Consider the following 144179-nt stretch of genomic DNA (forward strand, 5'->3'; position numbering starts at 1 on the left):
CCCCTGCTGTAATACAATAGAAATCCAACTGGCAAAATAATAGAGTCATATAATCTTAATTGGCAAACCCAGTTCTTCAAATAATAAAGTATTCAGAATGGCAATGTCCATTTCCAAAATAAATCACTGTCATCATCCTCATCCACAAATACCCCAAAGAGCCCCATTAAGGCTGGACTTGGTATCATCCGTAGGCATAGAATCCATTCCTGATTGATGGGGGTAGAATTAGACTGGCGTGTCCTGCAGAAGAAGAAGTCCAGCTGAGTGGGCTTTGCCTTGTCCTGGAACAGTTCATTATAGACTTCGCTTATCTGTTTCTAATCTTCAAAATGCCTCCAGAGATCACCAGACCGCTGGCCTGGGAAGACTCACCACTGCCTTTAAGTAGTAGTTGAGAAGAAGCCCCTTAGTCAGAGAGAATATGAGAAGGAAAAACAAGAAGAGGGAAAACTGCCTCCAGCTATTCTATACGTTAATTATCACATCTTCTGGTACCCTGAATGGCTGTTCAATGACAGTGTCAGCAAGTGGAAAGAACCAAATTACTTTAATTATGGAGTATTTGCACAAAGTGATGGTAATTAAATCTTGATCAGTTTAAGTGAGCAAATTAATCGCTCCAACTTGGAATGCAAATCACAGCAAGAGGAGTTGTTTTGTAGTTTAATTAACGCCAGCCACTAAATTCCTTACTATATTTAAAATTCAGGTCATTAATAATTTGGGATATGCGCTCACCTTAATAGGAACTCGGACAGAACACATGCTGTGAGAGAAAGCTGGGCTGAGGAAAAGGAAGGGAAAATTTAATATTCTCATCGGTTGTGGAAATATTAGTTGCACACACCACTTTGCCTTCTAGTGAAATCTGCAAATAGAAATATTTCCATATAATTACCTCCTGTCCCCTTTTAGTCAACATTGTCCGATTTGCTAAACAAGGTACCTTTTCAAATTTCAATTCCCATTTTCCTCCCCCCGCCACACCATTTTTACATTTGCAACATGATTTTTATTATTTATTTATGCCAGTTCTATTCTCAAACCCACTTTTAAAAGCCCTTTCTATTTCTGGACTTGTATTCTATACTAATGAGGATACTAAATGAAGAAAGTCCTTTGATAATATCTAGTGTATAGAGACAGGATGCTTGTGCAAAGACAGTGATGGACGGTATGCTGAATGGGCAGCTCCAAATTCCCAAAGCATTCCTAAAAGCTGGATTTAATGTACGTCTGATACACCTAATAGCACCTGAGAGCAAGTTAAGCAAAGAGCACCCTCTGTGATTTCTCCTGCTCCCATTAGTTAAGCTGTACGGTATATTGCTTCTATATATTTTACTGTTATTTTGCTTTGCATGCTGTATAATTTGTTCTTAGCCTTGTCATATGAATCCCTGAGAACTTGCCTGCAGGCGAGTAGATAACTCTATTAAAAGACAAAAATAAAATAAAAATAATCATTGTGAATTCTGCAATAAAATCCCTATTTAGTGCCGTCAAATGGCCTCAAGCTTTTTCTAAAAGACAAGAAAGACAAGTTGCTATGGGTTCCATGCATGAAGCGAATCCTCTATCCAAAATATGGTTTAGAATTTGAAAAGGTAGATAGCTCCTTTTTGTTCAAAGCAGCAGAATGAATCTGTTAACCTGTAATTGCAAGAGTTGCTGTAATATTTTTCATTTCCCCACAGGTTTTTGTTTAATGAGCTGGCTGGTGCTGTCAATGGGGAAAAAACAGTAGGGGAAGAAAAAATAGTTTTTGACATCTACATTAGTGCAGTGGGAAGGAAATATGGGTATGTGTAGAACAAGACTTCAAATGAACATTTTGTCCCCAAAGATTCTGGAGCTTCCTCACAGGGCAGAGTTCTTCAATTCTTTCGGAAGCAGTGTTTTCCTGCATAGCCTGCAACAGCTCAAGAGCATGCAGAATCTTATGCACTTTGCAGATCAGCCTTTTAATAGGAGAGTCAGATGTTCAATACGGATGGGAATTGGTCACTTTGGTCTAATGGTTAAGGCAAAAGGCTACAAATCAGGGGAATGTGACTTCTAGGTCTACTTAGCCATGAAAGTCAGCTGAGAGACTTGGGCCAGTCAGCTGAGACTTGGGTTCAGCTCATAGGGTTGTTGATGTGGGGGGTGGGGGGTGGAGCAGGCAGTATTAGGTATATGTACAGTAGAAGCCATTTTAAGGCATACACACCCATCCGTGGCTCATATGCATGTATGTATGTATGTATGTATGTATGTATGTATGTATGTATGTATGTATGTATGGTATTCAGCTTTGTTCAGGTATTTTCCCACATCATTGTAGTTGTGCTTTTAAAGTTGTAGCAACGAACACAATACAGAAGCCTGATGATGGCAGATGAGATTCTGCCGAAAGCGTTGCTACAGCTTTAAAAGCATAACTACAATGGCGTGGGAAAATACCCGAACAAAGCTGAATACCATACATGTAAGTACCAGCGAAAACTTAAGAATATATATATATATATATATATATGTGGATCTTTGGTTATTCGGGTTTCTCCTGCGTAAGATTGGAAGTATCTAGGCAACGTTTCGATGAAGTCTCATTCATCATCTTCAGGCTTGTGTCTTCCGCTCTGTGCTTCTCAGAGTGATGTGAGCTTGCAGCTGCTTCTTCCTTTTAACTGCTAGTGGGGGTGTGACTTGATTGGGTGGGGGCTTGGCTGTGTTCTGATTGAATAACCAAAGATCCACATACAAATACCACGAGAACCTCAGAAAACACACACACACACACACACACACACACATATATATATATATATATATATATATATATATATATATATATATATATATATAGACAGAAGATATTAGAGACACCAATCAAGCAGAACACAGCAAACTCCGAGACCAATAAACACAGACCAAGACTCCCAACCAATCAGGATGAAGAAAAACCATTCTGGCACAGCAATAGGCTGCCCCAAATTCAAATCTGAAACCACTGTAAAAGTCTGACTCACAGACGGACACAATACAGAAGCCTGATGATGGCAGATGAGATTCTGCCGAAACGTTGCTACAACTTTAAAAGCACAACTACAATGACGTGGGAAAATACCCGAACCAAGCCGAACACCATACATGTAAGTACCCTGAAAACTTAAGAAAACATATATATATATATATATATATATATATATATATATATATATATATATATATATATATATATATATATATATATATATATATATATATATATATGACTTCTACTGTACAGCACAATGGACTTAACATGGTAACAGCTTCACAGTACTCCACAAGGTGGCTCCCTCTCATCCCTCCAAGCAAACATCAGGCGATTGGCCAAGTGCAATTAAAAAAAATGAAATACTGGGGTAGACAAGAAACTCCCAAGGAGAGGAATAGGAGTCTTGTAATGCTGCGAGAGAGACAGTACAACAGTGTGAGTGCCGACTATAGGATTTTCCTGTCTAATACAGGATTGGGATAAATAAATACCCCAGCAATGCCAGGTTATTGGCTAGTTATTCATAAAAATAAATAAAAATATTTATATTTATAAAAATAATATATTTATAAATATTTATAAATATATTTATATATTTATAAAAATAAAGGTTGGATAAAAAAAGATGCTTTTTTAAAAAATTGCCTCTTAGCCACTTCTGGCTAATGTAGACATCTCTTCTACCCAGATCTTCAAAAACATCTTCCTTTTCTTTTTCATCTAGGTCAGGGTTTCTCAACCTCAGCAATTTAAGACTGTGAACTTTAACTTCCAGAATTTCCCAGCAGGCATGCTTGTTAGAAGAATTCTGGGAGTTGAAGTCCACATGTTGAAGTGGATTTCTGGGACTTGAAGTCCACCCAAAGTCTGCTGAATAGGTGATTGTCAGGCAAGGGTATCTGCAGTGGAGTCCCCCCCAAAAAATTCAAGATGGCTATCAAAACCATGTGACTGAAATCCTGCCCTACTGTATACATACATAAAAAAGAGGCAGAGTTTTGATTGCATGATTATGGCCACCAACTAGAATTTTTTACCTCCCTGTAAATACCCCTAGCATCAGACTTGCGGTGTTGATGGACAACAACCAAGCCAGCAAATTGGATTCTGCCCTAATGTTCTGCCAATTTAAGAAAGGCTGGAGAACATGCAGTACCTTAAATGCAGTACCTTAAATAAAGGCTTGTGCTTTACAGACCTCTTGCCTGATATTAAATGGTTACAAAGGCCATTTTAAAACCATCCCAAAGGCAGCCTGGCTGGCTAATCAGATTTTGATGTACGTGGAATAGGACCTAGTACTTCATGTCCCCTCAAGTTCTGTAAGGAAATTAAGCCTGGAGTCTGAAATTACCTAACTATAATACCTAACTATTCCTTTTTTTTCTTTTCTGCCTGGGGGTTGGTGGGGTGCAGTACCAAGGAAAGGACACTGAATTGCTTGCACAAAGTTTTCAAAATTAGCTCTGGAGGGAGGCACATAAATACAAATCAATAGCTCTAGGTCAGGGGTCTTCAAACTTGGCAAGTTTAAGATTTGTGGACGTCAACTCCCAGAATTCCTCCTCCAGTCATGTTAGCTCAGGAATTCTGGGAGTTGAAGTCCACAAGTTTTAAACTTTCCAAGTTTGAAGATCCATTGCTCTAGGATCACAAGTTGCCCACCACATTCTGGTTTATCTGTGCTTCAGGATTTCAGGAACCGATGTGATCACAGTTAAGCTACCAGATCAGATAACCACTGGACAGCAACAAACAGCTACAAGTCTCTTTGTTGTCTTACTATCATCTGGTAGTCAATTGGTTGCTGGCTAGTCCAGGAGAATGGGACAGTGTCAAAGCACAACAATTGCATCACAGTGGCACCAAAGCAAGAAAAGGCCTGGAACAGTGCATTGTGTGAGCGATCTTGGCCTCTCTGGCTCTAGGAAGAGGGGGAACCTCCAGGCCTGCTAGGAAATGCCTTGATTTTCAACCACAACTGTCTGTAGCCTATAGGATAGACTCTCAAGCACCAAATTGACTTTCTGATTTGAAATAGAAAGTTGGACTACATTGTCCTATTGTATTGGAAGCTGGCAACTTAATTGGATGATTCAGAAATCCATTTCCCAGAATCAATTTGAAAAAAAAGAAAAAGAAACAGATTTGAATCTCTGAAAAACCAAATCAAATCAATCTGTTTTGAAGATAGGAACTGACTTGTCAATTCTGATTTTCAGAATGGAACTCAACCTGCTCCGAGTCACCTTGAACTGCAAGATGGGCTGCAAATAAATGTAATAAAAATAAATAAATGAACTGAATATGATGAAATGATCCGGATCCAGATGACGGATTAAGGCCCATTGAAGCCAAACTGCCCAGAGCCTTGTTTTTACGCAATTTCTCCCTGAGATAATGCCTCGCCTACATTTGTTGATCCAGTGTTTGTTCCTAGGTTAGTCCAGGATCCTGGCATATTTTAATGCTAGCTCAGGCTGACTAGCATGGAAAGCCAGGGAGATATCCTTGAAAGGAATATTTAAAACCCACTTCATAAACAAAGAGGAAAAAAAGGATTTGCTGTGTCCTAGCAAAGGGAGATAGTATTATGCAGAAACTCAGGCTGACACCAGAGGTCTCCAAACTTGGCAACTTTAAGACTTGTGGACTTCAACTCCCAGAATTCTGGGAGTTGAAGTCCACAAGTCTTAAAGTTGCCAAGTTTGTGGGTCCCTGTCCTAGACTTTGTGGGATATAAGAGGGAAGAGTGGAAAAGCACCAACTGACTTGCAAAATTGTGTTGCTAGAGAGTAGCTCCATAAAATAGAGCTCTAACTTTCCTCTGGTCAGTTTTCCGGTCCAGTCTACCTCGCAGGCTTTGAAATCGTTTCTTTTACAAACTTTGGGGAACTATCACTCAATTTTGCCTGTTTGGACAGGCAAGGTTAATAATGTCTGAAGTGTGACCTTTATTGTAACCCACAGTGCACATTGTGTTTAAAAAAAAAAAAAAGCCACCCTTTGGCTTGATGCAAACTTGATTTCATCCTTACAACCAATGCCCAGATTTGGTGTGGTGAAAATATGAAGAGAAGCTGCTGGATTTTTCAAGAGCACCTTGTTTCTTAGTCTCTGAGAAATTTGGTACCAGTTTTTTTTTTAAATTTTAAAAGCATTTTATTTTAGTCTCCTCCAACACACTTCTGCAAAGCTGCTTTGGGCTGAGTGCCTTTTAGTCTCCCTTAGCGTTTCTATTTAAACATATGACAATGTTTTTAAAAGCATGGGGATGAGAAGTTGGGCGCGAGGCTTAATCAGAGCAAATTGGAGATATATTGCACTTGTTACTCACTTACCACCCGGCTCAACAGCACAATACATGCGACAGATTAAGATTTCCACTAAAATCTCTCTATTTCTCACTCTGGATATAAATTACAAAAAAAAAAAAAGTATTTGCAAAGTGCTGAATCTATTAGCTCAGAACCTTCTGCTTCAGTCTGAAGAAAGTGGCTTTGCACTCCATGAAGTGTGTTAATGCATAGCTAGAAGCCTTCTTATCCTTTTTGCTTTCGCCAGTTCCAATCAGCGGAATAGATTATATTTATAATAATCTGACATTAGTATTAAAAAGTGATATTTAAGGCATTAGTCTATGTAACTGGTACACAGTGTCAGGGGGCGGCAGCTCCCATTTTCCTCAGGGGACACAACATATGTTTATGAAACAATGCATTAGCGGCGTCCGTCCAGATTCACAGAGGGATCAACAGAGGAACTGGGTTACTTTACTTCCCCTCAACTCCCGGATAGTGGTGGCAAGGGCATGATTTGAACATTATGAAACTGGTTTTGGAAGTCTGGATTAAAGAGGTTGCAGTGTACGCCCAGTGATGGGATAGGAATACAGGGACAAAGCTGCTGTTAATGTTGATAAACTCAGATTGGCAGCACTTTCTAGCCAGAATTCCATGGAAAATATATTCATCAGAGGGCTATATCCCATTTTCAGAATAGTGCATTGCAGGTGCCAGATCGTGTGTGTGTGTGTGTGTGTGTGTGTGTGTGTGTGTGTGTGTGTAGTCTAGTATTAGAGGGCAAAACTCCACAAATTATTGAATATTATATTTCCTATTTACTGTTCACTAGGTGGTTCTCAACCTGCGGTCCTTATAGGGGGGTCTGTGAAGGCTTGAAGGAATGCTATGATTTAAATCTTAAGTCTTGGGGGTCCATGGCCATGGTTTGTGGCCACAAAAGGTATTTAAAGGGGTCCATGATGAAGAAAAGGTTGAAAATCACTGCTCTAAGCAGTGTGCAAATCTGTTAAAACCCACATTGCGAAGTAACCCTTGAGGAAAACCAGAAATGAAAAAGTCACTGGTACATTTTTACTACCACAGACAATCATTCTTCTGTGGAGTCCTTGGTGTTCTTTGATTTGGTTGTTTTCTTGCTGATGTTTCGTTACCCAACTAGGCAACATCATCAGGGCAAACGACTGAGTTCAGACAGCACCTAAGACTCTGCAGTTCAGGTATTCTCTTCTGTTGGAATCATTCTTCTCTTTTTTTTTTTTTAAACAAGTTTTATTAATTTCAAAAACAAACAAATCATCACCAACCATTACATATTTGAACCTTTTTCCATTGTAAATTTTACAAGTCAGATAAAACCTTATCTTATACAATACAATTCTATTTTAAACCATTTCTAAATAAGCATAAAAACATCTCTTGTCCTCTATTTCTTTCTGACTTGATTATCGTCATTCTCTTTCTGTGTTTCTAAAAGGTTTCACCAATACTTCTCAAAAACATAAACAGACACAAACAAACATATAAAAATCTTTTAGTAAAGTAACTTGGCCCCCAGTACCTCTCTTTATATGGGCTTTAATTATATTCATACTCATCTTAGAGATCATTACCTATTTTGTTTACCATTCTGTATCTTCTATATATACTTCTCCACACATTTCACTCTTCATAATTCTATCTTATTCAATCCATCTTAATTTAAATCATTATATTTGTATCTTTTGCCCATCCTTTATTATCCCTCTATCTCATTCCTTATAATGAAAAAAAAAAAAGAATTTCTCCTGAAATCTCTAATCAGAGTATGATGCCTTTCTATCCTCTCCTAAATATTAGATTAACATTTAAAATGACACCTAATATCCAATCTGATTCTGCTTGGTACATTCTATCTATTAATTTTTACTTTTAATAACAATAAAAACAGAGTAATAAATCGAAATGTTTAAATACATAGTATCCTCCTAAATACGTAGTTAAATAATAAATCTAAATAATAAATCTTATAGCATTCTCATTGCCTTTCCCTTCAATATTTTATTACATTTTAAAAATCAATCATTATTAAACATTTCAACATTTTAATTTCTTATTAACTCTTAAGCCATTCTAATTTTCTATTTCTAATACAAATATTACAATACCGTCTTATGTACCTTGCAAAATCTTTTTTAAGAAAATTTATGCTTTACCCTTTATCCCTGAAAAAGATTCCTCTTTTCCCATCCAATTTTAAAACTTTGTGGCTTTTCTCCGCCTTTCCCCTTTCTTTCTTCCCCCACCAGATCTTCCTACCCCCTTCTTCTAACCTCTGTCTTGCTGGCATCCCTTCTCTGTTGTATTCCCTTTTTCTCTTGTTTGCTATCATTGTATTTATTTTGCATCATATTTTCTCTTTCTTAAATGTTTTTAAATCTTAAGTCCTTCATTTTCCTCGCTTTCTTCCTTCCTTCTTCCTTAGATAAATTTTGGGATTCATTAAAGATGGTGTCTTCGTCTTCTTCTTGCTGTTGTTCCATCTGTCGCATTGTCTGTTCATAGTTAACCAGCGCCATTTCTAAAAATAGAAAAGCTTTTTCCATACCATCTTTACAGGCTGCTTTTGTTTGCTCATATTCATCCCTCAGTTCCTCAAGGAGAAAGCCATTATAAATCTTTTTCTTGTCTTTTTCCCTCTTTCTTCTTACTCCAACCAAAATATTCCAAAAGAAAAGTAAAACAATCCCAAAGTCCACAATCCTCAATCAATCCAAGCCAAGCCAAAATTTCCACTTTCTCTTCCAGGGTTAGTATCAGACAAAGGAAAAAGAAAATCCAAATCTGTGTTTTAAAGCCTTATTAAAATTTTATTTCTGTCTCCAAATCCTTAAGGCATCTCCTCCAACAAAATCCAACCAGATAAATATATTTTTGTCCTCTCCCTTCCGACTTATCCCATAAAGCTAGTTTTACCTGAAAAAAAAACAGGTTTCTCAATATCCGTTTGTTAATTCCGTCGGGAGGGAGAGTAAACTTTCCTTTCAGCACCTCAGAATTGCCGCTTACTTTCTCTTGTGGAAAGAATCATCCAAAAAGCCATCACTTCCAGGAATTAAATTAAATATATCTCAGAGTCCTGGATCGACCAAGAAGACTTTCACTTTTAAAAACTTTCTCCTCTTCCTCCTACGCATACTTGCCCAGCTGCCGGCTTCTTTGTGGCGGCCATTACGGACCGCCGCTACACCGTCTTGGTAAAAGGAGGTTCTGCCGGCCAGGGAGGGGTCTGCAACACCCCCAAACCCTTTTCCGGATCCCCCTACCTTCAGCTGCCCCTGCAGGCAGCCTTGCTCACACCCTTTCGGATCGGAGCCCCAAAAGTGGCTAGCGCAGCGGGATCGCGCAACTTCGCGAATCCCTACCGCTCGCAAAGCCGACAAACCGGAAATCTGGAATCATTCTTCTGTTGGTGCCAATGTCTGTATTTGCACTGCATCTTAGAAGACTTTTTGTTTTATTTAGACTGATGTTCTCTGTCCTTTCAGCCTTTGTGAATTTATGCATTTGATATACAGTAGTACCTCAATTCTCAATATTCTGGAAAACATGACGAATACTAAAACCAACGGGTACCGAGAAAATCAGGTGACTTACCACATGACCTGCTATTTTGGCTGAAGAAGCTATGTGGAAGTTGATGTCAGCAAGCTCTTCCTTGGAAGAAAGACAAGCGCTGGGACAAGATTTCTGCTTCAAAATGCATCAAATAAAGAATTCAAAGAGTTTTGAAGCAGCCAAGTGCGGAGGTTGGATAGAGATTGGAGAGCCATTAGCCCAGGATGGAATAAAATCTCCTGCTTGAGTTGGGGTTGGACTAGATGACCTCTAAGATCCCTTCCAACTCTGTTATTATTCTATAATCCCAGAGGTATGATTGTATAGTCTATTTTTTAAATAAAACTTTTACCAGGGCTACTTCAATGCAAACACATTAAATGATGATGAACTTGAATAAAGAACTCTGTGATACAAAGTTTAAAGGAATCGTGGTAAAAGTAGGATGAAAACTAATTAACTCGTGGTTAATTGTTCTTAAAGGGCCTCAGGAAAGCAAAGGAACTTTATATTCTACTCCAGACCCCAAAGGGATATTATCAGTGCAGAAGTATCTTTCTGGAAAGAATATAGAGAAACTGAGCTCACCAAGATTTTATTTTCTAAAGGTTGGAGATTCTGGAGAACAATTCCTAATGATGGCCTAAAGCAGTGACCCCCAACCTTTTTTGTACCACGGCCCAGTACAAAATGTACAAAATCACTTATCACAGACCTTATAACACAGACCTTTAAAAAGCACTTATCACAGACCTTATACTGCACATTTTTTCCCAGATATTATCAGGGTAGTATTAGAAAATTGGCCAAATTAGTTTTCTGAGCCTGTCAGTTCCAACGTTAGAGAGGTACAATTGGAGAACAACACATGTTATATATGCTCACCAAGTCTCTCGAACAATTGTCTTGAATAGTGTTTTTTTTAACCTTGGCCATTTTAAGATGTGTGAACTTCAGCTTCCAGAATTCTCCAGCCAGCATGCTGTATGGGGAATTCTAGGAACTGAAATCCACACATCTTAAAGTTACTAAGTCTGCAAAACACTGGACTTGTCACGTATTTTCAGGGAGCAAAAACTGTCAGTTGCATAGAAAGGCATGCTAAGTGGTCAGATGCACCAGAAAGTTTTTAAATGTTGATCTAAAAAAGATGTAGTAACACAAAGTGGCCTGCCACATTTGCACTGATGGAGGAATTGTGCTAAAATATATCAGGGCAAAGGAGGTAAAAATGGAATAACTTTATTTTGCATTTAAAAAGCAGGCCTTAACTTCAGAACAGGGTTTCTCAATCTTGGCTCCTTTAAGAAGTGTGGATTTCTGCATGCTGCCTGGGGAATTTTGGGAGTTGTAGTCCATGCTTCTTAAAGTTAAGGCTGAGAAACACTGCTTTAGAATGAAATGTATTAAATGCCAACCAGCCTTCTTTCTAGTTACACTGCAAGTATAGAAATAAAAAGCAATATTGAGTGCTATCACTAGCATATGGCGGAGGAATGCCATGGGTTTGGTCACCTCGCTTCAGCCTCTCATCTGAATGGAAACATTATATTTGGGATTGCATTTGATTTCCCCCCCCCCCTTTTGATTGCTGTTTGCTAATAAAGAGCAATGTATCTTTTGCTGGGGGGGGGGGAGGAATGGCAAATATCAATTTTATCCATTCTCAAACTATCACTTGCCTAGTCAGATGCATGGAAAGGCTCACCTTCACACCTGTTTAGACAACTTGCATTGTCTTGGTGTTCCCCAAGAATTCTGAGGAGTATAGTCAGTGAAATATACAAAACCCTTGGAAGCTATCCCACATCCACCCTTTCCAGAATTCCTAGTAAATACAGAAGGGCTATTAAACCTATTTAAGTTGGAATATCTTTTGTCTTTTGACTGGCCTGCAAGTTTTTCCGAACTGCTGCTGCTGCTGCTGCTGCCTGCCTCTGACATTCCACCCTGAAGTGTGGCCTCGAGTGTTTTCCTATTATCCTTATCACCTGAGAGACAAAAGAAAGGGCTTGACAGAAGCTTAGGCCTAATTGGATGGTATTTCTGTATTTTCTTATGTAAAACTGGTTCTGGTCCATTGTTTTTATTTATTTGCAATAACTGTGCTCATTGGAGTTTGTAATGACAATGCCATGGGTGAAGAGAATTTGCTCTAGGCATTATTCTCTCTCTCTGTGTGTTATCTCCAACCTCTCCTCTAAACTGGGTCTCAGGAGGAAAGCTGCAACAGACTCCAGCTGGAAAGACACCTTGCTAAGTACACACAGCTGCAGTTGTTTGGGGAGATGCGTTCTCCAGCTGGGTTTGAAATTGCTTTACAAATATCTTGTTTACTTCACACACACCTTCACCTCCATTCCGCTGGCTGGGCGTACTTGCAAATGCGGGCAAGAAAGAAGGGGGCGACAGACCCTCTTAGCATAACCTCAGGGCTTAGGATGTCTGTTTTATCAACTGGGAAGTTCACCTTTTGAAATTTTCTTCTGGCACAAGGCGAAGTGAGAACAAAATGGCGCTCCATCCCATCGGCATTTGAAATCCAGCTGACCCGGTTTTAGACTTTTTCCTCAGCTCTACTATTGGGCTAGCCTTGAAAACATGATGGTAGATTAAGCGACACAAGGAACGCTTTATGGCACTCAGACCTTTCTTCTTATATGTGTTCATAACTTCCAAAATCTTCTCCGAGTTGTTAGCACTATTACTATTATTCCTGTCTGAAGTATATCACAGGTAGTTCTTGGCTTAGGACCATAACTGAGCCCAAAATTTATGTTGCTAAGTGAGACAGTTGTAAGTGAATTTTGTTCCATTTTACAACCTTTCTTGCCACAGTTGTTAAGTGAATCACTGCAGTTGCTAAGTTAGTAACTCTGTTGTTAAGCGAATCTGGCTTCCCCATTGACTTTGCTTGTCAGAAGGTTGCAAAAAGAAATCATATGACCCTGGGACAGACCAACCGTCATAAATATGAGTTAGTTGCCAAATATCTGCATTTTGATCATGTGACCATGGTGATGCTGCAATGGTTGTAAGTGTGAAACGTGGTCATGTCAGTTTTTTCAGAGCTGTTGTAACTTTGAACAGTCACTAAATGAACTATTGTAAATTGAGGATTACCTGTACTCTGAGTAGATTACAAAACAGTTAAAATACAAACAAAATGGTAATCAAAATACAATATAAAAACACATAATGCCCTTATTTTGCTGAATGGCTGGGACCTGAAGTCCAGACGTTCTAAAGTTGTCAAGTTTGAAAAACACTGCTGGTAGGGTATAGTAAAAAAATATTGGGTGTCACCAGAATGTCTCTCTGACCTCTCCTACAACAGAGAGGTTCAAAGGAGTATTTGTGTGTTTTGATTCCTTCTCTCATTTTCCATTTTACAGCACCAGGACTCAACTGTCAGTGTTCATTTAGTGCAGTGTTTCTCAAACTTTTGAACTTTAAAATACATGAACTTTACAAAGTTGAGAAACAACTTTTAGGGGCTGATAAAGTCCTTCATCAAGGTTTCCTCCACTTTCCCTCACATAACCTCTACATGGCTTCACTGGGTTGCCATACCTTATCTGCAACAGGTAAGATTTAGAATGATACATTTCACATGGCTGGTATTCTTTATATATATGAAATGCTTAAAATATTCCAAATGACTCCCTAATTGCTTGCATTTATTTGTGTTAATATTAGTCATATTAATAGGATGAATTAAAAAAATCAAAGCTGTTGAAAAGTGATTATGGTGGCCACAATCCCGACTTGCTAGAGGATGATCCTCTGTTTTAAGAGCAATCTAGCCCTAATCCCATTTAAAGATAAAGAAGCATCAGAAAAGAAAATTGATCTGGAAGTTTGCTTATTTATTTATACAGCAATCTTTGTAATGCTCACTTCAAAGACTCTAGGCATACAATAACCGTAATACATCAGCATACAGGAAGACAATCTACAAACAAAGAACTAAAATCCCAATCAAAATCCTATAATAATTCATTAAAAACAAAATTTGGATAGAATAAGTCAACCTAACACCACCATTAGCAAGCAAATGCTTTCAGAAAGCTTGGTGTGTGTGGCTTGGCAGGGCAGGGGAGGCCCAGAAAATGCGGAAGGCCTATCATTCCACAATGTGGGGCAATCCCTTTAGGAGGACCACTGCTATCTAGGCCTCCGCCCCCTTCAGATTACATGGATTGGGGACACTCAGGAAAAACATACCAGAGGGCCAACATCGGACTGAACAGACGGTTCTGTAGGAAGGCCAGCCCTGCAAGGTAGTCCAGACCAGGAAACCAAAACTCTACTAATACTATAAGGTGCACCTGTAGAATTTTACAAGTCTGAAAGCGTTTCTCCCCTCCCCTGCCTTTAGGTTCTAGAGAACTAGGGAAGGTCAATTTGAGGTGTTTTCTCTACCCCCCCCCCCCCAAATTCCTGTTTTAGACTCAGATTTCTCTTATCAGATGGTTATCTAGGTTATGGTGCTTCTTCCCGTTTCCCAAAGTTATTCTCACAGCCCATTAAAACAACCTAGCGACTAAGCCTGCAGAACTAAAGCAATAAGGCCTGGAAACCTATGGATAATCCAATTATTTGGTGTAATAACCAGCATTATACCAAAGCACTACACTAATGTAATACTGTAATACCAAATCTACTTACATATGTTACGGTAGTAAGTAGGCTGCTACAATGGGTTTCTTGGGAAGTTTATGAGTTATGTTTAAAAATAGCACACATGTCTAGCATTAGTTTTGTTCTCTCAAACTTGGCAACTTTTGGTAACTGAAGTCTAAAGTAGAGTTTGAGAAACATCAGTCTGATTGCATAGAATGAAGGCTTCTCAACTGAGAAAACCCTGTAATTGGTGCAAGATGTCCCTGGATTCTAGATACAATGCTGAGTCCAGGCAAGCCACCAAGTTGTAATGCTATTGTTTTGTGGAAGAGGGAGTTATCAATTGTCTCTGGACAGCTGGGGAGCAGATCTTTCCTGTTTTAATAAGACAGACCATTTCCCCACTTATACAATGCTAATGATTTTCAAATGTTCATCTCTACATATAAATGAGTATTTGCAATATTTATGCAAATATGCCACATTTCCTTTGGAAATTATAATGCATCTTTCTCCCCCTTTTTGTAGTTAATTGATTACCTTACCAGGCATATATTTTTACTCTACTTTCCAGGTCTACTCTGCTGATTTGCCACTAGAGGGTGCTCAAATGCTGCAAGTTGTAAATTGTTGCAGGAGGGGGAAAAAAAAGAAGCTAAAGATTAAAGGCACCTCTTAGGAGCACCCATCTGCACAGAGGAGATGAAGATGGGAAATCTTAGTTTAGACCCAACCTTTGCTTTGTTTTGTTTGTTTTTTGCAAAGTTTGCTGTAACCAGAGAAAAGTATGAAAAACTATCACATTGACAATAAATTATACCACTCATACTAATTAGTCAAAGAACACAATGCAAAAATGGGACTAAAATTAAATATAAAGTACATACATTAATGACCATGGTTACAACAGCCAGCCTTAGAATTGACAATGGAGACATCAAAGTGGCAGACAGCATCTTCCTTTTAGGATCAACCCTCAATAGTAAAGGAACAAGCAATCAAGAAATATGCCACAGCAGAGCGGCTATGAAGGCCTTGGAAAAGATTCAAATATTTCCAAAGATCAGAATTTGTGCAAGCTATGGAATTCCCCTTGACACTCTATGGAAGCCAAAGTTGGATTTTGAAGAAGCAGGATAGGAAGAGTATTGAGATATTTTGGACTTTTGATGTCAGAGAAGATTCCCGAGAAGACCACGGACAACCAAGAACACAAACAATAGGATCATTGAATAAATCAACCCACTTGAGTGTCCGTGGAAGACCACAGAAATAATTTGTGCTTCAGTTTGAGATGCAGACCACACAGACTCATCCCCAACGGCCTGCGCCTGTCTTCAACAGTGAAGGGACACACGGCAGAAAACATCTAGAAGCCAAGGCTCCATACACATTTGCACTATTCAGGTGACCCTGAGGACACAGTTAAATCCCCAAGTGGCCTCAATGACTCTCTAAAAAGAATGCAAATGACTAACTGTCTGCAAGGAATATAGATCCTTCCATTCCCCACCATCCAGTCAGAGCTGAAGAAGCTTCCTGGATGAGAAGCAAAAGTCTTCAAAAGAAAAACAAGAAGGTCCAGTTGCCTCCTGAAAAAGCACCTCTGAGACAACCCATTCGAGGCACAAATGACCAAGCTCAAATTATCCTATTCTGGATATTATTATTATGCATATTATGCATATTATGAAAAGATTTAACTCTCTGGAAAAAGATCTCATGCTGGGAAAGATGGAAGAAAAGAGAATATGAGGACAATCGGCAGCAAGGTAGATGGATACATAGTGGTGATGATGCACCATTGAAAGTCTTGAAGGAACAATTAGATCATCATGGAGTTCTATCTTTGTGGTCACTAGGAGCTGAAAATGACTTGATGGCACATAATCATACTAATCATATCACATGGTAGTAAAGCACCACTAAAAGCCGAATCATTAGATCTCATTTCAAGAAGTGACAGGCTCTGTAACTGTCTGGTTTGGTTCTGCAACCCAACAGGACAGACACAGACTTCAGAGGATAATTAGGACTGCAGAAAAAACAATTACTACCAACCTGCCTTCAATCGAGGACCTGTATACTGCACGAGTCAAAAAGAGGGCTCTGAAAATATTTACAGACCCCTCAACATCCCGGACATAAACTTTTTCAACTCCTTCCCTCAAAACGACGCTATAGAGCACTGCACACCAGAACAACTAGAGTCTAGACCCAAGGACAGTTTTTTCCCCCGAAAGCCATCACTCTGCTAAACAAAAAATTCTCTCAACACTGTTCAACTATTACAAAGTCTACACTACTATTACTGTTAATCTTCTCATCACTCCTTATCACCCATCCCCTCCCGCTTATGACTGTATGACTGTAACTTTGCCGCTTGTATCCTTACGATTTATATTGACTGTTTCCTAGTATGATTTGATTGCTTATTGTACCCTATGACTATCATTAAGTGTTGTACCTTATGATTCTTGATGAATGTATCTTTTCTTTTTTGTATACTGAGAGTATTTGCACCAAGACAAATTCTTTGTGTGTCCAACTACACTTGGCCAATAAAGAATCCTATTCTATTCTATTCTATTCTATTCTATTCTATTCTATTCTATTTCAAAGACATAAGGTCTTCAATTGAACCACATGGTAGTATAAAATAAATCTCTAGCTGTAAATTCAAATCTGGAAGAAAATGATATTATAAGAGGCATGCCTTGACTAGTCCAGTAAAATCTTTTAATTTATACCTTATGCAGGGATATAAGAGCTGCCAAGTTTTTAATCAATTTTTTTTGTTCTGTGCCTCCACTGAAAGTTGATCTCAAATATTAGCGGGGGCACATTTATAACCAGGGGTGGGATACGACAAGCTTAACTACCGGTTCGGGATTTACTAGCTTCCCTGCCTGCTGTGAGCCACACGCCTGTTAATTTTCATTAGCAGGTGCGTGCCGAGAAGCAGCCTTTGAAACAGCCCTCTTTTCTTGTTTTTTTTAACTGCAGCTGTGCCTCGTTTGGCAGGTGAAGTTGAAAAATCAGGAAATAAACAATCAGGTAAGAGCCCGGGTGGGCGGGTGAGCAAAAACATCAACAGACATAGAACCGGTTCTATGTCTGCTGCTCTTCAGAGCTTCCAGTTCTACAGAGGTGGACAGAACCAGTAGAAACCCACCCGTTCATAACATTTACCTCTGTAACTTGAAAACCTGCTTGATTTTTTTTAATGTTATTTCTGAGCAATTCTTACTAAAACTTTGTAAGGTTCAGAGAACATAAATTGTTTGTTGGATGGCTCCAGTGACATTAGAGAGTATTAGAAATTGATATTTTTCAACTTGAATGTGACCCTTTAGCAATACTTGAGGTTGTCCAGAAATGAACTACGTAAAATGTTTTAGTTGACATAATAAGAACATTTGAAATAACTAGAAGGCAAAATTAAATGAATGCAAGGTTAATTCCCCAAATATTTCTGATTAAATGTAGCCTATGAATGTAGCTGCTTTATTTACCCTATTTTCAACTATGCAATCTTCTGTTGCAATTATATTCAGTTTCTTCCTTTAATAATTTCCAATTTTCCATATATTTTTGTTACAGTCCCATGATTTTGCTGTCTACTACTGTCACATATCAAGACACTTTACAATGCATCTGAAAATCTTCTATAAGTTTATGCTATGGTACTTAGAACTGAAGTGGCAACATAAGATGATCACTAGAGGGCAGCAAATATATTTGGAAAACTTCCTTAGTTACTCCCCCTAGCGGTTATTAGGTATCATTAATATGTATATATGTATTTACTTGGTTTTCTATTCCATTAAGTCCTTTTCATTTTTTTTAAAACAAGTATGGATTTGTGCTAATATGGACTTCATAAATGTGGTTGAATGCCATATATATGCACACACACACACCTCATTTTTTATGTTCTTACTCTACTTATGACCCAGCCTCCCCCCAAATAAATCAGATGTTAGGTAACCCTGACAACTCCCTGTAAAGCAGGTCAAGCTGAAAAATATTAACTTAGTTAATACTATCTACATATTGCTTGTAGATTTTCCATGTCTAAAATCACTGACCAGTTATTTAACTACCTTACCACTTTAACAGATCTTAACAGATTAACAGAGTTGGAAGGGACCTTGTAGGTCATCTAGTCCAACCTCCTGCCCAAGCAGGAGACGTACACCATATCTGACAAATGGCAATCCAATCTCTTCTTGAAAGCCTCCGGTGATGAAGCTCCTACAACTTCTGAAGGCAACTTCTGTTCCATTGGTTGATTGTTCTCACTGCCGGAAAATTTCTCCTTATTTCTAGATTGAATCTCTCCTTGATCCATTTCCATCCATTATTCCTTGTCTGGCCTTCAGGTACCTTGGAAAATAGCTTGACCCCTTCCTCTCTGTGGCAGCCCCTCCAATATTGGAAGACTGCTATCATGTCTCCCCTGGTCCTTCTCTTCATTAAACTAGCCACACCCAGTTCCTGCAACCGTTCACCGTATGGTTTAGTCACCAGTCCCCTAATCGTCCTGGTTGCTCTTCTCTGTACTTTTTCTCTGCACCTAAATTGTCTGCAGCAGTTTCTTTGTTTGCAGTTTAGACTTTTGGCTGAATACAGGCAGTCCTTGATTTGTGACCACAATTAAGCCCGAAATTTATGTTGCTAAGTGAGGACATTTGTTAAGTGAGTTTTACCTCATTTTACAACTTTTCTTGCCATAGTTGTTAAACGAATCATTCTAGTTGTTAAGTTAGTAATACAATACTCTGCTTGTCAGGTCATCAAAGGCGATCACATGACCCCGGGACGCTGCAATCATCATAAATATGAAGCAATTCCTTAGCATCTGAATTCTGATTACACAACCATGGGAATGTTGCAATGACCGTAAATGTGAAAAATGGTCTTAAGTCAGTTTTTTCAGTGCCATTGTAACTTTGGTCACTAAACTAATTGTTTTAAGTCGAAGACTACCTGTACAGTCTACATGGCAAGCAAACAATGTACAATTCATCTTAGAAGCCTAATGCAGCTAGACACAATCCACCAGAATGTGGTGAAAACAGTCAAGATGGCCACTGGTACAATTTATTTTTCATTTATTTATTTTTCACATTTTAAAATTCTGATCTTCCTCAGAGGGAAACTCAATCAAAGCTCAGCCTATTGTTATGTAACATTGCTCTGCAGATTTCCGTGATGAGATGGAGAGATAAGAGTTTAAACCAGAGGTCTCCAAACTTGGCAACTTTAAGACTTGTGGACTTCAATTCCCAGAATTCCGCAAGTCTTAACGTTGCCAAATTTGGGGACTCCTGTTTTTAACATATGAAGAACTTCTTTAAGGCTCCAGTCTCTTTTGGTGTCATTAAAGGAATCTCCTGATTTTCTCTTGTGCCTGGGCAACCAAAAGTGCATGATCGAGTCAATGACTGTCTGTCTGAGGGTAGTGATGGTGAATAAACACCCAACAGCATCTCTTTCCTGTCTTTCCTACTTCCTACTTGTTCTGGCATGGTCCAAGCCATCTCTTCAGGGCAAAGCAGTGATCATCCTCTAAACCAGGGGTCCCCAACCACCGGGCCGCGGACCGGTACCGGTCCGTGGAACATTTCCTACCGGGCCGCCGGTTTGCTGGGCGCCACCATCTTGTTTGACGAGAAAGTGCTTCCAGGTGAGCTTTTCTGGTTGGAAAGCGGTGTTTGGGTCCTGAAGGAATCCTCGCGCCTTAGTTTCATCGAAGGGGGGGGGCTTCAAACGAAACTAAGGCACGGGGATTCTTTCAGCATTCAAGGAAAGGCAAGCCGAGCGACCATCCCGAAGCCGTCCCGAAGCGAAGCCCATCGACAAAGATACAAAGGAGGAGTTGAAGGTGGCGGGGAGAAGCGGGGGACGGCTGGCTGGCCGGTCGCTCGGCTCACCTTGCCTTGTCATGCGTGCTGATGCCGGTACCGGGCCGCGGATCATTTTGTGATGCCGGTACCGGGCCGTGGCACAAAAAAGGTTGGGGGCCACTGCTCTAAACAGCCTTTTCTTCCAGATTCTAGGAGGTGAAAATTGGTTTAGTATAATTGTTGACTTATCTACAATATTATGCCTGTTTTATAGGTAAGGTTGACTGAGAGCTATGACTTGGTTGGAAGCCAAAAGTTGATGTTAATGTTTATTTAATGTATATATCACCCAGGAACTCAAGCTGGGATGCATAGTGTATGCTTCATTTGTTCTGATAATAAACAGAACAGAATAATAGCACCAAGCTCATAATTCTAAATCCTGCAAACCAGAGACCCTGGAAAATCTCAAAAAAAGTCTGCAGGAAAATTCCCCACCCCAGTTTCCTACCAATCGATCATTCTTTATTTGGGATCGCAGGATACCGTCTCCAGCTCCGTACTCAGGGCGAGAGAGAGAGAGACTTTTGGCTTCATACAAGGAAAGCAGCAGAAGTCTTTCTTTCTCTCCCTAAACTCCGCCAGAAATGAGTCTTTGTGAGATTTGTTGCGCTGGCACAGCCTCTTGGAGCAGGAGGCCTTGCAGGGTCCCAAAGACTCATTTCTGGTGGAATTTGGAGTAGAAAGACTTTTGCTGCTTTCCTTGCGTGCAGCCAAAAGCAGAAGCAGAAAGAAGCAGCCCGGTGGCCAGGCAACGTGCGTCGGGCGCGTGGGGCAAGTTCCCCCCTTCTGCCCTTTCCCCCCTCCCCTCACTACCTCGTGTTTGCAATGCAAGCAATGAAAGCCTTGTGTTCCCGCGGGTCATGTGGGCGGCGCAGTCTTGTGTTTCCGCGCATCCTGGATTAATTGCTTTTGGGGGTCCTTTTGGGGTGACATTTCTCTGCGGACCACCAAAATTTTCTCATGGACCACCAGTGGTCCCTGGCCCACTGGTTGGCGACTACTGTTCTAGTCCAAACCCCTGTTCAGGCAGGAAGCCCTATATCATTTCAGACAAATGGTTGTCCAATATCTTCTTAAAAACTTCCAGTATTGGAGCATTCACAACTTCTGGAGGCAAGTTGTTCCACTGATTTAATTTTTCTCACTGTCAAGAAATGTCTCCTTAGTTCTAAGTTGCTTCTCTCCTTGATTAGTTTCCATCCTTTGCTTCTTGTCCTGCCTTCAGGTGATTTGGAGAGTAGCTTACTCTTCTAGTAATCACTTCTATTTTTTCTCCAACAAGAACTTAGTGTGAGATTGTTTGGATTGAGAAGGATTGTCTCTAAATCATCCAGTGACCTTTCATGTGAGGGTAGACTAGAACTTGGGTTCCCATTCCTTGTGTGGTACTTTAACCACCACACCATGCTGGTCCAGATTTGAACTCAAGACTCATGGAATCTTGTAACCTCCCCCACACCTCACATTCATGCCCTAAAGTGCACCCCAGCCCCAAAGGCACATGAAGGGTTACAACTGATAGGCATAGTCTTAAAATAAAATATTATCCAGCTTTTAAAATATCTTCAGAGGGTTTTTTGGACAGTTTTCACAGCAGTAATCATTCAAACTTTTATGTATTGTGATATTGTAAATTGTCTGTTTCTTTCTCTCATCTCAACAGTCTAGATTTCCATTATTTATCTCCTGATTCCAACAATCAGATTCCATCCAGCCCCTTTAAATCTGTGATCACTTAAGGACTCATCATGTTCCTATTGTGAAATTCTGAAAAGCTTCTTTTTGTCAATTCTATTTTATTGCCAGCACAGGTTCTTGAAAATAAAGATTTGTTGGAAAAATACTTCAATTAAAAAAAACCTAGTCTTCTTGATACTGGAACATGTAATTTCTTGTAGACTCGAGTAAATTATTTTGCAATTTTTTGCTGTAATGTTTGTTACCGAGATATTGAGAAAGTTAAACCGTTATTGTGTCCTCCTTAACCCCTCCCACTTCTTCACTTTTTCAATTATGTCCTTACCTGTTCAACATCTGGCAATGTTAGCCACAAGTAACCTTCCAGATGGTCCCTTAATCTTTGATCCTGTTACATAGGGAATATTGTGAAGTGCTACTCTCAAAGACCACTCAGAAGCTTCCAGAATAGAACAGGGTAGGCCCTGATAGGCATGCTACATTATGTTCATGTCCTCCCACTCCTCTGCAAACTGCATTGATTGGCAGTTGGCTTTTGTGTGCAGTTCAAGGTGCTGGTTAACAAAGAAAAAGTTGCTTGTGTCATAGGGCCTAGTCATCCAAGAGAAAACCTATCTCCAAAAGTTTCTGCTTTGTCCTATACAATTTGTGCTCTGAGTCCTATTAATTTGTCAGGAGCCAGGAAGTGGGCCTTTTCTGTTGAAGCGGCAGCCCTCTGAAACAGCATCTCCTTGAAGACTCTCTAGGACTCCCGCCATAACCAAGTCCATGTGAACACTGATGATCGATCCTTCAGGCTGTCTTAGAATGGGTCTGTCAACCTGCAAAACTACTTCAGCTAAAGCCATGCTTACTTTTGCTTCGTTTCTTGGTTGCCATTCAAGGAGAAAGGGGAAACTCAAACCCCCAAAACTTTAACCTTAAACTGTCTACTGTGGACCTCTACTCCATTCTTAAAGAGGTCTGAAAGGGGGCGTTGCATATGCGCATCAGTGTGCCTACCGTCCGTCCTACTGTTTCCATTTATCCATTTATTCGTACTCATTATGCATATACTTATACCAATTTATACTTATATGTTTATATGTTGTGTTCATACTTATACTTGTTTTCTCATGCACGCTTGACAAACTAAACTAAATAAATGGAATAAATAAATTAAATAAATAAACTCAGGAATGTGGTGCCTCAGCGGGCTAATCACATCATCTCCCAGCCGTCGTGTGAAGCAAGGTAATTTCAACTGACATTTGTCAAAGTTGAGGGGGAACCTACACCTGGACTGATTGGCCCATGTGACCTGAGGGACAAAGGGGGGGCAGGGAGATCTTATTTAACTATCCCTGAGCGTGGGAATAATTTAGAGCTAGCTTCACCTTTCTAAGTGCCAATATGACGTACTCAATAAAGGATCTCTTGAATCTGCAAAAAGTGTCAGTCACGACTCCCTGAGTTCGTTACTCAGAATGATGACAGGGTTCTTACCTGTTTGAGGACTTGCTCTTTTTAAAATGTTTCTGATTTCTTTTTTGTTTTGTTTTGTATTTTTACTGTGCGCTACTACAGCGTGATGAAATTGGATTGCTTTCTAAATTCAACAAGCACATTAGGAAAGGGCAGGCATTGGTGACTTGGGCAACACATTAAACCTCAAAGTAGAATTAACCCAACCATCTTCCCATCACATCCCTCTGTTGCATGATCTGAATAGGCCATTCAATATGAAGAGCTGCCATGTTTTTGTGAGTGCCCAGGCAAGCTATCCACCTCTGCAAAATGGACGTGATATTAATTTATCCAAGAATATAAGAAGAACCCTGTTGAGTTCAATTCTTCCACAATAGCTACTGAGCCTCAGACACAAGCCTCCATTCAGTTCCTGAGTCCATGAGGCACCAAGGTTAGTAGCATCTGGCATCCCATTTTTCTCTTTAAATTAAAAGCCACCATTCCAAAATATGATCCCATGTGCACTTCCATGGCAGAATCCTGTTGGATTTAAAAATCTTTTTACTGGATTTATTATTTCTATCTATGTAGCAGATGAGGGACTCATTTGCATAATCACCTTTCAGGCCACATCTACTGCAACCCAACAAATAATTAAGATTTTTGCAAGAAACAAGGAAAGCATGAAGCAAAAACTTTGCAGTTAGCTAATTGCAGCAAAACCGAACGGGTCAAGAAGAGCACCACGTTCACCATTCACACACAGATGCGTGTATAAAATTATACGAATTTCAAGGTTTTTCTGCAGCGTTTTTTTCCCCCCGTGGTAAAAATTGTGCGCCGTAACAAACGGAACTGGATGGGTCACGGAACTTCCTACCAACCCATTTCGGCTTTGAAACAAGACCTTCGAAACAATTAGTCCAACTTTGCGCCTCCGTAACGTGTGAAGTGCTTTCCCAGGTTTCACGGTTATAGTGTTGCGTTCCCACGTGTCGACTTCCAGCGGGGTTTCGACAAACTGCACGGAAAGCAAGATCCAAAGTCTTACATCGGTATTACCTTTTTTTATAAGATCGGTGGGAGGGGAGGGGAACTACCGTCCCAGCTCTCCGATACCCTGCAGCGCTGACCTTCCCCAGGCGGGGGAGCGCAACACGAGTAAGCTGGAACGTTTGGACGCAACCACCGCGGGAAGAGAAGGCGCTTCTCTCCGTCCCGAAATTGGGAAAATGGAACAATCCAGCAGGGCCCCGCCCACTCCCCACCGAACCCGGAAGTGGCGCCCGCAGGCGGGAGCTGCGTGCAGGAGCGCGTTCTTGCTGCTAAATGGGGCCATTGAGTTGGGCTGGCGCGATGGGAGCGGCTGTGGCGGCCTTTTACGTGACCGCTGCTCCCCACTCCGCCCTCGGGGGAGATTCTGGTAAAGTATCAAGATCCGGCCTCATGCCCTGCTTGGGTTTTTTTTTTTTCGCGGATATCCCCCGCCCCTAAGTTTTTCCTGCATGCTTTTTGCATATTCTAATTTATGGTAATAATTCAACCCATTGGTCAGAAACCCAAATCGGCTTTTGTTGTGCATCTGTTCTAGCCACGAGGTGCCTTGGGATTTTATTTTTTATTTTTTAAAAAACCACAACACTCGACTTGCTAAAAAAAATAAAAATAAACACGGATGACTTTTGCGGCAGAATTTTAATCGTTTGGGATACAGTGGATCCCATGTTGTGGATTAGGAACAATATGAGAATTCAGTTCTTCCTTCTGTCGGATAATCAGCATGTCAAGTTTTTTTTTTTACTAGGGTCAAATGAAAATGTGGTCCTGCATGCATTTGGTAACTGTCCAAATTTAATTGCTTGGGGCAGATAACTTGGAGTTATATGAGTAAAATGGAAGGGGGTGGGAAAGTATATTGAACATGTTAAATTTCAGCAGTCAGATTTGTGGTGATCTGTTCCTATAGTCCTAGGTGGCATCCATCATTAGATTTGCATTTGTGCCACCTAATGTTTCTGGGACACTATAATAAAATACAGAAAAGACTCTGTTCTATTTATTTACTGGATGCAGACTTCATGGATGTGATACAAAAGGAAATTATTTTATTTTTCCTCTTAAACATCTATGCACAGGGTGCTGTTGTTCCTTATGATGGAGATACAGATATTTAAACTCATTGAGCAAAAATATGATTCGACTATTTACACCCTACACATAAAATGTTGTGCACAGAGCACCATCTGAAATGCACCCAAAACAATTTTTCTTATTGGGGAGTATGCAAAAATGTTGATTGATATTTGGAGTTCAACCATTCTGTGACATCTATGGACTATCTTTAATGAAGAATAATAATACTCGCATGGCAAGATTATAGTGGAAAAATCTTCCAGTGTGAGCCAATCTAATGCAAATAAGATGAAGCAGTGGTGGTATTATTAAATAGTTATGTGTGATTATTAGAATGATGCTTGACTGGCATACTTCTGAAAATGCTCTGGGTGAGAGAGTGCAATTTGCTTATAATATGATAGTGATTTCCCCACAATAGTTGAGGAGAGATTAAGGTGTTTCTCTAGGATTGGAGAGACATGGGTTCAAGTCTGTTCTTAGTTGCAGAAGTTGTCTCATTGATTTTAGGCTGGCTGCTTTGTCTTACCCTAACCGACCCTAACCCTAGCCACAAAACCTTGGGGGGAGGAGGAAGGAATGTTACAAATTTTATTTATTTATTTATTTTATTTTAATTTATTTGATTTGTAAACCACTTACAAGGTAATAGGTATAAGAATAATCATGAGTATGAATATAGGAAATAGGTACGAATAAATGGTGACAATAGGATAGGGACAGTAGGAACGATTGTGCACTTATGCACGCCCCTTACAAATAACAGATAACAGATAATCAGAGTTGGAAGGGACTTTGTAGGTCATCTAGTCCAACCTCTTGCCCAAGCAGGAGACCCTACATCATTTCTGACAGATGGGAGTCCAATCTCTTCTTGAAAGTCTCTTACAGACGTTTTAAGAATGGAGTGAGGTCAATTGTAGATAGTTTAAGGTTAAAAGAGTTGCTGTTTGAGGATGTCAGGTAGTGCATTCCGGGCATTGACCACTCTGTTGCTGAAGTCGTACTTTCTGCAATCAAATTTGGAGCGGTTTACATTGAGTTTGTATCTGTTTTGTGCTCTTGTATTGTTGAGGTTGAAGCTGAAGTAGTCATTGACTGGTAGGACATTGTAGCAGATAATTTTGTGTACTATGCTTAAGTTCAGCTGTAGGCGGCGTAGTTCTAGGTTGTCCAAGCCCAAAATCTCAAATCTGGTGGTGTAGGGCAGGGTCCCAACCACGGTCCGTGGACCGTCGGTCCGTGGAACCAGTCCTACCGGGCCGCTGGCTTGTTGGGCGCCGCCATCTTGTTTTGATGAAAAAGTGCTTCCGGTGAGCTTTTCCGGGTAGAAAGCTCACTGGAAGCACTTTTCATCAAAACAAGATGGCGGCCTAGCGCTCGGTGAGCTTTTTCCGGTAGAAAGCCATTTCTACCCGGAAAAGCTCACTGGAAACTTCTGCGCCGCCATCTTGTTTTGATGAAAAGTGCTTCCGGTGAGCTCACCGGGCACTTTTTCATCAAAACAAGATGGCGATGCCCAGCTGATGTCGGTACTGGGCCGCGCCATAAAAAGGTTGGGGATCACTGGTGTAGGGTATTCTGTTGTGAGTAGAGGAGTGGAGGACTCTTCTCATGAAATAGTTCTGGACTTGCTCAATTGTATTAATGTCTGATATACAGTGCGGATTCCAGACTGATGAGATGTATTCGAGTATTGGTCTAGCATGTTATAATATGTTATAATATTATAATGTAGTATGGCATGTTGAGAGCCATATTGAGAAAGGTTAGGCTATATTTCAAGGGAGGGAGGGAGGAAGGAAGGAAGGGAATCTCTTCTCATAGAGTTTGATTTCTGTCTACACCATTCACCTTTATCCTTTCCTTGTCTTTTAAATGAGCTGGAATCCAGTTTAAGCCACCATGAAGGATGAGAACATCCGGAGAACTTTGTTATAGCAGGTTAGACTTCCAATCAAGGAAGCTAACTCAGACAAAATAATTCAAAAGCAGCAGAATAACATCAGCAAAATTAAAAATCGATGCATCCATTGTTCAGAACTATAAAAATAGATTTTAAAATATTCTTTTAAATACTTTAAAAGAAAAGCAATGCAAAATTTGGAAACTCTAGCAAAGTTCTCTCCCCCCCCCCCATTCTAAGTTACAGCACTGATTTAAAAGGAGATTTTTAAAAATGCATATTCAAGATTAATGTTATTTTTCAAAACCATGGAAGTAAATATTAAGTGGTGCAGCAGTTGGAATTAATTCTTTCTTTCATAAAGCATCCTCCAGATATGCTCCGGAATTTTCCCCTAATTTTCCGGTATGCTTTTGGAGGGTGTACAAGCTGCTATAGAGGGAGAGAAAGCCCTTTTCCATTAGCAGCATCTGTTTTGTTCATGGCTACACACATGCGGGACTGTTAAATATAATCTTATGAGTAAATCTGTATTGAACATGAAAAGGAATATGACTCAGGAAATGCTCTGTGGAGCTTTGACAGTTTTAAGCTAGGGACAGGCAAGCTGCTACGCTCCAGATATTTTGGACATAAATCCCATAATCTCTAACCAGCATGACCAATGGTCGGGGGGAATTGATATGTGTCCTCCAGATCTTTTTGTTTATATGCCCTATGTTCCCCCATGTATTTGAAGGTATCCTCTCTTTTAAAAACTGTCCGATCAACACCCATAAAAAAGAGCTGGAATCTTGTCTCTTAATTTGCAAGCAGGATGTGCAGCAAAACATACAGGTTCCTTATAAGTAGGCTATCTTTCTTGTTACAGAAATAATAATAATAATAATAATAACAATAACAATAATAATAATAATGATAATGTTGATGTTGATAATGATAATAATGTACCTTTACCGAGGCACAATACAAAATAACCAACCCCTCCCCAAGTAATGACAAATTGCTCCAATAAAATTTGCTTAGAACTCAGTATGCAAATATTATTGTTGCAGCTTAAAACAGTTGTCTGAGATAAGACTAAGACTTCTACATCCATAATTATTAAAATGGGTGTTAATCTGGACCATGCAGTGAAATAAGAGTAAGTTAGAACAACCAGGACCTATATGAACCTGCTAATCAAATAAAAAAGGTCATTAACTCTATTAAAGGCTGTCAGATTTCCCCAAAGAGAAAGGGAGTTGATCCCAGTTTTATGGGCGAGATCCCTCAAGAAATTTAAGATGTGCATTTGTACATATGAATCAATGTGCAAATTTTATGCAAATTGAAATCCTCCTTTCTTCCCTTTTACTTAACAGTGTAGAAATAACACTGTCTTTTGATTCTTCCCCTGAGCCAATGAAGTAGATTATGATGTTTTGGCTGTACGTGAGGAGTAAATGATTGATTGTACCAATCCTGCATAGCAGTAAAGACCAAAATAATCCTAATAGAAACAAATCCTGAAGACCCATGTTGACAGGTTCCTTCAACAACAGTACAGATCTGTCTGGAAAAGGGAAGAAGGGCTTGCAGAGGGTGTAGTTGCTGTCTAGTTATGCTTCCCCCCCACCCATAACTGAAATTTTAGCAGCCAGGACAAGTTTTTGATATGTTGTGGGACATTAGACACTAGATGAATTATCAGGAAGGCTGTGCAAGGACATTGGCATTTAAGCCTGTCAACCCGATTTCAAGAAATAATATAAAGGGGTCAGGACAATGGTGGAAAAACTGACTTCAGCCAATGACTGGAGAGATCCAACAAAATTGGTTTATTAAGCTAGCATAGGAATACAGTGATCAGTCAAGGCAGGAGTCCTGATGTCAGAGAGCATTGGCCCTCTGTAGGTTCCATCACATTAGATCATATTCTAAAGGTATTGTAAAGTAATTGAATTGTTGTTTTGCAATTATCAAGGTAAGGAAGTAGATGGCGTTATCTTTGAAAGGTGAGGCTCCTTGTTTAGAGAAGAAAAATCACAACATATAGGCAATAACTTATCAAAGACAGTGATCAAGTTGAATTGGCCTTTTATGCGGTGAGTCGCCATGTTCTATAAACATGGGAAACCCTGAACGAGATTATCACCTTTATCGTTGAGTAAATCGGCACAAGTGGAAGACATTTGACATACATTTCAAAGCCTTCTTTAGGCACAGAGAGGATAATACGTACCAAAGAATTGGGGTTTTGCTAGTATCATAAAGATGGCAGTTTAACCTTGCTTATATATGAAGTAAGAAGGCTGCATAGCACAGCAAGCAATGTTATGCAAGATGGCGTAAACTGCTACAGCCTTCTAAATTCTTACAAAATTATTGTAGGGAGCTGGACTAGAAGACTTCCAAAGACCTCCCGTCTGACACTAGTCTTCTATGTTCTACTTTCTATTGCTTCTAATGCTACCACAGGACCTGCCTGCATTAGCACTTTCTTCCTGCTCATATTTTATCTGTGACTGAATATTTTATCTGTTATCTGTCTGACATTCTTCACTAGATAATTCTTATCGGAAGTTCTTGGATTTTATGTTAGTTTGCCTGAGCAGTTTATAAATAGTTAATGTAGTTGCCCTAAACGGTTGCCTGTAGGTGGAAACCTGATCACTAATCTCTAAAATATTTTTCTATACAGGAAAACCTCTGGGCTCTGTGTAGGTTACACACGATTTTACAGAATTAAAATGGAATATGTATATAGAGTTGCATCTAGTAGTTTTTCTCTTTTCTTTGGAAAAATACTTAGCTCCCCAGAAATCTTTGATTGGGAGTGGGGCAGAAAAAAAATCTTCATTAATTTGCCTTCTGGGTATTTTGCAGCAGGCTCCACCCTCAGTGATGGTCATTTTATGAGAATGACCATAGCATGATATTGATATGATACAATTTCATATTCCCTTTAAAAAATTCTGTGCTCTTGAACCAATTTGATACTGAATTTAGTCTGGCTTCATTGTCTCTTTATATCTGTTTGTGACATATCCCAGTTCAAAGTAGTTTTGTTCTATTTTATTTTATTATTTATGAATCAAATTTATATAGACACCCATCTCATGGAAAGTGACTCTGGGTGGCATACAACAGTCACACATGGTTTGTATGTGAACTTTGCATTTACCTATGACGTTTTTTTCTTCCAGCATTTTAAATATATATGTTTTATAGCTAATGCTTCGCATTGCAATTTACTTATTTCCCCTGTGTTTTCATTATGCTTCTTATAGGTTGCTTCAAGTTCTTTTAATGAAGAGGTAGAAGTAAAGAAATAGGTCAAACAGAAATAATATATCTTTGAAAGTTGGGCATCTGCCATAGCATGAACTTGTCAAGTAGCATTAGGCATAACACCACCTCCTACCTTCAGCTTCTGAGCTGTAAAATGGGGCCAAGAACGTGGATTATGCAAGGGGGGCACGCTGCATCCCAGGATTCATTTAGTTGGGTTGATGCATCATCTGCTCTGCAAAGGGTTGAGGAGGGTCTTCACCTGAAGCTTGGTCTCTAAAGCTGGCTTCTAGAGGTTCCTGGAAACCACTTGGATTGGAAAGGTGGTTGCTGCACCTTCCCTGCTTTGCAATTTTGCTCGGTTCAAAGGCTCCCTTGAAGCGAAGGGCCCTATTGGATCTCCCAGCAGTATGGGACTTCTGAGAAAGAAATGGTGAACTGAAGATGGCTCCACAAAAAGTGTGTCTGACGACTGCAATGGAATTAAAAATGGCTCTTTAATAATTCCTCCCTGGACAAGGAGAGGACTTGAGATAGCCCACAAATTGCGCCATACAGTTGCTTCTTGTAAGGAGATCTCAAGGCAGCAATCTCCAACAGGTTCAGAGCTCAGGAAGATAAAGGAATAACCATCTTGATCAAACTTGATCAAACTATTGTCATTACCTTGGAAAGGACACTAAGTTCTCAACTTTCTTTTCTGATTGGTTTTGGAAATGGATTGACAAGTTTTACAGCATCAGTTGAGTTTCCTTCAATCCTTAGCAAAAGGAATATTAACTATAAGTTTAAGTTTTTTTTTAAATGAAATTTTGGAATTCATTATAAAGAATCATCCCTTTAGGAAAAAAGTTTCTGTTTAAAAAAAAAACACAAAATAGAGATGACTTTAAAAACGGGACAGTAGGTAGAAGGAGCTAAAGATTACAATTAAAGAAGAACATTCAAACTTAATTTATATTTACAAAATGAAGTAAAATATTTTAACATTGGACATATTGAAGGATAGTTTTGAACAATGGTTCCAAAAGTTAGTGTATGCCTTTGTAGCTAGATTGTGCCTAGAAGGTTATGGAAGAGGAACAAGTTCTATCTGACACAAATGAGTCAGAGTTGAAAGGTGATTTAAAAATAACAGGCTACAAGAGTGCTGTGGAAAAAGATGTTATTTGGACATGCAAAAGAAACTGGCTGATGTCTTAGTAATAAAAAAAGAATATACAAACAACAAACCAAAAGTGTAACTTAGATAAATTTTCTACATTGGATTCACAAAATAAACTTGTCAAAGTTTCAAAGAATTTTGTGAGAAGGAACAAAGAAGAAATGAAAAGAAATCTATAATATTACTTGATGACACTAAAGATCAAGACTGTTAGAAGTAAAAGGGAGGCATATAAAGCTGGTTTATTTGATCATATAAACCATCTTGGCTAAAATACATATTTTGTTATCTCTGGTAATCCTTAATGGATTTTTGCTGACATCAGGGCTGAAACGATGAGGTTTTATGGATTTGTTTATGGATAAAGGATGAAAAATAGATCATACGTTGTATTTTATGAGATGGTGATAAATTACTAAAATTATTTGCACTTGAGGATGGGAAGTTATTTATGTCTCTTTTCCTTTACTTTTTTCTTCTTTTTCTTTTCTATTTCTTTTTCTCTTTTTCCTTTCCCCCAACCTTTCCCCCCTTTTTTTAGTATTGTTTTTTATTGTTGCAATGATAAAATTACAATAAAAAATATCTCCCAGCAGTATGACTAATATGTCTTTATATATAAGTAGGTCATGTTCAGATGTAAGTAGTCCTTGCTTAGCGACCTCAGTTGGGACCGTCAATTCCATTGCTAAGCGATGTAGTCACTAAGGAAAATATCACGTGTCTGACATATTTACACCATCACTTTGGATTTGGTTGTTCAACAAGTCATTGTTAATCAAAACATTAGGTAAGGGTCCCCCCCCCCCCCGCCCCACCGGGGGGGGGGGCCCCGGGGCCCCCCCGCCCCCGTGCTCCCCCCATAACGCCCCCCCCCCCCCCCCCCACCCCCCCCCCCCCCCCCCCCCCCCCCCCTCTAGTTGTAATCCCGGTGAGCTCCCAGGAAAGCTTCACCTCAGGTGCCTCGAGAGCTTTCCCAGAAGCCATTTTCCGCAAAAGCCCCCCCCCCCAATCTCTGGAAACTGGCTCCACGATCAAAAAGAGGCGGGCCCAGTGGGCCGGCCGGCGCCCAGCGATGCCGGACCGGGCCACGGCGCAAAGGTTGGGGACCCCAAGGTGACCATAACTCATAGTTGTAATCCTGGCTTCTTCATTCACTCTGGTTGTTTGAAGCTTGTTGGAAGTCTAAATGGCATCCACAGGATCTTGGGATGCTGCAAAGATAATAAATGCCTGCTGGCTGCATAACCGTGACTCCTACCCTTTTGAATATTCTTCATCCTCATAGCCTTCTGAAAGGTCCTGAAATCTTGGCTTTGTCAACTGGGTTGTGGCCCCAATGGAGGCATCTCATTTTGGAGGTGGCTAGGATACTAGTACAAGATCTCACTTTCACTCGGTCTATATAGTGGCTTTTTATCCATTTTAATATTAATTTTTAATGTTTTAACTTTTATTGCCTAATGTTTAAACCTATAATTGTTTTATTCTGCTATTTATAGTTATTGTAAACTAACCTGAGTTGCTTGGCAGAGAGATGGGCGGTATAAACTTTCCATAAATAAGTCTTGATCACATGACCATGGGGAGGTTGCAACAGTTATAGGTGTTAAGAACTGGACATGTGTTACTTTTTCAGCGCTGTCATAAATTTAGATAGTCATAAAAAACAAGGAAATTGTTAAACAAGGTCTACTTGTAATGCAATATTCAATTAAGTGCGATTGTAAATTGATACCAAGTTGCATTTAATCCAAGCCAAAATTCAGTGCTAGTGCATGCACAAAATAATACAAGTTTAAAAATTATTATTACGTTTGACCAAAAAAATGATGTAATTGAACTATACAATCATGGTCATAACAATGCTAAAATAGGGCAAGATATTGGAATGCTGAAATCTATAGTAGATTTTTTTTTCTTTGCTTTCTGTATCTACTCTATGACTTTGTTAATCATACATTTAAATTGTATGTATGTTCTTTGTATCAAATAGAATAGAATAGATTAGATTTGATTTGATTTATTGGGCAAGTGTGATTGGATACAGAAGGAATTTGTCTTCAGTGCATAAGCTCTCAGTGTACATGCAAAACAAAAAAGGAATAATAATCATAATAACAAGGGATAATCATAATAATACCAATAGAGAAGGTAGTGAAACAGATGAGAAGAATAAAAGTGATACAGCCATACTACCTGGGTAATATACTCAGACATGACAGAACTGTGGAAAAAGAACTATTTACTGCAACATTTCATTAGCATACATATAAAATTTTAGATTAAAAAAAATTTCAGTGCCCATTTCCATTGAACTGAAACTAGTTATCATATTTTCCATAGAAATGTCACTTCAAATAGTGCAAATTCAAATAATGTGGCCAGTTTGTAGAATTCATGAACTGTATTAATTGAGAACTACCTGTACAATCATAAACTTTGCAAAAAATTATCCCTGAATCTTTTTCTTTTAAATATAACACCAAGGAGGGTTAAATGGCCCTCAAAGGAGGGAAAATTCTCTCTCTCTCCCCCACCCCCTGGAAGTTCTTTGCAAAAACATAACCAAATTTACCTTGGGCCATCCGACATACATAATGTTTTGAAGATGCAGCATGCTGAGGAGGATATTAATGAAGCTGAACTGTAACACGGTTGCATTATGGTTTTTTTTTTTAAATAAAATGATCAGTGGAAAATTCAGTAGGGGCGGCTGATGGGTAAAAAAAAACCTGAAAGCTGGGGAAATTGTAACTCAGTATAAAATTTGCAAGGCGCTTGGGAATAAACCTATATCCTTATTAGGATAATTGCCCTGCTCCAAAATAGAAGTCCGCACTGATTGAAAAAGAACAGTATCAAGAATCCATAATACAAAGTCGGAGGCTGAGCTGTGAAATCAAATTCTCTCGGTTATTTTGTCTTTTTCATGTGGCCTCTGCCCTTATGTTAAATTACTCCAAACTTTAAAAAATGAGGTTGATGTTTTTGTTGTTGTTATTCATCATTCCTAGCTACAAATCACCTTCGCTTTTCTGCTGGTAGGAGAGTCAAGAAAATATGACAAAAGAATACTTTGTGCATTGACATCAGAGGGGAAAGAAAATACTCTCGGAAAATTTCATGCTGCTAAATCTCCACAGATTTACACTTTTATGCAGTCAAATTAATGCAAAACCCCCAACGTAAGGGTTTGCATTTTGAAAATTTGGGAGGAGTGTCATTCCATAATAGTAATTATTGGTTTTATATTATTTTTTCACAGGGGAACTGATCACAGCTGCCTATGAGCTTGGAGTGAGTATTAGTTGTATTGTTTAATCAATGCTCTCATTAACAGTTTTAGGAATTAAGGAAGTTTAATTAAGCATGGAGTTAAAGTAGATTAATATATTTTCAAACCACAGTTTTCTAACTTATAAGTACGGCACACGACAATTTACTCCAAGTTTTAAATCCAATTAAACTAAATTATAAAGTAAAGGCTTTACTGTATATACAGTAGCTGGCTTATTATCAATCCAAATTTTGTATAAGCTGGAGAGAATAAAAATAAATCGGGTTAACAATTTTAATAAGTTTTATTATTCAATAAACTTTATTAAGGCGCATGATCCCCTTTAGGCAAAACCTTAAGGACTGTCATCACGGTGGTAATCCGATAGCAGTGTGGTCTTTCAACTTGCTAACCAATAAAATAGTTCAGCATCTGTTTTTCCCCTCTTTTCTCTCTTCTATAATTGTATAATAAAAAGAAACCCAGCCTTTTGAATGGCCGGAATACATGCTGAATCCAGACTTCAAGCCATTTAAGGGATAATAGTAATACGTGTCACCACTTTTTAAAGTGACGTGCTCTCGTCTGTATTTTGTGCATCCACATATGTTAAGGCAAACATTTTGCTGTATTTAAAATTAGCACTGAACAGAAATGTGTGTGTGTGTGTGTGTGAGAGAGAGGGAGAGAGAGAGAGAGAAGCTTTTTAAGGCATAGTACTCTAACAGTTTATGATTAAGCTAATAAGAAAGCCGTTTCTCCATTAGATTGCCATTGTGACATCTCAAAACAGAAGCCTTTTGTTTGTTTCCAGGTTGCTCATCCTCCGGGCTACCCGCTCTTCACTCTTTTGGCTAAGCTGGCCATTGAGCTTTTCCCCTTTGGTTCTGCTGCATATCGTGTCAATCTCCTCTGTGCCTTGTTGGGGGCAGCTGCAGCATCGCTTCTGTTTTATACAGTTGTCAGGTACAGTAGATCGTATGGGTGCTTTCCAACTTTATGTACACACACACACAAACACACACACTACTGGATTTCAGACTGCATCATATGCAATATATTCTGTGAATCATCCTTACGTTAAATAAAACCTGTCAAGTGAAATATCAGTATACCAGAAAGGATATTTTTCTGTGATATAATATTGCAGTTAGGTGTTAAAAGTTCATGATAAATTTGATGGCTTTTGCATCTAGTGGGCCATTAAACTAGCAGTTCCTATGGCGTTGGCTCCAGACTGTTAATTGATTCAACTGCCTACTGTTTACATAATTTCAGTTGGCCATTTGACATTGAACTTATCGGGCGGGGGGGGAAAAACAATATGAAACACGCAGAGCACAAAACTGCCAAACTAATTTATTTCAGGAGAGTGATAACATTGTTCTCTCTTATTATCATACATCAGTGACCAGGTTTATCTAACCAGAAGTAACAAAGTTTGTCATTAAAGAAAGATGCAGATGGCTTTAAAATATTAAACAATACAAGTGTCAACTGTACTGACAAACTTTTTAATTGTTAGTATTACAAAATGGAGGCAGATGCCTCTTGATGGTGTTTGTTCCGTCTGTTTTACCTGTGTTGCGTACAGTAAGCAAGAAGGGGTACTGACTGAACTGCATGGGATTAAATTAAAGTATGAGAATTGTGGTGCAAAAAGAAAACCACAGATGACTGTGTAGCTGTATGAGCAGGATTGTTGGACGTCGTCTGCAAAATCTGCCCTTTTCTGCATTGGGTGCTGTGTTCTAAGCATACAAAAACAAGAACATATAAAGAACAACTGGTACTTCGTTACTTTTGCCCATCCTTCTGTCTTCTCATCCTCACACAAGGTTTCTCTGCATACTATTATAAGTCCTGATAAGGAAGGCTTTCTCCAGAGTTTGGCAGCTTCCCTTATGCTCCTTTCACTTGTATTTTGCACACACAAGAGATTATTCTCTATGCTTTAATTCAGCAGAGCAGACGCAGGGGTGAATTTCTCCCTTATAATTGGGGATGACCTGTGGCGTATATACCAGACATAGCTAAAGTTGTTCAAATCAAGCTCAGGTGCCTGGTGACTTTGTGGTTATAGTGACATGTTTTCCAGGCAGACTTGACTCCCAGGGATAACGTGGAAAAGTCCATGCAATTTTCTAGGCATCATTTTTGAAAGCGATTTGCCACTGTTTCCTTCTTGGGTCTGAAATCGTGTGAGTGCCCCTTCGTCATCTAGTTGGCTTTGTGGCTAAGGTAGGATTAGAACTCAAATTTCCTTAGTCCTAGTCCAGGGCCTCACTCACTGGTGCAAACTGGCTCTCTGACTACATGGACACATCTGTGTAGGATTATTATTTTTTTGCGGGAGGGGTGGGGTAACAATAGAGAAATGGATTGCTTATATAAATATAAATAAATACTATAAATACTGAGCCCAATCTTATTTAACTTTAGATTTGGATCAAATTTGGAGGGGTCTACCTAGATCAGGAGTGTCAAACTTGCGGCGTTATGACAGCATCACATGACATATTAGGACTTTTCCCCCTTTGCTAAACTGGGCGTGGGCATGGCCAGCGCATAATGCATCTGGTCTGCCGGCCGGGAGTTTGACAGTCCTGACACAGATGGAATGGGCAACAGTTCATTTTTTCTTTAATAATTTTAATAAATTTAGCAGCTGCTCGACTCCTGAAAAACGCTGAGTGGCTTACGTTATCAGTCTGATAGTAGTAATACTGTATAATGTTCATAGGCTTTAATTGCATTGCCTGACTGTGAACTGTATAGCAGCCCTGCAAACTACAGTTGTGCTATTATGCCCCTTCTTTCAAATGGGGAAACTGGGAGAGGCAGCCTTGCCTAAGTTACCCTATTGAATTCTTTGGGAGATAATATTCGAATGGAGGGCTATATGACTTGCCAATGTAATTATCTGTGTGCATTCTGGGACCATATGGATAAACCCAATCATAGTAATCCTGTCTATCCAAATGTGATCATTGTTCTTAGTTGATCATGGATTGGTTAGGAAAGACAGAAAACTGAACCCATGTACAAAGGTTGGGGGTTCATGTGCAAAGCCCAAGTGAGAGAGATTACCACGTAAGAGCAGCAGCTCCTATTTCTTTGTAATTAACCGTGAAAAGTATGTTTTATTTGATATAGTGAACATTTTAGAACATTTAGATAGGGGTATACTAATGACTTGAGGGCAGTGCCCTTCAATGTTTAGGATACCCCGAAATTCCACTCCAATGACTTCACTTGTCCCATATTTAATGGAGAACTGGATTGGTTTGCAGACATTAAAGATTATTACCACATAAAAATTATTCTGAAAGCATTCAAAATACAGGAAGCTTGGTCGCTTCCCCATCTTCCCCCTACTCTATAATGTTGGAGAATATTTACTTTTATATAAATACATTGGTCTTAATTAAGGGATTGCAGAAACCTCTTGGGCAGACTTTCTAATCTTATTTAGAAAATATAGTTAATCATTGCAATAATCCCATTTTATGGATTGGGAACTGAGGCTGACAGATACTGTGTTGCCCAAGGCCAGTCTGTTAAAAAAAAATGTTCTTGGCCAATTAATGTCCAAGCATTGAGTTGCCACTGTCTACACGCCAACACACATTGGGTCACCCTGGCCGTTATGATAGGTTTCTGTACTTTTATGAAAAGATGAAAATAATGCCCCAACAATGCCTGGGAATATTTAGAAAGGAGTTGTATTTCTCAATTATGAGGAGGAAAAATATGTATAATAATAAAAATCCCATGGTGCATAAGAGATAGGCTGGGATTTCTCAGGAAGGTGAATGCCACCTCTAAATAGAGGGATGGGAAGCGTTAGGAGTCTTTGAATGTTCCTTATTACACACACATCCTTTTCGGTTGAATAAGGATTAACATCTCGTGTAATGTTAATTTGAAATCCAAACCTGTACTGTACTTTGCCAAGCACTCTTGCGATCTTTGTTAAAATTAATGCAGGGCAAGCGGGGAAGAAGGCTCGGTGGATGGTTTTCTGATTTTCTTTCCTTGGCTGGGTTAAATGCTTTCCATACTGCCTGCCTGCAGGGAGAACTCTCTTTTAGTCCCTTATTTGCTTAAATACACTTCCTTAAGATTTTATGAATAGGACTTCCCCTATCAGATAATTCATCCTTAACTAATTTTCAGTGTACTGTAGTGCAAAGAAAGAGGGTTAAAAATAATAAGAGGCCCCAAAGCTTTTGAAGGAAAATACTTAAAGCAGAAACTCTCTCAAGGCAACGATGCTTTTTGTCAGTTAGTAACAGCACTGAGCATATATGTTAGGGAAGAATAAATATTCCATTAGCGGACATGATGATGGGGAAATCGTATTGAACTCATTTAAATTAATCTTTAATGCATTCCAACTACTACTGCTCCTTGAAGCGATCCACCTTCGTCCTTCACCCTTTTTAAGCTCCCAGGCTGAAACCTGCAAAGGAATGGCATTGGAAGTGGGGTAATTTTTGTTGCATTTCGGTTGGTTCATAGGAGGTGAAGAAATAGGCAAATTAATTGGTGGTGGTGGGGAGTTTAAAAGTAAATGCCATTAATATTTAGTTGGACCTGTATCATGAATGCAAAGCTGTACAAAATTGGAGGCATACTTGAAAGTTGTAGAAGAAAATTCTAGTTCCCTTCCTTCCTCCCTCCCGCCAATGACAAAGATAGGTTAATATGCATCTACTGATTTTCTGAGAGAGTTTAGAGTTCCTGATTTGGGGGTGCCACCATTTGCTGGCCTGGCTTTGTGTTATGCTACGTGTGTGTGTGTGTGTGTGTGTGCGTGTGTGTGTGTGTGTGTGTGTGTGTGTGTGTGTGAGGGAGGGAGGCTTCTAAACCTTCAGAAATAAATATTTGTGCAAGCATTTCTGATTTTGAGGGCTGGAAATATCCCCTCCCAGCAATGTTTGCTGGCTGTACTGTGAGTTTCAATGGTTTATAGATCGTGCCAACTCTATGTGATGCTGCAAAGGAATTTGCATTAACACTATAGATGCTTAAATATTGCTAATATATTTTCAGATTTGGTTGTCAAATCTGCCTTGAGATGGCAGCTGCTGTTTGCACGCCCATTGCGAAAATCTCTTCTTAAACAAATAAAAATTCAAAGGGTGTTCAGGTTCCTTTGGAATGGCTCACCAGTTTGTTTTCAACGTCTGAAGAGTTGCTTCCTTCCCTTTCTACTTTAATGGTTTAGACAGATCATTTTAACTGGAAAAAATTCACCGGGGTCTAAATATCCTGGGGCAAATTTATAGACCTCAGACATTCCTAACCTTTACATGATGAGGTAAATCCCCCCAAAAGACTTGAAAGGGTTCTTCCCCCCGCCCTTGGGGAGGTAGGTGGGACGACAAAAAAAAACAACCCTGTCCATTCTGTATCCCGATAGATGCTGTGAATATGGATGTCTCTAATTTTTTTTAAAGATGCCAAAATCATAAAGGATGCCTTCTTCAAGAACAATGCAGTTCAAGTGGGAAATCTGTTGTCTCATCAAACAATACAGCCCCCTTCAGAAAGGAACAAGCCATCTCTATGACAATTTGTGGAGAGAGTGGCCTATTGATTCAGTGGAAGAAGACATTATACAGTGTCACTCGGGGTTGTTACAATTTCATTTGTCGGGTGACCTGAACTTAACCTTCTAAAAACCTTTTTCTTCTTTGTACATAACACCGTCCTCGTGGGTTTTCTGCACCAACAGTGGAGTACAGTTGAAGAATTACAGCTGGGATTGTTGTGGGTTTTGTTTCTTAAACAAACCGCCTCTCCCGACTACATGTTTCCTTCATTTATACGCTATGTAAATCAGTTCTTGTAATAGATTTGTTCCTTTTATTGGCATCTGTTTTGAGACATCACTTAAGTTTCATGTTGTTTGCAGATCACGATAGTTTCATTTTAATGTTTAATTGGGCGACACTCTTGTAGTTTAATTCATTCCTGCTTAGGAGGACATTGTTCTACATGTGGATTAGTGTTAAGTGAATTCTGACACTTTGTTCTTCTAATCAGAATTTCAATCCTGCCAGGTAGCAAAGCTTTTTTTTTCTCCTCCCCTCCTATTTGATGTGTGTTTTTTAAAGCCTCCCAATTTCCTTCTATATTTGTCTGAAATCGATAATTTTCAAAAGATACTTTTAATTCTCCCCCTTAAGGTTGAAGATTTTAATTTTGGCTGTGGGGGAATGTTCTGTATTGCTCAATTCTAAAATGAGATATTTCTCCTCTACTGCCCTTTGCTTCTCTAAAATTTGGTTGCTTGTAAAATCACAGTTTATATGGCATTGATTTACGTGGATGCACTGATTATTTGTTTCTTTGTGACAAAGCAGGAAATAAAATTTAAACATCGTTTTTTGTGTTGTGGCTTTAGAAGTTTTGACAAAGCGATGGAGTGTTACTGAAATCTGAAAGTCTTATTTTGCTGACAAAAAATGTCATGTTTTTATGTAAGAGACGTTTTGATTGCTTCTTCTTAGCTGGGGAGGATGCGGTGGGTAATTTGCGTTATCACTTTTAGCAGATGAGAAATAGACATTATATCCCAAATAGCAAAAAAGAAAAAAAAATGTCTTGCCAGCATTTTTCAGAATTAAGTTGTCATTGTTTAATAAATCTCTTGTTAAGGATTTGCAGTTATAGCGGTATATTTAGCATTTTCCAAGGATGCTGAGAAATGGCATTTTCATTCATTCCATGTACATTTGGAATTGCGTAACAGATATTAGACCATCAGAACATTTTCATGTTTGCTTAACAGATGAAAAGAAGGATATAAGCATAAATTGAAAGTATGCGTAACTTTTTGCTGTAACTCAAGCCCTATTATGAAATTCTCTCTACTTTATTTTCAAAAAGATGCAGTTGTGAGCCAATGTAGAGAGATGAAAAAACAAATTTAAAAAGGCTTGTCTGGCTTTTGTTTTAATTTTTAGTTTCTATTTCTTGCAAAAGAAGTGGAAGTTTGAAGACTGGAAATGAAGCTTGCTTTGTATAACAGCAAGGATTTACAGGGCCAGCTAAGCAGAATAGATTCTTTGGCTGTTCACACATTCACACACATAGCTGAAGTCTGAAGCAAAAGGAATAATAAACATTCTGTTGGGTGCATGTATGTGAATGAAGAACAATGGGGGAAAGACTAATCTTTAAAGTCAAGGCAGAACAAAATACATTATAATTTAGTGTGGTTTTTAAGCCACAATTGCCTTTGAATTGTGTTCACTTACTAAATGAAAGTTTGCTTCTCATTGGGTGCATTCACACATCACTCTGAGCCAAAGTAGATTTCATACATTTGTAATTCACTGAGTTGTATAAACCCAACCATTGGCATGCAATCAATAAAATATTGTTAAGAAATCATATCTGAGCATGTCATTTGAACCCTATTGTTACATCTTTGGTTAATTCTTTGGCATGAAGATTTCAAATTTAATAGGATGACGTTACAATTTATTCTGTTCTGTAACAGTAACAGAGTTGGAAAGGACCTTAGAGATCATCTGCTCCAACTCCCTACTCTCACAGGAGACCTATACTATTTCTGATAAATGGCTGTCCAGTCTCTTCTTAAAAGCCTCTAGTGATAGGACACCCACAAGCTCCGAAGGCAATTCGTTCCACTGGTTAATTGTTCTTAATGTTAGGAATTTTCTCCTTAGTTCTTGGTTGTTTTTTAACCTTAGGAAATTTCAGGTGAGGCGTTACAGTACATTTGGCTTTCTTCTGGTGCTTCTTCTACCATTAGGACTTCTGTCCACAGGACTGTGGTCTTCCTTTCTTCCTTCTTGGCAGAGGGTTTGTTAGTGAGCTAAATGATGTCTCTGTGCCATGCTTCTCTCAATTTCCTTCTGTTCTTACCTGCTTACTGTGAGGGAAGTGATTGGTCAGGTTTTCAACTGTCCCAAGTGTGTGAGTTTGTACTTCTAATTATCAATACAATTGTCTTCCTTTAGCAAACACGTTAGGGGCCAAAACGTGTTTGATAAGTTAATAAGTGAAGCAACAAATTTGCTTCTGATTTTACTTCAACTTTCCTTTGCTTTATAGCCCTGTGAAGATTGTAAATCTGAGGCTTGTTCACAAAGTTATTTTTTTCATCACTGTTGTAACTGCAAACGGTCATTGAATGAGGTAGTTGCTAAACAAGGACTACCTGTAAGGAGAAGATGAAATATTTATCCATAGCAGAGAATTTGTTCCTTTCAAAGGTTGCATTTGTGGCTATTATCCCATACCATCGGAAGCAGAAAATTAAAAATGATGTACCTAAAAAGATTATAGCATATTCCAAAGGTATATTTGGAAACATTTCTTCAGAGATTATTCTAGATAAAGGCCTTTTTCTGGTGTATTGCAAGCGCTGTTAAAAATTCCTGAGGAAGCTCATATTTAAATGAAAGTAACATTCTTAAGTTTAACAAAGCAAGGATGTGGAATAAAAGACTTGTAGAAAGCTCTTGTATTAATTTCTCTTTTAGGTGACTATCTACCCTAACCTTTTGGCTAATTGATCTCTCTCTCTCTCTCTCTCTCACACACACACACACACACACACACACACACACGAGAGAGAGAGAGAGAGAGAGAGATTTTTCTTGAAGCAAATTTGCATTGAATTAGACTTAAGAGTTACATTAAATAAATCTTACCCCCATCCATCCTAATTTGCAGTTACTTAAAAAAACAGACACAGTTTAGGTTTGAGGATATGAGCCTCATTTTGAAAGTGGGCGAGTGGAGGGGAAGGAGAGGGGGGGAAAAAAACCAGGCCAACTTACTCCCTTTCTCTCCTTAAAATAAAATTAAAAGAGAAAGACTGAAGAGCCCTTTCATGACAGCTAGTCAGAGCTAGAATTAGTTCAAGGAAATGTTAATAAAACACTGCCTAGTCTAATCCTCTTGATATCACCAGGTATCCTCCTGTTCATGGGTTAATTGCTTTAAAAGCAGAGGCGATATTCTGAAGGGTGGGCCGCTTCACCTTTTCACAGCTGTTCCCATTGAGTGACAACTAAATCCCATGTGTAAGATGAGGAAGAGCTCAGTCTCCAATTGGGAGAAAATTTATGTAAACCACAATCCCTTCAGAATGTGTGGAAGTCATAGACTTTCTTGATTTACTCTGCTTTTCCCAGAAAGCTCCATTGTTCCCTTCCCTAAGTCCCATCAACCCTTTGTAGCAGAATATCACAGCCGCGGCAGATAGCTTGAAATATATAAATGCTATCATAGCTCTGATTAATAGCACCGCTTATGAGTCAGGTCTGATAACGGAGCTGCTCTCCACTCAATTTCAGATACCGCTAATGGAATCTGTCTTCTGCAATTGTAATGTGAGAAGGTCTAATTTGCTATGGAGCTTGGATCTGTCAGCAGTAGGGGATTGTGGGGTCAGGAGGGAGCTGCCAGGTTTTTGCCCTGAAGCTTGTATCTCTAGCTTTCAATGGAGCAGTCCCCTGCCTGCCAGGGAGCTGATAGGCCCTCTGTGGGGTTTATGCCACTTCTCACAATAGGCCAGGGCTTCCGAGCGCCACTTCATAATTGTGAAGCGAGCTCATATTTCCACAGCTACTCTGCTGCATAATTTCTAATAAGTTGCTGGGTTTTTTAACAAATGTCAGATTATGAAAAGTTTCCTCAATTATCGGGCGGGGGGGGACCCCTCCCCCACTTATAAAACATTTAAATTGCTAAATCTGTTCCCTGCCAAGTTCATCCCCTTCTCCTCTCTTCCTCCCTCTCTGCCTTCACCTTTTCTGTTCTGTGACTGGCATCCAAGCTCTGCTTAAAGTGTGCCAGAAAAAAAGACGGCGTTTCAAATGTATATGAGAAGCTGCGACTTAGAATGATGGACGGGGCATCATAACCCCTCCGGGGCTGCCTGGAGAGATCACTGCCACCTGTAGAGGTATAGGAACCCCATCTGATGACATCGATTTCATCACTTCTGCCCAGGAAAAAGTGGGTTTCACTGCAGCAGTGTCTATTTGGATGGTGCCCTTACTTTACATAGTACTTCTCAGGAATGTCCCATAAAGGAGCATTCAGGTAAAAGTAATTATCTCCAAACTATATTTTCCCCAAAGCATTTCTGGGCTTTGAATTTGCAGCATTTAGTTGGATTGTACCAAGAGAGGTGTAACACGACAAAAAAATGCAGAAGGCTAAAACCAAACTTTGTAAACCCGGTTGGAGTTTCCGTTTAGCTTTACCGGGACATTTTCCCAGACTTGAAAGAAAGTGGCTAGAATGTTATACAGAGTTTTGGGAAGGTGAGGAGCAGGAACAGCAACAAATGGCTATATAAAGTCAGACAAATATAAATATACAGCTAGTCCTTGACTAATGAACACAATCGATCCCATTGTGTGCTAAGCAAGATCATTGTGAGTTTTGCCTCATTTTATGACCTCTCTTGCCACAGTTGTTAAGTGAGTCACTGCGGTTGTTAAGTTAGTAACATGGTTGTTAAGTGAATCTGATTTTCCCATTGACTTTGCTTGTCAGAAGGTTGCAAAAGGTGATGACGTGACCCCGGGACACTGCAGTCGTCATAAATATGAAACAATTTCCTAGCATCCGAATTCTGATCACGTGACCATGGGGATGCTGCAACAGTCATAAGTGAAAAATGGCAATAAGTCACCCTTTTCAGTGCTGTTGGAACTTCAAATTGTCACTGTTGAGGACTACCTGTATATAATATTTCAGAGATTTGCAGTCTGTCTGCCTTTCAACTAATCACCCATGAATTAGTCCAGATAGTTTTTTTCTTTTCATGAAGTAAAAATAAGCTAAACACTCAACAGATAACAGTTATTGCCAAAATAATTTTGGTGTGCTAAACCTGTTTGTCGTTCACATACAATTATATATCTTTCTCTTGACTATTACCCCCGTAGGACTTATGTGGTAGGGCTGTGCTGATAACTTAAGGAACAGGGCTAGTAAATCAAACCAAGGAAGATTTCTGAGAGATGACTTCTGCAAGTTCTTTCAAGGCTCTTAAATGTAACTGGTCTGCTCCTGAAGATTTAACTTTAACTTTATCAAGAATTCCTCAGGTATCTTGCTACATGGCTTGGGTTCCTGCTTTCTCCTGTTGTCAGTTTTTCTGCTCAGTGAAGGGGTGTCAAACTTGATTTCATTGAGGGCCACATCAGGGTTGTGTTTGACCCTGGGCGAGGGGGGAGGGGGGCGTGGCCAGAGTGGGCATTAACTCCTAGCACTGATGAAAATTCCATATGGATTCAGAATGATTTTCTAAGCTGCCCTTCCCCCACTTTCCTCCCCCCCCCACTGGATTCAATCGTACTTCATTTAAATTGCGAATATCTGTTCAGAAGATTCCAGTTAGTACTTCTCTGGTTTTCAGCTAGCTCTTCTCCATTGGTTGGGATCAGATCTAGGAGAGATGATCCTCTTAATTCTTTTTCAGCTTTTTGTAAAATGAGAACAATAAGACCATTTTTGGAGCTTTGCAGTCTTGGTCATGACAGTTGTCCATTCCATACCAGTGTAGTTAAAAGTTTCATTATTAAGTTTCCTCTCTGAAAACTAATGCCCAGAAGAATATTATCCAGATGCTCTACCTCAGGCCTGTCAAAGTCCAGGCCTGCGGGCCAGATGCGTCACGCAGTGGACACGCCCATGCCCCGATTTAGCGAAAGGGGGAAAAAGTCCCGATATGTCACGTGATACCGCTATGACGACATGAATTTAACACCCCTGCTCTACCTGTTCCAGTCACCTATAATACAACTTCAAAGTAACGTATTTGTTGTTTCCATTGTGTTTTTCCCAAATACTGGTTATCTGTGCTCAGATTTCTGGATATCAAAGCATGGGTACACCTTCACATGTGGCCTGCATTGTACTGATGTATTCAATCCTTGCATTCCACTTATGAATTTCCTCCCCCTATGTTTCACCATTGCCCACTAAATCATATTCATCTCCCTGCATTAAGACTTCTAGTTCTCCCCCATTTGTTCTCTACTTGTGAAATAGAAGATTATTGTTTCCCTAAGGAAAGTTTGCCCTGAGCTATTTGGATTCAGAATAAATACATTTTAAATACGTTTAATAGCTTGGGACTGAGGAGGCTTCTGCTCTATTAAGCTTCCTTTCAAGATTTCTTATATGGGGCCATCCAGCAACCCTTACCAGAATATATGTTTTCGTGCTTGTTGCATCCTGAGATTGTTAATTGCAGTAAATTTGGCTTATAACAAACTTTCAACACGAAAAGGCTTTTTATTTTTTAGATCTGTTGGTTGGAATCAGATCTAGGAGAGGTGATCCTCTTGTCTTTTCTTCAGCTTTTTGGAAAACGAAACAATGTGATCATTGAAGATTTTTTTTTGAGCTTTGCAGTCTTAGCTATGTGGGTTGGCCAACAGAACGTCTAGTCAGATTCTACCACGAATAACAGCCAACCAGATGCATTTAGGAAGCTTACAAATACAAACAGTCTTTAGTGAGTGGTATTCACAATATGCTGCTCATGTTTCCAGAGATGTAAATGCCATCAAGTAGCCACTGATATTCTGGATTTCCATAAATACTCATCCGCTCTTGATAACTGTGTAAATTAGTGGCTATCACCAAATTTGATGGCAGTGAATAATATATTGCGGTTAATGTTGTACAAAGGAATACTATTTTTATCACTCTTGAATTTTCACATATTTTCTTTCTGACCTTTAAAAACAAAATATGCATAGTACATTGAACTTTGTAAGCTTTTCAGAAAATTTTGAATTGGAAAATTTTTCTATGTAAATAAGCATGAATAAATTATTATATTTGTCTCAGTGTCCATAGCCTGTGTAAAAGTATTTAGACTACAATATTTCATGTGAAAAAAAAGTATATTTTGAGGTTTGAATTTAAATAAAGTTAAAACTTTGATATAGAGATGTTTGGGATTAATTCCCGTAAACAAATAAGACCAGTGTGGAACAGATTTGAAGTATTGGACTAACATCGAGGAGACCCAGATTCTGCACACAGAAAGTGACTGGGTGGTTTTGGGAAGATCTCTCCTTCAGCCCAACTACCTCACATGTTTGTCGCTGTTGTGGGAAAAATAAAACTTTATACTGTGACTTAGAGCAGCGATCCCCAACCTTTCCGGTTTTGGAGAAGGGCTGGGAATGGTTATGTGCGGCTGGTGGGTAAGTGTGTGTGTATGTGTGTGTGTGCAGCTCCATTTGCACAAGCAGCAGCCACATACCCCTGCCTCTTGCACAGATGGAGCTGCACATTCGCACTCACCCACCACTTCTATGGCCCGGTAGTGGGCTGCGACCCGGGGGTTGGGAATCCCTGGCTTAGAGGTAAACTCATCCTAAATAAAAATATTGTTTATAATACTTGTGCAAGTTGTAGTTCCAGTATCTAGGCACACTGTTTCTGGCATAAAGGCATTTCATGGGCTCATCAAATTGGTAGTGACAGTTGAATCCAACCTCTGCTCAAAGCAAAAATCCATTGAGTTAGGACAATTCAAGACAACGGCAGTATGCTTGGATATATCCAATGAGTGAGAGCCCCCATCACTCTAGACCAGTGTTTCTCAACCTTAGCCCCTTTAAAACGTGTAAATTTCAACTCCCACAATTCTCCAGCCAGTTGAAGTCCACACATCGTAAAGTTGCTGAGGTTGATGAGGTTGAGAAACACTGACTGAGGTAATTGCTCCCACTCCTGGTATAACTTAAATCCGTTATTCCATATCCAGCTCTCTGAAATAAGAAAGAAGAGGCCCTTATCTTCTCCTGCTCCTTTCAGGCATATTGAGGAGCATTATTATATTCCATTCCAAACAGCTTTTCTCTGGGCTAAGCCTCCCTTGCCACTCCAGCCTCTCCTCATAGGGCTTGGTTTTTAGTCCTACATTATCACGTCCATGTTTTCTTGGCAACATGGATCTGGTTTGCCTTGGCCTATATCCAGAGCAATATTGTTTTCAACTTTCCAGGGCAATTAGCAGCTCTGGTGGTCCCTGGCAATTCCCCCCTTCAAGGACAAAAAGCAGGACCAACCTTGTTCAGCTTCCAGAAAGTGCAGAGCTGACTAGGGGTGCGCTTATTTATTTTTTATTTATTTTATTTTGTCAAGCGATTATAAGATAACCAGTGTAAGTATAAACATAGTTATGAATACATGAAATGGATACATGTAAGAAAAATAAAAAAGAAACAATAGGACAGGGATGTTAGGCACGTTGGTGCGCTTATGGAGACTTCCACATTAGTGTTTCTGAATTTTAGCCGCTGTAAGATATGTGGGCTTCCAACTCCCAGATTACCTCACCCAGCATGCTTGAAATCCACACAACAGTTGCTGAGGCTGAAAAACTCTTAATCTAGATAGAAGCTAATAAAGGCAGGTGCACCGAATTGCCTTACGGTGCACCTTGTCTCATAGTAGTTTGTAGTTCTAGCATGTGTGAAGCTTCTGTAGTTTTATCAGTATCTTGGGATGCTGTTCTTCTGTAATAACAACCTAATTAGTTATTAATTTAAAATTCAAGTGTTAAAAAAATATTCCAGCAGCCTAGGCTTTGGTGGGATCCTGCCAAAAGAAAGATTTTTTTTTTTTTTCATGATGCTACCATACGGGTTTTGGGGTGATAGCAGGAGAAGCACCATGAAGGTGGCATCTGTTTGTTTGTATTTAATTCTGATGAGCGAGGACTAGTAATAATGGAGGAAAAGATGCATTTTCTTGTTATCTATGTTTGCAGGCTTTCTGGCTCGCAGGCGGCAGGAATCTTTGCTGTGGGGATGTTTTCGTTTTCCCGTCTAACATGGCAATGGTCTATCACAGCAGAGGTTTTCAGCTTAAACAATCTGTTTGTGGGGCTGCTGATGGCACTTTCTGTGCAATTCGAGGAAGCAACAACTGCAAAAGAGAGATCAAAGGTACCTTACTCTGGATCAAAAGGTTTCAGGAGTGGTTTCCCTTCCCCTTAAGCCTCTGGAGAGTAGGACTAAACTGCATAGGGTGGCTTAAGCCAATTGTTCCTCATGCTTGGACTCTCGGAATATATTGGGGTTGTAACTTGCCAGATGCTGGTTGGGAAGTGGACAAGTTGTAGCTTTCATTGGCAGTAGCAAGATCTTGGCCTAAAGACCTTCCCCTTCACTGGTCTTTTTAAATGGAGGTATGTGGGCCTCTTCATAAGAAAGGTGAGTGTATCGTCCTGCCACTGGTGTGAGTCAAAGTAATTTTTCAAGTTGAGCTTGGGTGTAATCAGGAACTTTCTCTTTGCTAGAGCTGTAGCTTCCTGAAGTCTTTCTTAATATAATCTTCCCCCTTCCCCCCTCCCCGATATGCAGATGGGAGCCCAGTTTGTGGGATGGGGGAAGAATGTTCACCTAGGACAGGATAGGCAACACATGACAGTACATGGCTCCAGAACAAGCTGTTTTTTTTCAACCTTGGAGCCATTCAGCCATGATTGTCCCAAATTTGTGGTGTAGTTTTGCACTCTTCCCTTCCAATCTAAGAAAGCAATAAGATCACACCTACTACAAAGCCCTCAGTTCTCCTTCCCAAATACGGTGTGCAATCTCTGGCCACCTAAGATAACTTCTAGTTGTCTACTATTGTACAACCCTTGGATTTTCTCATAATCCCAGTGAAGTACTAATCTGTGTACCTTTTTATGAGACCAGCCAAGGTCACTTTTTGGCTTCCAGAATTGTAAATAGGGAGCCATGTGAATAGATGTGGTCATCCTCCACAGCTCTGGCTGCCTTTTGTCCAAGGGACAAACACAGTATTGGGCCATCATGCTGCAAGCTCCACCCTTTGGGATGTGTATCTCAGCCTTGAACACCCCTGCAGATGCTGCAGCGAGAACAAACTGCTCCATGCCCCAGAATTACTGCAAGAAGAAAAACAATTTGAAAAACCAATTTAAATCCATGGTTAGAATTTATGTTTTCCTTTCTTTTTTTGCAGATCTGTAAAGTGGGTGCCTTCTCTTGTGGACTTAGCATGTGCAACCAACATACCATTGTGATCTACGTGCTTTGCATTGTTTTGTGGGTTTCTTCTCGCTTGTTTAGGGAGCGTGTGAGTATCTGGAAGTCTAGAAACATGCTTGGACAGTTCCTTCCCGCAATCTGGCCAACTCTAAGAACAATGGGCAGTTCCAAATGACAACAAACAGCAATAATAATAAATAGGGAAAGATACAGAATTAATAAAAAGTCTGCATCTGTCTGTTTTACATGTGGAGATGAGAAAAATAACTGCAACATAACTCTTTTTGAGTTAAAAGGCAGCGTTGGAATTTTAAGAATACAAGTAAGTCATCTTCGCCAATAACCAAAACTGAGACTGGTAACCCCATCACTACGTGATGCGGTTGTTAGGCAAAACATCCTTTATGCAAATTTATAAATTTGCATAAAACTGCATAAATTTGCATAAAACTTCTTCATTGATTCTGCTTGTTGGAAGTTGGTTGTGAAGCACTCTTATGGTGATCATGTGATGGTCATAAGCGCCTGTGAAGTGCCCAAATCTCATTTATGAGACTGCGACAGTCATAAATGCAGGACCAGTCATAAGGACACATTTTCAGCACCATTGTAACGTCAAAGGGTTGCTAAACCGGGCAGTCTTTAACTGAGAACTATCTGTATGTGAGAAAGATTGGAGAGAAAGTTTGGAGGTTGCTCATTCACAGAATAGCTGTCAATTACTTGCTACTCTCTCTGTTTTTGCTGCCTGCCTGGATGTGCCTTGTTTCTCCTTTTTCTTATTTGATAGCAGATTTCCAAACAAAGTGTAGTTCTACAGCTGCCCATTATTTTTATTTCCTAAAGATGTTTCCATGGCCCCCTAGAACTCAAAGACATTACTGAAATAAAGATGCCTTTATAGCATGTCCGTTTCTGGTTCTTTTAATGTTTATATGTTGATATAAAAAAAATGAGATGAAACAAGAAAATCTGTTGGTCGCTAAAGATGATGTTTGGAGCACATTGACACTTCCAAATACTTTGGGGTATTATATTATTAATGGTAGAATTGTTATATTTTTGAACAATGTGCAATATGTGCAATATATTTCACTACACTACTTGGTGTTATAGTTCTTAGCTGCCACTGTAGCAATTTGGAAGCATCTTTATGCTCAGCCTTAGTTTGAGAATCAGCTTCTGTTTTGCCTATGGAGATTCTCAATCATCCAGGTCATGGTTGTCCCTAGCACTGAAGAAACTTCTTGGATGAAAAGGGTAATATTTCAAGGGAAAAAACCAAGCAAGTTGGTCCAGTTGCCTTTTGAAAAGCACCTTTGGGACAAATTCTGTTTTACAAATCAGGAACGGAAAATGAAGAAGGCTCTCAACAAGTCTGCAAAAGCAGAACTGAAAGCCAAGATCACCTGTCTTTTTCCTAAAAAGTTTATTGAGATAGCAATAGCACTTAGATACCACTTAGCAATTACATACCGCTTCATAGTGTTTTACAGACCCCTCTAAGCGGCTTACAGAGTCAGCATATTGCCCCCAACAATTTTGGGTCCTCATTTTATCCACCTCGGAAGGATGGAAGACTGAGTCAACCTTGAGCCTGCTGGGATTTGAACTGCCAAATTGCAGGCAGCCGACAGTCAGCAGAAGTAGCCTGCAGTACTACACTCTAACCACTGCGTCACCAAGGCTCATAATGTCTCCGTCCTCTTGTTGTATATTTAGAGATTCCAAAGCTGGTCTTTTTGTTTGAGTTGAAACAAGGGCCACTGGGTTCCCTTTTTAAAAGCACTCCTAAATGGAGATGTACTCTGCAGGTAATGCTTTTTGTAGATCACATTTAATGGTTACTCCCCTTCAGTATCCTTGGTTGGTTCATGTGCTCTTCCATGAGAGAAGTCATGTGGTCATGATGACTTGCCACTCATTTTAACAGAAAAAAAAAGATGGCTTTACTCTTTTCTACCTCTCAAGAATTTTTTTAAAAGTATGAATCTCTCAGAAAAGGTTATGTGAGACCGTTACGGTAATATCACTATAAATTCTACCCTGAGCTTATAATATTTAATATTTTAAGTTGGCTAACTCAGATTATGTCCCTGTGTAATCCATGGTTCTCACAAGGTTAGTTGTCTCTTTTTGGTACCCCTAAGCGTAGGCCCATGGGCTTCCATAAAGGCAAGGATGTCAAAAATCAGCAAGATGGAGAGTATTGTGATTGTAATCCTTACCCTTTTGTATGTGCATGTGACATCACTGCACATACAAAAGGAGTGAAACTTCCATCACAATGTCCCAAAGATGCTTTTTCAAAAGGCAACCGGACTTTTTTTCCCCTCTTGAGATGTTTCGCTTCTCATCCAAGAAGCTTCTTCGGTTCTAACTGAATGGTGGAAGGTGGAAGGATTTATATTCCTTGCAGTCATCTGGTTGTTAGCACTCTCAGAGAGTCATTGAGGCTGCTTGGGGGGTTTATCTCAGGGCCACCTGAACAGTGCAGATGGGTGTGGAACCTTTTTGGAACTAGTGAAATTGCTGGCAACCGTGATCTGAATCACTGAGAATCTCCATAGACGTCCATCACAATGCCATTCCTAACCCCCTTGCAGATTTCGTTCCCCATCTACAGATGCTGCTGAGAAAGCTTCAGCCCCTCTACATATGGATGTACCAATTGGTAATGGCCTTTAGAAGATCAGCACTAAACTTTTAAGACATTAGGTTTTAATTTAATTATTGGGGGGGGGAGAGCATTGATCAAAAATCACCCACTTTTTAATCATTGCAAAGTGGTTTAATCTCCCTTTGCAGCATTTCTGCTATCTGGTCCTGTCATGGCTTAATTTCAGTGGCCAAAGGTGCCAGTGATGTGATCCTTGGGAGCCTCAGATACTATTTATTTCAGCCTGGAATTGCCTCCTGCCATGCAGAAAGGATCAGGGTGATGTCATCTTCCACGAGTAATCTACGGAGAATGCCATTATTAACATCATGTTTTGAGACTCCCTGTGCAAATGAAGATATCAGCTCTATATTACTTGTTTGCTGCCTAATTTAGAAGATTTATGCGCTCTAGGCATCCAACTCAACATATTTGCAATTCCGGGTGATATATTTCAAAACAATATGGCAAATTAAGGAATGATACTAAAAAGGCAAAAGTCAATCTTAAGTCCTTCTCCCAGAAGGTGGGATCATCTATTATCTTGGCCCAATATCTGGGGGTGGGGAGGGGGGAGCCATCTTTTAAAAACTTGCCTGAAGATCGGGGCCAACTGAAGCTTAGCTTAAGACAAGATTTCTCTCTTCTCTGTCCGCTTGCCGGCCCCTTTGAAGTTGCAGCAATTTAATGCAACAGAGGACTCATGTAATGTTGTAAAATGGTTTCTTGTGTGCGTAGGAGCTGACCCTGAGCAATGCGCTGAAGTTAAGTTTCTGCTTCTTGGCTGGTTGTCTGCCTTATCTCTACTTGCCTATCTCTGCCTACCTTAATAAAGCCCGCTGGACCTGGGGAGACCAGACAAGTTTTAAAGGATTTATGACCCATCTTCTCCGGGAAGAGTATGGCACATTCAGCCTGGTAAATTTGAGTTCTCCTTTTTTAAGAACAAAGTTCCTCTTAAATACTAAACCTGCGTGATATTGCGTCTTTTCAACTCACAGGTCAGGCTCTGAAAAGGCAGAAGGGATTTCAAATTATTGCCATTTTTGTTATTTGCCACTTGCGGTTTAATAGTCCTCACACCTGTTCCTTGGGATAGCTGTAATCACTTGGTGACTGGAGAAATCATTTAAATCCCCCTCCAGCTGTTTCAAGTCATGGCATTTTCATTTAACATGAAGGTTAATGCAACCCAGTGGCAGCCTGGAGCTCTCCTTTGGCAGAGGAACGTGAAGGCTGTATAGATCTGTATCATATCTTTCCTCCTACCCTAGAATTCCAGTTCGTATCCCATTGCCAACCTTCTTAGGTGGGCTGAGCCTAGACAAGGCAGCAAGCAACTGTAAACAGGCATAGCAATGCTTTACATGTTGCTCCTAATAAATCTTTTGGTTTCTTTTGAAGCTTGGCTCGAGGCTCATGATTTAATTAGGGCAATCACCGGAATCCTGACAGCAACTGATCACCCACTACACTTCCTGTTGGTGGACCTGAACTTCCCATAAACTCCAGTGGTTTATTGAACTCAGGGGTGAGCTTCAAAAATTTTAGCAAAGGGTTCTCTGCCCGGTTGCTGGGTGGGCGTGGCCATGGTGGACATGGCCTAGTCAGCCTCCTGCACCACAGGGTGGGGGGGTGGGCATTTTTGCCCTCCCCGGGCTCCAGAGGCTTTCCTTGAGCCTCCGGGAGGGGGCGAAAACAGCCTCACTGGGCTCTGGAGGCTCTCTGGAAGCCAGAACCGGGCCCATTTATGGCCTTCCTGAACTTCTGGGAGGCCCGTTTTTCACCCTCCCCGAGCCTCCATGCACGCCCTGCATTTGGGCCACATGGGGACTCCAGGGAGGGCCGGGGCCAGTCAGGAGTGGGATTTGGGGGTTCTCCAAAGTGCACACAATCTTAGCTAAGGGCTCTTCCGAACCCCTGCAAACCCACAGTAGCCCACCCCTGATTAAACTGCGCTTATACTAACTGTATAATTCATATTAGGTAGGTGCATCTTAACTGCTTTTATGTTTTGAAGTTGGTGGCGATATTTTAAACTTACTACAGTACATAATTGATGTGTAGCTTGTCTTGAAGTGATCAGAGGAACTCAGGCGTCGGACAGGATTATGTTTGGTATTAGCATTTCCCAAAAGGGGTGTTTTGTGTGTGAAGGCCAGTCTGATTGCAGCAGTCAAGCCAGCTTCGGGTCTATCTGGGCATGAATATTCAGTGGATTCTCAGTTTTTCTGACTTAGGACTTTTCGGTGAGTAAAAATGACAGCCTTTGGCCATCTGCAGCTGGCAGGGTTTATTCGCATGACAGCCAGAACATATTTCAGATAATTTCTGTTTGAACTGGGATGGTGCTTATAAACAGGAAATTATTCCATCAATTTTTCTGTCCCCTTGGTTTTACTGGTAGAAGTTGCAATCTTGTACAACGTTATCGTGGTTGCACATGGTTCATCAGTTGTCTGCAACCCTTTATGAATAATACTTTATTGGCATTAATGAAACCGAAGTAATGAAGCAACTATTAACTGGGAATCTAGAACCCATTTTCAACCATTTGTCATCATGTAGCTGTCCCATAATGATTGGCACATGTGATGTCAGGTCTTCAGGACTATAAATAGGTATGTGTTGGGTGGGTAGGAAGTAAAAGGAAATGAAAAAATCCTGAAACTGTCAAGTCAGAACTGAGCATGTTCAATCTTGATTGTCTGAAGATATAGGGGTTATATACTGTATATAAAGGGAAAAGGCTGCAATTGAATGGCTGGAGCTCTGAGCAGGAATCCTTAACTGCAATATTTTCCTGCAGAGCCATTGTTGTTGGTTTGAATAATGCATTGTTTAAGTTAACACTGCATAGTGTGGTTGCAGGCCAGATAGTGACTGAACCCCCTTTGTCATAGCTCAGAATTGCTTGTTCCTGATGAACTGCATGGATATTCCAGATCCTGGGTGCCGGTTGGATTAACCAAAATGGACGGTGTAGCTAGACTTATACACTTATAAATAATGCTGATTTTCTTCTTTTCTGTGCAGGCAAAATTGGAAAATGGATCCAGTACGACTGATGTATTGCTGTAAGTGAATGCAAATTGTATGGATTATAGTGTAATTATAAGCGTATCTGACACAAACATTTCCTGTTGCGTTCAGTGGAGCTTATTTGCAGTAAGTGGCTGCAAGACTGTAGTTTTAATTTGTCCTTTAGGCCAGGGATCCCCAACCTTTTTGGCGCCGCGACCCGGTGCCGGCATCAGCTGGGCGCGCGGCCGGTACCGGCATCAACTGGGCCGCCATCTTTTTGACGAAAAAGTGCTTCGGTGACCTCACGGAAGCACTTTTCGTCAAAAGATGGCGGCGCATAGCGCTCCGTGAGCTTTTCGGGTAGAAATGGCTTTCACCCGGAAAAGCTCACGGAGCGCTACGCCGCCATCTTTTTGATGAAAAGTGCTTCCGGTGAGCTTTCTACCGGAAAAGCTCACCGGAAGCACTTTACCAAAAAGATGGCGGCGCCAGCAACCAGCGGACCCGGTAAGAGTTGTTCCACGGACGGTGTCGGTCCGCGGACCGGCGGTTGGGGACCCCTGCTTTAGGCAATGGAAGATTTAAAAGATTTGGGGAAAGTACTGTCTTGTGATCTTCAACCTATATTCCTTTACGACATCCCAAATGTTTCAAGATCGTAGCAGAAAGAACAAGACACATTTTTAAATGTATATATTTACAAATAACTATTGTATCTTACTTTCCATTAAAAACAATCTCTAAATGCAAGTGCAAGTGTGGATTTAAAAAGGATGGCTTGCAATAACAAGATGGAATGAATTTAGGGGTGAACTTGTGAAAGTGACATGGATGGAAATAACTATTCTCCTGTGACATTGTGAGTTATTTGATTGTGATAGCTAGTGGACCCCAGCCATTTCAGATTCAAGCAAATATTGAAAAAAGGGAGAACAGATATGACCCCAGGCCGTGTTTGGGTGTGCTGTTAGACTGGATCTTAGGACAAGAGCTTAGCACTTCCCTTCCAAGCTCCTAATCCCTGTCTGATCCAGTGTTTTTACTCTGCATCGTGAAAGCATCCAAAGAGCCGTGGCACAATGGTTAGAATGCCGTATTGCAGGCTAATTCTGCCAACTGCCAGCAGTTTGATCCTGACTGGCTCAAGGTTGACTCAGCCTTCCATCCTTCTGAGGTCAGTTAAATGAGGACCCAGATTGTTGGGGCCAATATGCTGAATCTGTAAATGGCTTGAGAGGGCTGTAAAGCACTATGAAGTGGCATATAAGTGCTATTGTTATTTGCCAGATGCTCTGACATCTGCCTTTTAGCTCTTATGCAACAGATGATTTTATAGTGTGTGCCCCCTTCATCTTCCCATGAACTTTTACTGTCATTACAGTTGCCGAATAATCTTGTTCTCTGGCTTCCTTGCAGTTTTCAGGTGACCCACATGAAGATGGAGCTTTCCCTCGTTGTTCAGGTCTTTGCGATTGTGGCATGTGTATGCTGCGCAGTGAGGTACTGGGATTTATTTCAGGCTTAAGTATTTCCAACTTGGTGATTTATTTGGACATCCAGAAAGTTAGACTGAACTAAGTTTCTCCCTGACAAGTATGTGTCCAGCTTTGCCTTTTTTAAGATTATAACTGTTGGTGGCAGTGTTTATATATGTTTGTGCATACACACACATTTTTGTATGCACGCAAGTGTGTCACATAAATTTATTGTAGAAGGCAAAGTCTTCAGGATTGGTTTCATATAGAGTTGGTAACCCTAGATTAAGAAAATGGGGAAGAGTTTGCCCAGGCATGCAGATGGACAGATGTAGATTTATCTGCTCTTAAATTGGGGTATGGGATCATCTTCAATTCAGACTCAATTTTTGTTTTGGTAAATTCAGTATATTTGCTATTATTCAATTATCTTTTTTTTAAAATTAACTTTGAAAAAACTTGTTCATTTATTTCTTTAAAACAACCATGCCCAAATCGTGTCCTCTGCCATAGTTGGGAGTAGCAGAACTGTAGTATAAACATACCTGGAGGGCAGTAAGTTGGAGAACAGCTGTGTGTGAATTTATTTTTCATGACTTGTTCCAGTTACCGTCACTGCTGTTCCCCTCTGCTTTTAATTTGTGTTATATGTAGAATAATGTAAGTAATAGGCTTTATTCATTTTGCAATTTCTTGTTCCTTGTGTAAACTGTCTTTATAAAGTTTTCAAATTATATTTTTCCTTCATTTTAGGCCGAAGACAGAGAAGTCACAGTTGATTTGGCTGTTTACATCAATGTTATTGACATACTCTTTTTTCTTTGCTTGGAGGGCAAATTTGGATATTTCAAAGCCCCTGTTTAAGGGGGTGGTGAGTTTGCTTAATTAAAAGGGATCATTTAAATTTAAAAACAAAAGTGGGATTCTGGAAGGAGGTACCATGCATTTTAGAAACTTGCTTTCATTTTGCAGATTCATATTCAATGCTATTGTAAACAGCCTCTAAACATTGTTGCTTAAAAGCGGGAAGCACACAAAGAAAAGGTACTTTTATTCCAGGCTCAGATATTTGCCTGTTTGGCTTCAAATGGTCTCTCTTGGATCACAACACTTCACTGAGGTCTCTGGCAGAGAATGCTCCTGCTATTTGATCCTCTTAACACTGGGGAAGCTGGAAACCAATTTGAAAGTGATGTTGTAAACCACCCAGAATCACTTAGGTTAGATGGCCAGTGTAGAAATTTAATAAAATAAAAGCACCTTTTAGATGAGCTACATCATCTTCAAAATCCATAATCCCCTAGAACAGTATTTACCATCTTGTCCATTGCTGGGTTTGTGGACTTCAACTCCCAAAATTCTACTGCCAGGGAAGCCATTAATAAGAATTTTGGCAGTTGAAGTCCACATCCCTGGCTATGGCCAAGGTTGGGAAAAATTGCCCCAGAGGCACCGTATTCTTAAAAGCTGCATTCACAGGCATGAGAAATGTTGGGGAAAGTGCAATAAACCATCACTCTTCCAGAACAGGACAAAACCACAATATTTTCTTCAACAGGTCGAGCGATTCTGGATGCAAAGCAATGCAGTGATTGTCGTTCTAGCTGGCTTTGGCTTCTCTTTACTCTTTTTTCTTGGCGAGATATTTATTGGAAACAGCAGAATGATTTACAGTTTGGAATGGCTTCTGGCAGCTGTTCTTGTTACTGCTCAAATCTATTCCAATTACAGGTAATTAACAGGGAGGCAGCAGTTAATAATGTTTAGTGGACTGAGCACTAGTGTCCATATATTTTTCTTCTCCATTCCCCCAAGTTACTCAGGGCATATGTACATAGAACAAGTTCTGTCTTCTGTTATCTCCTGAGGTAGGCAAAGATTTATCCAAAAGTGTCTAGCTGGGGATTTGATTCTTGCACTTCTCTATCATATTCCCTCACATCCTGGACATAAATTGTTTCAACTTCTACCCTGAAAACGACATTATAGAGCATTGCACACCAGAACAACTAGACACGAGGACAGTTTTTCCCCGCATCACTCAGCTAAACAACTAATTCCCACAACACTGTCAAACTATTTAGTAAACTTATTATTCTTCTCATTCTTCCTATTATCTATCTCCTTTTCTACTTATGGCTGTTTTATTTAGTTTCCTATTATGATTTTGATTGCTTAGTTAGTATCCTATGACTATCACTAAGTGTTGTATCTTATGATTCATGATGAATGTATTTATGATGACTATGATCATGATTCATCTTTTATATCTTTTATGAACACTGAGAGCTTATGCACCAAAGACAAATTCCTTGTGTGTCCACACTTGGCCAATAAAGCTGTTCTGTTCTGTTCTATTCTATTCTATTCTATTCTATTCTATTCTATTCTATTCTATTCTATTCTATTCTATTCTATTCTATTCTATTCTATTCTATTCATTATTTTTTGACCATGGTAAGGACAACCAGTGTAAGGTAAGTTACTGAGGTTAGGAAAGGAATAGAATGTTTCAGCACCAGGAATAAATAGATGCAGCTTCTTGAGAAAAAGCAGCTAGTCTTTCTGTTCTGCACTTAGGGAAAGAAAGGTTCAAATTTCACACACAGCTTTCCTTTAATGAACTGACTCATCAATGGGAGCAAGAGGTTTGCTTATTTAATTTCTGATAGTTTGCATCTTAAGCGTTCACATCCTAACATTAGCTCTGATTAATGAAACCTCATGTCAGTCTTACTTTCTTAGTAGTGTTTTCTCATGCTAGGGGCTTAGTATGTTTGGAAGAGCAAGCTGTTTGACATGAATAAAAAGGGCTACCTTCCCTAGGGAAGATTTCTAATCATAAAATGGCTACTATAGGCAGAAAAATGTGCAATTTATCAGCAAACCAGTAGGAGAAACTTCTGTATCTTGGTCATTTTTTGTTCCTAAGTTAGTTGGGTCTAATTCCAAATGGGATCTTGGGCTATCACCATCGTTTTTAAAAAATCTTTAAAGAATGAATTGTTGGTTTTTGAATTTAGTTTTGAAATAAAGAGATGATACAAGAATGGGGTGCTTTGTTTTCTGCTTGAGAGCAGGATTGAAATTTGGGTACACAGTGCTTCAGGTTTAAGCACTTTATCCATTGCAGCACACTTGAGGTGTGTGATGGCCCATTGTTATCATCAAAGTTCTCCTGTGCATAGTATCCTTTCTTTCAAATGCTGTAGTTCAGGGGTCCCCAACCGCCGGTCCGCGGACCGTTACCGGTCCGCGGAACAAGTCTTACCGGGCCGCTGGTTGCTGGGCGCCGCCATCTTTTTTTGGTAAAAAGTGCTTCCAGTGAGCTTTTCCGGGTAGAAAGCTCACGGAAGCACTTTTTCGTCAAAAGATGGCGGTCTAGCGCTTCGTGAGCTTTTCGGGTAGAAAGCCATTTCTACCCGAAAAAGCTCACCAGAAGCGTGGCGCGCCATCTTTTGACGAAAAAGTGCTTCCGGTGAGGTCACCAAAGCACTTTTTTGTCAAAAAAAGATGGCGGCGCCCAGTTGATGCCGGTACCGGGCCGCGGCGTCAAAAAGGTTGGGGATCCCTGCTGTAGTTGATGTGACTATCTGGGGTTGGACTGAAAACAAAATGTTTGCTTGATAGGTTGACAAATCTTTCTTTGTTTTTGTTTTCTCTTTTGAACCAGTGTCTGTGACCAAAGTAACAACAAAATAGTTGACCGATTTGCCATGAATCTTTTGTCCTCCATGCCTCCAGATGCCATCATCTTGCTAAGAGGGGACCTGCCTGGGAATTCTCTTCGCTACATGCATCATTGTGAGGGTATAAGGCCTGATATCACCTTAGTTGACCAAGAGGTCAGTAGAATATCATAGAATGGCTGCAAATCAGAAGTCCCCATTTTGAATTTTGGTTCTGACATGGAGATACTAAATACAAGATAATTCACTGTGTGTTAGTACCTTTAATCACAACTGAATAGAAATTAGCACAGGATAATACTGTCTCTATTGCCAATTTCTATTCTACCATATTGCATCTGTTCTGGGTCATTGGTGAATTGCGTTTTCCTGATTTAGGAATGTGCTTCTTGTTACAAGATCATTATTGTGCAACTAACTGGGTCCTATATTACGGAATAACTGAAATTAACCTCTGGGCTAGTTTCTTGCTTCTGAAGGAGGAGGGAGCTGGCAAAAACAGAAAGCAAGTTCAACAGCTGTCAATCTTCTTTGAATGTTGCGGTGGTACAAATCAGGAATCACCTTGCCTTTAAATATGGTTCACTTCTTCTCCAAAGCAGGCAGGAAATATCAAAAGAGAAACATTGGGTCATGATATTCTATGAGATGTTGTTCATAGATGTCCCACTTTAAAGAACGGTGTGTGTAAAGAGAGCAAGAGAAGGAATGTGTATGTGTGCTGGCTGAGGAATGGTAGCCAGAGTGGTATGTAAATATTTTAAATAAATACAATTTCTTCCATGTGCTAGATGATGACTTACCATTGGTATTTGCCAAAGCTGGCTAAACATTTACCTGGTGTCACCTTTCCTGGCGACCGTTGGAATCCTGTAGAAGGGCCATTACCTGATGGAACAATCACATTCAACCTTCGTCATTTCCTCAAAGTAAATAGACAGTAAGCATTCCTTTTCACCTACTAGCAAACAGACACACATGCATGTGTGCCTAAATACATTCCTGTCTTCTCTGCCATGTTAAACAGTGTTATACAGAGTGCATGAAAAGGTGTAAGTGAAGTAAAGTCAAGGATATTAAAGACTTGAGATAAAATAAAAGGAACCATGGCTAGCCTTAATTCATGTTTACTCTCACTTCCACGGAATAGTGAGGGCCATTTTTATATGTAGCCGTATGTTGTCCCAAAGGTGCTTTTTCAAGAGGCAACGGGACTTTCTGGTTTTTCTTTGAAGACATTTCATTTCGCATCCAAGAAGCTTCTTCAGCTCTGACTGGATGGTGGGGAATGGAAGGATTTATACTCCTTGCAGACAGCTGGTCATTTGCATTCTTTTAGCAAGGCATTAAGGCATTAAGTCAGTTTGGGCTCATTAAGGGATATTTTAATTGCCTGGGAAATGGGCAAATAATTTTGTAAAACTGGATCTTGTTTAAAATGCCCCAAAAATGTTCCCCTTGACAGAACACATGACATAATAGCCTTGCTCCATTATTCATGGACTTTAGTTTGTGTCTTTTAAAAATGCTAATATTTTATTGCTATATATGTATTACTGTATTTTTAAAAATTATATAACATGGACCAGCTGGAATTGCTCAGCATGATATGATGTATACTAATTTAAATCAAATCAATTTGTTGAAAAGTAACAAAATTGGGGGCAACATTTATAGTCATTTGGAAGATTTTGCATAATAATGTTAATTGTTTAATATTAGTGTAATCGATTGTTTACCAGTTTCTGCAAGGTCAGCTGGTGTCCTGACAGGTCATACTTGAATTACATTTCTTGGTAACCCCATCCAGTATGTCCAAGAGTGAACAACGCTGGAGGTTGTAGTTTAGCCATATCTGGAGGGCCACAGATTTTCACCCTTCCATAAAAGTTAAAGTTTAATAGGAAGAAACCCATATTTGTACAGAAACTTATTTCAATTCCATGGATCTTCAATAAGTCTGAGGAGAAATTGTGTCAGTGTGAACAGAACGGGAATATTCAATTTCTATAGCCACCCATCTCAGTCAATGACTCTGGGTGACTTACAATTAAAAAATAATATATTGGAAATAAAACATAAAACATTTTAAAACAATAAAAACAACAGAACGATCCAAATCAAATATAGGTAGTAGCCAAAATACTTGGCCAATTAACAATATAGCCAGGAAACAGGGCCCTTAACACATTTAGCACCCCAGATGTAGGTTTATAGCCAGGTTTGTTGTTGTTATTAGTTGTGAAGTCATGTCCGACCCATGTCCAACCCATCGCGACCTCATGGACAACATTCCTCCAGGCCTTCCTGTCCTCTACCATCCCCCGGAGTCCATTTAAGCTCATTTCTATTGCTTCAGTGACTCCATCCAGCCACCTCATTCTCCGTCGTCCCATTGCCATTTCCTTCTCCAGTGGATCATGTTTTGTCAGAGCTCTCTGCTATGACCTGTCCGTCTTGAGTGGCCCTGCACAGCATAGCTCATGGCTTCATTGAGCTACGCAAGCCCCTTCGCCATAGCAAGGCAGTAATCCATGAAAGAGAGCCAGGTTTAGAGGGCCTTACAAAAGACTAACCAGGGTAGTTGGAATACAAGGTGGCCCACAGTAAGGTAACATTTTCTGTTGCTAACCTGTTGATCTCTTGGAATATATTCAGACACAGGCAGTAAGGAGGGCAGGAAACGAAAATTAAAGTCCTGTGGAGGGGCTGGAAAAGATTAGTCTTGTGAAAGAGACGTGATATTATTCAAACTGGTTGGTGGTGTTTGAGAGTATGAAAGGATATCACACGAAAAATTGCTAGCTTCTGCTTTCTATCATTTCAGACATAGAATAATTGATTTAAGTCAGAGTTCCTCAACTTTCCCAGGTTGGTGGCCCATGGCCCACAGGTTGGGGACTCCTGATTTAAGTTATAGAAGAAAAATTCTAGTTGAATATTAGCAGGGGAAACCCTTCTCAATAGCAAGATCGGTTTGAACAATTACTGTGAGAGATGGGATATTCCCATCACTGGTGATGTTCAAATAGAGGATTATTGGGTTGTTGCCTGGAACAAAGTTCAGAAGCCTAAATGGCCTTGTCCTGTTCTGAATTTCTGTGAAGTCTTGAAGTAAACTCTCATTCTCATCCTTTATTTAGCACAGGGGTCTTCAAACTTGACAGCTTTAAGACTTGTGGGCTTCAACTCCCAGAATTCTTCCTCCAACCCTGTTAGCTCAGGAATTCTAGGAGTTGAAGTCCACAAGTCTTAAACTTGCCAAGTTTGAAGACCCTTGATCTGCACATGGGTGTCAAACTCACGGTGTCACATTGTTGTCACGTGATGTTTCGTGATGTTTTTTCCCTTCGCAGAGCTGGGGTGGGCATGGCCTGTATGTGATGGATCCGGTACGTGGGCCGCCAGTTTGACACTCCTGATTTAGCACAAGATTAGGCAAGTACTTCTAATCAGTTACACAATTGATCCTATTCAATATAAATTAAACCAACCATCGCTCCTAGCTTTCTTCATATGGTTGCTGTTAGTGCTATCATAGGCAAGCACCATTGTACAAGTCCACTTACCTTTTTTATTATTAATTTGTTTGTTTCTTTGTAATAGCAAAGACACCTTTGTTTGTATTGGACTCCATGAAGGTGACCCTACCTGGAAAAAAGACTATTCCCTTTGGCCCTGGGGCTCTTGTGATAAACTTGTATCTTCAAAAGTTCCCTTTGATCCTGAAATGTGGGTTGAGCATACCCAAAATCTCTACAACTGGACTGAGGAATATGGAAGGTTTGTATACATAGTTGATAGTAGCTTCTAAAAAGTTGCAAGAAGGAAGAGTGCAAATGTGAAACCTCCTACTATTCATTTTTTTTGTCATTAGTGAAGATATAGTGGTATCATCAAAAGTATGTTTAGTATGGATCCAGAGAGGGTTTGCATAGAATCATCAAGAGCTAGACATGATTGAAGGGAATAACATCATCATACTCATTCCCATTTCCTCAACTGTATCTGGAAAGTTTTAGTTATCCTGTTCATGCTCTGTCTTTGTGAGTCCTCTACCTGGTCTTGCATAACAACTTACCTGTTTCTTTCTTAAGGTTTGACTCATCATCCTGGGAGTTGATAGCAAATGAAGAGATGTGGCAAGCCAGGTGAGATCCTGTTTCCTTTCCATGTTTCAGAAAAGGTCTGAAAGAGAGGATAATCGTTTCAATCTATCTACAAATTAATTATATTGCATATTGTAGCACCGAGCAGGTAAAACTCAGGGGAACCATGGTGACAATCTAGGAAGCTGATGTCTAGCAGAGGAATGGAATATTACCTTGAATTAATAAATTAAGACAGTTGGTGCCCTTCAGATATTCTGGAGTGCAGCTTCTAATGCCATACCCAGTAAACACCAGCTCAATATAGTGAACTGGGGTACAATCATTCCATGGGGAAGTGAATCCTACCTCCTCCTTCATGGATGTCAGATGGTGTTTAAAGAATATACAGTTCACTTCTGGCTTTTTTCCCTCCTAGGATGAAAACAGCCTTCTTTCTCTTTGACCTTGCAGAAACTGGTTCCACATCTGCCCAAGAGAAAGCAAAGCTTTACACACTTGCTTATAAGGTGAGCACTTTCCACTTTGGGGTAGAAAAGCTCAAGCCGTCTATACGCTGGCCCAGGGATAAGTCACAAATTTTGGGGCAGTGAATCATTTGTAATTTTGCACTATGTAATGGGTGCAGTCAAAAAGTGGCTGCAGGAGGAAACCTGGCTATTCACAAAATGGGTGTTGGGTAGGTCAGTGTTAATGCACCTGTTTAAACTGGTGTTTAGATTTGTGAATGTCAACTTCCAGAATTCCCAAGCCAGGTGACGGCTGAGAGTTTCTGAGAGTTGAGATCTACGCATCTTAAAATTGTCAAGCTTGAGAAAACATTGTACTATGTTATTGTAATGCTCCCTCTCGTCTGAATGGGCCAATTACCATGCCCTCAAACAGCCCTGAAAGTCATTATGTTGCTTGGGGATGAGGCTTTATAACAGACCAGTTTCATATTTAATATTTTTTACTAAATAAACTTGATTTAAAATGTCATTTGGGCACCAAGGGATGCGCCTGGGGTCCGGGTGGTATCTATCCCTGTGTTTGTATGGTTGATTAGTCTTGATCTTTCCACTGGTTCCAGTCGTCAGATCAATTTATATAAAATATAGTACAGCCACAACCAGGAGATCTACTCCCATCTGTCTGGCCAATAGGCAGAAGGCTGTGTTGGTATCTTCTCCTCCCTGCCGTCACCTGCTTTTTAGGGCTCTGAATAGGGCATGATATCTGCAGGATCCAATCTGGGTCAGTCATAGGGACCAGAGTTTTAGTCTTCCGAGCTTTCAGACTCATGCTGAAGCACACCCTCAGTGAACTTCTCTCTAGCAGAGTGTTCCCACAGAGAGAAATTCCCTGAGGATGGGCTCCAACACAAGTCCAAAAGCTTGGAAGACTAAATCTTTGGTCCCGGTGACCAACCCAGGTTGGATCCTGCAACATTACTTTTGGATACGTATATTCGCCTTCGTTCATGAGGACATGATAGCTGTTTCTACCTCCCTGCTTTTGAGTGCTGCCTCTAGGTAGCTGAAGAGATTCTCCTCCACTTTGCCCCAGAACTGTGGGACCTTTTCACTGTCTTGTGGTAGCAAGCCAGGTGCCGCAGCTAAGCTGACTTGGGAAGGTTAGCAGGCTGCTGGGAATGCAACTATGAAAGTCCACTTAAGGTAGCGCCTTGAGGTTCCTCTACTAGAGTAAGACCAAATTCTCATCTACAACTCGTAGAACCAAGCAGAAGCAGGAAGGTATTTCCAGTGAGCAAAGACATAGCCAGAGCCTCTTTCATGGGTGATTAGCTAAAGAATGATATCACAGCAAGTTTTCTATGTCTCCCCGTCCTCTCCCTGACTCCCCACGAGAGCTTTGCTCATGGTTTGCTACCTGCAGGTATTGTAACTGTGTGAATATGAAGAAGGATGGGTGTTGCTTCTATAAGTAGCAACTCAAGCGCATGCACATTTTTCTTTCCACTCTGCCACGTTTGAATACTGGTGGCCTAGGAATAAAATAGATACAATTTAGAGAAACAGGCCAAGTTCAGCCCTTTTCTTTTGCTGTTTTCATAGGCAGAATGGCTCCACTGGAGTTAAAACACATATCTTCAGTTCATTTTTGCTTATTCCTCACCCTTTTTGCTCTCTAGCTTCTCCCTCTTCTCTCTTCCAGTTTACCTTTCAGATTTATCCTTGGAATTATTATTCTTTAGTTTCCCCTTGAGAATTCTACATCTTTATTCCTCTTTTCAGGGGGATGACATCAGAGCAGTCTGCCCAATCATCAGCCATACACATGAAACCTCTTAGCTGAAATCCTATACACACTGACTGGGGAGTGCTTAGTGGAGCTTATTTCTGAATAGAAATGCAGAGAGTTGCATTTCATGGTTTAAAACATATGCTCATAAACGGTGTCCTATTTTTCTTCAGTTGCAGAGACTTTATTTTATATACAGATGCTGTTTATGCCAGGCTTCGCTGCTTTAAAAAAAAAATTGTGATATGGGGAAATGGTATCGCTGAGATTTCTCTTCAATCCTGAACTGTCTTGTGTGATTTACAGCTGTACAAGGAAATTGTAAGCACGTATAAAACTCATCCAGTGAATTGGCACAAAAATTACGCCATCGCCTGTGAGAGGGTGCTGCATCTTCACCCGGCGAGGGAAGACCCCGAAGTGCTACTCTTAGAAATCATCAAACACTTCCGCCTTTACTTGGAGAAAGCTGCAGAGGATCCCCAGCAGAGCAGCATTTTGCAAGCCATAAAGCATATGAAGAAAGAACTTCGGGAAGTGAGAAAGCTGAAGAAGGCAGCGAGGCGAAGGCCTGCGTAGGACATGCTGAGCTCAAGGGAAAATCCGTTGAGGACGAAACGAAGAGTAAGAGAAGGATTATGTAGACAGAAACAAAACAAGCTTAAATGCCCTGTTTTAGATAGGAGGAAAAGACTAATCAAAAGAAGGGTTTGGTGGTATAAAGAAGCATAAACACAGCCTGGGGGAATTGAATTGGGATTCCCCCCCCCCCCTTTTGACGTTACAGTGTGAGGGTCATTAAACAAAGCTGAATATTGGAGAGTCTAACTGAAACTTCTTAACACAGTATGTTGATAATTAGAGCCCTGGTGGTGCAGTGGTTAGAATGAAATATTGCAGGCTAACTGCCCATCGTCTTGAGTTTGATTCTGACCGGCTGAAAGCTTGACTTAGCCTTTTATCCTTCCGAGGTTGGTAACATGAGGATCCAGATTGTAGCGGGTAACATGCTGACATTGTAAACTGCTCAGAGAGTGCTGTGAAACACTGTGTAGCAGTGTATAAGTTAAGTACTCTTGCTAATTTGCTTCCCTGCCAGCTACAGTCAAGTCTCCCTTGAGGTCAGCTCTGATTATAGCAGGGGTCGCCAACCTTTTGGACCTCAGGGACCACCAAACTCATAATTTTAAATCCCGCAGACCAGAGACCCTGGGAAAATCCCCCAAAAAGTCTGCAAGAAAATTCGCCACCCTGTTTTTCTACCGATCGATCATTCTTTATTTGGGATTGCAGGATACCGTCTCCAGCTCCATTCTCAGGGAGGGAGGGAGGGAGGGAGGGAGGGAGGGAGGGAGAGAGGGAGAGAGAGAGAGAGAGAGAGAGAGACTTGGCTTCATACAAGGAAAGCAGCAGAAGTCTTTCTTTCTCTCTCCCAAACTCCATCAGAAATGAGTCTTTGTCACACTGGCAAAGCCTCTTGGAGCAGGAGGCCTTGCAGGGTCCCAAAGACTCATTTCTGGCAGAGTTTGTGGGAGAGAAAGAAAGACTTTTGCTGCTTTCCTTGCGTGCAGCCAAAAGCAGAAGAAAGAAGCATAAAGAAGCAGCCCAGTGGCCAGGCCAGGCACGTGGGGCGAGTGGGGCAAGTTCCTCCGCTCCGTTCTTTCCCCCCTCTCCTCGCTACCTCGTGTTGTTCGCAATGCAAGCGACACAAGCCTTGTGTTCCCACGCAGCTTGGATTAATTGCTTTGGGAGGTGTTTTGGGGGTGACATTTCTCTGGAGACCACCAAAATTTTCTCGCGGACCATCAGTGGTCCCCGGCCCACTGGTTGGTGACCACTGGATTATAGGATACATCTACATTATCTTGTTTTCTTGTTGACAATATGGAAGCTGTCTTCTTCTGATGTGGTCTATTCAGCTTCCAAATCAAGGTGATGCCTTGGCATTTACTTGGTGGTCTCCCATTCACATACTAAACAAGACTGATCCTGCTTGGTTTTTTTAAGAATCAGGTATGATTGGCCAGGCACTGTTACTTGCTGTGAACATGGCTACCAGATAGAATAAAAGGCAGATTTATATTGACAGAGAGTTTGATCAAAGGCTAACAGTCGTGATCACTTTTGCCCTCATTCCAAGGATGGAGTATCACAAAAGCATTCAGTTGAATACCGTTGGGAGTACAATGTTGGACTTGAGTTGCTTCTGATCAGGATATTCATATGTTCTGTTTGATTTATCCATTTGTGTATATTTATGTGCTACTATTTAGTGTTAATATCAGAGTCAAAATCTTAATAGCAGATACCCGACAATCAGCTGGCAGGCGGGAGGTGTGCATGTATTTGCAGTGGAATCAAGCTGGGGCGACGACTCGTGTGGCGGCAGAGATGGCTCCGCATGCCACTTCCGGCACGCGTGCCATAAGTTCGCCATCACGGCCCTATCCCATTTCAGACAAATGGTTGTCCAATCTCTTCTTAAAAACCTGCAGTGTTGGAACACCCACAGCTTCTGGAGGCAAGTTGTTCTGTCAGGAAATTTCTCCTTCGTTCCAAGTTGTTTCTCTCCTTGATTAGTGTTCTGACCAAGGCTTCCTGAGACTGTAATTAAGCACACATTTAGTCTAAACAACTCTTGTTTTATTTCAACGCTCAGAATTATGTTCATTCCCAGCCCGTAATGAGTCCCAAATAGTCCCTCGAGATAAGCACCCACCTTTATCTCCTTTGAATTGCTGCCAACAGCTAAAGTGCCAACTTTATTTCAACATTCAGAATTACGTTCATTCCCAGCCCATAATAAGTCCCAAATAGTCCCTTGAGATAAGCACCCACCTTTATCTCCTTTGAATTGGTGCCAACAACTAAAGTGGCAGATGAACTGTAAAACAACTGAAGTACAAAGTCCACACAGAGCTTCAAGGTTTAATCCGAACAGAGCAAACGAGTCGCCCCTTTTGTCTCAGCTGCTTTTGCCTTCTAGCAGCTCTGTCCACACTCACACTGGGAACAGGCTCCCCTTGCTCCTCTGCCTCACTGCTGCCAGACTCCGGAGGCTCTGGAATCAGCACACAACTCCCAGATGGTCCTGGGCCCATCTCTGCATCAGACGCAGGACCCTCGTCGAAGTCCTCTCCAGACTCCCTGACTGGTCCCCGTTCTTCCCCACTGTCCGATTCTGCTGCCGTCTGCACAGGCTGCCGGCGAACCACAACAATTAGTTTCCATCCATTGCTCCTTGTCCAGCCTTCAAGTGCTTTGGAAAATAGGTTGTCCCCCTCTTCTTTGTGGCAGCCCCTTAGATATTTCAGCACTGCTATCAGTGTCACCTCTAGTCCTTTTCATTAAACTACGTGTTTGAAAGGTAGCAAACCATCCTACCACAGACTGAGACCTGTTAATTCCACATGGCATGTCTTCAGATGAGCCGAAGCCTTCAGAAGCACCGCCCTAAATAAGCCAGGAGAGATAGGAGCTATTTGACAGAAATTTAATTCTGATTGCTCTCATGTAGCATCGCTCTGCTAAAGACGATCAAATGCAAGGTGAAGAGAGAGGAAAGAGAGAGAGAGAGAGAGAGAAAGAAACTCTTCCACTAAGCTCAGTTGCAGAAACCGGTTGCCAAGTAAAAGCATTTTTGCATTCTTCCTCATTACTTTCCTGTTTGTGTTTTCGCCTCCCTGTTTGTTCACTTGTAGATCTGGTCCTGTAATTAGCTGCAGAACCTACAGCTTACATTTTGAAAGGGGGGCTTTTCACAGCAAGCTTCCCCCCCCCCTCTTTTCCCCTTCTGCCCCCTTCTTTCTTGTGTGTGTGTGTGTGTGCGCGCGTGTGCATGCGTGTGTTATTCCAGCCTTAAATTCATTTTTTTATTTTTATTTTTTGGTTACAAGAATCTTTCCCTCCTCACCCCACCTCCGCACAAGAAGTAAAAGGGAACAACGTTAAGAAATGCAAATAATGGCTCTTTCTTTGATTATGACAGTTAATTAATAGCAACCTGTTTTAATGAATTAAGTCACTCACGGCCCTTCAGCACTTCCTAAGGAGTAGCCAGAATCCATAGGGATTCCGTTCCCCCCTTCCAATTGTATAGCGCCTAGACTCCCGAGCTCTATGTAGGCCCCTGTATAGAAATGTCCGCTTAATGATGAGGGAGGGTTTTCCAGCTTGCCTGCATTCAAAGATCACTGGTGAGCTATTCAGGGGCAGAAAAGGCCCCCTTCTCCCCTGGCGAGGAGTAGTCACAGTTCCGCACCATTGTGTTAGCCGAGGTCCTTGATCAAAGGCCTCCTAGTGAACTCAACCGGGCTCTCTTTCAGACGACGGCCATAATTAAAGCCACTAATTCTCTTTTAAAAGTGCTGCAGGATGCCATGTAGGCATCTGTTTGGAGTGCCCCTTTGTGATGTCATAAGCTGTTCAGGGCCGGGGAGGGGGGGCTTTCTGAGCCAGATGCCAGTCACCGAGGTGCTTCATGACAAAGGTCCCTGGGAAGACCTTGACAAGGTCTTGACTGCACAATTCCCAGCCCTGAATTTCCTCCTTCATAGCTGCTGGGAACCGGCCCTCAGAAAAGAGGTCTTGAGTTTCGGGAGGAGGAGGAGGAGGAGGAGGTGGGAAGTGGAGAAGTGCCAGTCGAGGTGAAGGTGGCATCGGAGGGCAGCAAAGAGCTCGGTTCTCGATTGGTTTGGGCGGGTCACCCAGGAAAGTCCTCTTGCCCTCCCCATCCTCCATGGGCTGAAGGTGCCCAGCGGAGCTTACCGAGTGCAGAGGAAGACCCTTTGAAGAGCATCAATGGATGTAACAGTTCAGCTGTTAAGGAGACAAATGCATGGAGGAGGCTCATTAATTCCTTTTAGCTGTCTCTGTGCCTTTTGCCCTTTTATCACAGCCTTATTAGTCTCCTACTCATCTGGAATGGGGAGGGGCGGGGGGGGGAGGAATGAATGGGAGCTGTGGAGTGCTAATTGGAAAAGGCTTTTAATCACAGGCTAAAGACTTTACATTGACTTGAAAGTTACTTCTGCCTGGGAAGGGGGCCCTCTGTACACACACACACACAGACAGCCATTTTAATCTATCTACCAAAGCATTATGAAACAAAACTCAATGGGCTTTAAAGGAATCTGTTGGTATCTTAAGGTAACACAAGACTGCTGTTTTGCTTTTAATTGGGTATCTTATGTTAGCAAGTATATTTACAGAAAATGAAGTGAGAATCCAGGTAAGGTGGCTGATATGTATAGTAACATATATTTAATTCCCCCCCCCTCCTATTTACATGTCCCTTTTTTCCCAGGATATTGAAAAATCTGTGTACGGTTTAGGGTAAAACAATAACAGGGAAAAATTGTAAGTAAGGTGAAGCAAGGGAGTAAGGTTAAAGAGATGTATCTCCAACTTGGCTTCTTTATCCTACCTTCCCTGCATTTATGGGAAAAGTAAGAGGTACAAGGTCTGTATGGCCTCAGCTGACTCAATATGTTCAAACTCAATATGTTCAAATATGAGAAACTAACCATGACTAGCTTAAAATCTTCAGTAATTATATATAGATTTAGATGTATTTTGCCTATGTAAAAGAAAAACTTGTCTTTTTCTTGTAATCCACCAGGAGATTAATAGGGATCTAGTCAGAAATCAGATTGTAGGTCTTGTGAAATTTAAAGTGTGATTATTTCTCCCGTAGGGTATCAGAGTCAGGATCATCAAAGTTCAATTATCTTGACATTCAAGTATTCTTCTCTCTCCTGTATTGCTTCTTTTCTGTCACTGTTATTCTTTACCTGGAATAGGCAGAGAAGCTACCTCAATCCTGAGAGCTTTCAAGCAAACGAGAATCTTGATTAGTGTTACCCGTTACTGGATCATGATTAGTGTTATCCATTACTGGTGCAGGGTAGTGAGTAATAGACTTCTTCCTTTGGGGTTAAATCACCGGAAAGTTTCAATGGGAGCATTGTCTGTAATAACAGGATTGTCCAAATATCATGATTTTGTCAGACACAAGACATCAGGAACCAGAATTATTCAAATGAGTACAAGTTTATTCCATGCTATCCCTAAACAAGAATCTGAACTAGTGAAGATCAAGGTGAATTAGGGGCAGATAAGAATCAATGGAATTCAAGGGGGGGCTGGACAGATCTCTTGTGAGCAAGAAGGGACTCCAAACTAATGGTGTACTTGACCCCACCCTCAGGCTGAACCTCGTCATCTCTTACAGAAACTATGAAACCATGAGAATGTCTCAACCTTTAGAAATGACTTCTTGTTATTGGTTTTCATTCTTCATTTTCACAGTTCCTTGTAAATCTAGACGTGTACGTGCATAATCCATGATAAAGGATTAGGGGATAATTTTCCTTTTGTCTTTGAGGCCTATATATTTGCCATACACAGAAAACAAAAGCAAATTATGATCCACGAAGCTGTCTCATTTGCTTTAGGGGAAAAATCTTCAGCTACGAAGATCTAGATGCCTTCAACGGTTTGAGTAGTAAAGGATACCCTGAAATATTCACGTCATCTCCAGTCTGTCCCATATTCCAACATTTCTCATTGACGCTTCACAAATTGTTCAGATGACTGGTCTGCCTCTTATCACTCAGCCAACTTGAAAGGTGACTAAATCCTCTGTGCCAGACAGCTACGGGCACTTGCTTAGCTCTTCCCAGGTGCAGAATAATTGATAGCTACTTTTTCCATCAGCAGGTAGTGGGAGGGGAAATCAACCTGAGGGAATCCACCATTTGTTTTCCTTCACTTGACACACATTAAAAGTGTAAGGATAATGTTATTTACTAGCCTCGTTAGGGAGACATAGTAAGACTTGACCACAGGAATAGCACAATTTATGCTGGCAGACTTTTCAGGGACTGAAAAATACAGTGTTAAGATAGCCGTAAGGAAGATTTAGAAAGCTTCAATTCTTCACGAATCCAGAAGGCTGGAGGGGAAAAGATTGTGTTAGGAAGATTGCAGAGAGACGGCTTGTGGCTTTCTTATATTGCAGAGAATGTCACCAAGATATGGGGAGAACCAAGGACCAGGGGAGACATGATAGCAGTCTTCCAATATTTGAGGGGTTGCCACAGAGAGGAGGGGGTCAAGCTATTTTCTAAAGCACCTGAAGGCCCACAAGGAATAATGGATGGAAACTGAACAAGGAGATTTAACCTGGAAATAAGGAGAAAATTTCTGACTGAGAACAATCACCCAAGGAACAGCTTGCCCTCGAGAAGTTGTAATCACTGAGAAAGAAGAGATTGGACTGCCATTTGTCAGAAATGGTTAGGGCAGGGTCCAACCAGTGAGAACAATCAACCAATGGAACAAGAAGTTTGCCCATCTTTTGATGAAGTTGTCGGGGAGCGCCATCAGTTGAGACTTTTCCGGGAAGCCAAGAAAAGAGATCTTTTGGAAAACACCGTGAGGTCACGGGCACTTTCATCATGGTTCGGCGGCGCCCAGCTGATGCCGCGCGGTGTAAAGGTTGGGATCATGGTGTAGGGTCTCCCGCTTGGGTGGGGGGGGGTTGGACTAGATGTCCTACAAGGTCCCTTCCAACTCTGACTATCTGCTATCTGTTAAACAGTGATGGATTTCCAACAAGCCAATTTTCATTCAGAAATGAGCAGGGGGACAACGAGAGAACAGAAATGTGGGATCCGTTGCAATGAAAATGGAATTTCTAACTGGGCACAGTATTTATAATTTGGAAAGTTCGTTAGCATCAGTCAAATTATTGTAATGCACAGTCATTGTAAATTATTATTTATTTATATATCACTAGGTGGATTACACCACAGGTATCCAGGATCCTTTTTGAATTTGAGGCATGGAAATGACTCCTGTTTTAATTGGGGTTAACTCAGGCGCTTGATAAGCATGGGCTGGTTTCCCATTTCTCATTAAATAAACCCCAGTGATTCATGCATCATGCTAAGCCATAACGCATGATTTCCCAGCACCGTGGCTAGGTCCACCCAACATACTGAAACATCACCAAACAATGTAATATGGTTTACTGTAATGTGCAAAACCAGCTGCTTTTTGGGGAGCTAAAACTTCCGTATACAGTGGATGTTTGTGTGTACAAGGTTTCCAGTCCAGTTTTTGGCATAGCCAGTTGGGAAAGCCTCTGTTTAGAAACAGATCTTCTGTTTATCTCAGAAGATAAGACTTGGCTAGGAGAGCCAAAAGGACTCAGTTAAAGTCATTTTCAATGTCTCTCTGTGTTCTTTTTAAAATTTTCTTTGTTTGCCTTGTCCTTTTCCATATGCCTCAATAAGCAAATAATATAAATCTGGCTACATATCAGCAAACATAGAGGGCTGTCATATATGGATTGCAAAAATGTGAAAGTTTTATTAAATTGCTGGACCATCACATTAGCCATATATTATCCATGCCAAAAAAAATATATTGTAGGTTACCATAAATCTTTCTCAAGTTCATGGGTGTGTATGTAAAATGTGTCATCAGCAGTATTCAAATAAGAGCATACTTTTAAAGTGATAATATGCTAAGCAATAAGTTGTACTATGTGGGAAATTATTCCATGAAATTATTCCTGACATGTATTTATTTTGGTGACAGATAGTTGGGTGCAAAGGGAACAAAGTACAGAGACTAATAGCTTTCCTCCAAGACTCTACTCTAAGTAAGTCCTTTTTGCATTTTTTTAGGAGGGGGTGCAGTTCAAACATTGAACCAAATTTTACTTGAAAGCAGATGTAGCCAGATGTTGGCAGGAGATGCCAATAATTAATTGGAAGTGCAGTAATCTGCTTTGGGTCCATGCATCCAGCAGAGGGCGCACCAGAGAGGAATCAGGCAAAGGGCCCAGCCTTGTCATTGTTTCCATCAAAATATGTAGCTCCATGCTTTGTGTGCATATTTACATTCTGGAATGTGGTTCAGAATGCAGGCATCAGATTTAAAACTTTGTTTCTACTTATCGACACACTGGAGACCCTGGTTGATTTGCCAGCTGCTCTATTTACAGATGCAAGCTGTTAAATGGTTGGATTTAATTGTCATACTAGAGTGAGCCTGGGGCATGTTACTTATTTATTTATTGCTCCCTTGCTTTCTTTTCAAATGTAAAACACTGAGTTGTGAAAAACAAATGGAGAAGAGAAACTGGCATTTTTTTGGGAGTGGTGGGGAGAGACATAGTTGTTGAATACTATGAAACATTTGCATGTTTAGAAATATATATTTAAAATTTATATTATTGTTTCTGCTAGAAATATTAAATTTGGCATTTCACCCACATGAGAATCTTTAAAATGACTTCATATTACTTGAACTCCACAGCGAGACACCAAGGCAACAATCTTGCAAAGTTGACTAGCATTACTTGGAGAAAGTAGGTATTTTTCCCCCTGAAAGATTTGGATTATGCCATTATAAAAAGGGGATTTCTGCTTTCATTCTTTTCTCTCTTTAATATATTATTTTTAGCAAGCTTCATATCATCAAGAAACCGCAGCAGTTTACTCAAAGGCCACAGTGGGTCAAAAGAAAGATATATTTATAACCAGAGTTCTTCTCAAACCTTTTCCAGGTCTCTTGCTAGACCAGGGGTGTCAAACTCACGACGTATCACAACTCCCCCCCTTCGCTAAAACAGGAGTGGCATCCAGCCCGCGGGATGTGAGTTTGACACCCCTGAGTTAGACCCATTTTACAGATAAGGATAAAAAAAGGAGGCTGAAAGATAAGATCTATAAATTCCAGATTGAGATTAACTTGGAACTGAAACTATCTGGTTCAATCCCCCATACTCACTGAGATGAAAATCTGCATTTTTACCAATTCAGGTGTTAAATGGAGACCCAATAAAATAAAACATCATTTACACATGGAAAGCTACAATGTAATGGGAAAAACCACTACCATGATGGTGATTGTTGCTTTCTTCTGCATAAAGAAAAATTGGCTAGGGAACTCTGGGAGTTGAAGTCCACCCATCTTCAACTTGGCAAGGTTGAGAAACACTGATCTAAATGGTCCTGATGGCAAATTTTAGCTCTGATACAATGCTGGCTGAAAATTATGGAAATTGAAGTCCAGCACACCTGAAAAAAGCCCTGTTAGGCAAAGACTATTTTAGACACCCCAAAAGCAGGATTAGTTGGCTTCTTCTAACTGCAAAGAGAATGACATCTATTGGAGGTAAGGTCATAGTACGGCTACATTTTGCTCAGGTGGTGAGAAAATATCTGACAAAATGCATTTCTCCAGGGCTGAAAATAATAGAACCCCACTGCAGAACCAGGGTTAACTCACAAAATTAGGAATAATTATTTTCCCTATTAAAGGCAAGTGGCACTCTTTCCTCCTTAGAAATTCCCTTAAGAGTCAGGGTGGTGCTGGGGTTAAGATTAAGATGCTGAGCTAGAATCGAGAAGAGCCAGGATCAGGTCCGTCTAGATCCATGGTAGCTTTCTGCATACAATTGGGCTGATCATTAGCTCTTGACCTACTTCAATGAGCTTTTGCTGTGATAAAGAAATGAAGGCAGAAGGATATACTATAGTGATTTCCCAAGCAATAGTCCGAGAATAATCTAACAACCGGCATCAAATCCTGCCAAGGATGTTGCTTTTACAGAAACATTTAATCCAGTGTTTTTCAATCTCAGCAACTTTAAGAAGTGTGGGCATCACACTTCTTAAAGTTCACACCCACCAGGCTGGGGAAATTCTGGGAGTTGCAGTTCACACATCTTAAGGTTGCTGAGCTTGAGAAACACTAATCTAATCAACTGGAAGGACAACTTTTGGTTTCAAGAATCGGGTTCACTGTCAGTCCAAGGACGGAATTCAAATAAACAAGTTGTCTTCTGTAGAGTCCCAGAGAACTTGATGAGTAAAGGAATGGGGGAGAGTCTGAGGCAATTTTTTATCACTGGCTTTGAATTTGGATCAGGAGTTCCAGAATATATATTGTTTTAAATATCTCTATGTTTATCTCTATCATTTCTATCTCTTATCATCTTCATCTCTATCTTGATCAATAGATACAAAGATATATGTGTATATTTAAACCAATTTTATAGCCTGCAAAGAGTGTAATCCTTTGAATTAAGGGAGAGCTGAGTTGAAATTGTTTTAATCAGCAACAACATTATTGGTAGAATTTGTATTAAAATAAAGATAAGCTAGGGAAGGGGATTCATTTTGTATCTACAGTTAGGAATTGAATGCGCTCTTCAGGACATTAGAGTGACAATTATATGACCAGATTCATGCTAAGCAATAGGATTCCCTATGCCTCCAGGCTCAAAATTTTGGGCCTGGATAATCTAGAAGTGCGCTGCCTACAATCCGATCTATGCATAGTACACAAAATTGTCTGTTACAACGTCTTACCTGTCAACGACTTCTTCAGCCTCAGTCACAATAATACATGAGCAAACAACCGATACAAACTCAAGATAAACCGCTTCAAACTCGATTGCAGAAAATACGACTTCAGCAACAGAGTGGTCAACGCCTGGAATGCTCTACCCGACTTCATTGTTACAGCCTCAAACCCTCACAGCTTCAATCTCAAACTGTCTACCGTGGACCTCACCCCATTCCTAAGAGGTCCTCAAAGGGGGTGTGCATAAGCGCCCCAGCATGCCTACCATCCCTGTCTTAACTGTCCCCATTTATCTGTACTTACTCCCTTTGTTCTTGTTTATGTTCATGCCTGTACTTGTTATCTTGTACATGTTTGACAAACAAACAAACAAATTCTTACAGAGCAGAGGATGGGGGTTGGGTTGCTATGCTTTGCAGAAGTTCTAGCTTCAGAAATACGATATGGATATGAAAAACCTGGCTGTCCTTTACAGATGAGCTACGTTGATTAAAAAAAAAAACAGCCGTCATAAAGTGCAACTTCGAGACACTTTGGTGTAGCGATGAAGGCGCCCGGCTAGAAACCAGAAGACCCATGAGTTGAAATCATCTTAGGCACGAAGCTAGCTGCTTTCCTTGGGCTAGTCACACTCTCTTAGGAGTCCCAGGAAAGTGGAATAGCCAACCACTTCCAAAATCTTGCCAAGAAAACTGCAGGGACTTGTCCGGGCAGTCTCCAGGTGTCAAGAATGATTTGAAGGCACACACACACACAACCTATTTCTATTTTGTGACTTGATGAACCCATGCCAGGGTATGGAAGCATCTGTGCTCACTAGATAGGCCTGCTGTGCCTTTTTCATTTCTTTTAAGGAGCTTTCTGGGAAAAGAATGTGTGATTGTAGCCAGACTTTCCTGCCAAGTTGGCAGGAACAGTTTCTACCTGGAGTATTTTACTTTCATCCCTTGTTGCAGAGGGCAACACAACTACTGACTAGGATTCTTCCTACTTCCCGTTGGCTGGGGACCCTGAATCTGCTGGTAATCACAGTTGTTTTCTTGGCTCAGCACAAATTTTGCAGATTGTCCAATCTTCCTTTCAAAGTCTTCTTTTTATGCTGGGGCAGCTTTCAAATGTATCTGTCTCTCTCCGATGAGCCAACATGTTTATCTTTTGCATTTGTGTATAAACACCATATGCTTGGTGATGATTCTTTATATGGCTGGAAATTTAATAAAGCTGCTCAAATATTGTTGCGGTTTCAGCTTTTCCTCTCCTCTTGCCAAAAAGGAGGACTCTTCTGGTTTCATAGGCATCTTTCAACAACTTTAATTTCATTTGTAGGTTAAGAATGGAAGTAGTATTTCCACTTGGTTGGCTGCTGGGGTTGAAGGAAACAAAAACATTCATTGTTTGCAACATTTTGAAATGGCTTTCTTTCTTTCTTTCTCTTTCTCTCTTTCTCTTTTCTTTTTCTTTTTCTCTCTCTCCCTCTTTTTCCTTTTTCTTTCTCTTTCCCTCTTTCTCTTTTTCTTTCTTTCTCTTTCTTGCTCACTTTCTCTCTTTCTCTCTTTCTTTCCTTTTTTATTTCACTTTTCTGACTTGGGGTATTAAGCTCTAGGTGGCATTATATCTGATGTTCAGAGTACTTTTGTCAGGTGTTGAGTTGACAGGATTACTTTAAGCTTATTTTAGATTTGGGAAGCCTTGGAAGAGGGAAAGTGCTGCTCTTTCAGAAGGATCGATGCAAAAAGCATAGGAACAATTGAGGAAAACTACTTGGGTAACTACTTTTCCCACAGCGAAATGTCAGATATTTGGGGGAAATCCATTGACCAATCATAGCACTAGAACACAGTGGGTGATCAAAATAGTAGAATCAATCTTCTCATACATCACTTAGGGCTTTCCTGGCTTGATAATGAGAGAGAGAGATTATCAAGTAATATTGTGACTGACAGTTTGGTGGATTCTATGCTCCAGGGCCTTAAAAAAATGTCACACCGAGGAACAAGTAGTTGAGATTCTTCTTAAAGATAGAAGCAAAGGGAAGAAAGAACACCAAATAGTAGCTTTCATTGTTTCTTCCCTCTTTGTTCCCAGAATAAAGACAAGTCTGGAAGAAGGAAGATCCATTCTCCAAGATCCAACAAAGTAATAAAAGCGAAACAACAAAAGCTCATTTTAACGTATGCTGATTAGTGTACGTTTAAAGTGACAATAACATAATTATTCAATAGGAGATTATGCAACTAATTTCAAAGGAATCTTGGAATGTTCTGATACTCATTCGCTCAAAATTCTGGGAAGTGAAGTCCACACTTCTTAAAGTTGCCAAGTTTTTTAAAATTGCTTTAGATGGACTAATGCCAAACTCAATCTCTTTCCCTCTCCAAGACAGCAACAAATGAGGAGCAAAATCAACCCCCTCATAAAAACAAAATTGAGAAATATGCCAGAGGTCCTAATAGACAGGTGATACATTTGTATGCTAATTGTCAGCCATAATGATTCTCTAAGCAGCTTAATATCAGCTTTAGAGGAAGTTGATACTTTTCTCCAAAGAGTGGACCTGAATACCAGGTGCAGTTAGTAGAATCCAACAATATTCTCATATTCAGAGTCCTTTCTCCAGCCAGGAGTCCTGAACAATGAAAAGCATTTAAATGGAAGCAATTATAATGATTGTAGCAGGGGCAATTCATTTCAGATCCCATGCAAGACAAAAATTATCCTGTGTTAAAATATGACAGATGCATACATACCAAGGCATTTAGCTCTGGTGCCTACATTCACAGGTGATGAGAAGATTTATTTCCTGTATCATCTCCGGAGTAGTCTGTTGACACTTATTGCAAGCTGGTTCAAAAGACTTTTGGTGCACGGTTTTAACAGATCTGTAGGAATGAGAGTATTGCAAAGTGCATCCAAGACCAGTTTCAAGATCCTTTGAGTGAGGAAATTAAAACGAATCTTTGTGATTTTCCTAGCAAAGCCTATGTTGACTTCTTGCAGACTCTCATTCGGGCTGCTTCCAGTGTGTTTGGTTTGGTTAATGCTAACAATTTCCTTGGGCTGTTAGGTATGTCAAGCCAATGGCTGTCCACTACAGTTTCTGTTTTGTCTTGTTTGCATTAATTGACAGATAACATTTTGGCTCAAGAGCACCAGGAATATTTATTGTGCCATATAAAGTGTGACAATATGATACATATCTGCACATCTTGACATTCCATCTACTTGATAGGAGTGCCAATTTAAAAACTAGAGTAGAAGACCAGGGTGAATCTGAATGGTGAATCAACAAAGGAAAGAGACTAGCAGCTTTTGATAGTTTACATGCCATAGTCTATAGTTAAATTTTCTGTGATGTCAAATATGATTTGTATAATGTATGTACTCTATGTATCTGATTGGCCTTTTTCTTTTTTCTTCTGAGCCAAATAAAGTTTGTAAAGTGGGATTTAATCTGTTTTTTCAGTTTCTCAGCTAATTGCGACCATGCAACTTTGTCTATGAATTGTAATGGGGCTACATTTGTTTAAAAACCCACAAATTGAGAATTCAGCCTGGATACCTTACATTCTATCCCTCCTTGCGTTTTGATATTATCATTCAAAGCAATATTTTAACTCTAAAGTTCACCTACTAATCCTTAAACTGCGGATATTCCAGAATCAATAGGATGGGGTTTTGTGGTTATCATTATTCTTTATTTTTTTGTTCTTATTGGGGTTTCTATATTAATATTTATAAGCATTGGGAGAGTCATATATCTAAGAAAACTATATGAATAAGAAATGAGAAGGAAGCCACTGCAATTGCCACATTGAAATACCATATCTAATATAATTGATAGCATTTTTGGTCCATAGCAACACATGGAGATAAACTGCTTTGCTGAACAATCCATGTGATGCTCATTGGAGCCTTTTTGTTTTGCTCACGTGTCTCACATGTGTGTGGCCAGATCAGCTATTTCAGGTGTGTTTTTAGCAGTTGTCTCTCTTCAGATGATTGCTGCAGTTCAAATCCCAAAGCTCCATTGTACAGGTAGCCCTCGAGTTACGACCACAATGGCACCCAAAAATTCCTGTTGTTAAGTGAGACATATGTTAAGTGAGTTTTGCCCTATTTTATAATCTTTCTTGCCACAATTGTTACGTGAATTGGCGCAGTTAATAAGTTAGTCACCTGGTTGTTAAATGAATCTGGCCTTCCGATTGACTTTGCTTGTCAGAAGGTCACAAAAGGGGAATCACATGGCCTTGGGACACAGCAGCAATCATAAGTATGAACCGGTTGCCAAGCATCTGAAATTTGGTCACATAATCATGGGGATGCTGCAAAAGTCATAACTGTGAAAAACAAGCTTCATTTAGATCAGGAGTGTCAAACTGACATCAACATGGCGGCGTCACGTGACGTATCTGGACTTTCCCTCCCTTCGCTAAACTGGGCGTGGGCGTGGGCAGCATGTGACGCATCGGGCCTGTGGGCTGGGAGTTTGACAGCCCTGATCTAGATCATCTATCTCCAGTCTACAACACAGTCCTTTCAACAGTTCCAAGAAGGTTCCACACCAGGGGTGGGATGCTACTGGTTCGGCCTGATTCTATAGAACCGGTAGCTCTGAAGAGCAGCAGACACCGAACCAGCTCGCTGCAACAACCTTTTGTTTGTCTGTTTGTCCTACCCGCCCGCCCGGGCTCTTGGCTTTTCTTTATTTCCTGCTTTTTCAACCTCAGCTGCTTTGTGCGGCGCAGCTGAGCTTGAAAAAGCAGGAAAGAAAAGGCTTTTCAAACGCTGCGCACCTGCGCGCAGCACTTGTCAGCTGTCCGCGCAGCACAGCTGAGGGTTTTTTGGAAATGATGTGCGCGCGCGCAAAACACACTCTCACCGAACTGGTAGTAGCAGCGGTTGAATCCCACCCCTGTTCCACATCCATTTGCACCACTCAGGTGACCCTGAGGACACGGATAAACATCCAGGTGGCCTTAAGCACTCGCTAAAAGAATGCAAATAACCAGCTGTCTGAAAGAAATATAAATCCTTCCATTCCCCACCATCCAGTCAGAGCTGAAGAAGCTTCATGGATGAGAAGTGAAACATCTTCCAAGAAAAACCAGAAAGCCCATTTGCCTCTTGAAAAAAAGCACATTTGGGACAATCATGACCTGGGTGACTGACCATAGACATTTGGTCATAAGTCACCTTTTTCATTGCTGTTGTAACTTTGAATAGTCACTAAAGGAGCAGTTGTAAGTCCAGCACTACCTGTATAAAGTCAATTAGAAAGGTTAATTATGAGGAAATATAGTTCAACAAGTATTTGGAAGACCAGAGGTTTCCCATCCTTAAATTATGATATTACTACTTTTTAACGGATCACTTTGGATATAAAAATATAAGCCTGCCTTCCCTCTGCAAGTCTTGAATGTCTCTATAGGGTAAAGTTAAACGAGCAGACTTGGCCAACTGGTGTTCTTCAGTCATTCTGGATTTTAGTTCCCCTCAGTCCCTGCCAGCATGGGACATGTCAAGGGGCTTTTGTCCAAAACTTGGACAAAAGACACCAGATGGCTTTCTGTTGATGGAGAGCCACCACCTGAATGGGTCTGAGGAAAAGGCAAGAATGACACAATAGACAAGGCAACGGACTATTGCAATATTCTCCCTTTTAGTTGATATCAGTTGTTATTCCCTCATCTCTCAGGATAATGGAGGCCGACATTTTCAGGAAGATCTTTGAGGAATGGCTGTTTACCATCAGGATTGGATGTTTATTTACTTACTTATTGTTGCAAATCGTTTTTTTAAATTGATGCATTGTTGTTGTTTTTTTAATTTACTATGGATGTTTTATAAGATTTTGGTACGGTATTGATGTGGACATTTAAGTCATCATCACCATCATCCCTCAGTCTAGGTCTTCTGCCAGAATAGTCTACTTCTCACCACATGGCTCAAGATCCAATAAAAGCTTTTAGTCCATGTATTCAAGTAGTCCACAACTTTAGCATATATTTAATCGGTAAGCCTTTCATCCCACTATTCTGCCTGGCCAAACCTCTACTCTTTTTGACTTTCTGAGTCAAAGCCAAAAGGGATATAGGGATGGGGAGAATGCCTGGAGGCAGCAGGTTGAAAAAGCTGCTCTACATCCAGCTTTTGTATGAAGATCTTGACTGGGCCCCTGCTATCTTTCCAACCTTTATTGTAGGAATAACCCTTTTTTCATAGAACCACAGGCTGGAAAAGACTTCAGAGGTCTTTTAGTCTGACCCCCTTCTCAACATTTGAAGAATAAGCCAACCCCCTCTTCTCTGTGACAGCCCCTCAAGTACTGGAAAATGGTTGTCACGTCTCTCCAATACTTCTCTTCAGTAGGGATTCATTTCAAATTCTGATGATGTTATAAGTATTCTCTGAAAAAAAGAGAGAAAGCCTAGGGCGGGTGTGTGTGTGTTAAACTCAATTTAATCGAGGGCCACATCAGGGTTGAGTTTGATCTCAGGGGCTGGGGTGGGCGTGGCCAAGATAGGCATGGCCAGTTTGACTTCACTCGTGTTGGGGCATCTGTGGTGGCCCAAGTGCTGTGCCAGTGAAAATGGGCTCCAAAGCTCCACTTCCACTGGCAGAGGGCGGCAGGAGGCTGTTGCAGCTGAAGAAGGAGGCTGGGAGGGATGCAGGCGGCTCTCCTGAGCTCCATTTTTGCTGGCGGAGGCACTGCGGGCTGGTCCGTTGCTGTTTCTAGGGTCACCCCGCGTGCCAGATCTAAGCACCCTGTGGGCTGGATCTGCTTCCCCCCGGGCCTTCGGTTTGACACCCCTGACCTAGGGAGACACAACCAGTTACAAAAAGCATGTCAGGGTTCCGATGGAAGCTCTAATTAATTCAGGAGCCTTGAGCCAAGTTTCAAAAGAAATCCAATTATTTATGAGGAGCAACAGGTTGGCCCTTTTCCCAAGTGCAGTTGGCTCTGCCCTACGTAATTTACTGCCCACCTGTGACCCTATTTCCCCCTCCTCCCAGGGTGTGTCATAAATCAACTCTCCAATGGAGCACTTTTTCGGGCTGTAGAAAACACCCTCTACAGCTGGCTCTGGTAACTTGAGCCACAATCTTGAGAAAGGTATACATGGAATGTGGTTCTAATCATAGCAGCCGAACTGCTCCCATTAGATCTCCCCCACCCCTTATGGGCAACTCGAGAGCAAGCCAGGAATGCTTTATGAGTTGACATAGCAGACTGTCAGGTGATGCTCCATTCAAAATTCAAGAAAGAAAACTTAGACTCTTTAGATTAGAGCAAAGATGTCTTTTACTGAAAATGAAGTGGTAACATCAGTAGAATTCTGAATCTGAGAAATAAGGCACGCAAATCAGATATACAAAGTGATGGAATTGTTCCCACCCCCCATAGTTCAAAAGATTCTTCCAATTAAAAGTTCTGAATATGATCATGTGGACATCTTCAGGTGGTGATTAGGCCTCTGTCCGTTGACCTTGGCATATTTTGATAAAGGTTTGCAGCTGCGCAGAGAAAAGAAAGCCAAGCGAGAAATAGAAACCTAAGAGCAGGAATTTATACTCCCCCCCCCACTCCTCATTTACACAACACAAGAATGTAACACCTCCAGCTCTCTTCCCAGACATATCCCCCCTCCTCCCCCCGTTACTTATGGCAGCCAAAAGATGCAAAGCAGTAGTAGAAGATCTTGAAGGCTGACACAGACTTACTGTTGATTTACCTTTTTCAGATCAGGGGTCGCCAACCTTTTCAACCTCAGGGACCACCAAACTCATATGTTTAAATCCCAAGGACCACCAATACGAATTTTTTTAAAAAAAGATAATATATTTAATATAAAAATGTTATTTTTATATTAAATATAAATTTAATATTAAAAAAATAATTTTTATATTACACACACACATACACACACATGCTTATTTAATTATAACAAAACTGTAAATGCTTAATCATCACTGTGGGGCAGAATGAATGGAAAGGAGGGGCCTCTCTCATCCTTTGTGGGGGGGAAAGAGGGAGGATTTAAGAAGCCACATGGTGCCTGGAGGCTGGGAAGATCTGGACAGGGAGGAACCGGCTTCCCCTCAAACAGAAGAAAAGCAGAGCCCCCCACCCAATCTGGTCTCCTGTCATCTCAAATCTCCCCCAGTCAGAGGAAACTTCTCCCTCCTTTGCCAGGTGTGGCTGCCTGGAGTTGTGGGGGAGGGAAGGAGGGCCGGACTGGAAGTGCCGAGGGAGACGGGCTTCTAATAACCAGGCAAGACCCCCCCCTCCAGCCTCCACATAAGAAGAGGACTCCCCGAGGCTAAGCTCCAGATTTCTCCCACTGCTTCCAAGCAGTGAAGCGTCCCTCCCTGTGTGGAGGCCGAAGGGAGTGGGGGGGTTGAGCCCAGAAAAGCTGGAGCTCTCGCCTGCACAAACCGTCTGGCTATTAGGAGCCTGTCTTCCTCAGTGCTCTTTTGGTCTGGGCTCTCCCCCACCCACCATGCCAAAGGAAATCCAGCTAGGCTTCTCCTTCCCTCCTACCTTTCCCCCCCCCCCCACTCAATCTTACTTCGGGACAGAGGAGAGTGCGCTGGGAACGTGTGTTGGCTTTTCCAACACGCCTTTCTCCGGCGCTCACTTGGCAATTCTTCACGTTCCTCCAGGCCTGGCTTTCTGAGGGGGGGGGAGGGGAGAGCAGCCCTGAGGTCTCTGCTGCCCCCCCCCAGGAAAAGAAAGTAAGCAGAAACATCTCTCGCTGGGGCGAAAGAGCGGAGATCCGAAGGCACAGGCAACAGGAAGTGGCACTTTTCAAAGGCAGCACCTTCTGTCTTCTCTTGCCTGTGCCTTCCTCGACCTCAGCTCTTTCGCCCCAGCGAGAGCTATGTTTCTGCTTGCTTTTCCTGTGCTTTTCCCAGGCAGCGATGGCTGGGGCTGTGGGGCAGGGGGGGCAGCAGAGCAGAGCACCAAGAAGGACAAGGAAACTGATGCCTCCCCCGCAGCCCCATTCCGGACCTCTGAACTGGATGGTGAGTGCAGACTTGCCCCCTCTGCTCACTCCCACCATCATCAGCCAGTACTTTTCCTGCCCCGGGCCGTCCCTACAGTCTGCGGCCATCAAGGAAGAGCCCAGGCTAGGAGAGGCAAACTGGAAGTTGTGGGAGTACCATGCGAATGCAAATAGTGCGGTGCTCCTGCACATTCCGGCCATTTCCATTGCTGCTTCAGCCCGCTTGTGCCGCCAGCCCCCTCTTGCTGCAACGGCACCATTACCTCGTCCTGCCTGACGAGGGCTGCGCTGCTTTTTGCAGGTTTACGCTCAGCCAAAGGGTGGGAGCCAGTGGGTGGGCGGGCTTTGGGGGGACATTTCTCTGCGGCCCACCAAAATTTTCTCACAGCCCACTGGTTGGCGACCATTGATTTAGATCATGTGACAGTTCCTTCTCCTTCTCTCATCTTTTCCCCTTTTCCTGGGCAGGTAGACATATTCCCAAATGGGAATGACGCCATCCATTATTTTATTTTCAAAAAAAGTTTTTGGGTCTCAAAGGAATTAGTGGATGGAACGGTAACATTGGAGGCTGATTATTTTTCTATAGCATATTAGCTTCCTATTTAAGTTTGTTTTTTTAAATGGAGCAGGAAAATTATAGGCAGTAAGGGAGATATTTGCACTGGCATACCCAAGTGTTATGTTGGAAACCCAACTTTTATTCTAATTATATGTAACCCAATTGTACATTTTTCTCATCTCTAGTCTGTTCCATTTTTCCTGATGTCCTTTTGCTTTTCCTATTTCAAATTTTAGATTGTCAGTTGCTCTTGAATTGTGTTAAATAAAATACACAAGAAATGAAAAAAAGCTTTGCACATATCCCATGGACATACTTCCATTATGTTCCTATTGTCAGGATTTACTTGCTAGAGAAAGTATACAAACTGTAAACCTGTGTAACCACAATGACAACAACCACTACTACAAAGGAATATGTGAATTTTGCATAATGCTTTCAGCCAACCAGATAAATGTGAGCTGCAGGCTGCAAAGTTGTTGTTGTTCAGGGCACAAGGGGGATAAAAAATCATAAAAAATATAATACTGTTAAAAGCAGAGATTACAATCAAATAGCATATTTTTTTTATTCTTTTCAAATCAACAGCATACAGGAAAGTGGCTTAGAAGAACTGTATCTGGAAATAATACTTCAATGCTTGAACATAATGGGGCCAAATTGGTACAAGGGGAAAAAAAGAAAAAAATTGGTGTCAAAAAATCTTTTCGGTGTCCCTCCTCCCCTGATATCAAGCTGAATCTGAAAGATTTTTCACTCCATCCAGAATGTCCATATGGAGAAACAGTTGGGCATGATTCAGAATACTGCCAGCTGCGTTATTTTAAATACAACTCCCTTCTGATCATATGGCCTAGAGTAGAGAATGTGCAACTACCTCTGTGCTTCTGAGCACACATATGCACGCAAACACAAATGCAACAAGAAGGGAAAGTTAAAAACACCCTCCACCATTACTTCATTACATAGAATAAAATATGGTTTTCTCTATGGCATACTTTTGCATTTAGATATGTTTATATTTACTTAACTTGTATAACACCAAATTCAATGAATTGATTCACAATTCATAGCAAAAATATAAAACCTAGAAAGTTAAAGCATTACAACATCCACAGTAGGTTTTAAAATATATTATTTAAACATCTAAGATGTGCATCAAAGCATTATAACAAACCTGATGACATCTGTATGCTAAATATATTTAATTTATTATTACATTAATTATTCTGAAACTACTCTTACAACTCAACAGATGTTGGGGAAAAAAATTAGCAAAAGACTTTAGAACCCTGTTGGCAGGATATTTCCGGAAAAGAATGGCACAAACTTTGGTGAGGTGATAGAAACTAACAAAAGAAAAGCTCTCTCTGAAAATAGCTCAAATCCAGGTGGCAGCTTTAGGGGAAAAAATTAGAAGAAAATTCCCACAATATTTCTTAATGGGAGAAGCAGTTGGGCAGCAGCTCTATATGTTGCTGACTGTTCCATTCTAGGCCATCTCTTGCCATCCTGGACATGTAACTCAGAGTGGGGGGGGGCTTAAAAGAGTGAAAAGAATTTGAGAAGCAATACTCTTCATGCTTTCACTACCTTGTAAAGATAACATTAACCAAACCCTGGCATTTAATTCCATGACAGTGAATTAATAATGTCTTAAGAGCTATTTTGAAAATCACTGACATATAGAGTAGTTGAAGAAGACTCCTAAGAATACAGCAGACAGTCAAGAAAGCAAATAATTAGATCATTGGACAAATCAAACCAGAGTTTTCACTCAAGGCGCAAATGGCCAAACTGAAATGATCCTTCTTCAAATGTATCACTCAAAGACTCAATTCTCTGGAAAGGGATCTAATGCTGGGAAAGGTGGAAGCAAAGAGAGGAAGAAATTGACCAGCAGTAAGGTGGATATACATAATTGCAATAGCAATGGAAGCACCATTGGAAGAGTTGAAGGATCAGAATAACAGAATTGGAAGGGACCTTGGAGGTCTTCTAGTCCAACCCTCTGCTTAAGCAGGAGACCCTATACCATTCCAGTCTCTCTTTAAAAGCTTCCAGTGTTGGAGCATTCACAATGTCTGAAGGCAAGCTATCCCATTGGCTAATTGTTCTCACTGTTAGGAAATATCTCCTTAGTTCTAGGTTGCTTCTCTTCTTGATCAGTTTCCATCCATTATATATTCCTAATATTCGTGTTAGGAAAAGACCATTGTGAGGAGAAAAAACCTATCTACCTGGTTGCTCAGAATTGATAGCAACTTGATGGTACATAAACAACCATATTGTTGAAGTGAAGGGAAGTGCATAGCTGTCTTTTCAAAGACAACAAACATTCGCTAGCATTTTACCAATGGGCTAAGAAGACATCTCATTTCATTTTATTCTGGATTTCTTAACTCACTCTGAAGTTTTGGGATGGGAGTGTTACAAATCTAAATAAATAGACTTCTTTAGTCCTATGATAATGATGGTCTCTTTGTTAACATCTGGAAAGCTACCTAGTTTTTTTCTATTGTGGCTACTTCTGCAAATAATTAGAAAAGAGATTGAATTTCTACCATAAGCAGCAGACTTCAGGTAAGGAAGGGAATAGCTGAACAGTTTAAGCAATAATACACAAGACGGGATTTGTTTTACAGTTTTGTCACCACCACAGGAGCTGTTAATCTGAAATGATTTTATCCCAAAGATAATGGTGTTTACTGACAGCTTTGGCCAAAAGCCCATGATAGCAAAATCCACTTCTCTGAAGGGGGAAACAACTGGGGGAGGGGAGGAGTAATTAACTGCCTGGGTGAGTTTTGTCTTCGGTGAATATTGTTTTTTTGGCGTTGTCTTTTTTAGCGGTAAAATTAATTACACAGAAAAACAATAATATACTAAAAAAACATTTATGTTCAAACGTCATGTTTGTTTGGTTTCCCCATATGGTGGCATGTACATGGTGAGCTCTTCTTTCAAATCTTTGTGTTTTCCCCCCCTGGCTCTGCATAGCAGGAGCTGCTCACTGAATCAGAAAACTGGGTAATCGGAGCTGAAGTCCTGCCCTCCAGCATTAACCAATACCTGATACTTTAGAAGAGAAACATGTCCACTTATCAATAAAGTGCCCAATGATGAGGTCTCTCAGTGGGAGAATCAGTTTACTCCCTGAAGCAAAGGAGCTGATTGCCTTCATTAACCTGCTTTTTCTAACTGCAAAGATTGCTGGCTACCAATTAATCTTGCCATTACTTCCAAACAAATCTCCATTTTTGTATTGAAAGCAAACTTGTGATGGTATGCTAAATTAGTCCCCATCCTACGAACTGTTAAAAAAATTAATGTGTGAAGAATTGCATCTTGGAGGAAAAACAGAAATGCAAGCCTGTTGAACAGCTATTTAGTTTATAAATTGTATCTTGGTTCAAATCTCTCTTCTATTATGATACTAAAGCTAGAACAACCTGTAGTTCAGTTTCCAAAGTGAAAAGGCAATGTGTTATGTGTAGAGATATGTAAGGACAAGTAATGTATCCAACTTTGGTGAAACTCTGTGATGAATCTTGGGGTTAAATTTAATAAAGGGATAAACTCAATATTTGGTTCTTTCTTCATAACAAATAACTGAGACTTCTTAATTTTGTTGGCATTTTAAAAATGCAAAATTTCATCTGATACTTCTTAATTTTGTTGGTATTTTAAAAATACAAAAATTTTAAACTCTGCTCTACAATATTTTTAAAGATGAGTGGGGAAGATAATAAGTAAGTTAGATGAAAACCTTACACAAACCCTTTCCTTTTCTGTGATTCCTGTAGCCATCTTCAAAATACAGCATCGCAGTTTCTGACTTAAGTCTTCTCCCTATTTTGAGCAACATGCAAAACTGTAGTTTAACACTCTCATTGGCCTTTTCTATGATCTAAAATAATAAATAACCACCTTGATTGATTATATACCTTCTTAGTGACCTATAAAACTATATAGATAGTTTTTTTTCTCCATGAAAATAATCCTGTACATATCTATTCCCCTCTAAAGGGGAATATCAAAGATTCATCCATATGAGGGATCCTTGATGCTCTGTGAACTTGGTTGTTGTTGTTTTTTTGCAGACATTTCATTATCCAAACTAGATAAAATCATCAGTGAACACCAAGGACCCCACATTTCAACCCTGAGCTACAAATATTCTCCTTCGTTGATATTCATATAAGATATATCCATTTTGAATCAGTTAAATATGGACCAGTGCATTCCAACAATGTAAACAGAAGCCTTCCCAGTCTACCATTTCATGAAATTGATTTTATTTCAGGTTCTTCAATATGCTTATGAAGGGTTTTAGTTCTGTCATTATAATTTAAATTGTGGTGAGCTTATAATGCTTGCAGTTCATATTTTTCATAATTTACTAATATGATGAGGGGAATGATATTGCCCATCTTGTTCTATTTTATGAGCTGCTACTTGGAAACAGTGACATGGGGCGTGCATAAGTGCACCATCGTACCTACCGTCCCTTTCCTATTGTCCCCATTTATTCGTACCTATTTCCTGTATTCTTACTCATGTTTATACTTATACCTATTATCTTGTAAGTGATTGACAAATCAAATCAAATCAAATAAATAAATAAATAAACACTTATGATCAGTTTACACTGTGTTATCTTAAATCTGAAGTGTTTTTTTAGAGTTTGTATCCATTTTAAGGAAGAACAGATCATGTAAAATCATGAATCAGATCATGAGTCAATATCGTTTCTTTTCAGAGAGTATTCAGAGAGTGACTGTCCAGGAGCGTATACAGTGAGTGCTAAAACAAAAAACCAAAAAAATCAAGATGGCTGCCCCAACAGGGTGATCAAAGTTTGGCCCATATGTAATACACATATAAAAGTTGCCTTTTTGATGACAAATCTTCAAAACAGCATTTTAAAAAGTCAAAATAAAGGTAATACTATTATATGCAATGCATATTACATTAGAAAAATATTGTAATAATTATTGTAATTATAATTTAAACCTATCCATTAAATAAATAAAAATTAATATAATAATAATAATATTGAAATAACCAGGGACCGATGAAACAGTTTTTATCGCAAATGTAAAATTAAGGACCAACTTGGGGATGAAGAAAAGGTTTATCTTAATAACTGCAAGACTTTTGTAGTAATAACTGTTTCTAGTAGAATATACTCTGTAATCTATTTTATGAGTCCCTATAGTCGGTTACTTTTTTATTGGTCTCCCAGTTTCCTCATATTTCAGGTGGACATCTTTACCTGTTTTGCCACATGTGATCTCCTCAACTGGAGATCTTGGGTAGTAAAGAAGGCATCCTGGACACACCAAACATTACTTTAGGAGTCAGCTATATCTCTGATAATGATGTCTTTTCTAAAATGCTGTTTTAAAGGAATTTGAAATAAACCCATTTCAAGCACACACACAGAGAGAGAAACAAGTTTTATCTTGGTTACACACATACCTGTACAGCCATCACAATCTCCCTTGAAATAATAAACAAGAAACAAATAAATAAGCTCTGAATTAAAACCGAAATGAAATGGTGCTACGGGCAACCTCCCCCCCTCTCCTTTGGTTGAGTCCCTCATGGCTGAGGACACATCAAAGGTCAACGAGGTTAGACAGTAATAATAGCTAGAATGGCAGTGCTAAGGAATGGGGAGGGGACGGTACAAGGGTCGCTCTGAATAGCAGGCTGCAGCTCTTTTCATCTCTTCATTGAGAAAATGATGCTTTGGGTGGGACAATTTTTCTTCCCGCTTCCCGTACTGCCTATCTAATGTTCCTCCCACCCCTGCAAGCTATTCATAAAAGAGGGTGAAGGAAACAGAAGACTTGTATTCCCCACCGGCCCCAGTAATGAGAGGGGTGTGTCCACGACAGAGAGTGTGTCTCAGAGGTTGCAGCGATGAATTTGCAATGTGAATGTCTGGCTTGGTTGGAAGAGAGGTCTGGTGGCTGGGAACGTGAAATGAGAAGCAGAAGAGAGAGTTTCTTTTGGGAACAGGAAGCTAGAAGATGATGAACTGAGACCATGAAAAGAAGAACAAAAGAAATATTTATCAATGGGTTCCTTTTATCAATATACATAAACTACAATAGAGTCTTCTAGGTTTTTTTAGGATAGTTTGCACTGCAACTAAATGAGAACTGCCCAAATCATCCAGATCAGAAACAGCTTCTCCATAAGAGAGAGGCAGGGGCAATGAACAGGATCAAGTCGGAGCTGTGCTCTGGTTTTCCTCGCAATATGGAAGACTTCACAACCTGAATTAATTAGCCTCAGCTAATCAGAGGAAATGACAGAAATATAGTTTTGGACCATTGTTATGGGAAAGCTCTGGGCAGATGGTTTACATTGCATGGATCACCTGATTAGCCTTGCCTTGCCTTGCATCCCTCTCCCAGTTCCCCTGAAGTAAAGAAACAGTTGCATCACACATCTCTCCCAGTTGTGCCAAGAATCAAATCAAATCAACCTTTATTGTCAGCGTACAACATGTGTACAATGAGATTGGCTGAGTCTCCCCTCATGAACCCCACCCCCAGCACAACTCACAGTGCAGACAAAAAAGAAAAATCCCTAACCCAGTTGAATCCTACTAACAAACACTATCTTATTGCACCGTGTGAATTTATTGCACAATGCGCCGGCCCCACAAGTCTATCATACTGTGTTGACATGAAGTTATTTTCCGTTCAGTAGTCTGACAGCCCACGGGTAGAAACTGTTCTTCAGCCTGTTGGTGTGACTGGCTATGCTTCTATACCTGCTACCTGATGGTAGGAGAGTGAAGAAGCACTGACTGGGATGTGAATCGTCCCTGAGAATTTTCCTCACTCTTCTAAGGCAGTGAGCCCTAGCGAGGTCATCTAGTGGTATTAGGGGACAGCCCACGATGTTTTATGCTGTGCTCACCACCCTCTGTAGTGTCTTTCTATCCACAGGTGGCTGTTAAGCCAGCATACCACACTGTAATGCAATGTGAGAGGACACATTCTATAGTGTTATAGAGGAGGTCATCAGTCATTGTTCCACTTTGTTCTTTCACAAGACCCTAAGGAAGTGGAGTCTCTGTTGGGCTTTCTGGCCACCTGGGTTGTGTTGATTTTCCAGGTGAGAAAGAAAAGCTTTTAGTGGATGTTGCTTCTCCTTGCCATGACAAGAAAGCCTGAGACAGAAGAAGGGCATGGGATTGCCCCCATAAGTACTTTTTTTTGGCAATTCCCTATTAACTTAGCTAAGAACTATTAACCTACCTTAATAAACTACAAAGAAAAGATAATTTTGTAAATGCAGTAGTAAAAGTTAAAATAGCAGGTATATGGAAGAGCGTGTGATCAGGAATCTTTAGGAGACTGTTTGTCAACCTTACAGCCTAGACAGATTAATATTATGTTGACTCTTGGCGACCACATAGACATATTTTCTCCAGAATGATCTGTCCCCCAGCTTGGTCCTTCAGTCTTCTAACAGTGCATCTACCATTGGTGTAATTAAGGCCATCCACCTAATGGCTGCTAATTCTCTTTTTTTCCTTCCACCTTTCCCAGTATTACAGAATTCTCAAGAAAGCTAGTTTTTGCACAATGTGTCCAAAGTATGATAATAATTTGACTCTGGTCATTTGTATCTCAAGTAATAACTCTGTGTTTGATGTTTCATTTGCTTGTCATCTTGGCTATCTATGGTATTTTTAGAAGACCTCTTTCACCAAAGTTCAAAGCATCAATATTCTATCTTCAAAATCCAATTTTTGCTTCCATAGAGTTACACAGGAAAACCATTTACTGCACAATTCTGATTTTTGTAGATATAGACATATCAGATATTTGAATATCTCTTCCTTTATGGAAGGCCTTTGAGGGTATTTAGTCAAGTATTGGCCTGCAGCATATTTCCTGCCTGACCACTGGTTCCTTTGCCATTGAAAATCCAGGAACTGCCTATCACTGCAGTATCTTCATTGTCAATTCTATAGGTGGTTGCTATATCTGTCCTTAGTATGGTCTTCTTTATGTATCATCTCAGACTGCTTTTTTCACTCTGCTCCTTGACTTTCAGCACAAGAGCCTCCAGATCATTAGCCTTATCAAAATGATGTCAGTTTAGGGCAGAGTTTATTATTGATTCTCTAATTTAAAATCATATTGAACTTCCCGTCCAGCTCTTCTCAATCCATATTCAGCATGTAGTGTGACTAAATAAGGGTTAGGATATGCATTCTGTCTGGACTGTAGCTTCCTGTCCTGTGTGCAGAGTTTGCATGAAGACATTGAGATGTTCTAGGATTTCACTCTTCATCTCTTCTTGTCATTATGGTTGCTCTAGTGCAATATTCACTGGACTTTTTCTCTTTCTGAATTTCAATTTAACTAGGATTATATATATAAATATAAACTTGTAGCATAACTTCAGTTTCTTCACACACACACCTCTAGCATATTAATGAAACCAATCTCAAATGAATCTTATAGCCAGATAGACAATCATACTGATTTGCTCTTTTGCACTCTGATATGAGCACTGGCAATGTATTGAAAAAGGAAAAAGGGAAGGAAGGAAGGAAGGAAGGAAGGAAGGAAGGAAGGAAGGAAGGAAGGAAGGAAGGAAGGAAGGAAGGGAGGGAGGGAGGAAAAAAAGAAAGAAAAAGATAGATAGATAGATCTATGGAAATACTGTTTGCACAATACTCTTAGCTATACTAAGAAACCAAAAACAAAATAGTAGAAACTACCCAGCAGGTCACTTCCATTTTAGAAATGGCAATATTACTTTAGTGTTACAATGAAATGTTTTCGAAAAAGAACTTTTGAAAACTCCCTTCTAGCATGTTTGTCAAAAAAAACAACACATTCTTCCCACAGTTTTTGGAGGGCTGCTCTGCTTCATTAATTACTTGTCACTCAGAAGTAGAAGGTGGTAAAAAGTAGAGTTCATTGCATGTGGGGAGTTTCTGTAGTTATCAATATCCTTTCCAGCCTCCCAAGAACAGAGAGTGCCATGTACATGAATCAATATACCATCATGACAGATGGTGAGGTCCCTAACAGGTTGTCACTAGGTTTGCTGACCTCTTTGTTTCTCTGTAGCACCAAAGTGTGGCAATAGCAACTACTATGTTAGTCTTTGGAAGAGGCAAACCATGGCATTCAAGAGTCAGCCAGAAAATTTATCCTCAAACAAATAGATCAACTTCTTATTAGCAAGGTATAGGAAGAAAAGGAAACCAATGAGCTATATAATATAGGGAGCGGATTAGCAATTATTCTAAAACAATCTGGTTTGGTGTATCTTGAACTCTCTTCAAGATAAAAATCTGAAACTCATTCTGCCCTCTTTATGAAACCCAAATGCCTGCAAATCTTGGAAGTGACATTTGGCCTGCTGATATTTTTATTCACCTCACACTCCAAGGAGCTCACTGACTGGAATTCAATAGAAACTGTTCTCTGTGTGAAAGTAATTTCAGAAAGTAATCTAGTTTATGGAAATGAAAGGCATCAAAACACACACAAAAAAGCCCACTGTTTCTGTAGAAGTGCTCCGCTTCAAATATTTGACATGGAAATTTATCTAATCCCTCTGGGGCACACAGGTTTCACAAGTGTTAATGTCTTTCAAAATGGATTTCACAAATGTTTGTTTGGGATTCCCAAGCATACAAATAATGGAGAATATCAAGGCATCCTATGAATCAGTCTTAACGACAGAGATCTTGGCTATTTCAGAAGGTTAAAGGGTATGAATTTTAATTTGGGATGATGGAAGAAACCATTCCCCTGTCCATTTATTTAGTGTGCATGCTGAGGGTAAATACCATTCAGCACTCCTTCATCCTAGACACCATTTTTCTCCGGTCCTCAAGAAGGATCTGACGAATCTTGTAACAGAGATGAAAAAGGCCTTTAGTTAGATGCCACAGCAGGTCAGAAGAAAGGAGCAATTCAATTTATTACATTAGAAAAAGGAAAGCCCAGCTAATGAAGAATAAATAGATACCTCGGAGTACTTTATAAAATGGAATTTATTATTATTTTCTTTGAAATGAGAAGTTGGCATGTTTCAAACCAAAGGACTTTGGTTTGAAACATCTTCATTTCAATTGAAGCTCAGGGTTGAAGTGTGGGGTCCTTAGTCTCTCTGCGCATGGCTGTTTTCTTGCACATTTCATTACCCCAACTAGGAAACATCAACAGGTGATCCTAGCATTGCTGATATTACCTAGCTGGGTAATGAAATATGTGCAAGAAAGCAACCAGGCTCAGAGAGCAACAAGGACCCCACATCTTTATTTAATACACAGAAACTCTGTCACCACATACAATATTTCTTTGCTTTATCACACATCCATCATAAATTATAAAAAGTCTCTTCTTTACATTTGTATTTCCAACATTCATTTTAAATACCTTTATACATTCTTGACAACTTGTCTAGAGTTAAATACCAATGATACATCATCTTATAGAAATTTTAAGTTATAATTTAATGTAAATTTTAAACCTTTCTTTCACATATTCTCCCATTGTTCAAGCATTACATTATATGCAAAGTTCCTTGGCCACTGAATCATACAATGCTTTACATGTTCACTTTCCAGATTCAAATTCAATAACATTTTATAGACCTTAGCAATAATATGTTCATCACTACCACACATTAGGATTTCCAATTCATTTTTAGTGAAGTCAAACCCACGATCCCTTTAATCTAATTTAAATCTTTCTTTCAGTTGTAAATATGTAAACCAATGGCAGACATGACCTTCTGATTCAGGGTAGGGTCACCAAAATTAAAATATATTATTTTACCATAAGTCCACCAGTTCAGCTTCGTCACCATTTCTTTTCTGAAAAAAGCTTCCTGTGGGGAAACCCAAAGAGGCACTTTTATAGAAATCCTTGTTTTGTATTTATTCCAAACTCTCAGAATGGCACATTAGAAAATGGTTGTTGAAATCAACATAGGTTACCATGCCATCCAAATCTTAATTAATGGCCTTCTAAGTCAAATAGCCTCTTATTCTGAAGGGTCACTCATTCTTTTAGTCTGATTAAACAGCAAGCATCAAAATACAATTTCAAATCTGGTAAACCTAACCCCTCTCTTCCCTTAGTGTCTTGCAGTAGTCTGTATCTAATTCTTGGTTTTTTTCCCCCTTGCCAACTGAACTTAGAGATATCTCTCTGCCATTGTTTAAATGGAATATCAGTTGCAAGTATTGGTAATGTCGGAAACAAAAAGAGCATCTTTGGTAAGTCAGCCTCTATTTTCTTATGGAAAAAGCATGAACTGGACTTGGGTTTGACATATGTATCTAAGCAGACTCTCAGGTGTGAAGAATCAGGATCACACGTTATGTTCTAGTAGTTGAACTGATTTATTGCTGAAGCCTATATACAAGAATCTAGTTGACTAATGGTGGTCAACACTAAATTAGAGCGAAACAAGAGTTTATAGAATTCTAGAAAATTCTAAAACAGCTTAATGCCTGACTGTCTAAGGAACCACCTTTCCCAATAGGAACTTGGGAACTTTTTAATCGTATAGGAAGGGCCCTTTCAAAGATACCACTGCTATAAGAAACTCATTCCTCTGGCACAGGGGAAGGGCCTAAACTTCCACAGGAGTTGCAGTTAGTCATAACCCTGTCCGCCTTTAGGAAATCTGTAAAGTATTTATTTTACTGTCTTTTAAAATATTTTTATTTTAAGTATGTTATTTATTTTAAAAATTCTTTTGAATTTTTAACTTCCTATATTATATCTTCTTATTTTCTTTTGCTGCCTTTTGTGCTCATCAAAACATTTATAAAATTAATGAATAAACCAGATGAACTGCTCCACCCCTGGACCCTGTCATCATGGCAGGCACAATGCAACAATTTATTCTCTTCAACTGGAGTCATCCTTTGACCCCCCCAAATGGTGGAGCAAGACTGGTAAGGCCCCTCATGCCAATGATATAAGTCAGGGGTGTCCAACCTTGGCAATGCTTAAGACTTGTGGACTTCAACTCCCAGAATTCTGAGGAATGCTGGCTGGGGAATTCTGGGAGTTAAAGTCCATAAGTCTTAGAGTTTCCAAGGTTGGACACCCCTGACATAAGGGTTTGTGGAGAGTAATAATTGTACATTACACTGTGCTACTTCTTTGTCCCCTCATAGATGCATCTCACCAGGAGCATCTATGAGGAACCAATTGAAGTAGACAAGATACGGGCCATAATTGTTTGATTAAAGCCCTGCCCTTTGCCACTTTTGCCAAATAAATAAATAAATAAATGGCTGGGGCTTTAATTGAACCCACATCCACCATCTTGACTTTTTTTTACCACCTCCCCCCACCCCCCCCACCCCAATTTACCACTCTTCTCCCACTGTTCTCGCCTTACCTTAATGGAAAACACGTGGTGGACTAAAGCCATAATTGCACACAGTTCAGGAAACTGTCCTTTCTCAATGCTTATTTCCAAAATGTTACTTCATTCAACTGTTCCACTTTCAGTTACAAAATTAGAAATCAAAGATTAACTTTCTAGGGCCAACGCTCCCCTCCCCTAGGTCCATTTATCTCTGTCTATAATCAGTCAATTTTAAAAATTAACTGATAAAAATTAAGAGACAGACCATTTAATTAAAGGTCTTAGTTTAAATAATGCCACAGCCAGTTGGTTTATTGTGTATCAAATTACCTTATCTTCCTGCCCAAATGAAGAAATGTATGTATAGTGCTTACAATGATCATATTTGTACTTAACAATGTTTTCAGAGAACAAAACTCAGATGAAAGGTTTCTGAAGGTGGACTGGCACCTACAAAGCAAAACTAGGCAAATAACTGAGAAGAATTAATACTGAAATTATGAACTGTACCAATGAATTTTTATACTTTTTATACTGTCTTTGGGGAATCAAACATTTTCCATTTCTCATTTTTCTATTCTTAATTTCACTAACTCAATCACTTTAAGCTGTTTAAATATTTTCCCAAAGGTTAACACAATTTTGTCTAATAACTCATTGAAATATATATCTCAGTATACTTATTTTTGAATGTTATTTTAATACTATACAATAGTAAGTATATATTTTTGACAGGGTAAAAGAAATAAAAATCACAGCAGTGTAGATTTCAAAGAAAAAATAGCATTCCAATTTACACATTACTTTGAAAATATCAAATTAGTCAACGTCCAAAAAATGTAAACCAAATCAATGTTTTCATCATTCTCTTGTTTAACTTAGCTCGTTGTATTCATTCTTGAGCTATATAGAATTCATTAGATATTCCCAGAGCCCTTTACCCTTTCTTAGATTTAGATTTACTGGTGTTTTTACCTTACTTGTGTTTTTTATTATTATTTTTAACTACACAAGTACTGCACAAAAGATGTAAAGTTTGAATGAAGACTGCATTTTTGCATTTTTTATTTTTTCATGGACATGGATGCATCAGTAACATAGCAATGATTTGAACACACCGATTGCTATTGCAAATAACTCATGTTCCAGGACTGCAATTAATTATTTTTAGAACATCTTTTAAATGTATTAATTGAGGAGGCGTGGAACTCTCAAAGCACAATAAACTGTAATAATATAGAAAGGAAAGATATATGTGTGTGTGTGTGTGGACCTCTCATCCCTACTGTAGATAATAATATCACACAGACATTTTTTTTGCCAAGCTCTTAATCTAGGAAAAACTTGATTTCCAGCTTCAAGTTATTCTGACCTCTTAAATGCAATATATGCATATCTGACTTTGTAGGTTTGGTTTATTTCTAGTACTTGTGCATTTGAATGTCGGGATTCATAAACAGAAGTTTCCAGCTGGATTTCCTCTGATCTCCATGCTTTCTGTCCAACTGGCTGTTCCACTTAGATCTGATCTTTACCCCCTGCGGACAGTGTGCTCCAATAATCTTCTGATAAAGAAGCACTTGCTGGAGGAGGATGAAGTTGGCCTGTTCAACGCTGAGTGGAGCTCTAATTATGAATTAAACAAAAAACAAAGAAGGTGGCTGGTGTTTGCTGCTAATGATATGTTTGGTAAACCTGTTTAAAACAATGCAGCGTGTGTCCTTCCTCCATATGCAAATTGGCAGTTTAATGGTATGTCCCCTGTTGAACAGCAATTAGAAATAATTTGGTCCTAAGATTTCGGCATTTGTCTTTATGTCACCAAGTTTACGATTAAAACCCCTTCATGTTGATTCAGGGTGTGACTTAGTTGCTTAAGCCTTCCGTATGCAATCAAACCATTCACAAGCGCAGCGGCGTGGAGACACGGCGGATCAAAACATTGCAAGCCTTCCATAGTTAGCCGCTTAATGGCCCAATCTTAGGCTTTCCGTATTAGGCCCCAGAAAAAGAAATGAAGCAAGAAGCAAGGTTTCTTCCTAAACCAGAAAGCTCTCTTCTTCACCAGGGTCCAAGGGACAGGCAACCATTACAGCCAAAAAGGAATATCAGCTATATGTTTAAATACCATCTTCCTGGGTACGTTACATTGGAATGGCAACATCTACTTTTGCATGCATGGGTAGTGACAAGAGAAGTACACAGGCTAATGGAGGTGAGCACCTTTTGGAGATGAACCTGCACTTTGCTTGTGTCTTTCCTAGAATTGGGGCTGCTGGCCAACAATTATCCTTATTCCTTTTCAAAATCATAATTCAGTTGATATGTCAGATTTTCACTTAAGTGTGCCAAAGCAGGCCAAATCATGAGACACAGCAAAGTGCTACTTGTATTCTGGCACCAGTCCAGAATGAACTAACTAAATAATAATTCATTTTGTAGCATTGTCCTAGGCAATATTCTATTGGAGAAACTGCAGCTTTTCTATGCCTTCCTTTTTCCAGATGTTGCCATGACCTTAAGCTAAGTCATTGTTCTCTTTGCAGTTTTAGGCATCTTGGTTTGCTGGCAAAGACACATGTAGGAATCAATCATAAATACTGATAAATTTGAACATTGGAGAGCAGGACTGATATTTAAGTTCTGCTTACACAAGATTTGAGCAATATGGCGACCTCAAAGCTCTCTGTTGTTACAGTGGATTATACGGTTTACTTCATCTTTTAATTCATTTCAGAAGTGTGGTGCTTCCACTAGTTTTGAACTTCCATAAGCACGTGATGTATAAATATTGTAAGGAGAAGATTATCTACATATTACTAAATTACTCTGAGAAGATCTGAAAAGAATTTCAGGTTCTGGTTCTGGAGAATTCCATGGGGAGACAAGTTTTTCAGGCTTTTACTTTCATCTGAATTCTGTATTCTCTGAAAATGTGACTGGTATTTCTCTTTCCAGTTTTCAGGCATCAGATTTTTTGTGTGTGTGTGTGTAGTTTTATGTATGCTAATAATATGTAGCTGAACAATCTGTTTCCAACATTAGACAAGAGTATTAATAATTTCCAATCACTGAATTCCAAACACCAAAATTAAATTAGGTATCATTTCAAATAACAATGCCACACATTTACTTTAAATGAATTTAGTGTCATTTCAGTGTTTGGTGTGCAGTGGGTGGAAATATGACTCCAGCAAGAAGTGTCAACATCTGCTTTATTAATTTTATTGAAGCAGTACATAGAGTTACATGGACCATTTCTCCGTGTGTTTGGTTAATATTTTTAGTGGAAAATTGGTGTTAGCTTCAAGTTAGGTAAACTTACATTTGCCTTACAAAAAATGGTGTGGGAGTGGAAAGTCAATTTTACAACTCAATAACTAGTCAACCTTGATCAGAGTCAGATCATCTTTAAGTTACATAGATAATCAAGAAGGTCATGTCAAAGCCAAATTCTGTCAAAGAAGATCTAATCTGTTGTCTGTATGCAAATGAGAAGCAGTTATATCACATGCATAAACTTTAATTTTAATACCATGTTCAGATGTTGCATGATTGGGAATTTTCAATTTCTTGATTTATGAAATATTATTCCTTTTTTTCTTCTTTTAAAAAAGCATACATTACTCTGGGTGCCTAAGAAACAGAATGTGTAATTTACTGTTGTTATTATTTTGCAATTTGTCTTGATTATGAGATAGGAAAAAGACTATTCTGAAGTTACATAATACAACTGCATTTGACAATAGCCTGGATCAGAAATCTGGAAACATAGTCGATTCCATAGTCGATTCACAAATAAAAGGATTGAAGAAGTGTTGATAGTTCAACCATCCAGTTCAACCATTCTTCCTGTCAATTATATTTTAGCAAGCATTTCTTACATATCAGATCACTGCTATTTTCTCAGTAGAGATTTATAGTGTCTTATGGTGGCACCCAACCATCACTGTGCTCAAATTATACACACACACACACACACACACACAGACAGAGAGAGAGAGAGAGAGAGAGAGAGACAAACACAATACAGAAGCCTGATGATGGCAGATGAGATTCTGCCGAAATGTTGCTACAACTTTAAAAGCACAACTATAATGACGTGGGAAAATAACTGAACAAAGCTGAATGCCATACATGTAAGTACCCGCGAAAACTTAAGAAATATATATATTCGGGTATTTTTCCATGTCATTATAGTTGTGCTTTTAAAGTTGTAGCAACATTTCGGCAGAATCTCATCTGCCATCATCAGGCTTCTGTATTGTGCTCATCTGTGAGTCAGGCTTTCACTGCCGTTTCTGTTTTAAATTTGGTGCTAGCCTACTGCAGTGTTAGAATGTTTTTTTCTTCATCCTGATTGGTTGGGAGTCTTGGTCTGTGTTTATTGGTCTTGGAGTTTGCTGTGTTCTGCTTCATTGGTGTTTCTAATATCTTCTGTCTGTTTTGTAGTGTTTTTTTGTCTTGATTGACTGGCAACATTGTGTTTCCTGTATTGGAGGCTTTTATTGCAGCATGGCTTCGATTAAATGGACAGCTATCATTTATTAGGAAGCTAGGTTTCATCTGCGTGCCTGGTTGGGGTGTGTTTGAGCTGGAGGTAATGGGGGGGTCTGTTTGTGCCCAGGTGTTTGCTCGGCTTGTGGTGTGGAGATTTTTTTGTTTGTGAGTGCAGGCTTCCAGATAATTGACAGTCTGGTGGAGTCATCTCTTCTATTCATGCTTTCTGGTCTTTTTTTAATCTCTATGGCTTCTCTGATGATTCTGTGGCTGGGGTTTTCTATAGTGGCTAGGGTTTTGGTGCCATTGAAGTTGATCCTATGACCTGTGGCTTCCATGTGTTGGACTAGTGAGGAAGTGTGTTCCAGCTTTTTGACTGCATTTTTGTGTTCATCCAGGTGGGTACTTATTCTTCTATTGGTCTGTCCGATGTATGTGGCAGGGCATGATGCACAGGGGACTTCATATATGCCTTGGTTTTCCAGGTCAGTTTTATCTTTGGGGTTTCTTAGAATGGCTGCTATATTTCTGCCTGCTTTGAAGGCAGTCTTGATGTGATGCCTGTGTAGTATTTTAATGATTTTTGTCTGTAGTACCTCTTATGTAGGGCAGGACAGCTGTTCCATAGATCTGTTCATCTTCTAGCTCTCCATTATGCCTCAGTGTGTTTTTGTGGATCAGGCCTGTGATTTTGCTTTTGTGGAAGCCGTTGGCTATCAGTACTTTAATCAGGTTGCATAGTTCAGTCTTTATGTGTGTCTTGTCTGCCAGGAATTTGGTTCTGGCAATTAGTGTTTTGGCCAAGGAGTTTATCTGTGCTGGGTGGTGGTGGGATTGGGTGTTGAGGTAGCGGTTGGTGTGTGTTTTCTTCTGGTATATGGTGTGTCCTAGTGTGCCATCTGTTTTTTTGTAAATTAGTACATCTAGGAATGGTAGTTGTTTGTTTGTTACTGTTTCCATGGTGAATTTGATTTTTGGGTGTGTGCTATTTAGGTGTGTTATGAAATTGTTTAGGTTTTCTTTTCCATGGGGCCAAATAACAGATCTGTCATCGATGTATCTTAGCCATAGTTTGGGTTTGTGGGTGGCATTGGCTTGGGCTCTGGATTCGAATTCTTCCATGAACAGGTTTGCAATGACGGGTGACACCATATATATATGGTGCAGTATCTTAGAATGCTTTGTGTTATTGTACTACATATTCATGTTTTAAAATGTTTCAATTAATTCTACATATTTAGTAATCATATTGCATGGGGATGAGAGTCATTCATGAAAAAATGTGGATCTCCACTGAAAATAGAAATGGGAGTGAAATGTAGTATTTAAATATCCAGTTTAGCATCAGAAGTGAGGAGGGATAATGAGAGGGGAATCTACTTTTATAAAGTTAATTAACCTTTTAATATTTCCATGGGACGATGTCTCTATAGAGTATATTAAATATTTAGAATTCATAGTTTGATTTCAAGAAAAAGAAAGAGGGGGGAGAGGGGGGGGGATGGATGTGGTGGACTAGAAGGGGATAGTCATTCTAGTTCTCCCTTAGATGTTTAAGTTATCTGCCGGACTTTTGGCCAATCACTCTTTCTCTTTCTCTCAGGTCTTGACTAGGAATTGAAAATCATCTAGAAACCTGTGCAAGACCTGCATGGTAGATTATGGTCTTCAAAAGAAAGGTGGTATCAGAAGACTTCACTGTTGTAGCAAGTTCACAGGTTTAATTCCTGGAATTCTAGATACAGCTGTATGAAATTAAAATAAAACTGTATGAAATCCAGGAAGACATTAAGGATAAATCTGGGATGTACAACACTTTTGAGTCATAACCCAAGTCCAAATTGTCGTCATCATCATCATCATCCTGAAATAGATTGTTCAGCTACATATTATTAGCATAAATGAAACTTTTTAAAAAATCTGATGTCTGAAAACTGGAAAGAGAAATATCAGTCACATTTTCAACCCAAGCTCAAATCATCATCATCCACCATCCACCATCCTGAATCAATCAATTGTAGTACAGCTATATTCCTTCTCTCTTTATTGATTGCCTCCATGCCATCTTCTTGATTACTTTTGGAAAAAAAATTCAAAGCAAAGTTTAAGAAGTTGTCAGCTTAATTTGAAAAGCATTTAGTTTGAGAAAGATTAGATGAATCGATTATATTGGACTATTTGCATAAAGTTTATGCAACCCAGTTCAAAGCAGAGCATAATAAAGACTGAATCCAAGGTCACGTCAGGAATAAAGTGCCTGGATCATTGGACAGAAAGGATAATGATAGACGTGTTTTTGCAATGTTTGTGTTCAGTTTGACAGTCTTGTCTATTAATCTTAGAGTAAAGAATATACATGATTTGCTTTTATTTCAAAAATTGACTTTCTCTCCCTCTCTTTGTTTTCTTTGTAGAATTCTAATCAAACTAAATATTCCACCGCACACAAGCACATGCCTCAAAGACTACGGGGGTGTTTATGACAGCCTTTCCCATGGTACTCTTCACATGCAATTGGGGCTCTACATAGTACATCATCTCCCTTTGACAAATTTCCATCCATTCACACTGGGCATGCCCACTTTTATGGACTTTATTTTACCTTTTAAATACATACAAAGCCAGAATTGAGAAGACAACAAGAAATAGAAACTGTCGCCTCTGAAGAAACTGAAGATGCTGAAGAAACTGAAGATGCTAAAGAAACAGTGGACTACCTGGTTAGCTGCTGCAAGAAGATCACACAAACTGACTACAAGGAATTCATGACAAAGTAGCAATAATGGAGTCTGTCATCTGCACCTCTATAACTGTCTGGTTTGGTTCTGCAATCCACCAGGACAGACACAGACTTCAGAGGATAATTAGGACTGCAGAAAAAACAATTACTACCCACCTGCCTTCAATTGAGGACCTGTATAATGCTTGAGTCAAAAAGAGGGCTGTGAAAATATTGACAGACCCCTCACATCCTGGGCATAAACTGTCTCAGCTCCTTCCCTCAAAACGACGCTATAGAGCACTGTACATCAGAACAATTAGACACAAGGACAGGTTTTTCCCGAATGCCTTCACTCTGCTAAACAAATAATTCCCTCAACACTGTCCAACTATTACAAAGTCTGCACTACTATTACTATTAATCTTCTCATCATTCCTTATCTCCCATCCCCTTCCACTTGTGACTGTATGACTGTAACATTGTTGCTTGTATCCTTATGATTTTTATTGACTGTTTCCTAGTATGATTTGATCTGTACCCTATGACTATGATATTAAGTGTTGTACCTTATGATTCTTGACAAATGTATCTTTTCTTTTATGTATACTGAGAGCGTATGCACCAAGACAAATTCCTTGTGTGTCTAATCACACTTGACCAATAAAGAATTAATTAATTAATTAATTCATTGGAAGATCTGCAAGAAATATCTGCATGCAAGCAGGAACTGGTGGGGCCAAAAAGAGAGAAAATGGTAGAAAAAGAAGAAGCTAAATTGCTCTGGGACTTCAGAATTCAAACAGACAGGCACACGCCACATAACAGACTTAACAATTGTCGAAAAGAAAGACAAAATAATCTGGATAGTGGACATAGCAATAGCTGGAGACAACAGAACAGAAGAGAAAGAACTAGAGAAGATAACAAGATACAAAGATCCACAAATAGAAATAGAACAACTGTGCAAAAGAAAGCAAAATAATAGAAGCCTTGAGTGCAATCCCAAAATCAACTGGAGCTCCACTTGAACACCATCAGCACTGACAAATTCACAATTGGTCAATTATAAAAGACAGCTTTACTCAGAACAGCTTACATTCTGTGACAATATCTGTAACACCATCAAACTTCAACATCTGCCCATCCAAATTCTTGGGAAGGACTTGGTAAGTAGATTAAAAATACCAAATCCAGTCTGAACATCTGTCTGACCATGTGATGAATTATAAAAATAAACACAAGAAACTAGAGAAAACCACAAAACACAAAGTCCTGTAAAATCCAGTCTAAACATCTGGCTGACTGTGTGACCAGCTATAATAATAAAATTAATTATATAAATGTAAAGAAATTATAACTTGTAGGTCACTTCACCCAGAGTCAGCTTATAGGGGACATGGGTGGCATAAGAATTTAATAATAATAATACAAACATAAATTGTTTGGTACCACCGATGCCAAGCAGATATTTGGATGTATCAAAATGCAAATAAAGATGAGTAAAAAATGTTACTGATGGAAGGGGAAGAATCAAAGCTTCCTGGGTCTATCTTGTTTTAATTTTTAACGGAACTGAATGTTCTCTTTCCAGCAATCTTTTACTTACAAAAAAAGTTCTTAGAAAACATTTGTTTCAGAAATTGAATATAACTGGAACTCAGTAGCTATGAATTCGCTCTTCTGAATGAGATTGAATTTCCAGCCCTTTCACATAAAACAGCAGATGGCAGCAACTAGCCAACCTTGGTTGACCTAGAAAAAGCTGAGCAGGGATGGCCCTGGCTTGTACCTGGAGGAGAGCCCATCGGTTACCCTGGAAGCAAGCAATGGTCAGCCATTTTTGTATTGCTGTCAAGACAAGGATATATCCACATAGTCACCCGGAGTCAAGCTTGACTCAAAGCGTCTTTGCCATTTATTTCATATACAAAACTTATTCCTGATCTTTCACTTCCTAACACATTTCCTAATGTCCGTATCTAATTGAGAGTCAAAAATACTTTGTTTTGGCACTCTTCCATATTTGGGCACCAGGGATCTTTTGCAGATTCACTGTGCTATTTTCTTCCTCACTTTGCTCTATCTACAGTATTTACTACCACTGTCAATTTATCCAGAGTGCCTTCTTGTAGCAGGGCTTGACAAATTCCTGGCTCACTCCATCTGTCTACTCTCTACAGCAGGACTGTCAAACTTGTGTTGTCACATCGTTGTCATGTGACATATCAGGACTTTACCCCCCTTCACTAAACTGGGTGGGAGCAGGGCCAGCATGTGACGGATCTGGCCCGCGGGCCTTGTTTTTGACACCCCTGCTTTATGGTATCATCCTGGCTCCTGCTAAGAGCAGGGTTGTCAAACGTGCGTCGTCCCGGCATCATCATGTGACATATCATGACTTTTCCCCCTTTGTTAAACCAGGTGTGGGCGTGGCCAGTGCGTGATGCATCTAGCCCACAGCCCGTGAGTTTGATAGCCCTGACTAAGAGATCTTATACATGCGGAACAGTGGTGGGATTCAATTTTTTTACTACCGGTTCTGTGGGCGTGGCTTGGTGGGCGTGGCAGGGGAAGGATACTGTAAAATCTCCAGTCAGAGGTGGTATTTGCCGGTTTATCTAAACTACTCAAATTTTCCGCTACCAGTTCTCCAGAACTGCTCAGAATCTACTGAATACTGCCTCTGATGCAGAATCACCCGCATAATTTCTTTTGTTACCTTGAACAACAAACAAACAAAACATAAAAATAGTGAAGTCCTAGCCCTAGTATTACTCAGTTGTATATTCAGTAAGATTCTGGGCAACAAACAATATAAAATAAAAACAAAAATAATTAAAACCATAAATATGAAAAGTAAAGTGTATGGCAGCTTGGGAAAGCATCACAATCAACAATGCAAACGGAGCCAGATCATTTAACTTGGAGCCCGAGATCTATCAAACTGGTTTACAAATTCTTACTTCATGCGACTTTAGTTTGTATAATATAGAGTACAACAAATGAGATACATTTCTAGTAATAATGCACCATTCCGTATGTTATTAAAATAATAAAAAGACAATTCCATGTGAAAGAAAAGGGGAAGAATAGAAATGCAATTGCCATAAGTACTGTATATGTTATAAAAATAACTCCAAATATAATATGTTTTTGTAGGGAAAACTGCCTCCCTGTAGTAGAGGGGTGTCCCACATTGGCAACTTTAAAACTTGTGGATGTTAACTCCCAAAATTCTGGGTAATGCTGGCTGGGGAATTCTGGGAGTTGAAGTTCTTAAAAGTCTTAAAAGTTGACAACCTTGGACACCCCTGACCTAATAGATTATTATAATAAGACTTTGCTAATAATCGGCAGTTTGCTTTGTAATATATACCATTGTTCCTGTCTTTGCTCTGTGTTCTTGGTACTTTTGACCACAGCATCTTAGGGGGAAGCTGGCTTCATTTCCCCAAATTGCTTCATGCAGACAGATGTGGGATATTTTGGTGCAACGAAGCAGAGATTTTCTTCTCCTCCTTTGCCATCCTTAGATAGGGTGTAATGACTATTTAGGACAGTGTTTCTCAACCTTGGTAACTTGGTAAAAGTGCATCTCTGGGAGGAATTCTGGGAATGTGAAATCCACTCATCTTCAAGGTGCCAAGGTTGAGAAACACTGACTTAGGGTTACTTATGCTGAGTGAGGAGGAATCCCTCATGAGAAGATTTACAAATCGTTGCCATCTGTGATAAACTGTGCAAGTGGAGATATCTGGCAACCTCTAAAATCCCAAAGAGAGTAAATTGGTTTTCTTAAAGCATCATCATCATTAGGTGCAGCAGAAGTGGGAACTCCAGTTAAGTTAGGATAGAACCAGTTAAATAAAAGGGATTTGGCTGAGCCCTGCTTATTTTATTATTTTTTTTTTTTTTAAATAAATTTTATTAAATTTACAATTAAAAACATATCGACATTACATACACAAAAGGAAAAAAACAAAAAAAGAACACTCGGTCTTACAAACTGGAAAGAAAAGAGAAGAGGAGATGTAAAGAAAGAAAGAAACAAAGGAAGAGAAAGAGAAAAAGAAAAAAAAAGATGCGTTTAAAAACAGACAATATCCTTTTTGACAGTCTGCAAGATCCAATTCTCCTACCTTAATTTGAATACACACATCTTATCGAAATCTATGCTTAAATTACCCATTGTCCATTAAGCAGTTTATCTCTGGACTAACCAATTATACCAAGAGTTCCAATTATCGTAAAATGTTGAAGCCTCTTTGTTTTTAAGTGCTATAGTTAATTTATCCATTTCTGCACAATCACATATTTTCTGGATGACCATTTGTTCTGTAGGTGCATAGGGTGATTTCCAACACTGGGCAAACGCTAATCTGGCTGCAGTTAGGATATGAATTGTTACATATTTCATCTTTTTGGGTAAATGTTTATCAGAGATCCCTAGTAGGAAGAACTCTGGTTTGTATTCGATTTGTTCTTTGGTTATCTCCTCCAACCATTTTCTGATTTTTGCCAATATTTCTGGGTTTCTTTGCAAGACCACCACATATGAAAGTAGGTTCCTTCTATGCTTTTACATTTCCAGCATTTTGGACTCGTGTTTGGGTTCATTTTCGCCAACCTCGAAGGGGCAAGTGCCATCTATAAAACATTTTGTATGTATTTTCTTTATATGCTGCATATAAAGCCCTGCTTATTTTAAATTGCACTTGACTTGAGAGGCATCTGAATCAAAGTGAAGCTCCTCCAGATCAGATCAAATGGAACTTGAGATTTTGTAAGCATTTTGTGGATCGCCAAGAGTCATAAAGTAAGACAGTGTGCCTGTCTAAACTGGCACATTTCTTCTCATATAAAAAAAAGGTGAGGAGAGGAAAGGAGAAGAGAGGAGAAAAGAGGGCATAGCGAATGTTTTTGCTTTTTTTTTTTTCAGCCATGGTGCTTTATAGGAGGATGTTAAGTAGCTGTCCTGTGGGAGTCCACAAGGACTTGACTCACCTTGGTAACCTTTTCTCTCCCAGGTGTACAGGGGTGTCTCCTGGGTAAATCCTGATAGTATCCACAGCAGTGTGATAGAAGTGCTCCCTGTTTTAAAGACATAAGGTAAAGGTAAAGGTTCCCCTTGCACATACGTGCTAGTTGTTTCCGGCTCTAGGGGGCGGTGCTCATCTCCATTACAAAGCTGAAGAGCCAGCGCTGTCCGAAGACGTCTCCATGGTCATGTGGCCGGCATGACTAAATGCTGAAGGTGCACAGAATGCTGTTACCTTCCCACCAAAGTGGTTCCTATTTTTTTACTTCCATTTTTACATGCTTTTGAACTGCTAAGTTGGCAGAAGCTGGGACAAGTAACGGGAGCTCACTCCGTTACACGGTGCTAGGGGTTCGAACTGCTGAACTGCTGACCTTTCTGTTCGACAAGCTCAGCGTCTTAGCCACTGAGCCACCGTGCCTCTTCTTTAAATACTTAGTCATACATTATTTTATGTATATTTCAGAATAACAGAGTTGGGAGGAACCTTGGAGGTCTTCTAGTACAACCCCCTGTTCCAGCAGGAGACCCTAAACCAGGGGTCTCCAACCTTGGCAACTTTCAGACTTGTGGACTTCAACTCCCAGAATTCCTCAGCCAGCTTTGCTGGCTGAGGAATTCTGGGAGTTGAAGTTCACAAGTCTGAAAGTTGCCAAGGTTGGAGACCCCTGCCCTAAACAATTTCAAACAAATGATTATCTAATCTCTTTCTAGGAACCTACAGTGTTGGAGCACCAACAACTTCTGGTGGCAAATTGAGTTCAGAGCTGCTTTTCAAAATATCATTGGTTTCCTAAAATGAGGCATAAATAATCATATGTCCTATCCTATTAATCTAATGCTCTGAGACTAATCAGAATTATCCCGTGTAGTCAAGCTTTAATGGCGCATTTAAAATTTCAATTCAATTGTTTCCTATATGCAACACATTTTAATTGTTACGTTTTATATTTATTTTATTATATATTTGTATTTTATTGTTTATTGTTACCTTCCCCCCCTCTCTGTGTTTTCCCTTTTTTCACGATATCTTATTTATTAAAACCATAATTAAATGCTATCAACATTATTTTTTTCAAACAAGAAAGTGTTCATATCCGCCATTTCTAAATAATCTTCATATCGGTCAGTTCTAAAAATGTGAGAGACCAAAGGGTCATCTTTGTGACCACATTTATATAGACAGCCCTGTTTACAGATAAAGCCTTGAAGCAGAATTGGTGCCCTAATTATGGAATTCTCTCTGAGGGACATATGGCTCTGCCCCTACACTCAACCCCCCCCCCCAAAGTTGCCCAGTTAAAGAGGCTTTGTAAAAGGCACCTGTAAAGTAACAACTCAGCAGGAGTATAGTGCTTTAAAAACGGATATTATTTTTACTGTTGCGAATTTAATGGCAGATTGCTTTATTGTTTTACAAAACCTTTTCAATGAATATTGTTTGATTTTACTTATTTCTTTCATTTATAGGCTACCTAGCTCCATTGAGTTTATGGTCAATTTACCAAAACAAACAAAAAAAGTAAGAAATATTCTTTGGGGGGGGTGGCAGACATCAATGCTAAAAAGAGCCACATAAGCACACAAGGGGTCCAAGCTCAAGGCCTGGGGGAAGAACCAGATTTTAAGACCTCTTGAACAAGGTCTGGATGGAACCAAACAAATCTCTGGAGGACATGACGTTCCAGAGGGAAGATGCTATGACAGAGAAGGCACATTTTCTAGGTTCCGTGAGGTATGGTTAATGGATGGGACTTGGAGCATGCCAACTCTGCCTGATTCTATAGACCAGGGGTCCCCAATCTTGGCAACTTTAAGACTTGTGGACTTCAACTCCCAGAATTCCTCAGCCAGCATAGCATAGCTGGCTGAGGAATTCTGGGAGTTGAAATCCACAAGTCTTAAAATTGCCAAGTTTGGAGACTATGGAAGATAGCTTTTGAAGATAACCAGGCCCTACTTGAATTGCACCCAGATGGCTACTGGTATCCACTGCAGATGTCTGTTCTCCCCATCCAGACCCTACAACTTCCAGGTTTTTCACAACGTTATCTGGTTGATCTGTTTTTGAGATACAGGAATATGTATCATCATCAGTCTGATAGCACTTGACCCCAAACCAACCGATGATCTCACAGCAATCACTTGACCTCGGTGACATTGTGTTAAACAGGAGAAACAAACCTATTGAGCTCTGTGGCACTCCACACATCAGAAGGAAACAGATTTGTTTGTTTCCCCACTGGCAATGCTAGCCCAACCACAGAGGAAGGAAGAGAAACCTGCAATGTAATATCCCTACTCCTAATCCCTGCAGGTGATCCAGAATGATCCTAATGTTGATGATATCAAAAGTCATTGGGACATATAGGAGAACCAAAACAGTTGTACTACCTCTGTTTCAGCTCCACCAGAAGTCACCAATTGGGATGGCTTGGGGCATGACACAGAGGCAACACAGTCAAACTTCCCCTTTATTGCTCCAAATGTTCCCCAAACACTCCTATGTATCTGGCAAGTCCCAGAGCAAAGTGATATCACCCACACACCCACACACCCACACACACCCCTTCAGCAGCCTCTGGCTGCAAGTAGTCCAGCAGAATGCTGTGAGCACAATGTTTGCAAAACAAGAAATCCAACAGGGCAAGGGAATAAGTCAATTAGCCCAAGAAGCAAAGGAACAAGGCAATTAATCCAAAAAGCAAGAAATAAAACAAGAAGTTCAGGAAACATCCAACGTCAGCAATGGCACACAACACTCCATGAATTCAGTGTTTGTTCTTGACTAATGCCCCTCCCCACAGTGTCTTCTTAAGTCTCAGTCCCCAGGTGTGCCTGGTGGAGAGGGGCGTGGTGCCTTCCTCCCAAGTAGTCAGGTCAGCCTGTGCTGTTCCCGCCTCCTCTCCACTCTCCATGCTCGAGAATCAGGAGCGGGTGGTCCTTGCTCATCGCCTGAGCTCTGTCTCTCATGTTCACTCCTTAGCCTCTCTTAGTCATCTTGCCTCCTTTCCTCCCTGCCTACAAGCCATCCCAATCCTGAAAGGCCCTGGCTGTCTCAGTCTGCTCCTCCAAAGTCAACAAAGCCTCCATCTCAATCTCCATCGGCTCCAGTTCCCGCTCATCTTCCTTCACAGATTCAGGCTCTGACGGAGGCATGATATAAACAAGTCCTGCCTCAATACTACGTCTTGCCCTGTTGAAAGTTGAAAGGAGTTTAGATAAGTTTTCTCCAAGGCCTCTGAAACTGCAGCTCAACCATCTTCTCTTGAAGACTGAACCATTGGATCCAGTGATAGCTTATTAAGGAAGAGGTCTGCCATAACCTCTGTCATGCCCCTGTTGGAATCTGATTCCAAGGGGGAGGCCGAGCAGTGACAGGGAGTGGGAGTGTGGCTCCGGTGACTGTGGAAGAAACTGGGGAAGGGCAAAGTCCAGATTGGGGCAGAGCAAGGCAGAGGGAATTCAGGGGAAGACTCAGGGCCACTCCATCTTCAACCTAGGATACACAGAGAGGAACGAAAAGGGGAGGAACGTGAGTTGCATGGCTTACAGGGGAGGAAAGGGCCCTGATTCCCTTCATTAGCTGCAGCTGGGAACACAGTGTTTAAAAAGGGAGTCTGCGCCCATCAACTAGTGGGAAGCAAATCGTGAGTTATCTTTTATGGTCGAGGCTTATCTGGGTTCCTGGCGTCTTCCCAACTGTGTGTGTTTTGTTGGCCTTTGAAGTCTGCAATTCCTTATCCTGCCCTGTCCAGTTAATTGCTGCAGTGTGGTTTGTGTGGATTTTTATTTACAGTTTTGTATGTACTTTGTTTTTGGTCTGAATTCCTCCACTTAAAGTGTTCTTGAGAGAGTTTTTTCTCCAGCCCAAGGTAACTGGGCTTGGGGGCAAAGTTGGAGTTAAAGGGACTTTCCTTACTTATGTGACTGTGTTGCCTTTGTGCCATGCCCTGGGTCATCACAACCTCTTTCAAAGCAATAAGAAGCACTCAACAAACTAGATCCTATCAAATGGACCCATGTCTTCATCATCCACCCACCCCTGGAGGTGGATGGATGTAATTTGTGGCCAGGTTAGCAGACATGAGGATCCTGTGTATCTTCTCATGAGTTACAGGTTCAAATTCATCCCAGCTAACCATGGAGGATGTTGCTTCCAATACATCCTTAGGAATTGCCCAGTCAAAGGTGTCATGGTAGGTGAAAATGACTTTGGGAGACAAGACAATGATGCACAACCAAGGGAGCAATCAGATAAAAGTCAGCTAACAGAAATGTGGGAAGGGCAAGAGGCTCGGGAGGAACATTTGCTAGTTTTGGGACTGTAATGGGGATGGTGGAGTAGAAGTATCTTCAGACTTGCAAGCTTGATGTCAGTCTTATGATAGGAAATACAATTAGGTGAGATAATTCTACTTTAAGGTAAGGCTACATTATTGTAAGTTTGCATTGATAGAACTTCTAATCTAAACCCTGCTCAAGACAAAAATCCTCACACCATCCCAGACAAATGGCTGTCCAGTCTTTGTTTGAAAACCTCCAGTGATGACTTCAGCTGGAAGGCTGTTCTTAATACCTCTCATGGTCAAACTTATTTCAAGCTTGAATCTCCCTCTTTAAAGCTTTTACCCACTTGTTCTACTTTTGATTGCTACCAGTTTCTCATTCTCTATCTTTATACTGATGTGTTAAGCCTGGCATCTATTTTACCTCAATTTGTGGAACAATCTGTCTTCTTTCCCAACCCTTCACACAGAGTTGCACATGCATTGCTAGACTAACCCAAGTCTCGGTGCTAAAAATCACTGAAGCTACTCAACAGGGTTACCAAGCGAGCCTCCCAGGGCAGAAGAAGATCCATTGGAGAACATTTTGGCAAGATTTCCCTGAAACCTGGAAGCAAATATTTCTAACTGAAAAACAGATGGCATTGATTACATATGGGAACACACATTGCAATTTTATTTATTTACTTATTTTAAAATTTAATCTGCTTTGCATTAAAAAATACTCCCAAAGTAGAATGTGGAATTATTTGGTAACTTGCTCCATCTTGATTCTTTTTTTTTTTCCTCAAGAAATTAAAGAAATAGCAATATTTCATCATGGACATGAAGGTCAATAATTGTATAAGAAAAAGATACAGTAAATTAAAATAAATTATCCCCTGCATAAGGAACTTTTTAATATAGCACATCTTGGAAATAATACAACTAAAGGATTTTTTTAAAAATGTTAAAAATGCATAATCGTATTTGATCATTTAGATGTATGAACTTCAACTTTAAGAATTTCACACCCTTAAAGTAAAAAAAAAGTGATCTAGATATCTTGTAGAGTATAACTTTAATAGATAAATAGATAGATAGATAGATAGATAGATAGATAGATAGATAGATAGATAGATAGATAGATAGATAGATATAGAGATAGAGATAGAGATATAGATAGATATAGATAGATATAGATATATAGATATATAGATATATAGATATATAGATATATAGATATATAATTTTTGAAATTCTTCTTGGACCTGTCTAGGTATGTGAAAATGATCCTATCTTTTTATTTTGGTCAAATTCCATGCTTACCAACACATAAGAGATCTTCCGAAGATATAATTATAACCTGCCTAATTTTAATGAAAACATTAAAAATATCAAAGATTCCAGTTATATAACTAAAAACCACTCTCCCCTTTCAGATTTCAGGGTTCTACAAACAGAACAATAATCCTGAACAATAAAATGCAATAACTGGGCCAGGATCCAGAATCTATTCCATGGGAAAGAAATTATGTCAGAAGACTATTTATTTATACAATTATTTCATAGATTTAAAGAATACCCCATGTTCCAACCATTCCAGGGCCTCTAGTCTAGATAATAAAAAGTCAGAATAATTAAAGAAGATGAAACAGTTGATATGCTTACCCACCTTTCAACACCTTCCAGATTGCTATCAGGGTGGGGAATCATATGGATCTTGTGGACGGTAAGCAGGCATGGGATTCTACCAGTTCGACCTATTCGCTAGAACCAGTTGTTAACATTCTAAGCAGTTTGGAGAACTGGTTGTTAGAAGAAATTACTGGCCTAATCCTGTAAGGAAGGCAGGAAGAAAACATTCTGGTGTTGCTTACAGAAACTGCCTCTCCGTTAACCCTTATTACATTCTTGGCAGGACTAGACTTCCTGTCTCAGGAACTTCTCTGGAGTTTTTTTCCCCTCCTTTGCTGGTACTTTGCTTGTGTGGAATGATCATTCAAAGTTACAGTGGCACTGAAAAAAGTGACTTATGACCATTTTTCACACTTACGACTGTTGCAGGATCCCCACAGTAATGAGAGGCCAGGGGAGGAGATGCGTGCCTCGGTGTGAGTGATATTGAGTTGGCCACACCCAGCCAATAACATGACCGCCAAGCCACATCCACCCAGTCACATGACTACCAAGCCATGCCCACCACCTAAGCCACGCCCACAGAACTAGTTGGTAAACATTTGAATCCCACCCCTGACGGTAAGGATTCTATTCCAAAGCACAGGCACTGTAACAGAATAACAAAGTTGGAAGGGACCTTGGAGGTCTTCTAGTCTAACCCCCTGCTCCAGCAGGAAATCCTATACCATTCCAGACAACTGCCCAATCTCTTCTTAAAACTGTGACTTGGCCCTCTGAGGTTAGGTTCATAGGCAACCAGTGAATTGCCAGCTCCACTTGGGTATAGTTTTTTAAAAAAATATTCTTCTTTTAATAGTAATAAAAATAAAACAGGAAGTTGACATATCAAAAAGACTCACTCTGGATAGCTAAAATGGATGGCATATAAATTTAATAAAAATAATAAACAGGCCAATTTAGTAAATAAATAAACAAACAAACTTCTCACATCGTTTTTACAATAATAATATGAATCACATAAATTAACAAACAGCCTTAAGACATCCTAAAGACGAACGCATATGTTATTTCATAAGATTTTGTGGATCTGTGTCTCCTTTATGGTGATCAGTGCTTGCTTATGTGCTAGACTTCAAGAGCCGCAAGCCTCTTTGTTGATTTTATTTCAAATAATAGCAACAAAATTCCTGTGAGAATACTCTCCAGAAGAATTATTAAAGAAAGAAAAATGGTGAGTAGCTTCATAAGAATGCCCACTTGGCCAAAAGGTGGGTGAGCGAATGCTTCCTCAGTCTATCAATAGATTTTTTTTCCAAACAAGGTTTATTCCATCTATATGTGTGTCATCCCATTCATCTAGGTATAATTTCCATTGATATTAAAAAAAGTCTAATTTCTAAGTAGACACAAACAAAAACACAGGCTTCATTGGGCTAACAAGCTTAGAAAATAAAGCATTCTTCTTAGTTGACAAAAACAAGGTGACACAAAATGAAAATCTGGGATCATATGTTGATGCCAGTTGTGGGCATACGTGCATAGCCCCGCTCCTGTTCTTTAGACCTGTCCTAGATATAATGCAGTCCCCTTTGGGGCTATTTGTGAAAAAATCATTCAACAATTTCATTTGTTGGTGTAGGTTGCTAGATGCAACAGGTGGACTGCTGTGTGCTAGTTTTATTTTTAGGCATAATTTCATTTTGATATAAAAAATGAACCTGCCCTCCACTCTCAAGAAATGACACAATCAAAAGCAATTTCTTCTTCAGAGTAATTTCCAGTAACCTCTGGAGCAGTTCCTTTTTTTTTTTTAATTAAATAAACTTCATCCCATCTAGCTTTGTGGTCAGCATTTTGAACCCCCTGCAGATGGGTCTGGAGGATTAACTGCAAATCCTTCTTGACCCCAGCAATAGCAGATGGGCGGCATGTGTCTGATAAATACTAGGACAAGGTCTGCTTCCTCTGGTTTCTGAGAGATACAGCAGCATCAACAACCATGCAAATTACTTTTGTTTTGTTTTTAAAAGGTAGACCTTTAGAACTGCATAGGGAACAAATGAGTTTTCACCTGCTTGCTCACATGGTCAGTCCACAACATTTGAACCCAACTTCTCCTATGGGGAAAATATGACTCTAGGAATGGCTTTGGGAATGCTGATTGTTTCCCCCTCAAGACCAGGGCTACAGCCGGCATGTCAAGTTGCATATGAATTCAGTCTTGCAGAACCCAAGCACTTTGTGTCTATTTGATACAAACAGGTGCTTAATATCTGTTTATACTCTTCCTGAAAGGAGAATATTTGTAGCTCGGGGTTGACATGAAAAGTCCTTGGTGCTTCTCTGAGCTTGCGTGTTTTCTTGCAGACATTTCATTACCCAAACTAGGTAACATCATCAGTGCTAGTCCCGATGACTAGCGCTTATAATGTTACCTAGTTTGGATAATGAAACATCTGCAAGAAAACAAAGAAGCTCAGAGGGCACCAAGGACCCCTCACTGTTCCAGAAAGGATGAAACTAGAACTTGCTTCACTTTGAGTCTTTTCTTTCTTGCATTTGATACAGCAATAAATCTTTATTTTAAAATACTTTAGCAGATCAAAGGACAAGTGTAGGAGAAGTACCCACATGGTCCATTGGAAGAACTTCTTCCTGTTTCATGATGAAACCCCACTCCTAGTGCAGGGCATCTAGACAAAACTTGATGGCTAAACCTGACAGTGTAGACTTTTGCCAAAACTTGCCTCATCATCTCTATCCCATATAAGACAGAATGATTTATAGATGTTTTCTGGTAGCTGGTGAAATAGAGGGACAGGAAGCCAGAGGAATCCATCAGTCTTTTTCATTAATATACCTTGCACACAGTAATTAATGCTATGGCTGACGCTGAGGAGATATAAAAGATGACTATGTAAGCATGGAGTAGATGGTTCCACTCTTCATGTTGAAAGAACGGAGATAACCAAATCTGATCACTCAAAAATGGGAGGAAAAGGACTAGAATTTAAACCTGAGGCAGACATTTAGACATAAAGCTTAATTTCTATATTCTATATTTACAGGAGGTTGATGTTCTGAATATAAATGACTTCTGTCTTGTTTACAACAAGGAAACTTATACAGTTTCTGCTGTGACCAGGTCCCTAAATCTCAGCTGATAGTAGAGATTTATTGTTCAGTAAGCCATGTAGTCTGACAAAAAAGGACACCATTGTTTCTAATATTACAGTTGTGGCTGGATAGAGATCAAGCAATGAGGTTAGCAAATTTTATGCCAGTATAATTTTCTACCAATGGAAGGTAGCATTTTAAATAAACTTTGAGAAAGAGACTTTGGACAGTGTCTTCCATCATCATTCTGTATTTTGAATGATAGATTGATTATGTGTCATCAGTGTTGGCTATTAGCGACCACAGAGATCATGACTTCAGCAACAGAGTGGTCAATGTCTGGAACACTCTACCTGACTCTGTGGTTTCTTCCCCAAACCCCAAAAACTTTAACCTTAGACTGTCTACTATTGACCTCACCCCTTTCCTAAGAGGTCTGTAGGAGGTGTGCATAAGCACACCAACATGCCTACCATCCCTGTCCTATTGTTTCTTTTATTTTTCTTCTATGTATCCATTTCATGTATTCATAACTATGTTTACTCTTATACCTATTATCTTGTAAGCAAGTGAAAAATCAAATTAAAATTTAAAAAAATAAATTTTTTCCATGACAATTTATTCCTAATCTGGTATTTCAGATCTTCCAGCACAGTTAATATTTTAGCCTCTTCTATTCCTCTAAACAGTTTCCAGAATGTGTAAGCTGCTGTCAAAATATAAGAATGATACCAACAATATTAAATGAAGTTGGCATAAAAAACAACAACCACTGAAATGTTAGAAGAAATAATAGCAGGAACAGCAGATGTATCTGACTTATACTGAATGGCTGATGTGGCCATGTATTTTTTTTCTACCTGGCACCAGCTCTGTGGGTCTGATTCTTTTATATTGGGTCCTTTTTCTTGCAGATTAACCTTCCAGATGCAAAGATCTCTGTCCCATTAAGCCAAGTATATAGTATTCTGTTGGATACTATATTCCCATAGAAATGCAAACATACATTTGTTATTCTTTACAGTGTCACAATACCCATTGTTATTAATCTCCCCAAGTATTTGCTGTGAAGCAACTTTCATGTTAATGGTTGGAGACTGAAGAAAGGACTGGCATGGATCTACCATTCTCTCACTGCTTTTCCTTCTATAGCACTCCCTTCCCAGCCCCCATTTCGCCCCCCAACATGATCACAGTTTTACTGACATTTTTCCTCCAAGGAAGAGCTTGCTCACAGCAAATGTCTGAACTGGTTGCTTGCAATGAGCTTTTGAAGTTGGGCCAAGGATTATTCAATAGATAGGCCACTTTAAACCTTGATGCCACCAGTTGCTTGTCTCAACACTCAACGATAACTTTATCCAGCAGATCATGTATGCAGATCCCTGCATATTAACCAATTCTATTTGTCCCAGCATTCTACTTGTCATGGTGAAAGGTTACCCATGTAGTTTAAAACCATAGCTATCCTTCCCTATCCCTAGAAACATAGAAAACTGACTGCAGAAAAAGACCCAGTGGTTCATCAAGTCTGTCTTTTGAGTTTGTTTTTGTTTTCTTATTTATTTATTATATTTTATTTAGTTTCATTTTTTTAATTTTTGTAGGATGTTGGACAAGTATGTATCTGAAGCATGTTTAAACTCAGTTACTTTCTGTGAAGTAATACTTTCTAACATTACTTTTGAATTTCCTTCTATCAGTTTAAGGTTCTGCCCTGATGGTTGATATTTCTTTTGCTTAATATTGAAAATGCTGCCTTATTCCCCAGTCATTTCCTTAACTGCTGGAGAACACATACTGCAACATTAAATTAAATATAGTGGTTTGATTTTGGATTGTTGGAAGGGGATAGATGGGGAAAAAAATAAACAAGTGAAGTTTAATATTTTTAAAAAAATAATCTGGACATATTTCCTATTTTGACCACTCCATTGACAGTCAGATTCCCAATACATTGACCAGACTCATGTGCGACCTTTCAGACAAAAAAGGTTCTGCCCCCAATTTCTAAGTGATGAGAATGACTGAAATATGTTTCTGTGAAGATACTACATTGTCTCTGTGGTCAGCAAAGTATCTAATGGAACATTAATATTTTTATATATATTCAGACAGTCTGATTCCAAGCACAATACCTGGTACAAGTCAATGAAGGGAATGCTGTAATAGACTGAAATGGAAACCCCTTTTCCATTTTTTTATTAGCAACTAGGAAATGTTTGTTTGAATAGCAGGTGATAACAAAAATGTAATACTTAGGCTTTACTAGCAAACATAAATACTGAAACAGAAAAGGCACTCAACATAAGTCTTTAAAAAACAGCCAGCAACTAAACATGCATGAAAGGCTCTATAGTACAATTTTTGTGTTTGCTTAGAACTCTGGGAATATCTTATAAAATCAATGCTTGAAAAATATAATACAGTATGTCCACTGAACCCAAAGAGTCTAATACACATACACTAAAAACAAGGTGCCTGGATGAATTAAATTGAACCACCCAACGCTGCTTATACTTGATTAGTAAATTTCAATTCAAAGATCCATAATTTAGTTTTACAGTTCTTCCAGAATGAATATAGACAATTTCAGGATTTGGTAAAAGTAATTTCACCACGATCCAAACTGACAAGTGGATCACCAACAAGTGTTCTCAATGACCAGGGCTCAAATTATTCTACTTTGGACAGTTTATGTGAAAACCCAGTTCTTTGGAGAAGGCTCTGATGTTGGAAAAATAGGAAGGCAAGAGAACAACCAGCAGCAAGGTGGATGGACTCAGTTACAGTGGCAAGGGCTACTCCATTGGAAGGCTTGAAAGAGCAAATGTCAGGCCAGAATATCATGAAGAAAATCTATTTAGTTGCTAGGAGTTGATACAGTCTTTGTGGCACATAATCAATCAGTGAGTTTCACCACTGGGTGAATAGATTCTAATTCTCTATTTTCCTGAGCAGTCAATTTCCTCCCTAAACCTTAAAGACAAAAACTACATGGTTGCTGAGCATCTCCCCCCTCTGCCCCTCAATTTGGAAACCATTTTCTGGGAGTTGTGTTGCCAAATCCCTCTGAGAAGCCTTCATCCTTAAGATAATTAAGAAAAATGAAAAAAAGATCTTTTAAAAAGCCTGTATCTATCTCAGTTTTATGGCAAGCATGCTAAGAACATTCTCTACAAATCAAATGACTTCCTTCAGGCAATCTTATCACTTTGAATGATTACTTGAAAAGAGTAGGAAGTGATTGTTGCTCAGTGTAAAAGATATTGCATCAAAATTACAGGATCTCACCCCAAATCCTAAGGAGCTGCCTTTGACCACATTCACTGGGAGGAGTACTTTGATACATCAGGGTGGGAAAATGCTAGTGCAATGTTGGAAATGCTTGAGCAATGAATTCTACACCCATGTCATTATCAATTTAGTATAAGAGCATTTTCTTCAACCTCAGGGAGTAATACTAGCAATAACAATAACAACTGCCAACCTAGCAGTTCAAAACCATGCAAATGCAAGTAGATAAATAGGTACCACTTTGATGGGAAGGTAACAGCACTCCATGACATCATGCTGGCCACATGACCACTGGACAGCACTGGCTCAATGGCCTTGAAATAGAGATAAGCACTGCCCCCTGTAATTGGCAATGACTAGCAAAGTAAAAAATCTGCAGGGAATTCTTTACCTTTACTTCAATTTAATCATTGTCTTCTTTTTGCCCCATCCATTTCTTTGTTCAGGGTTTGTTGACTTTTGTTTTTGAGTGCAACCTTCTGTGTGTCTAAAAAGATTGTGCACCCTTTTTTTTAGTGATCTATTCCTTTGAGGTGATATGTTAAAGCTTTGTGAAATGTATTTGAGCTGTGCACTCATACTCCTTCACTACTTGAACCTGGCTTCTTAAATTGAACCAATTAATTGAATTGGATCGTTCTTTATAAAATCTTTCTTCCTGATTACCACATGTCTACAAAACTTGAAACAAATTCTTTAAACACAATTTATTCAAAATAATTCATGAGGATAACCCTTCAAATTTTGTCCAAAAGTTAGAGTCTTTGCTATGTACTTGCTACCCTATTTTGTTCAAATGCGAGTGTAGCCAGACTAGGGGACTTTGTGGAGGCAGGAAGGTTTAACTACTTAAATGCATTCCTCTTTTCAGACAAAATGCAGCTTTGGTTCCCTCCATCTTTTAATTGTGCATCATTGCATGAGAGAGTATCTAGAGAACCTTAGCAGATTAAATTAATAGCTAGAGTTAAAATATGCTGGGGTAGAATATTTTAATTAGTTTAATTGAAGCAAGGCTTAAACTGGAGGAATTGGGGATGGGTGGGAGGGGGGACTGCATGATCATAAGTAAGATATGCAAATAAAATATACCCCTGTATTCAAATATTGTACTTCCAGAGAAACAAGGAACCCAAGTGTCTTAATGCTTACAGCCACAGCACTGAAGTTAAAATTGTTGCTGCTCTAAGTTATTTTTGCACTCATGTCAGAAGCACCAAGCACCAAAGTACTTCTGGGTTGTAAGGATTAGCTGGTGACATCACCATTGTCCAGGGGATGCCCAGTTGGAGGTGCCTTTCATGTCCCCAGCAGGAGCCAGAGCAAAGGACAAGAGCTCACTCCCCTCCCCATGGCAACACCCGGGTCTCGAACATGGGCTTACTAACCTCCAACCTAGCATCCTAACCATGTGACCTTCTGTGCTCCTCCTTTAAGTTATGACTCAAGCTCAGATTTCTTCCTTCTTACACTAAATCAAAAAGATCAAATCACTGAAACAAAAAACTGAAGATGTTTGGTGCCCACTTGGGATTGTGGCAGATGGAAATCCAATCTATATGGCTTAAAATAATTTGTTTAGCTACCGTTACAACAGTACTGTGACTACACACGACCAATACAGCATCCCCAGAACTGTGGGATCAAAATTTGTGAACATCTACTTACAACAAGTTGCTGCGTTTGAGACTTTCCAACAAGCAAAGTCAAATGAGACATCCTTATTCACTTAATGACTTCATGATTCATGTAACAAACATGCAAGAAGCTCGTAAAATTGGATGCAACTATCTTAATAATCACCTTGCCTTGCCACGGAAAGTCTGATCCCTATTGTGATGGTACGTCGAGACGATCTGTATCTAATGCCCACCCACATGGATTCGGATATCCTCATTGATTAGGGGCGATGCCCTTTTGCAATGAATCAGGAAAAGTGCGGGATGGGGATCACAACAGAAAGAATCAAAATTATGCCTTTCTAGATTTCTTCCAACTCAAGGAAAGTACGTAGTAGTTTTACTCAGCAGCGGAATAAGGTCCTGTAACTCTTCCACAGATCCCTAGCTATAAGTTGACTGTAGGCAAAGGTCAAAGCTATTATGGTGGGAGCTTAAACAGAAGTCTTTGATTACATATTCTGTTGCTGCTGTTACATTTATTGATACAGCATACAACCTGACTGGGGCTCAACAAGTAGGCCTGTTTAATTTGCAAAGGCATGTAGATAGCAGATTGTGATTGAACTGGGAGGGGAAGAATAGATGAAAAGAAGAACTGCTCCAATCCGAACGCATTGTGCTTCCTTCTCTGCTTCGTGAAGGACATCAAGTCGCGTGGTTTATCTTTATCAGTGTTTCCCTCTGAAGAGAAGGAACAAGATTGCATATATTAATCAGCACTAAAGCAATGCCATGCAGCAAATTACCTACCATCTCTGCAGAATTGTGCAAGTAAGCCCCCTCTCCCCAAAGCCTACCGGGGATATTTCTGCCTCTGTTGCATATAGCTCAGTATCTTATGTCTTAGCTATTAATTCTGCATATCTGCAATGTGATTTATAGGTTACCAATTAGGTTGACTGGCATTCGTCTCATCCTCAAGGTACTCAGAATTTATTTACCTTATTTATTTGGTTTATGTACTTGATATCTCAGTCTCCATTTGCAGAACACCCGGGATAACCCAACCAATAAAAATGATTTAAAGCAGGGGTGTCCAACCTTGGCAACTTTAAGACTTGTGGACTTCAACTCCCAGAGTTCCTCAGCCAGCAAAGTCCACAAGTCTTAAAGTTGCCAAGGTTGGACACCCCTGATTTAAAGGAATAGATACTCAAAAGAATTACTATTTAAGGCTGAAAATTCCCTGTGATATCCAGTTATTTCTGTATAACTTTGTAAAATCATACCATAATTGAAAACTCAGCAAAAATGACCGTGTGTCTGTTTATGAAGGGAAAATGAATATAACCAGTGAAATGGCTTGCCTACCAGCGGAATAGCTTGCCTTCAGAACTCACTGGAAGGTTTTAAGAAGAAACTAGACAGCCACTTATCTGAAATAGTATAGGTTCTCCTGCTTCAGCAGGGGGCTGGACTAGAAAACCTCTAAGGTCCCTTCCAGCTTTATTCTATACTATTCTATTGTATTCTATTGTATTCTATTGTATTCTAATATTGTATACATTCTAAAATGAATTTGTTTAATGTTTATTTGTTTGAAAAATTCAGGTGGGCATTCTCCTAATTTCAAGGTCCTGTGCAATTTTATTTAACTGAGAAACAAACCAGCATAACTCACTAAACCAGTTTTACTTAGTAATACTCAGTAAGCATTGGCTGTTGTGTCCACTTAAAAAACAGTTGAAGTTTTTTGAATATCTCCCACACTTGTGAACTGGTGTTCAATCAAGTATTGAATTCATTAGATGCAGAATGTTCCACAATATTAATAAATAAAATTATGATTATATTGCACAATTATAATGTGTATAATATCCATTTAACATTTTGTTATCTTATCACATGTCACATATCATAATCATAGATCTTTGATTTGATTTATCAATTGGAATTTTTTAAAATCAATTTTGTACTTTCAATGTCAGAATTCGTCAAGGTGGCAAAGCTGATTTGTTCAGTCAGAGAAAAACAGCAAACACTTTTCTGAAAATCTTATATAGACATTTTGCCAAAAGAAGGAAAAAAGGATATAATGATGTGTGTGTTTGAGGATTAAAAAAGAGGTAGACTAAGTGAGGAGCTGAAGGGATTTGTATAATGACTAAAGAGTAAGGGAGGATATGACACTGTAATTATCTGTTGAAGAGAAGGTCAGAAGTCATTATAAGTCATAACTTAGGTTTCCTGTTTTCTTTCCTTTCACCTTCTTTTTCTTTAGATTTTTCTTTTCCTCTATGTAACATTCTCAATAAATACTGGTATAATTTTTCTAAAAAATGAATTCTTTTATCTGCTTGTTACTCCAGATCCACTTCTCCAGAAACTACCATGTTGAACCTTAAGCTTTGACGAGCAACTGTCTGCAAGCATCATCTCCACCCAGGGCTGAGCAGAGACCTCTGTAGTCAGAAACCACCTGGGATCACATAACTTTGGGACATTGCAACCATTGTCGGCACATGCCAGTGGTGGTATGCTACTGGTTCAGCCCGGTTCAACCGAACCGGTAGTAAAAAAAGCCTCCGACGATCAGCTGATAGGAGGAAAAAAACCACAGGGTTGGTCCTCCCACACACCACTGCACTTTTCTCTTCTTTATCCTTTCAGCTGATTGGCACTGCAGGCCTCAGTTGGTGTGGGGAAAGCTGTGCGCTAGCGTTAAGTGCACTCGCATTAGGTGCATGTGCATGCTTGATCATCGAACCAGTAGTGGAACAGGTAGGATCCCACTGCTAGTACACGCCAATTGCCAAGTGCCTGAATTTTGATCATGTGACTGTGGGGATGCTGCAGCAGTAACATGTATGAAGATCAGTTGTAAGTCACTTTTTTCAGTGGTGTAACTTTGAATAGTTTCTAAACAAATAGTTGTAAGTCAAGGACTATCTGTAAAGAAGGAGGGCTTTGACTCTATAGTCATTTCCATCATCTTAGCTTATTTTTATTTATTTATTTTACTTCTGCAGATGCATCTGTTGTTGGACAAAGGATAGGCTGCATTAACATAAAACACTTGGCACGATGATTAAACTTGCCAAAGTTCTGCCTTTGCCCAGTATATTGGATCATGAATAACCAAATGAGCAGATGATAGAAATGCTAAGCCACAAAAACTCAGTCTAGCATACTCTGCAAACGAGCTGTTCAGACTTTAACTGACCTAGTTATGTATGTCATGTGAATCCATCTTCAATATAAGTTGGTGGCATAGTCAAATTTACAAATAATAAAAGCGAAATACCACTCACGCATCATCCCAAAATCTCCAGAACAGTAAAGCCTACAAACTTGAAATTTGGCATGCATGTTCCTCTTGGCTTCTAGGTGCTCGCTAAGAGAGGATTTTTTGAAATGAGCATCAGAGCATTAGTATTTCATTATATTATTATTATTAACACGTTCTGATGCTAAGGAATTCAACTCCCCCTCCCCACCTGAAAAGAAATCTCTTCCAAATGCAAAACACAAGCAGAGGAGAGGAGTTTCAGTTTCAGTTTTAGTTTCAGAGCAGCAAGCAGCTTTAGTACAGAACAATTGAGCTAAGACACACCCAGGTTCCTTGCTGTCTCCTTCTTGCTCACACAGCAAATACTACTTCAGTTTCCAAAACAGCCCTCAACTCTCTCGCACACTGACAGGATGCTAGCCAGATGAATACTGATGGATGCTGGTAGGCAGAGGCAGAATATTTTTTCCTTATTTTCCTCCCCAAAAACTAAGCCCGGCCACATAGTTTCGTAGCGAAGCATGGGTATCGAGCTAGTATAAAAAATATAGAAAAAAGAGTCGCTGGCTATCAAGAGAAGTCAAAGAGTTCAGGGATTCATTTGGAGCAGTGATTCTAAAACTACGAACAACAGGAGGGTCCATGAAGAAAGAAGATAATGTAATAATAATCATGAAGATAATGTTATCTTTCCCCCCCACTGATTGGCCTATTGCAGGGGGAATATAATGTGATGAATGCAATGTCTTCTGAGTGAGTATAGTAAATTATTAGAAATACCTGAGGTTTTAATGCCCCCTGATATATAAATAACCTCCATCAGCCACAGGCTATGTTTAAAACAGCTTGCTTACACAGAAGTCAGCAAAAGCTTTCAATGATGATGTAGTGGCCTGCATAAAGAAAAGGTTGGAAACTGCTGATTTAGAAGGTGCATGGGTTATTCCTGTTGTAAATTATTTACTGCAAGCTGCTTTAAATCTCTGTAAGGAAAAGAACTTAAGTACTGTTCTAAAGAAATCATTGCTTTTAGAGTAACGACTTTTTTCTCTCTCTCTCTCTGAATAAAAATTTTATATCCCAGTTCCACTATAATTGGTGATTTAAAAAAAAAAAACTTTAAAATGTGAATTATTGGCTGGTAGAACAACTTGGTGTTTTTCTAATATTCTGAGGGAGGAGACTTGTGGAAGTTCAATGAAAATGGGGCAGGTTTTTTTTTATTATAGGTAAATGTTCCCCTTGCACATGTGTGCTAGTCATTTCCGGCTCTAGGGGGCAGTGTTCATCTCCGTTACAAAGCTGAAAAACCAGCGCTGTCTGAAGATGTCTCTGTGGTCATGTGGCTGGCGTGATTAAATGCCGAAGGCTCACGGAACGCTGTTACCTTCCCACCAAAGTGGTCCCTATTTTTCTACTTGCATTTTTACAGGCTTTTGAACTGCTAGGTTGGCAAAAGCTGGGACACGTAACGGGAGCTCACTCCATTATGCGGCACTAGGAATTTGAACCACCAAACTGCCGACCTTTCTGATCAACAAGCTCAGCGTCTTAGCCACTGAGCCACCACGTTTGACACCCCTTCTATAAAGTATGATTTTGTTGTTGTTGATTTCAGTAGATGGCAGCACTTGATTGATTTGGGCACGATTGTGAAGATAAGTAGGGTTCAGTCCAGGAGTAGGATTCAAATTTCTTAACAACCAGTTCTGTGGGCATGGCCTAATTTGTGGGTGTGGCTTGGTGGTCATGTGACTGGGTTGGCATGGCTTGTATGTAAAGATTATAAATATTTATGTGAATATTGAATTTTTTATTAAAAAAGAGCAACTTTTACCCAAAATCAGGCAAAGCAGGCAGGCAGAGTGAGTTGCTCACAGAATCACAGATTCACTCAGAAATCTATCTTTCTGCAATCTGCTACCTGAGCCTGTCACATAAAATGTGCTTGCAAGCAAACTCATAAAATTTGTTAGCAAGCAAACTCACAAAATTAACTCACAACACACCATGTATGTAAATATTGATTTTTTTTAATTGAAAAAGAGCAATTTTTATCCAAAAACAGGCAAAGCAGGCAGGCAGATTGAGTTGCTCACAGAATCACAGATTCACTCATACATTTTTTCTGCAAGCTGCTACCTGAGTCTGCACTGAAAAATAGAAGCTTCAGTCCTAAGGGAGGTTCAGCTCTGCTTTTAGATTAGCTAGAAAGCAAGAAATCCAATGATTTCCTGCTTTCTAGCTAATCTAAATCTCCCAGCACCCTGATGGTCAGTGGGGGTTGGGGGGGAGGAAAAATAACAACTTACGAGATGCAGACAAGTTTGATGGTGTGCATGCCAGGTAAGGAGTGAGTGGGAGAGGAGGGGGAGGGCCAGCCAGCGGTGCGATTTGCTGGTTCTCCGAACTGCGCAGAATTGTAACAACCAGTTACAATTCTATAGAACCGGTCCAACCAGGTAGAATCCCACCCCTGGTTCAGCCTGTTTCCTGCTTGGGTGGGAGCCTTGCAGGAAACTACAGCTATAAAATTAAACTGGGAAGACTTAAAAACATCCAGGAAAATAGCCAACTACTTCACCGCTGTTGCCAAGAAAACAATATGGTTGTGTCCCTGGAATCACAGGGAATTGAATTTAATGTGAAAGATATGTTAGGTTTAGGCCAGTTTTTTTTAGTATTTATTATAAACTATGTTTGTTTAAATAATTTGTTTCTCTTCTAACAGCACAGAAAGCCTTTAGGGGTAAGTCCCATGGGACTACTGTATGCACATATGTGTGTGTGTTTATTATATACAGGGCACAATCACAGACCTTAGAGGGAAGTTGAAAATTACCTAGCGAGGATTAGGATGTACAAAATGGCTACAGAAATGCTTGAAAGAGGAAAAAACTAGAGTGGAGATAGAGGATAAAGTAGCTGGAATCTTATGTAGAAACCCTATAGAGCTGGGGTGTCAAACTCACGTTGTCACAGCAGCGTCACGTGATGTATCGGGACTTTCCCCCCCCTTCACTAAACCAGGTGTGGGCATGGCCAGAGCATGACGCATCCGGCTTGCAGGCCAGGAGTTTGACAGCCCTGCTATAGAGCAATGTTTCCAACTGTGTAGACTTCAATTTGCAGAATTCCCCAGCCAGCAGAGGAAAATTATCAAGGTTGAGAAACTCTGCTATAGAACCAGAGGTGGATTCAGCAGGTTCTGAGCAGTTCTGGGGAACCGGTAGCGGAAATTTTGAGTAGTTTGGAGAACTGGCAAATGCCATCTCTGACTGGAGATTTTACAGTATCCTTCCCCTGCCATGCTCACCAAACCACACCCACCAAGCCATGCCCACAGAACCGGTAGTAAAACAATTTGAATCTCACCACTATATAGAACGCTATTATAGATGTCCCTCGGTTTATAACCGGGAGTTGAAGGCCATATAGCTTAAAGCTACTATTTAAATGTCCCATGAACCATTTCTCCATGTATATATTTTACAGCACAACTTAAGAATTTACAGGTCGTTTTTATTTACCATCTACTTGATCAGCAACTATTCAGAGTTATGATGGTACTGAAAAAGAAGGTGTACAACCAGTTCTTGAACATGTGACTGTTGCAGTGTCCTTATGATCATATGAATGCCATTTGAGTGCTTGGCAACTGGACCACATTTATAATGGTCACAATGTCCCACGGTCACATGATTGTCATTTGCAACCTTCACTGACAGCAGTCAACAAGGAAAGTTAATGGAAAAGCCATCAGGAAATGACAGGTGGAAGTGACACAATTTCTGCTTAATGATTGGCTTAAAGCAGGCATATCCAGCCCAAAGCCCATAGGTAAGGTGACCAACCCTCCTCCTTTAGGGAGGACAGTCCTTCTTTTGTAAGTTCTGTCCTCTCTCGAAAAGTGTCCTCCTACATGTCCTCCTTTTCGATATTTGAAGACTAATCTGTAAATCTCCATATTTGATCTATGCCAATCCGATCCGTTGTGTGTGATGTGATGTATTTGTATTTGACATGGTGATTTATCAAGGCTCGGCACAGTGCAGTGAGATGCGATTATGAGACGCATGCACAGGAGAATTGTTTTGAGAGAGTGTACCGTGCACAAGAGTGTACCGCACGCAAGTGGCTTCGTTTTTCTTCAATTTATTTGTGTCTTCCTTCTCATTGTAAAAAAGTTGGTCACCTTACCATAGGCCACATGCAGTCCTTGACAGCTAGCAATGCAGCTACACAAAATCATCAACCTTTAACAGTATTATGAGATTTATATATTATATATTTATATTAAACTATATTTATATATTTTATATGCAGCCCAAGAAAATTCCTCTTCACTCAATGCAGCCCAGGCAAGCCAAAAGGCTGCACAACGATGGCTGCAGTTGGAACTGATGAACTTCCATCCTATGGGAGTGGTCACATGATTTTCACTTTACAGTACGTTCATGTTACTTAGTGATGGAGATTCAGGCTCTAACTGTGAGATCTACCTGTCTACATCAATCAGCCAGGAACTGAAAAGAATATCTTTGGTGTGTTATGTTGCTGAATGCACACTGGTACAACAAGATGCAAGTTGCAAGAAGTGTGAAATGTGACTTACTCAGATAAATATACATTGGTTATGCTCACATCCACATTAAATTGTATCTCTTCTTTTCTCTCCCTCCTTCCCTCCCTCCCTCCCTCCCTCCCTCTCTCTCTCTCTCATTACACTACCAAATATTATATTGTTTTATGTTTTGGATTAAATCAGGGCTTTCACAAGAAGCAGAAATCTTTCCCAAAACATTATCACTGAAATAGCAATAGCATTTAGACTCAAATACCATTCGGCATTGCTCTCTGAGTGGTTTACAACATCAGTATATTGTCCCCAACAATCTGGGTCCTCAACCTTAAGTTGGTCAGGATAGAACGCCTGGCAGTAGGCAGAGTTAACCTGCTTTTACTCCGCCACCATGGCTCACTACAACTCTCTTCCTCTATTCTAGTTACAACTGCTGCTTATTGGATTAATCACTTGTGGGATCCTACCCAATCAATACTGATTGCAGAATGATGTCATGTTCCATGGAAAATTTGACTTGGCTACAGAATGGTATGACTGAGGACAAAGTCAATCCAAAATAAGGGGCTAAAACATATGAAGAACAGTTGCAAGAATTGGGAATGTCTAGTGTTGTAGAGGGTTGATATGACAGCAGTGTTCCAATGTCTCAGGGACTGTCACAATGAAGAGGGAATCAGCCTATTCTCCAAAGCACCTGAAGGCAAGACAAGAAGCAATGGATGGAAACTAATCAAGGAGAGAATCAGCTTAGAACTAAGGAGAAATTTCTTGACAGTTAGAACAATTAATCAGTGGAACAACTTGCCTCCAGAAGTTGTGAATGCTCCAACACTGGAGGTTTTTAAGAAGACATTGGACAACCATTTGTCTGAAGTGGTGTAGGGACTCCTGCTTGAGGAGGGGGTTGGAACACAAGACCTCCAAAGTCCCTTCCAATTCTATTATTCTTTTACTTACTGAAGAGCAGTGCAGCCTGAATAGGCACTTAAAATCCATTCCTGAAAAATCTAAATGTACATCAGTGTGTTTTTGAGGCAATAAAATATTTGCAGAGACATGATGGGTGTTTTAAACGCAGACATATCTAAAGAATGTTTGAAATCCCAAGTCAATAAATATGAAGTGGCTCTGCTGGTCCTGAGACATTCTCTTCTGCCACTTTCTCAGCACAGTCATCCTGGAAGGTTTTTGTTTAATTTTACTATTAGATGTCATGGTTGAGGGATATCAGTAAGTGGTACAGTATTTAGTGTTCCACTTGGATAAGATTGCACATCTTGCATTTGGTGTGTTTATGCCAAGATTCCATCTTCTTGTCTTTGAATAATGTACCAAATAGGCATACATTACAATCTCTTCTTCTGTATAAAAAATCAGTATCTGATACTTTTTGTTTGATCCACAAACAATATTTTTTTTTAGAATTATCTTTGAAAACTTCACTTTCCATCACTTTCCTAGATTTCTGGTCTTGCAAATACCCATTTATGATATTAGTCAGAGGTGGTATCCAGCAGGTTCTGACCAGTTCTGGAGAACCGGTAGCAGAAATTTTGAGTAGTTCGGAGAACTGGCAAATACCACCTCTGACTGGAGATTTTACAGTATCCTTTCCCTGCCACGCCCAACAAGCCACACCCACAGAACTGGTAATAAAAAAAAATTGAATCCCACCACTGATATTAGTTCTATAGTTCTATTTCTTGGTTAGATCTGCAGGTACTTGTCAAAACACCATTCTTTGGCCATCTTCAAAGTCCTAGTTGCAATCTAGCAAATGTTTTATTGGATCTATTAGGGACTGTGATGCAAACTAGATCGTGGCAAGCACAAACTAGCATTTGTGATGTTATCTTTATGATGCTGCAATGTAGGGATTCTTAAATTTTTCAGTCCCATGACTTCCTAAAATGGTAAGCGAATTTCTGCAAGAATTAGAAATATCATTGGGGTTATGCAGACGAGAAATAAATACACCATTTATTTTTTAATAATTCATTTTAATCTATGTATTGCAGTTTCTTAAACACTGTAGTACCAAAACTGCCTACTATGATATTCTGCAAGGAAACTGTGGTGAATAAACTAGGTCAAGATTCACCACTACTCAAACTTTGCTAACAAGCTGGGAAACAAGTTTTTCCACACTCCTTCTTTGCTTATATGTCTGATCAATTTTTTTTAAAGCAGAATCCCTCTCAAATTGCTTGTGACCTCCGGGGAGATCTTGAGTACCAGCTTGAGAATTCCCTGTTATAACATCTTTCCTCCTAACCTTAGCCAATTTTGATTTTTGGATGAATTTCTATCTATACGGTCCACATGTTTTAAAGTACCTTTTGCCTGCATTCAGATTTTCAGAAATATGCTTAAAACGTTTAATGGAATGACCTAGAACTTGATGACTAAGCATCAGTTTTGCATGGAGAGCATTCTAGGTTTAGTGTCTAATTTCTCCAGTTAAAGCAGCCCTTATTGTATTGGTGTCTTCGAGATATCTCCGTACTACAACACCAGAAATTCCCAGTCGTCATTTTGCAGTTCCCATCCATTTGGAAGGCAGCAGATTAAGTAAGGCCAGGTTACAGTCATCTTTGTAAGGCTCAGTATAAGACAGCTTTATTCACACGCTGGTGTTTCATTAGAAACTAGAAGTATTAAGAGACTAAAGCAGTTGGTAACATTTAGACTTGAAAAGACTCGCAGTGGATTATACTGTAATTGCACATTGCAAATACATAAAAGGATATCTCACAGAAGAGACAGAGGTTGCTTTTCTCTCATTTATTTCAAAGTGCAGAACGAGGTATAATAGGGTCAAAATACAGAAAAAAATAATTCTAGGAAAAAACCCAAAACCTTCCTAACAGTAAGAGCAGTTCAGTGATGAATCAAGTTACCCAGGTAAACCTCCTTCATTACATATGTTCAGAGGGAAATTAGACTGTTCCTGATGGCAATGAATGGACTTCTGTGTCAGGATTCTGGCAGTTACCCCCATTTAAATCATGAATCTTGAGCCAAACGTCCAAAACTTAAAAAGGTTTTATTGGGAGGTAAAATGTCCGGCACTGCCTGGGTGTAGCTGACTCTGAGATACATAATTCACTGTCATCCTTGACCCTGGTTTCCCCCCAGCCCCTGGGTATATATCATAATTCATATTCTCCAACAGGACACATCCATAGCCAAGAGTCATCAACCATGCCCTCCAGTTAGAATTTTGCACGGCAGAAACTTCAGTCACCTTCTTACTATCTTTGAAAACATTTATGGAATGTAGTTTCAGTTTGCAAGCTGCTGCACTGCTCCCCCTCCCTTTCTGTGGGCAACTCTAAAAAGACCATAGAAATATTTTATGAGTTGACATTCTGAATGGAGCATAGGATGGATCTTGATGACCTAAATAAGAAACTCCAGCTCTGATTCTGTGTAATCCTCAATAATAACAATGTTTGAATAGGTTCTAGATTCTCAGTAATCATAGGGCATTATTATTGCAACATAGAAAGAAAAACAAATCCAAGGCCTGATTTATATAGTAGAGAATCCCATATTAGGCCATATCTGTGTGATGACTTATTTTGCCCTGTAGTTACACATGGCACATCTTGCTAAATGGTTCATCCTACTAAATTATTCTAACAGACTGACAACCTGTTATACAAACCATTAGATCTATGCTACATGAAGAATTTGAATGCAGTATTGCAGGCTGACTCTGCCCACAGCCAGGAGTTTGATCTTGACCAGCCAAGGTTGACTCAGATTTCCATCCTTCTGAGGTTGATATAATAAGGTTCCAGATTGTTGGGGGCAATATGCTGACATTGTAAACCACTCAGAGAGTGCTGTAAAGCCCTGTGGAGTGGTGTGTACATCTAAACGTTAATGCTATTGCTATAAGAGTCTCAAAAGGGTGTACCCTTTCTCCACCAGTTAACTTTTCAGCTTGTTTGTTTGTTTGTTTGTTTGGAGCTTGTGGTCTTCTTTCAAACAGCATAATTTATGCAATAGTGGCTACTTAGTACCCAAACATGTCAACACATTATGTAAAAACCTAACTCTTTTGAGAAGGCCCTAAGGCTGGGAAGTTGGAAGGAAAGATAAGAAGAGGATGACTTGCAACAAGATGAATGGTTTCAATTAAAGTAATGATGGGTGTACTATTGAAAGATCAGGCTGGAGACATATCATTGTGAAGAAAATCTATTTATGTAATCATGAGGAGTAAAAAAAAACAACCCACACCAAACAACTTGATGACACATAATCAACAATCAGTCAATATCTAAAAAAGCAGATGGTAGTGAAGAATCAATAATTTTCTGAATGTAGAGGCTTAAGAGTTTGACATGCATGCACATCATTCTAAAATACATGCTGGTCTCCTAATGAGTTTTCACTGCCCAGCTTTCCATACCAGGTGGCTGTGAAGCCATTATATTTATACTATTACAATGTCCAGAAACAGACTATTGTTCTATAAATAGTGATTCCTGAATGTCTGGCATTCATATAGAGCATGGGCGTCAAACTCGTGCCATCACGTGACCTTTTGTGATGTTTGCTCCATTCGCGGAACTGGGATGGGTGTGGCCTGCAGGCCGCCAGTTTGACACCCCTGATGTAGAGAATCTGTCATACAAATATGGCTTTCAGGGGTCTCTTCACACCTTCTGCAACCCTGATTAAGAGGATAGATGATTAAACTAAATGACGTTCTCCAAATTGGTCTTAATTCCTCTCAGCCACTGGATCTATTATTTTCTATTATTATCTATTATTATCTATCTGTTATATGACTTCCCCGTATCTATTATTTTCAGGAATTCAGGAATCATTGGATGATCTGCCCCCTCTAAATGCAGTATATCAAAATTTACATTAGCAAACTTCATCATTAATAGGATGGAAAGAACTTGATGCAATTTTCATAAGAGAGGGACAGATTTGTCCCTCTGGCAGAGATGGCGTTCCGTGCTTAATTCTCAAAATTCTGGCTTTCAATCTCAATGTGGTCAACCATATTTATGCTGCTGAATGAAAAAAACCACTTTTCCTCCCCATTTCTCTTTTCTTTAGAATGACATATTGTATATTTAGAAGTACAATATGACCACACACAACTTACTGAATATGTCAACTTCATTTTAGCCTGCCATGTAGCCAACCTCTGAATTCAGTTTAGTATTCATGATGCTATAAGAATGTAGAAAACAGAAAACCATAACCACAGGTTAATCCTATTATACTAACGTAGTCTTTGATTTTTCTAGGCTGTAGCTATTGAAGTACAGCTACACCAGATGTTAACTGTTGATGGCTAAAAATGTGCTTCAGTTTACGTTTTGATAAAAACTTCCCAAATATTATACCATTCTTCCTAAATGTGACAAACCTTGAATTGTTTCGTTTTAATGCGAGAGAATTAAAAAATTGAGAGATTTGATCATACTCCTTCAACAGCTGCAGGTTTATTTCATGTCTTTCCTCTGGGAGTTGTAGAATAGGTGGTCAAATACCAAATTCCAATGAGTCAATGTTAATGTAAGCAAGTGGTGAGAACTCAAGCGACGTATAATAAGATGCCTTGCTATGCCTTGTATGAAGTTCCTCAGAACTGCATCCTGGTTCACTATCTCATTTTTTCTTCACAGCCATCTTGTGAAGTAGGCTAGAGGGATAGAAAATGACTGGCCCAAAGTTTCCCCATGGCTCAGATCAGGGATGACCAATTATGATCACTTTATGACCATGCTGGTTCAGGAATTATGGGACTTGAATTCCACAGGTTGTAAAAGAACTATGATTGCCCATCCCTGGTTCAGATGATAATGTCTGGTGCCCACTCCAACCATCAGCTCCTCGGAGGCCTTCTTCAAGTGCCTGTGATATAAAGAGCTTTAAACGACCAGTTTCTTACTATCACATCAAACCATTGGCAGGCTCTGACAAAGGAGGGGAGAGTTGGAAACTCAAAAGCTGTAATGTTGTTCTGCAATAATCCCCTGCTTTTCAAAAGTTTGCATTGGCCAGAGAATCAACTGTCAGGGAGGCAGCATTATCTTATGGATAAATTTCTAGCCAATGTGTACTTTGCTTTGCAATTAACAGCTTTTCAAAAGCTCTTTGATTAAGCTGCTTTTTATTTATTTATTTAGGTGGCAGTGGGAGCCCTGCTATTCACTGCCCATGCCAGCTGAGGTTACTCATCTCCCAACAGCTACCAAATAGGTTTGTAATTGTAAGGCTTGGCATTTAATTACACTCATTCTAAATACTTACATTTTTATCAATTAGTTAACAGGCTACAGAGAGACTTATTGCTGGGGCCAGATCATTTGGAAGTTCCTGTGGCCTTTGTGAGAGCAAAAAGCCAGGTTGGGGGGGCCGGGGCGAGGGGGGGGTAGAGCAATGTTAATATCTGTAATTAACCTCATGAGTCCTGGACTGTTCAATTAGACTGAACCCCTTCCATCAGCTGTATCGTCCATATGTCTTCTGTCAAATAGGCTTTTTAATGTAAAATAATAGTTTAGAAAATGAATAAATATTAGCATTACAAATATTGTAGAAAAATAGTGGAATACCCTCACCCCAAGGGAGCTGTCAGGCTCATGTCTGCCAGGCAATTTATTAATGCAAATAATTAATTCATAGCTTCCACCTACACTTTCCTGTTATAGGTTTTTAAAGACTAAAAAAAGGATCCATATTTAAAAAAAAGTCCACATATTATAAGACACCAACTTTGCTTATCTGTATTGTGTTAAATAAAATGTAGATGTAAAGTTTGTGCAGTTTGCTAAGCCATACATGAACCGTGGTTTTTCCAATGACAATTGGCTGGGTTCACACAACAGATTAAGTCAAAACCAGTTTAGGGTCTTATCTGAACCTTGTGAGAATGTGAAAATGTTACTAAAACAATCAACTAAGATGGAGAATCCCATTTAAAGCATATTTTCTAGTTATTACTACATTCATGTGTATCACCTGAAGCCCTAAAATACACGCGCAGAACATATGCAGTTGTCACAAGGCCCTTGAACAGATGATCTTCAGAAAAGTCACAAACCTAGGCCAAATATTTTATCTGCATTCATGCAACACATTTAATCTGATCACAAGATTAATCTAGTGCAGGGATGTCAAAGGTCAATTTCACTGAGGGCTGCTTCAGGGTTGTGTTTGACCTTGGGGGCCTGGGCTGGGCGTGGCCAGGGTGGGTGTGGCCAGTCAATGTCACTCGTGTCAGGGGCACCTGTGGTGGCCCGAGCTCTCTATCAGCGAAAATGGACTCCCGAGATCCATTTTCAGCTGCGATGGCCTCCTGCAACCCTCTGCCAGTGAAAACAGACCTTGGGAGGGTCGCATGGACCGGTCCTTCACTGTTTCCAGGTCAGTCCCATGGGCAGATCTGTCGGGCTCCGAGTTCGTTATGGAGCCCGTCAGATCCAAACATACCTCACAGCAAGTCAGCTGGCAGTGGAGAATATCATCTTAGCTCTGCTGACACCGGATCTGTATTTCTGCTTGTGTGCTGACTGATGGTGTTGAAGGTTGCTGTAGAACGACTCAGCAGAGCTGTGAGCTGCAGGATGGATTCTGAAGCAACTGCGGGCTGCAGGATGGATTCTGAAGCAACTGTGGGGCTGGAAATGGCTTTTTTCATGTATTGATGTGGTGCATATTGTTAGAGGGGGTTGGGGCACATATAGGTGGTAATTAAGCATTGAGTTAAGACATGGTGAAGGTGGCACCACATGGGGATCAGTTAGCGAGGGTCGGAATAGATTAGGGAAGTAGACATGTTATAGGGTTAATAGCATTTAGAGATAATAGGTTAGGCGTGGCCAGAACTAGAACTGAGTATAGGCCTGGGTGTGGTGGGGTGTGTCTCATGATAATGATAATAAAAGGAAAGAGAGCAAACTCAAACCCAACACTAACCTTGCCTGGCTTTTAGCCATTCTTGCCCGATTAGAGTATTTGTTGTTTGCTGATATATTGAATAAACCATCATTGTCCTAAAGAGGAACTGGAGTTTGGATTCATTTAAAGACAAATCTTCAATACTCAAGGACTGACTGAGAAGATCTAAGCACCCTGCAGGCCAGATCCGGCCCAT

At 39.9% G+C, this 144179-nt stretch overlaps 1 protein-coding gene across 5 annotated transcripts; it reads left to right on the plus strand.

Annotated features, from left to right (window-relative positions):
- Positions 1–24819: 24819 nt before the first annotated feature.
- TMEM260 (transmembrane protein 260) lies at positions 24820–83457 on the plus strand. 5 transcript variants are annotated; one of them, XM_087952363.1, is made up of 17 exons: positions 24884–25035; positions 35358–35389; positions 36184–36335; positions 50170–50347; positions 51393–51506; positions 54816–54995; positions 57114–57154; positions 58518–58601; positions 59330–59447; positions 60135–60307; positions 62250–62421; positions 63057–63205; positions 65872–66048; positions 66363–66416; positions 66793–66883; positions 68925–69242; positions 82089–83457. In XM_087952363.1, the coding sequence occupies exons 1-16, from the start codon at positions 24942–24944 to the stop codon at positions 69195–69197; spliced, it is 2082 nt and encodes a 693-aa protein (XP_087808489.1). In that variant the 5' UTR covers positions 24884–24941; the 3' UTR covers positions 69198–69242; positions 82089–83457. The 5 variants fall into 5 exon arrangements, with proteins under 5 accessions (XP_026525993.2, XP_087808489.1, XP_087808488.1 ...); XM_087952362.1 differs by lacking the exon at positions 82089–83457 and adding an exon at positions 77226–81237; XM_026670207.2 differs by lacking the exon at positions 82089–83457 and having other exon boundaries at positions 68925–69435.
- The last annotated feature ends 60722 nt before the right edge of the window (positions 83458–144179 follow it).

The sequence above is a fragment of the Notechis scutatus genome, chromosome 1 (genome assembly GCF_049901735.1).
Source record: "Notechis scutatus isolate UNSWTSFEM ecotype Mainland chromosome 1, rNotScu1.2, whole genome shotgun sequence".
NCBI lineage: Eukaryota > Metazoa > Chordata > Lepidosauria > Squamata > Elapidae > Notechis > Notechis scutatus.

Coding starts and splice junctions, on each gene's coding strand:
- TMEM260 (XM_087952363.1), top strand. CDS start 24,942: ATGGGGCCATTGAGTTGGGCTGGCGCGATGGGAGCGGCTGTGGCGGCC. Junction 60,308..62,249: donor CAAATCTATTCCAATTACAG/GTAATTAACAGG, acceptor CTTTTGAACCAG/TGTCTGTGACCAAAGTAACA. Junction 63,206..65,871: donor TTCCTCAAAGTAAATAGACA/GTAAGCATTCCT, acceptor TCTTTGTAATAG/CAAAGACACCTTTGTTTGTA.